At 44.1% G+C, this 144179-nt stretch overlaps 5 protein-coding genes, 3 long non-coding RNA genes, 1 other non-coding gene and 2 pseudogenes across 12 annotated transcripts; 3 read left to right on the top strand and 8 right to left on the bottom strand.

The window, feature by feature from the left end:
- Positions 1-1947: 1947 nt before the first annotated feature.
- On the bottom strand, positions 1948-4528 carry LOC107281268 (protein MAIN-LIKE 1-like; annotated as a pseudogene).
- Positions 4529-29237: 24709 nt separating this feature from the next.
- On the bottom strand, positions 29238-30616 carry LOC136357124 (uncharacterized). The gene is made up of 2 exons (XR_010742204.1): positions 29903-30616; positions 29238-29797 (listed from the first exon to the last, which is right to left on the bottom strand). It is a non-coding gene; the product is annotated as an uncharacterized lncRNA (long non-coding RNA).
- Positions 30617-31283: 667 nt separating this feature from the next.
- Positions 31284-32071, top strand: LOC136356994 (zinc-finger homeodomain protein 9-like; annotated as a pseudogene).
- Positions 32072-48504: 16433 nt separating this feature from the next.
- Positions 48505-50656, bottom strand: LOC107281366 (uncharacterized). The gene is made up of 4 exons (XR_003243128.2): positions 50521-50656; positions 49317-49416; positions 48875-49244; positions 48505-48792 (listed from the first exon to the last, which is right to left on the bottom strand). It is a non-coding gene; the product is annotated as an uncharacterized lncRNA (long non-coding RNA).
- Positions 50657-52929: 2273 nt separating this feature from the next.
- On the bottom strand, positions 52930-56561 carry LOC4340943 (cellulose synthase-like protein D5). Its single transcript, NM_001423984.1, has one exon. It carries the CDS (start codon positions 56342-56344, stop codon positions 53306-53308), a length of 3039 nt encoding a protein of 1012 aa, NP_001410913.1. The 5' UTR covers positions 56345-56561; the 3' UTR covers positions 52930-53305.
- A 1365-nt stretch (positions 56562-57926) lies between these two features.
- Positions 57927-63232, top strand: LOC107278311 (uncharacterized). Its single transcript, XM_026026292.2, has one exon. The coding sequence runs from the start codon at positions 58486-58488 to the stop codon at positions 59089-59091; it is 606 nt and encodes a 201-aa protein (XP_025882077.1). The 5' UTR covers positions 57927-58485; the 3' UTR covers positions 59092-63232.
- Positions 62426-63883, bottom strand: LOC4340941 (probable aquaporin TIP2-2). The gene is made up of 3 exons (NM_001402803.1): positions 63663-63883; positions 63334-63581; positions 62426-63231 (listed from the first exon to the last, which is right to left on the bottom strand). The coding sequence occupies exons 1-3, from the start codon at positions 63790-63792 to the stop codon at positions 62863-62865; spliced, it is 747 nt and encodes a 248-aa protein (NP_001389732.1). The 5' UTR covers positions 63793-63883; the 3' UTR covers positions 62426-62862.
- Positions 63884-80792: 16909 nt separating this feature from the next.
- LOC4340940 (xyloglucan endotransglucosylase protein 7) lies at positions 80793-95537 on the bottom strand. Of its 4 annotated transcripts, none has more exons than XM_066311372.1 (6): positions 95285-95537; positions 93706-93801; positions 84498-86715; positions 83724-83824; positions 83425-83618; positions 80793-81399 (listed from the first exon to the last, which is right to left on the bottom strand). In XM_066311372.1, exons 3-6 carry the CDS (start codon positions 84667-84669, stop codon positions 80931-80933), a joined length of 936 nt encoding a protein of 311 aa, XP_066167469.1. In that variant the 5' UTR covers positions 84670-86715; positions 93706-93801; positions 95285-95537; the 3' UTR covers positions 80793-80930. The 4 variants fall into 4 exon arrangements, with proteins under 4 accessions (XP_066167469.1, XP_066167470.1, XP_015640986.1 ...); XM_066311373.1 differs by having other exon boundaries at positions 84498-86710; XM_015785500.3 differs by lacking the exon at positions 93706-93801 and having other exon boundaries at positions 84498-84764.
- Positions 95538-122018: 26481 nt separating this feature from the next.
- LOC4340939 (auxin-responsive protein IAA21-like) lies at positions 122019-125863 on the bottom strand. The gene is made up of 5 exons (NM_001423983.1): positions 125379-125863; positions 124354-124595; positions 123524-123665; positions 122854-122915; positions 122019-122496 (listed from the first exon to the last, which is right to left on the bottom strand). The coding sequence occupies exons 1-5, from the start codon at positions 125693-125695 to the stop codon at positions 122459-122461; spliced, it is 801 nt and encodes a 266-aa protein (NP_001410912.1). The 5' UTR covers positions 125696-125863; the 3' UTR covers positions 122019-122458.
- A 13333-nt stretch (positions 125864-139196) lies between these two features.
- On the bottom strand, positions 139197-143640 carry LOC107278136 (uncharacterized). Its single transcript, XR_003242964.2, has 2 exons — positions 142459-143640; positions 139197-139562 (listed from the first exon to the last, which is right to left on the bottom strand). It is a non-coding gene; the product is annotated as an uncharacterized lncRNA (long non-coding RNA).
- Positions 143641-143789: 149 nt separating this feature from the next.
- Positions 143790-143871, top strand: TRNAS-CGA (transfer RNA serine (anticodon CGA)). Its single transcript has one exon. It is a non-coding gene; the product is annotated as a tRNA-Ser (tRNA).
- The last annotated feature ends 308 nt before the right edge of the window (positions 143872-144179 follow it).

Below are 144179 nucleotides of genomic sequence, written 5' to 3'. Positions count from 1 at the left end.
AACAATCTTACAAATCATTTTGTCAGATGAAGAAATGACCAAAATAAAAGTTATAGATCTTGATGATTTATACAACTTTGTTATTGATGACTTTTTCAGTTGAAATCGTTTAGTATTTGAAAATGTTGTTTGAAGTTGTCATATTTTGAAATTCCAATTCAAACTGTTCAAACAAAGTCAAATATAAAAATGACAAAAACAAAAGTTGTAGATCTTGATGAGTTATACAACTTTGTTATTGATGAATTTTCCATTTAAAATCATTTACTACCCGAAAAATTATTTGAATTTCTTATATTTTAAAATTCAAATTTTGTATAGTCCAATTGAACTCGAATGGAGAAATGACCAAAATAAAATTGGTAGATCTCAATGAGTTCTACAACTTTGTTTTTGACAACTTTTTGACATAAGTTGATTTAATGTCATAAAAATCAATTTAAAGTTTAAAAAACACATGATTTTTGCATGTGGACGCTTAAGTGGTCCGCATGTAAAAATAAATGCCCCATTTTTACATTCGGGCCTACTATTTCCCTCTCAACCGTTCAAAAAATTTTCAACTCACACAAATTTTCAACCGGCCTTATCTACTACTTCTCTCTCTCAGTCCTCATCTCTTCATCTCTCTCTCTCAAATCCTCTCTCCACGCACGGAGGCCAGTGGCGCGGGGCTCGAGAGGCGGCGGCGGCGGCGGGCTCGAGAGGCGGCACGCGGGTGCGGCGGTGGCGGCCCTCCCCCGAGCGGATCCAGGGTCGGCCGCCCTCCTCCCACGTGGATCCGGCGCCGGTGCCCTCCCCCACGGCGGCGACGAGCTCCCCTCGGCGACGACGAGCTCGGGGGCGGTGGATCCGGCTCAGGTGCGGCGACGACGACAGCGGCGGGTGGCGGTGGCGAGCTCGGGCGCGGCGGATCTGGCTCGGGTGCAGCGACGATGACCTCGGCGACGACGACGGCGGTGGGTGGCGGCGGCGAGCTCGGGCGTGGCGGATCTGGCTCGGGTGCGGCGATGACGACCTCGGCGACAACGACGGCGGCGGGCGGCGGCGACCTCGGGTGTGGTGACGACGACCTCCCCGCGGCGACGACGATGGCGGCGGGCGGCGGCGGTGAGCTCGGGCGCGGCGGAGCCAGCGTGGTGGCGAGCGGCGGCGGCGGTGAGCTCGGGTGCGTGGGGCTAGGGTTTTTTTTGTGATTTTTATTTTTTTTTCACGATTTTTTGTTTTCGCATGCGGTCGGCTTAAGCGGCCGCATGCGAAAGTCCGATTTCCGCATGCGGTTGCGCCGGCCGCATGCGATGATTGTGATCTTTGCACACCTTCTAGCACATGCGGTCCGGCCAACCGCATGCGAAAATGCGATCCGCCCGTTTGCAAAAACGGTTTTTTAAGTAGTGACGTATTGTTCTTTCTATCAACGCATTTCCGTTCATGCGTGGATCTGGACAAAATCCCATCAAAGTCTTCAATGATATATCTGTATTAAGGGAAACAACAGAAGACGAGAATTTCTCTGGACCTAAGAAGCAATGTGTGACAGTAGACTAACAGAAGGTAAGACTTCCGATTCGAAACAACAATTGCGAATTGCATATAGGTGAATTTCACATAGAAAAAAATGCCGAAATTAAATAGAGCACTAGTAGTTAGTCTAAACTTGTAGCTGAGTACACAGTACATCATACGGATATATGTCAATTTCATAGCAAGTCATGATATAGAAAACATAATACTCCCTCCATTCCACAATATAAGGGATTTTGAGTTCTTCTTTGCAACGTTTGACTACTCGTCTTATTCAAATTATTTTTGCAACTATAAAAAACGAAATGTTATGCTTAAAGTACTGTAAATAATAAAGTAAGTCACAAATAAAATAAATAATAATTTCAAAAAAATTTAAATAAGATGAGTGATCAAATATTACAAGTAAAAACTCAAAATCACTTATATTATGAGACGGAGGGAGTATATAACAATACCAGCATTACGTGGGGTACGAAATTCATGTGCAGCACCCCACTTAGCTCCAAATACAGGGCAACAGTCCATCTGCGAGTCTCTTGCACTCCCTCGGTTTCTTGTGTATTTTGCATTACATTTACAGGACGCCCTAGTGACAAACGCGACCAACACCACAACTGTAGTAAGGCCCACATGTTTCAGATCTCTCCTTCTCAGAACCAATACTCTATTTGCCTGTACAACGTGGAAAGTGCAGCTGCTCCCCCAGTTGTACTCTGTTGGTGCAGTTAAATCTACCATAAATTGGAGGTACATTGCTGGCAGTCCATCTCCAGGTGTATCAGTGAAAACTATGGAGCCAAAAATATCAAGAACAAGTGCACGAGTTTGCCAATTTATTTCCAGTTGTGTTGGGTTGTTTGGCATTGCACGAAATGGTCGCGCAATTTGCTTAAACTGACAGTACTGTGAATAACTCGTAGTACTTGTATGATCCTCCATTTTCCTCGTTTTCTGCTTCATGTGTAGTTCTTCTATAGGAATCCCAAGCAACTGCTGAATCGAATCAACCCATAGGCCATCATTAGTTTGGCCAATAATGAATAGGCAAACCCCATAAGAAGCTAACGTCTTGCAACGTTACTGTCATCTCACCTACTGGTAAGTGAAAACTATTGGTTTCAGGCTGCCAATGCTCCACCAATGCCGATATTAAGTATTTTTCAATATTGATTTCCTTCATCTTGGTAATCAGGAAAAAAAATCGGTACTGAAACATACTCTCGCGTCGTCCTCCCCAAGGGGCGGCTCAGGAGGCGACGACACGGCCGCCCCCTCTCCCCCACCTTCCTCCTCCGCCTCGCCGCGGCCTGAGCGGCCGCCAGCAAAGCCGCGTGGCCACAAGGAAGGCGGCGACAGGGCTCCTCGCTTCTCGGGCTACCAGAGGAGCCACCTGGGGGGCGGCGGCGGTGACCGCCAGATCCATGCCGCTCCGCCCGGATGTGGCGGAGTGGCGGCTGGCGGCAGGGATGGCGATGGTAGGGGCGAGAGGGAGATGGTAACGGCGAGACTGATCTGGCCGCGCCAGAGGCGGATCCGGCGCCCAGAAGAGGATATGCCCCCCCTCCTGGCGGCTAGATCAGGTGAGGGCTAGGCCCGTCGCGGCAGTGGTGGCGCGGAGCTCGCAGCAATAGGGTGCAGATCTCGTGGCAACGGTGGTGCGGAGCTCGTGGCAACGGCAGCGACAAGGGGTGGCCGACGGCGACAGCGGGTGGCTGGAGGCTGCAGCTCGCTGGTTGTCTGACGGCAACAGCTGGAGGTGCGGCCAACAGCGGCGGCGACCGGCGTGGTGACTGCGGTGCAAGGAGGCGCGACACGGGCGGTGGCTGCGTAGGCCGGCGAGGCTCGGACAGCGGCGGCGGGGTTGGCCGCGGCGCAAGGAGGCTTGGCCGGTGGCAGCAATGGTGGTGCCGCGGGAGTGTCGTTGTGGTGCGGTCGGTAGAGGCAGTGGCAGGCGCAGCGAGAGGCGAAATGGCGCGGCCGGTAGTGGCATGCGGAGATTGGCCGTTAGGGGGTGCCAGTGCAGTGTTGCCCACGCGCCGGCGGATGTTTAGATGGCGGTGGAGCATCGGTGCATTAACGGTGGATAGGCAAGCAGTGGATGGCAGGTGAAAACCCAGCCCGGCCTCGGCCGGGCCGGCAACGATGACTCTCGAGCGTTACTCCCCGTCCTAAGGGCGTTGTCGTGCTGTCTCACCCCCTCTAGTGGGGCTGTTGGGTGAAAGCCCTGTCAAGGTTCTTGAGTCTTCGATGGACGGTGGCGGCGGGGCTTTAGTCGCTTCTCTCCCTCGGACGCTGCGTCTAGGCAGTACTATTGCCAAAACCACCCAAACATCTGCTGCAAGCTCGCTCTAGAGTCACATCCTCTTGTATCGGCGCCTTAGTTTATACAACTTGGCCACGTCGGTGGGCATTGGGGAGAGAGCGATTCCATTCTTCTCTCTCACCCTCTCTCCCTAAATCCCTAAGATGTGGATACATCAGGGTTTTGTGTCGGTTGTAAGGGTTGGGTTTTGGGCGATCCCAATTGTAGTACCTTTGTTGGCCTAGCGGCGATCGGTCACGCTTAGCGGCGGACGGTCCGGTGCTAGCCTTCTCCTGGGTTTGTATTTGGCGCTGTCAGTGTGTGGGTGGTGGTATACTTTTTTCTTTTTCTGGTTACGGCCTCCTAGGGTTGTAATCTTGTTTTTTTTTCTGCTATATCAAAATGAACTTTTCAGTGTCTTGTGCGAGTCGTTAAAAAAAAATTCTTAGCAATCAGGAAGAATCCAAGATTCTCTAAACCGGATCGGCACAATGAGTCATTGAAATGCCAACACGATAATGCCTTATATTCATGTAGTAGCTAGGCTGAAACAAAAGAACTAATTAATATTAAGTTCAGAACATACATAAATGTTTGTATATTAAATATTCAAGAACTCACACAATCAGAAATTTTAAAAACTTTATGTTGACTATAAGGCATCCATAACAAATCACTGAGGCCATCATTGGCAGCCATCTCAATTAGCTGCAAAATATGTCCAGAATTAATTAGCACTTTTTGATGACAGCAGAAATATATAAAATAAGCAATTCAGTTAATAGGCTACATTGGTCAGAAAATTTTAGTAGGCTGAATGAAAATAGCTGTTCAAGACTACAACTTCCTATCCCACAACTAAATTCACAGAAAAAAAATCAATTATACGGAGTGCTCCTGCATTAGTAGGTAGAACAAAATGATTACTTGTGAGCAAATCAACATTCTGACATACATCCTAATTCTATATGACTCATATTCCGATATCCATATGGTTGCAGACATGCGTGCAAAATAGTATCGATCTGGGAGCAAACGGAGAAAAAGGTGTAGCAAGCAATCCGACAACAAGGGGCAGCGGCCAACCTGGTGCTGGTTCTAACAGACGAGTCGACCGGGAGGGGTGGTTCCGATGGTGCCGCCCTACTCGCTAACCGTCACCGACGAATGCCGCGGGCCTCTGAATCTTCGTAAGATGGAGGAAGTGCCGATGGGGAGACGTTTATGCAGCACCGCCCTACTAGTTGGCTGCTTCCGAGGAAGATCGTGATGCCCAAATAATTCGCAGGATGGGGAAGCAAAGGAGTGCGGCTGCTGCTGGCCTCGCCGCGAAGAGTATGACGGCGGCGGCAGATGTGCTCAGGACGAAGTAAAAAGGAAAGGGACCTACAGGTTACTCTCGTCCCTTTTCTGGGCCTATCTTGGGCTGGGGTTAGTTGGGCCAAGCGAGAAGTGGACGCTGCGGGCGAGTGCGTCCTGTTTGGGATGCCGAGAATAACAACGTCGGAAATCGCTATTTAGCGACTGGTCGTGCGCCCCTTCCCCGCGCGGATGAACGTGTGGCGCGCATACAAGGGGAGGAGGCAAGGCTATGTATGCAAGTGGGTAGTCTCACTATCTGCTTAAAATCGTGCTTGCTAGTTTATTTTTTACACGATAGTATAAAATTTAGAAGAAAAATAAACAAAAAGTGAGATAAGTGGGCTAAAAAAACCCGCTTGTCCGCCCCGCTTGCATTCCTAAGCGCGGTGGCCACGTACAGTAGGGCCCACGTGGGTTTTTTTTGCCAGTTTTTTGGGTTTTGGTTTTCTACAGTTTTTTTTCTTTCTTTGTTTTTTCTGGTTTTTATTATATACGTATATAAACTATATACGTATGTATATACGTTACATAAACTTTGTATATGTGTATACAAAGTTTGTATATGCGTATGTAAAGTTTGTATACACGTATGCAAACTTTGTATACGTGCATGCAAAGCTTGTATACATGTATATTTTTGTACACATCAATTTTTCGGTACACATAAAAATTAGGAAAAAGTATGAATTACACCCCCCTCCCGAACTATCGCTGTCGACCGAATTTCCCCCTAACCCAACAACCATATATCACTCACCTTGAACTTTCAATACCGGACGAATTACCCCTCTCGACCCGATCCAGAGCAGTTTTGTCCTACGTGGCGTACGCGTGGCAACTCAGTCAGCATTTTCTTTATTTTCAACATGGTGGGGCCCACCTGTCATTCTTTCCCATCTCCTCATTTTCCTCTTCCCCTCTTCCGCTCTCTCGCGACGTCAGGCACGGCGCAGCTGGCACGCGAGTGCAGCGGTGGGCGGCCGCACGGGCGGGCGGCACGCACGCCGGCGCGTGAGGGCGGGCGGTGGGCGGCGGCGTAGGACGTCGGCAAAGAAGCTAGCGAGGCGGAGGCGGAGATGGAGAGGAGTGGTGGCCGGAGCTCGTAAGATGCAGAAATTATGAACAAGCAGACCAAATTGTAAGATGCAAAAAGAAATGCAGGATCGCTAAAATAGGTATTCAATTACGGAATTAGTATGAGCAATCTAGTAGTTAGCCAAACAAAGGAGGAAACAGCAACACATTATCAAGAAAACATCCACATCACGACGATGAGGAAATCAGAAGAACACCATACATATATACCTGGAGTCTCCTGAACTCGTCGGACATGGCATCCGGCCGGTCGCACATCCCCTCGAAGTACTCGACCGCCTTCCTGCAAAGACCGACCTGCTCGAGTGTCAACGCCGGAAGAGGAGGCTCGTCCCAGGGCGCCTAGGACCACGACGACGACTGCGCCGCATGCCGAGGGATACCAACGAAGCGAGCGGCGGCCATCACCCTGCCGCGAAGGCCGCCGCCCCTGCGGGAGCTCTTGACGTTCCTCGTGGCCGCCGCAGTGGGAGCGTACTGGCCGGAGGCGGCAGGAGAGGGCTCGCCGGAACCGCCGCCGCGCTCGCCTCGTGCACCCAGCCGCGCCCACCGCAGCACCCTCCCAGCCGCCCGGTGTGCTTGCCTCGTGCACCCAGCTGCACTCGCCTCGCCCTCCCAGCCACGCTCCCTCCACGCCGCCCGCCGCTGTCTGGGGCCGGTTCCCCCTCCTCGTCGCGCCTACTACCGCTCGCCAACAAGCTCCAGCCATAGCCTCCTCTCCGCCTTCGCCTACGCCTCGCTTCCCCGCCGACGTCCTGCGCCGCCGGCCGCGCCTGACGATGCGCTGCCGACTACTGCCGCCTTCGCGTGCCGGCCGCGCCGCGCTTGACATCGAGAGAGAGGAAGAGGGGAAGAGGAAAAGGAGATGGGAGAGAATGACATGTGGGCCCACCATGTTTAAGAAAAAGAAATGCTGACTGGGTTGCCACACGTAGGACAAAACTGCTCTGAATTGGGTTGAGGAGGGTAGTTCGTCTGGTATAGAAAGTTCAGGGTGAGTAATGTGTGGTTTTGGATTCAGGGGAAAATTTCAGCAGACCGCTATAATTCAGGGGGTAATTCATACTTTTTCCTAAAAATTATATATACGTATGTATATACTCTGTATACACATTTATAAACTTTGAATGTGTATACAAAAGTATATACATACGTATATATACACGTAGTAGTACTACTTCTGTAGTAGTAGTAGTTAGTAGTAGTAGCGCGCGCCAGCAGAAGCAGTAGTAGCAGCACCAGTAGTAGTAGTAGACCAGTACTAGAAGCAGAAGTAGGAGCGGACTCGTCGCGCGCCCATGCTCCCACACGACCAGTCGCTCGTTAGGCCCCCCCAACAGTGTCTGCCCTAAGGACGCTTTCGACTAGAGCGCCCTTCCTAATTTCGTATAGGGATGAAAACGGTACGAAAATTTTCTGGATTCCGGACCTATTTTCAAAAATGAAATATGTCGGTCGGAATATTTCAGAAACGGAAACAAATTTAGAAATATTTTCTCAGAAACAGAATCGAATATGATAAGGGAGTTTCCATCGGAACTCGGAACGGTCGGAAACTTTATGGAAAATTTCTCGAAATTTCCGGAATTATAATGGCCCATATCATAGTCTATAATTCCTCCTCAGCCCAACCCAATTTAGTATCCTAATTCCTAAGCCACTCAAATCAGCTCAACCCAATACACCCAATTCAAAATTGAGAATTGGACTTAACATGATTGTGTTTTGTGATGTAATGTTGAAATTTGAGACTTGAGAATTAGATTTGACATAGTTTAAAGCTTAGTTTGAGGTGTTTTTGTATTCAAATAAATTTTCGTTACCGTATCAGCGCCGGTCCGTTTTCGCTCCGTTTTCGGTTTTGACAATATTTGATTCCATTTTCGTATCCGAGGTTCCGTTTCCAAAAAAAAAGAAAACAAAAATAATAAAGTTGGTTTCCGTCCGTTTTCTTACCGTTTTCATCCCTAGTTTCCTAAATATATCTTTTTATTAATTTACTACTTTGCGACGCGAAGCAGGTGGTGCATACGGTCACGGCTATGGTGAAGAGCTCGTGCGGCGGCCGATTGCTAGTTCGTGGTGGCCTGCTCCGTCGCCTATTCCATCCGGCACGCTGCTAGTGCTGTAGTGCGCCAATGTAGCGATTGTGGCCATGTCCAGTGCAGAGAGAATACCCTCGTCGGCTTGTGCTGGTGAATCCAAGTCGGCGGTGGTGGTGTTCATTGGAAGGCGCAAAAATAGAACAAGAACGGAGGATGAATTCTATTTTGCAATTAGATCGGTGACATGCAATGCAAATCTTCGAGTTTTTACCTTTCTTCTTTCTTGATCTCCGGTAGAACGTTGTGTTGATAACATATTTTACAAGCCTTGTGTTACAAACGTAGTCTAGAGAGGTTGCATAATGTCTAAAATAATATAGATATATAAAATATAATGTTGTGGCTTCGTTCTCATTCATTCCCAAGAGTACAAGTCCTCTCCTCTAACTCTCTATCTCTATTTATAGTCAAAGCCATGGATGATTTTCATATTTAGTGACGAATAAATTTAGTGGGTAACTGGGTCTAGCCTTCTTATGCCTCCGTTTCCCAACATTCGGAACATTGTCTCTTCATTTCCGATTTCCGCAAGTAACCGGCACCAGACGCCTTCTCATCTCCCTCCCTCTTACTCCATGCTCTTTGATGCCGGCATCCAGCTAGATGAGATAAATCAGCTCCTTCATAACCCCATACTAACAGGTCGTTGCTTTTTACTTTCCACTGGCCGTGTCCTCTCTACTCTGTTTACTATCCCTATCCTTATCTCACCTGAACAAATGCTAGATAATTTTGTGTAGAAACTGAAATTGGACAATAATAAACGGGGGTAGTGTATGAGACTTAAAGTGGATGGATACGGAGATAAGGGTTTAGACAAGTTTAGTCTATCTCTCAATAAGAGGTAATACCTTACTCCTGTTTAGGCCGGGATTGTATATGCCGAGTGTTGTATTGATGTGACGATCTGATAGTGGTTATGTGTGTGTATTGCCCTTGAGGGGGCTCCTTGCCCGCCTTATATAGGTTGGGGGCATGGTTACAAAGGGGAACCTAGCCGGACACAGCATCAGTTTCTAATCTATTATATGGTACTACTCAGCCGAGGCTCTATACACTGTCTTAATAAGAAACAAAGCAACATAGCAACCGAATCCTACTCTACTACATAATATATAGATTCGGCCCACCTCCTATCTCTAATCGAATATGGAGGCTATATGGGTACCCGATACCCATATTCTCCACATTGGTAGCAACTAGATCTTCATTGTGGCCATCGTTGAGGTTTTCTCCCCTCACCTGCTGCTGACTATTCTGATCGATGGTCGCACCGGGGAGGCCTCGTGCGATTGAGAGCGATTAGGAAGCGCTAATTCATCCTTTAATCCAGCGCTAATCCAATTAGGATGAAAATTGTATATTATTTTTTATTATTTTTGCTGAGACGGTCGGGAAATTTTTATATTTGTCAATTCAACTATTTAGGGTCGTGAAAGGGCCCGTAGCCTAGTGGTTACAAGAGACTCAGTAGCATCTGAGGTCCAGGGTTCGACTCCCCATGAGAGCGAATTTTACAGGATTTGGGTTCGACTCCCCATGGGAGCAGGGAGCGAATTTTTCAGGATTTAAGGGTGATTTGGGTTCGACTCCCATGAGAGCGGGGAGCGAGTTTTCTAGGATTTAACGGTGTTGTTACTTTCAATGGTAGGCGACTTACCCGTCGACAGCGAGGAACGGTGTTGTTACTTTGTGAGTATCTTCGTTGTACTGTGTAATTAAAAAAAACTATTTAGGATCAAATTCAATGCAGTGCCGACAGAAATTACAAAATCTATAATAATTTTAGATTTGGTAACAGTTGGTTAAGATATTATTATTATATTAGTTTAGAGGAAACGGTTTTCGTATGATCGGAAGATTTACTTACATTTTCACATAGATTAATTGTGATTGTTTTCACCCTATGTATAGATTATAAATTTATGTTCTGGAACCAACATGCGACATGGGAAGTTGGATAAGAATACAACCATTACGAAACTTTTGGGTACATTTCTCTAAGTCACCAATAGGAAAGAACCAACTCATAGATTTTATATTAGTATATATAGATATATCTCAGAAGTGTAGTTATTTTTTAAACCTGGCGGCATGAGTTTTGCTTGATATATTAAGAAGAGCTGGCCTAGTTAATAAGGGAAATCAGGCCTAAACCATACAGGTTAACAGACAAACCCACAGGGAGAGAAAAAAAGCATACGGCACCAAGACTATCGAGACAGGACACAAGAAATTATGCCAAGCTCATCACAGACGAGCAGCTATGACTCCTTGAGACGAATCGCATCTAACAACCAGCTAACAACCCTACCAAGTAGCAAAAACTTCTGGGCGAAGCCTCCTAAGATGGAAACAACATAAAGAATATTGCAACGTCCATCCGAAATACCGAACAAGGTTTTCACCTAAAGAAAAAGGGGCCACTATAACGATGCTCCCAAGGGGGAACATGGCGCCCATAGGCATCAACATCGCCAACACCAGGATAGACTAAGACAAGGCTTTTGCCTGGTCTCTCTTAACTATCGATCACCATTACAGAAACAGGATGAAGGTATTATAGGTTATCGTTACCCAACTTGTCACCCTGACAGCAGCTCCAACTCCACCACAACGCAAACATCACTGTGCCATGGGAGAAAACAACAATGCTCCTCCACCCACACCAAACCATGCACTTGAGGGTTATCATTGCCGAGCTTGACCATAGTTTATAGTTAGATAAACAATATATAATTCATAGTGCCCACGTTCTACTTAGTAAGAACTGTACCATTTGGGTACCGAACTCTACCGTTTGCATGTTATTCAGAGTGCGATAAAAGTTATCAAATAATTCTACAACATAGGTTGCATCAACATAAATTATTCCTTTGGCTAAATTTGTATATCTAAGTAAGAATGAAAAAAGTCAGGGCTTCAGTTAGACGAAACAATCCAATCCAAACAATGATTACATCCATATTTAACGGGACTCAACTGGATCGTTGCATCCTGAATTCCAAATTGTTGTTTCAGTTGGATGAAACAATCCAATTTTAACAATGATATCTAACTGTACATGTAGGGAAAAAAATGTTAGTAGATATATTAACTGTAAATTAAAATGAATTGGAATCGATATGCTTAAGACATGTTTTTTATAGTATTTGTACATGTATATGAATACTTTGATAATCTATCTTTGTAGCTCCATTAAATACCCTTCAAAACCTTCTTAGTATTTATAAGTTCTTATAAAAAAAACTATCCCACCTTAATTAATTCATCCTTAATTTGGTTCATATTTATTCCTATGGCTTAATATATGTGGACCCGCATTATAGCTAAGCTATCCAATTAAAAAAAATCATCCAAAGTGTTTTAATGAATTGAAAAAAAACATCTGTTTAAGTATTGTGCGAGGCCGTAACAAACTCAAAGTTGAGGGACACATGGGTCGCAATGAGCACATATATGGCTTTAAGTGACCGCGTTGAGTATAAATTAAAATAGGGGGTGGCTATCAAGCTGGAAAAGTGGATGGGTTTAGAGACAATGAATTTTATAAAGGTTCAGACCTTCTTAATCAAGAAGTAAAACCCTACTCCTGTCCGGGGATTAATCCACCGAGTGTATTATTGATCGTATGATATGGGAGAAAAAACATGCTCCTAGAGAGACCCGGACCCCTCCTTATATAGGGGAAGGGGTCCGTATTATAAAATACAGTCCATATCCCTAACGGAATATGTAATTACAGATAAAATACAATCGTAACCGACTAGGATCTCGGATATTTCCTTGATATACAAGTTTAAACCTAACCCGAGTCCTCTTAAAAATATTCTATCTATACATGGTACCCTGTACCTAGTCGGACTATACATGTCGTGTAGATATGGGGTAGTCATAATCTCCACAGTAGCTCCCGAGACCTTTACAGTCAACAAAATAGCATTCTCTTGAAATATAAAGCAATAATCCGAGTGCTTCAATACCTTCTGTATAGATCTCCGAGTACCAAAACCAAAGACTGTGAAGGTCTAAAATAGAAAAACCGGATGCATCGACTAGATGCACCTAATTAGGTATAGCCCCTGACTATGTGGTTAGTTAAAAAACTAAACATATAGTCAAGAACCGAGTGGTTTTACAACCAAACATCATGTAGCAAAGCATATGCGGCGTTCAATAAAACATCCAGCCGACTGCTTTTTGCCTTAATATACCAAGAATGGAAATATGAAAAGGCCCGAATGATAAACACTCCTAAGGTCCATAAATTCACACATTTGACAAGAATCCGAATAAAAATTCTCAAAAAGATCCATCAAATGCGATATAAATGTAATAATATAATTAGTGATAAGTCTAAATAGCCTAGGCTATGACTCACACCAAAAGAATAAGCATGCTGAGTAAATAACTGATCAAAAACCAGTTATCTCAACAAACCCAAACAGCTTTTGCAGCCTAAAAAGACTTACAAAATCAGCATAACACTTTTCTGTTGGGTACCTTTTTATTTGCATCGTAGTAATTCCAAAGAATCATCTAACTGTATTAAAAAGGATTTTAACAGCATCGAGCCACACCATTGTGAGCACAAATTGCCAAAGCAAAAATGCCTAAGTCCCTAGGGATCACAACGGGCCACGCTGATAATAGAATTGGGCTGAAGTACTGTACAGGCCCAGGCCCATTAGCACTCCTGATACCCTAGCGAGATAAACGCCGGAGTCAAAGCGTCACTTCGTCTTCCCCGCCGAGACTCTCGCCACTTTCCCCATTTCACGCTACAGTACAAAGCCATTCCTGCGGAACTAGGGTTCCCCAGTTCGCTCAAATCCACCTTCCGAAACTCCACAGAAATCATCCACGCACCCACCGCATCAATCCCCCATCCATTCTTAGCCATTTCCGAAGCAAATTGCATCACCCAATCCGCATCCATGGTGGAAGAGAGAGAAAGTTTCGAGAGCCAATGGGCGCCTTCCGATGTAACGGAGGAAAACCTGAAGGAGATGGTGGCGCACGGTGTTCTACCGGCGAAGGAGATCATTGGATGGCGTCTGGCATTTGGCGAGGCATTCCCAACCCCAGACACTCATGAAGTCGTGGTATTTTCTCATTTCTTTTATGGCGGATTTTCTCTTCCAACCTCAAGGTTCTTCCGGGGAATTCTGGATTTCTATGGGATCAGTTTACATCACCTAAACCCAAACTCCATAGTCCATATCGCCAACTTCATACACACATGTGAAGCTTTTTTGGGCATTAGGCCACATTTTGCCCTATTCCGTCGCATCTTCTTCCTCAAGCCCCAACCGAACAAAAGCAAACCATGCGTAGTTGAGGGAGCTGGATTCCAACTGAGGGGAACTCTGAGCCAGAAGTATTTCTCCATGCCATTCAAAACTTCAAACAAAGGCTGGCACGTAAATTGGTTTTATGTACAAAATCCTGGGCCTGCACTCCCCGAGTACTCCTGTCTCCCTCCAGTTTATCAGGACACCTGGAATTCACTACCAATGGGAGAGGAAGCCGCCCAAGCGGTCACTCTGATGGATCGCGTGCTGAAGCTAAAGGAGCAAGGTCTGCAGGGAGAACAAATCACCCGGCATTTCATCAAGAGCCGACTGGCCCCGATCAAAGAAAGGTCTCGCACATCCTTTGAATTCGATGGCAAACATGACCCTAACCGTGAAGATCCTGAATCCCTTGAATTCAAGGTCATGAAGGAGAGAATGTATAAAATCTTCTCAAATGCAATTGTAGTCAACTATTCACACTTGCTGCCTGTGGTGCCATACAATGCCTTCAATCCCCCTCCACCGGTATGTATCTAAAATCCCAGTTCGTTTCTAAGCATTCTCTTATCACATGCAAGGTTGATAAAAAGCTTAAATCATCATACCCAGGAATTCGCCCTGATGAAATCAGACCCTCCAATTACCCGACGCCGATCACCTCGCCGGCAGACTGGTCAGGCAAGCGGAGGACCAAAAATCAGGTCTGAAACTCAACCAAACATCTCAAGATCAACCATCCAATCGGACTTGCGCAAGAGGAAATTGGTCCTGAGCGATGACGAAGGCGATGATGCTGGAAAACCCGGCAATAAAGAGGCGACCGGGAAACTGCCAAAGCAAACCAACCCTAAGAAGAAAACATCCAGTCATCCAATGCCGAAGATCAGGAAATCTTCCAGGTACGAATCGTTTGACTATCTCCCCCGTAGTGCTGCTCACCCACTATTGAAATAACAACAATGGTACAACTAGAACTCGTAGGAAGCCATCTGATATAGATCCTTCTGGGAAAGATGCTGAACCAACTGACATGGAGACGGGTCCTTCAAAAGAGACCGAGCCGACCACAGAAGATCACCCAAGTGACAATCAGTCGGCAACCGACAATGTAAAACCCAGCAACGAGCCCCCGACTGGAAGTTAGTAGGCCGAAGCTGGAACCGGAGTTAATCAGGAGCCCCGACTGGAAACCATTCGGGCACAGAACCAAACCAAGAGATCCCTGAAGTTGAAACTCAAGCGAACAGCCCTCTTAGAAATGACGCCAGTAATAATCCAGGATCCAGCTCTCCTGTAAAAGCACAAGAGTCTACTCGTCCCCGACCGGAAATCATGACAGGTAAACACATTATCCGAAATCATTTTGATCTAACAGACTTTATTCGATTGTTTCACCTTTATTCATGGATACACAAGGGCCAATGATTGGTGATGAAGAAGAGGTCCTCCGGATACGAGCAGCTGAAGATTCTCGCCCTCCCATTATGGTCAAGTGGTGGGACGATGATATGCAACCTCAGGGAATCGTAATAAACAAGCAAAAAGAAGATGAGGAAGTATGCCTGCTGAAAAAGGCACTCAGCCAGGCTACTCGCATTGTGAACTAAGTTTCTTCATGCACGGCCTCAACCATCCTTTTTGCCACTTAGCTCAAATGCCGGTAAAATTGTTTTGCAGAGAATCCATCTCAGGACTGAAGCGAAAACTGCGACTCTTGAGAGGTTAGTTCCCCACCTTGGAACCCTTGAGGCCACCAGAAACAAGCTGCATGAAGCTAGGGAGCTCGCCAGGAAAACTGAACATGATCTGAGAGATTGGATCGCCGAGCTTCAAGACTCCAACTTCGAACTGAGTGGCTCATCAAAAGGTACACACAAACTCTGTCCAATTTTCTTATGATGCCATCCTTGTAATCTCAATTAACCAGAAGCAGATCTGAACTGGAGAAGCAGATCCAAACTCTGGAAAATGATAAGGCCGAATTGGCAAGACAGAGGGACTCGGCTTTGAAAGATGTTGAAGGTACTAGCAATTAATACTTCAAAAACTATTTTCTTTTTTATGCCCACTCATTTATATGAATCTGTTCATGCAGACCGCAAAATCAAGTCTCAAACTCAATTTGATGTCTTAGTCAACAAAATCAAGAGGCTTGAAGGGGCCAGGGATGAAGTCGCCAACGCTGCTACCCCACTCGTCCAAGCCATGTTCTTCAATAACAATGGTCCGAGTACATTCGATGCTTCCGAAATCTTCGACAAGCTGAGAGTTGCTCCGGATACATATTTTAAAAATATCAAGGAGGCTGGAAGTATGGGAGCGAGCCGGGCGTTGGCAATGACCAAGTCTTTATACCCGAAGATCGATATTGACGCCATTGATGGCTTTGCAGACGGGACAAGCGAAGAAGCCGCTCTCGACCTCATCAACGATGCGCAGAAAGCCACCGATAAGATAGCAGTTGATGTAGTTGAGAGATTCCAGGACAACAACCTTCGGCCGACTGGATCTGATAACTCTGATGATGAAAAAACTGATACCGATTGATGTTATATCATAACAATGATTCTGATGATAATGATGATGATGATGGAGGCACAATTAGTACAATACTGATGAATTTATGCTGTGTTCAATATTTCGAACTTAGCTTCTGATTTCTTAAAAGCTTTTGTCAAACCTTATTGAGCCTAAAACTCGCAAAAGCTATTAAAAAACTTTCAGTCCTCATTGACTAAGCCAAAAAATCAAGCAAGGCAATGATAAATCAAGTAAGCAAATTGAATTGATAAAAGTCACACTCCATTATTATTATAGTAGCCCCGACTAGTAACTCAAGGGAAAACTTGATGTTAGCAGTCAAAATAGGGAAATACAAAAGTAATGCTTAAGCATAAAAACGACGAAGATGTTCAATATTCGAAGAGTTGTCGATAGGAGTACCGTCTTCACGCTTGAGTCGGTAGGAGCCTGGCCGAGTGACTTCGGAGATTATGAATCGCCCTTCCCATAAGGGGGATAACTTGTGCCTATCTCGTGTAGTTTGAATTTTTCTCAGAACCAGGTCGCTGACTAAGAAGGCTCGTGATCGAACGTTACGATTATGATAACGGCGCAACCCTTGTAGTTATTGGGCCGACTGAATTAAGGCTGCTTCGCGGGCCTCTTCCAGTCGGTTCAGATCATCTACTCGGTCTTCTCCGTAGCGCTCCTCGCGAAAGTTGCGAAAACGTAAAGATTCGAATTCTACCTCACTAGGCAACATTGCTTCTGCTCCATAAACTAGGAAGAACGGCGACTGGCCCGTGGCCCGACTGGGAGTGGTGCGTAAGGACCAAAGTACAGACGGCAGCTGTTCTAACCATTTGCTAGCATAGGGATTCAGTCGGTCGAAAACTCGTGCCTTTATTCCTTGGAGTACCATGCCATTGGCTCGTTCGACTTGTCCATTGCTCACAGGGTGCGCTACGGAGGCATAACAGATTTTAATGCCGAAGTCTTCACAAAAGTCCTTAAATACTCCGCCAGTAAATTGAGTGCCATTATCAGTGATGATCCGATTGGGCACCCCAAACCGGTGCACAATGTTGATGAAAAAATCTCTAGCCTTATCTGCCGTGATTGTGATAACCGGTTTAGCTTCAATCCACTTGGAGGATTTGTCAACAGCTACAAAGAGATGAGTATAACCGCCAACTGCCTTTTTAAACGGGCCGACCATGTCAAGCCCCCAAACAGCAAACGGCCGAGACAACGGGATAGTCTGCAACTCTTGAGCTGGTAGATGAGTTTGTCTGGCGAAAAATTGACAACCTTCACATGTCCGCACAATCTTGTCAGCATCGGACATAGCTGTGAGCTAGAAAAAACCTTGCCGGTAAGCCTTGCCAACAATGGTCCGTGCGGCAGCATGATTGCCGTAGATTACGGAATGTATATCCTTTAACAATTGTCTCCCCTCCTCCAAAGATACACAGCGTTGCAAGATTCCTGATGGACTTTTCTTGTACAGCTCGGTCTCATGAATAATATAGAGCCTGCTGCGCCTGGAGATCCGCTCGGCTTCATCTTTATCTTGGGGGAGCTCTTGTTTGGTCAGAAATCTTATAAGGGGCTCTCTCTAGTCGGCTTCAATCATAGCTATGTCTTGAGCGTCCGTGGCCTCAACTGTTTCTTTCCTTGGTACGGTTGGTTCGTAAAGATGTTCGACAAACATGTCGGAAGGAGCTGCTTCACGTTTTGAACCAAAATTAGCTAGTCTGTCGGCTGCTTCGTTATTGTGCCGAAGAACATGGGTGAGTTCGAGTCCATCGAACTTATCCTCCAACTTGCGTACTTCTTGTCGATAAGCGGTCATGTTATCATCAAGGCAGGACCACTCTCTCATAACTTGATTAACAACCAACTGTGAATCTCCACGAACTATCAAGCGCCTAATTCTCAAAGAGATTGCAATCCGTAGTCCGTGAAGAAGCGCCTCGTATTCCGCCACGTTGTGAGATGCAGAAAAATGTATCCACAGTACGTAGCTCAGTCTTTCTCCAGTCGGGGAAATTAAAACAACCCCAGCCCTAGTGCCCGAAAGTGTCTTCGACCCGTCAAAGTGCATAGTCCAATACTCCATCTTCTCCTCGGGCATATCTTCCTGCCACTCGGTCCACTCGGCGACAAAGTCAGCTAAAGCTTGGGACTTAATCGAAGTTCGCGGCTTGAACGATATATCCAAGGACATCAGTTCTAAGGCCCATTTTGCGATCCGCCCATTTACTTCGCGATTATGAAGTATATCGCCGAGTGGAAACGATGTGACCACCGTAACCAAGTGACCTTGTAAGTAGTGAGATAGCTTCCTGACGGTAATTAAGACGCCATATAATAGCTTTTGAACCTGAGGATATCTAGTCTTGGAGTTGGCCAAAACCTCGCTAACGAAGTAGATTGGTCGTTGGATTTTTTGGACATGGCCTTCTTCCTCATGCTCGACGACCAGGACTGTGCTTATAACCTGGGAAGTTGCCGATACATATAACAACAACGGCTCTTGCGGATGTGGCGAAGCTAAGACTGGTGGAGTAGTAAGGAGTTTTTTGAAGTCTTCGAAGGCTTTTTGGGCTTCGGGTCCCCATTGGAAGTTGTCTGTTTTCTTCAACAGCTTGAAAAAGGGCATCCCCCGCTCGCCGAGTCGCGAAACAAACTGGCTGAGCACCGCCATGCAACCAGTCAGCTTTTGAACATCTTTCTGAGAACATGGCGGTTTCATGTTGAGGATGGCATTGATTTTCTCCGGGTTGGCTTGTATGCCTCTATGAGACACCATAAATCCAAGCAGCTTCCCTAACGGTACTCCGAAGATGCACTTTTCATGGTTTAATTTCATCTGAAAGCGCGGATGCTCGCAAAGGTTTCTTCTAGGTCCGTGATCAAATCATCTTTCTGCTTGGTCTTGACGACTACATCATCCACATAAGCTTCAACGTTGCGACCGATCTGGGTTGAAAAACATCTCTGGATCATACGTTGATAAGGTTCTCCTGCGTTCTTTAATCCGAAAGGCATGGTGATGTAGCAGTATGCCCCGAAGGGCGTGATGAATGAAGTCTTTAAGCAGTCGGATTCCTTTAGTCGGATCTGGTGATAACCTGAGTAGCAATCCAAAAAGCTGAGTAGCTTGCAGCCGGCCGTTGAGTCAACTACCTGGTCAATGTGAGGCAACCCAAAAGGATCTTTAGGACAGGACTTGTTGAGGTCGGTGTAGTCAACACACATGCGCCATTGTCCCGTTTTCTTCGAAACCAGGACTGGGTTGGCCAGCCAGTCGAGATGAAGGACTTCCTTGATGAAGCCTGCTGCTAACAGCTTAGTTAGTTCTTCCTTGATCGCATCTTTCCTATCCTGTGCAAAGCGGCGGAGTCGTTGCTTGATTGGCTTAGCGTCTTCCTTAACGTGTAAAGAGTGCTCAATCATCTCTCTAGGAATACCAGGCATATCGGATGGTTTGCACGCAAAGATATCTTTATAATTTTGAAGAAAGGTGATGAGCGCGCTTTCCTATTTACAATCTAACTTAGCGCCTATTACAGCAGTCTTAGTAGGATCAGAAGGATCAGAAGGATCTAAAGGAATTTTCTTGGTTTTGGCTTCGCTTTCACCACTCTTTGAGATCTTGGTTGCAGGCACTTCTCCTTCGCTTGCCGTGATTGCAGCCAGTCGGATGTCTTCTCGGGCGATCGTGATCTCGCGAGTTTGGGCCATCTCGCAGCTTTCCTTATCGCATGTGACGGCTTGTTTGATGTCACTCCGCAGGGATATGACTTCTCGAGGACCAGGCATCTTCATCATCATGTAGGTATAGTGCAAGACAGCCATAAATTTGGCTAACGCCGGGCGCCCGAGTATGGCATGATACGCTGTCTCGAAATCAGCAACTTCGAAGCAGACGTTTTCTGTGCGAAAGTTCTCCCGAGTACCGAAGGTGACCGGAAGAGTGATCTGGCCGAGTGGCGTAGCGGATAACCCTGGAATGACTCCGTGAAAGGGCGCATTACTCGGTTTCAATTCTGTGCGAGGGATCTACATGTCGTCCAGGGTCTTGGCGAAGAGGATGTTGAGTGCGCTGCCGCAATCGATGAGGGACCTGCGAAGCTTGATGTTGCGAACCACTGGGTCTAGTACCAGGGGGTACCGCCCCGTGGTGGACCACTTGGTCTGGATGATCCGAGCGGTCAAACTTGATTGTTGTCTCCGACCACCGAAGATATTGGGGCGTATCAGGCTGAACAGCGTTAATCTCCCGTTCGGTCAGCTTTTGTTTTCTTTTAGATTCATAAGCCAGAGGTCCGCCAAAGATGTGGTTGAGCTCCTTGCGATGGTCTTGAAAACCTGTCGGGGCATCATCGTCATCGTCCTTCTTTTTTGACGTGCTTTGATCTCCGTCGGAGGTCTTCAGTGCATTCTTGGCGTATTGTTCTGCAAACTGTTTGTAGACGAAGCAATCTTTTACTGCGTGATTGGAATTGGGATGATGCGGACATTGGGAGTTCATGATCTTGTCAAAAGTATTGACGCGCGAACGTTATCGGGAGGAATGTGTAGTAGTTGCAACAAGTTCCTCAGGCTTATGCTTACGGTCCTTGTGATTGGTACTTCCACTCCCTCCCGTAGTCGGCGTATCTTTCTTTGGCTTCCAAGTGGTGCCTGACTGCTTGGACGCGATAATGGCATCTTCGGCTCTGGTATACTCGTTGGCTTTTTCGAACATCTGCTTGACCGTCCTGGGAGGCTTGCGCCCGAACTTGCCGACTAGATCTTCGTGATGAATCCCCTTGGTGAAAGCGACAATGATGATGTCATCGGTAATGTCGGAGATCTTGTTGCGTTGTTTAGAAAAGCGCCGGATATAATCTCGAAGGGATTCTCCAGACTTCTAAATGACATTGTAGAGATCAAACTGTGTGCCAGGGCGTTCAAAGGTGCCCTGGAAGTTGGCGATGAAATGGTCGCGAAGTTCCGCCCATGATCTGATCGTGCCACGGGGAAACCCATGAAGCCAGGACCGGGCAGAATCTGCTAGGGCCACGGGCAAGTAGTTTGCCATGGCTTTGCTGTCTCCTCCTGCTGCGCGAATTGCGAGGCCGTAGACGGTGAGCCAAGACTCCGGATTAGTGGTGCCGTCATACTTCTCGATTCCAGTCGGCTTGAAGCCGGCTAGCCAATCCACTCGACGCAAGTCATTAGTAAAGGCAGCAACTCCATCCACGTCGTCGTCATAGCGATCCGGTGAATGGCGGTGGGCGTAGCCTCATGCTGCACGGCGCTGGTTGATTGTATCGCGAAGATCGATGGGGCGCCTACGAGGTGGGGAGCGAGTCCGTTCAACTCGTCGCTCCCTGTGTCGTTCAGGAGGCGAGTAGACAGGTCGCTCATCGTGACCCCTGCTCCTGCTATTGGATCCCGCTCCGGCGATGCTGAGACTTGGCTGGTGATAATCTTGAGATCGAAGATGGGGAACTCGGCTGCAAGTCGGCGTGCGGACGCTGGCGGAGTTAACCGGGACCGAGGCGGCAATCATGGTCTTGGTCTGGTTCAAGATGTTGACGACGTGATCAGCTTGGTTGAGTGCGTCTTCCTTGAGGAGGGTGTCGAGGAGAGTGATCGCCGCAATCGCGTTCTGTTGAGGGGTGCGGAAGACCGCTGTCCCCTCAACGTCTTGCTGCCCGATAAGTTCTCGCGCTCGTCGCCTTGCGTCCAAGGCTCGTTGTCGTCGGTCCTCAGCCTCCTTTGCAGCCCGTTCACGTTCCTGTTGCTCACGCTGCAGCCGTTCTTGCTCTTGTGCCTGGCGCTCCTCTTCCAGTCGGCGTCGCTCGGCCTCCTGTTGTACGCGTCGTCCTTCTGCTTCTCGGGCTTGGCGCTGTTCTTCCGTCTCGTTGTCGGCCATGAAGACGCCGAAGTAGAGAGGGGTGTAATTATGTTCAAAGCTTTCGTCGAAGTCGTCGAGGTTGCAGTTGTCATAGCGATAGCCGAATTCATCATACTCTACGATCTCTGTTGGTCGTGAGTCGACGCCGGGGGAGCTGAAGTAGCCTTCCAATTGATCCATCGAAACCGTGCTAAGTGACTGGAGTATGACGCCGACTTCCATGGAACTAGGCCGGATCGGTGCTGAAGCCGGATCCCGCCTAGGCCTACGGGGAGAAGACGCCCTTGTAGTAAAGACGGCAGCCAGATCGTCGAGGAGTTTCATCAGGATTGGCGGGTAGGCCCCATCGTCTTGATCTGGTGGTGTTAAAGTAGATTGGATCTCGTCCGAGTGGTTTGAAACTGACTCGTCGGAGATGACCTTGGGGTAGATCTCGGCCGAGTTCGGGATACCGAACGGGGCGGAGATCCGGCCTCTTCCCGACTGGTTCGAATCCAAGTCGAGGAGAGAAATCTTGCCGAAGTCGTTGGTGATGAAGTCTAGGCTGCCGAACCGGAACGCCTGCCCGGGAGGGAAGACGCAGTCGTCGATGCCGGAGACGGAACCCATCACACTTAATCGGCGAAGAACTTGACGCTACCCCTACCTGGCGCGCCAACTGTCGAAACAAGATTTCGACAATACTAAAAGGGGGTGGCTATCAAGCTGGAAAAGTGGATGGGTTTAGAGACAATGAATTTTATACAGGTTCAGGTCTTCTTAATCAAGAAGTAATACCCTACTCCTGTCCGGGGATTGATCCGCCGAGTGTATTATTGATCGTATGATCTGGGAGAAAATGCATGCCCCTAGAGGGACCCGGACCCCTCCTTATATAGGGGAAGGGGTCCGTATTACAAAATACAGTCCATATCCCTAACGGAATATGTAATTACAGATAAAATACAATCGTAACCGACTAGGATCTCGGATATTTCTTTGATATACAAGTTTAAATCTAACCCGAGTCCTCTTAAAGATATTCTATCTATACATGGTACCCTGTACCCAGTCGGACTATACATGCCGTGTAGATATGGGGTAGCCATAATCTCCACAACTAGAATATTTATCCGGCCTTCAGAGTATTTTCTAAGAAATAAGTCACGAAATAATATATCGTATAAAGTTTAGATATTTTAAGAATGAAGATGCCCATGCAATAGCACGGGCTATTTTATTGAATTTGCGTATGTTACACGTCAACTCGGCTACGCAGTTGATCGGCATATGCCATGCATACATGGCCTTGTTGATAGATCATCTGTTGAAGTAGAAGAGGTAATATCTAGCTATCTAAGATATCTCTAACAGAAGCAGTGGCAGAAGTGGCGGCCGCCGCGGGGTTTGCACTCGCCGCCGCGGCACTGTGACTGGCACCATGTGTTGCAGTCGTCGCTCTGCTCAGGGCTGCAGCCGGTGTTCTTGGCCCACGAGTGGAAGTCCACGCAGCAATTGGGCTCTGCCGCCGCCGCTGCAAAAACACAGTGAAAGAAACAAAAATATTCAGAAATGTATGGTCTGCTAAACAAAAGAAAACAAATCTAAGACAAGAGATTGTGATATTAAATTCAGCTATATATATTGTCCTATTGTATATATAGTCGTTTTTTATACGTTGCAAATTATAGAACTGTTTGACATTGTGGTTGTGGATTTGCTGCATATCTATGTAAGTTCTCAAGAGTGAGTCTGCAAGACAACATATACAAGCCAATTATTTGCATTGAACATCTGCATTTACTTTTATTAACTTGAATACCAAGATGTGTGTCTACTATATATTACAAATTAAAATAGCTTGGTTTATTAAGAATAAGGAAAAAGAAAAGACATCGTAACATATATAGGAAGTACTGGAACTTACTCTCAACAGCTGGTACAGGCCCGTCGGCACTCTGGGAAGCTACCAACGATGCTAGGAAAAGAAATGCTACAGCACCTGTGATGATCATACGAGCCATGTTGTTCTTGCTGACTAAAGCTTCTGTATGTTATTGGTATATAGATCAGCACGTTGAGTGTTTGCTTCTGACTTACAAATGAGTGGCTTGTCATATTTATAGACAGGAGCCAGCTGTAATTTTAGGAGTCATTGAAGCAGATAACAATTATATGGATACACAATGAAAATTTGCTAATTAGAGTTTGAATGTTGGTCATTATCTTGCATTGGAAAAGATTGAATGTCAATTCGCAACTATTAATTTTCAGATAATAGATAGAAAACTGGCCTCTATATCAACTTGTCGGTATACACCGCCAATTAGGAACTATTAATAGGTAACCTGATATTGTAATTGTACTGTGGATTTTCTTAAGATTGAGGGATGTTTTAGTACGTAATAACTGCAGAAGATTGCAATGCAAATAGATATATGTTAATGCCTTCCAAAATCAGGGAAGAGTTTTTTTTAAGCCCAATAGGAGTGTAATACATCAGCTGAGCAGTCCCAAACATATTATCAAAGGTAGAATCGAGCCATAGCAAAGTACGTACTCCCTTCGTTTCACAATGTAAGTCATTCTAACATTTCTATATTTATATTGATGTTAATGAATCTAGACATATATATCTATATAGATTCATTAACATCAATATAAATGTGGAAAATGCTAGAATGGCTTACATTGTGAAACGGAGGAAGTATATCCCATCATAATGAAAACATCGCTAATCGTTATATTATTAAGAATGTTAAAACTATGCATGTTTTTATACGTGTTTCTATTCGATATTTCATTAGGATATTATCAGGAGGGAGATGGGATTTGTCCCATAATTAACCTCGAGTCTTTTTCTTGACTCATTGGCCGTGAGTCTATTTGCAGAGGCCACAGGTGTAAATCATTTCTGTCTCTGCAAAAAGATACACGTCGAACCTGTAGAAATTTAGAAGCAATGCATGATTTCCCAACGCAAGTATCTACATATTTCATATTTCATAGATACACCAAGACCAAGAAAATCTAATAACTCTCTCATACTATATTTACTCTAACAACAAACTCAATACATGCACCATCCCTAATATTTCCTAGCCAATAGCAAACCAAGATATTGCATGTGGGTTATAAATACTTGTATGCATGGATGCATGCATCAATGTCCATTTACTCCAATGCACAAATAACGAATAAACTCTAATAAATAAACATAAATATATAGATCATTTAGGAATAACCTCAAAAAAACTATATATAGTTCAATTTGGAATGGAGAGAGTAGTATGTTTAAATAGATGATAAGTAGAATTACTTATCCTTGGTCTGTATGCTAAGATGAAATATGATTATTAAAAGTAGATGAAGGGAGTATTATTTACCCATTTGTTCAAAAGATCAGTATACACCGCATTCTCGGTGAATGGTTCCTCAAGTAAGTTGTAAAACTTTTACAAACAAACTATCGTGCCCTATTCCTATTGCCGATCACCCAAAGATTACCATCCATCATGCCATTTCCATCGGTAATATTTTTACTTAGTCAGTGTTGTAGTTTCATCAATTGGTAATGAATTTACTCTGTTTTGCTAGCGCAAACATGACGGTAACTTTTACTCTGATCTGACTGACGAGGTAAGGTCTTGATCAGTAGCTTGACACAAAACAATCAACACAGCAGTAGCAAATTCCGTGGGACCTAGAAAAATTGATCGTGCTTCGATTTACCGGGGTAGAACGATATTTCTATTTTTACGCATGATTCATATGCCAGTAACTATACATTGTTTTCTAGAATCACACGTAGTAAAAGAATTATTACACACACAGAAATAACAGCATGCATTCTCCCCCGATGGCATCCACAATTCCCTAAGCTGAAGTAAAAAAAATACAAATGGCCAATAACACAATAGTCATTTTCTAGGCCTGGAGATGATGAGCATGACTAGCAGTGTGTGGATGCGGATGACGAGCGAGCGAACAACACTGATGTCCTCTTCGAGCGCCGCCGGTTTTGTTAACATCGCCAGCATCGATGAGGCGAAATTCGAAAAAATAAGCGCCAATCTGAAGAAGCAAGAAGCGGAGGGTGGGTGGCGGCATTAGTGGCGCTGCGGTGGCCAGGTTTGGCAGTAGCGAGCCAGTGAGACTGGAAGTACAGAGGACACGAGGCAGCCTCGCCACCAATTATCCACATCCAGCAACAAGGTAGCATCCCCGATAACACCACATAAAACTGCATGAAGAAAACAAGAACCTCCATGAGAAACTGCACCAAGAAGAACTCCATACAATTAGCACGAGCTAGGTCAGACCCATCTCGCCGACCTATCACGATGGCGTGAACTGGAACGAGCTTGACGGTTGGATACAAGCAGCGGCGGCTTCTCCAAGTGGTGGAAGATGGGCACGGTAGTGTGGTCGTCACAGTGGCTACACTGGTCCGGATCTGCGTAGCACAGATGGGAGAGTGAGGACATGCAGTCATGCAGCTGGCCTGACGACAGTAGGAGGATGAACGCACATGGATGTGAACGGCATCATCACTGTCCTCATCACGTACGAGCTATTGGTTAGAAGAGTATCCCACCGCCCACACTACCCAGATATCGCCGGCACAACGTTCCATCCTCGCGTCGCTGGCCATGCCGCCCGTTGCCTCCTCCTCCGACTACGGCCACCGCTCACCAGTGCTGGCCGGAATGGACAGCCACGGTGCTCGTCCCTGCAATACCCAAACGGCCTAGTGCCTCCTTCGCACTCGGATCTGGTGGCCCCAGTCCTCATCACCGCTGGACTGATCGATGCAATGAAGGGGATTGGAAAGGAGGAGAACGGATGTTGCAGTAGTCAGGGATCAGAGCCCGGGAAGAAGACGCAGATCTGGCTGAGGACCTTCGAGTCACCGAAGATGGCTGCTGTGGCGAACTATGTGGCGTCACTCCGCCTCCACGGATTGGAGCCGAGGCTCAACTTCCTGGCACTCATCATCTGATTCCGTTGCACAGCCACCACTGAGCCTAAGGATGTCTGCTCCGCCGCGCAGATCCGATTCAGCCCCAACCTGCTCGTCGTGCACCATCACGGTGGTGGCGGAGGCGCAGACACGACGTCGTATGTTGCTCCGGCAGCATCGGTTGCCACGACCAGCTGCTCAGCGGTGACGTTCGGATCATAGAAATCCATGTCACCAACACTCTCTCTCATCATCGGCATCGCTCGGTACGGTTCCCAAGATCCGGGAAAAAAGGATGATGGGGGAAGTGGAAGCAAGGTAACGATCCGTCGTGGGAAGATAATAACTACGTGGTATATAAATACTATTATTAATAAATGGTTAGTAAAACAATTACTCGCACATGGGAGGTGGGAGGAAGGGGAACGGTGATCGGTGAGACCGTGGGATGGCTGTTAGGCGCGTGATTGGAAGTAGAAGCGCGCTGTGCTCCTAAATCCTAATAGTGTTACTATTATTTTGAAGGTTTGAGCCTGTAGTTGCAATAAGTAATTTGTTATTTAATTAATATGTGCTATGTCCATCGTATATAATGTCCGTGCGTTTACACTGGTAAAATGTCAGTGCGCTTGCATTTGGTAATGGTAGGGTAGATTAAATTTGATCCTAATGTAATGATATATCGAAGCACCAAGCATGATCATTAGCATTGGCGATGAACATGGAATAATTCAATTAAAAATTTGCCACTGAGCCCACGTGTCATAGGCAGATGAGGTCCCACGTGTCATCGACTGCGAGTGACAAATCCTTAATTGCCACATCTTACAAGTGACAAAAGGTTAAATGCCCCGATGAACACAAAGGCATATTTATTCTCAAACAAAAGTTCATTCTACAAATATTATATGTGAATGATGCTTTTGACATCTGGACCCGATGATTGTAGCATGGTAGGAATTTATGTGCGAACAATGTGGTTGCCATTGTACAAAAGGTGACAAATGGAAATTCATGTGACGACGGGAAAAACCAAAAACATATTTTTTTTCTTAAGTAGGTAAGCCTAATGGGTTTAAACCGAAACTAGAACACAAACTTACGGGTATGATACTCTCCCTCTGTATAGGCTAAGGTCATTAAATATTTTGTATTACACTTTATTTTATATTTTTTTTCTATCTTTTCAAATCGGTGATTTTTATTTCAATACATATTCAAATTGAAGAATTAATTATTTTTGTTTCAACAAATTTAAAAAAATAGTACGTACTTCGTTCGGACTAGGGTTTAGTTTTTTAAACCACGGTATACCTTATGTGCGGTATCCGCCAAACTGTGGAATCCGACTATTGGCAACGTGATAATTCTCTCAGGGGCTTACCAAATTTCACCGTTAACAGATACCCTATTTACGAACTAAAATTTGAAAAGAGTTTACTTCGAAAGAATTCACGGAAAAGTCTAGTTCTCCTCCTAGCCCAACCCGCATAATGGGATTTGTGTTATTTGGGTGCATTTAAATGTTTATGCCAAAGATCTCGATTAATCCACTCGTGTGAATCCCAACTCCTACCATACTTCCTTCAGGGTTCAAATTTAGTAGTTTGACCTTTCTTCTCCTTCTAAATTCAACCCCTCCCGAGCCAATTACTATAGTATCTGGAAATACTCGAACCTGGTAGTTTTTCCAGAACCACCTCTCAGGATAATATCCCTTCTTTGTCCTCTCAACCTTCCTAGATTATTGCAATACCGTGTCCTTCCCTTGAATCGGCGGAATACCACAATTAAGTCGTTCCACCTAAAGGATGTCCTGCGATCGACGTCCTTCCTTTTCGCTAAGCGCTTTGGTGCTAAGCTAATGGAAGTCTCGAAACCCTTTCCATTTGTCGCAATGTTGTTTCTTTCCCTGAACCCAAGGAACATTGCAGTTGAATCAAAACCCGCTTCGTCTTTTCGACTCTACCTCCCTCAGATTCCCTTTCCCCCTATTCCTTCTACTCAAAATCCTCAAGTTCGGCCTTTCACTTGAAACCCTAAAAATCATTCTACGAAGTCAAATGTCATGCTACCGATTCAAATATCCTCCATTCTATGTATGCCAAGCGTCGTTTCTAAAACCAGTCAATATCATCGTCATTTCGTTCAAGAGGTCACAAAGAAATCCTAAGTAAAGTACTTGGGCAACTTAGCGGCCGAAACAAATCCAATCCAAATACCCCATTTAAGCATTCCGAGTACAGAGCCAAATCAAATGTCCAATCACACAGTCCAAGTCCAAATATACAGTCCATTTACAATTATGCAATCCCAATACAGATATACAGTCATTTTTCAAGTTCCAAATACAAATTCCAAACTCCTGTTGCAAATTACAAAAAGTGCCTGTTCAGCCCAACAACTCACTCCAGCCCAAGTCTGTCTTCCGTCCCCCTCCAGCCCTCCCTCTCTCTCTTGCAGCCCAAGTCTACATCCCCTCCCTCCTTTCCTCGGAGGGTCGGCTTCTTATGCACGCCGCCTGCTCGGCACAATGCCGAGCCGGGCAAGGCCGTTGCGCCAGACCGCCACACCGCACCGAACCGTGCCGCTCCACGTCGCGCTCCCACGCCGAGCCACACCGCAACCCGTGCCACGCCGCGCCAGTCCGGGCGCCGCCTCCTCCTCACCGCCCGTGCGTCACCCTACTACCAACCCGGCAGGGTTGGTGACGGCCTCCCTCCTGCACCGTGCTCCCAAATCACCAACGCCCTCCTCAAAACAACAGCAACACAATGAGAGTAGTCCACACAGAATTTCTGCAAAGCCGAATCTAGAACGAAATATGGGAGAACGAATTCATAGCGTGAAGCTTACCTTGTACTCCTTCCCCTGTGTCGATTTCGACATCCGGGCCCTACTGCCGCCGTCCATCACATCCACCACCTTGCTCCTTGCGCTCTGCCGGCTGCAGACGGGCGTGAGCCACGTGCATGCCACCGCATCGCCACTGCCGCCCTGCCCTGCCACTGTGCCTTTGCCTTCTCCTTTTGCCTTGGCTAGGGAAGCCACCTCGGTCCACTCCGACCTTCGCCTTTTCCATCGCCATCACTGCCTCTGCGCCTTCCCTCCCCACCCTTGCCGCCGATCTTGGCCGTTGCCGCACACAGCCAGACCGGCCCCGCGCGAGCGCCGCCCCACGGAGCTCCCTGGCCGCCGCCTCCTCCTCCCTTGATGCCGGTTGCCAACCCCGGCAGCCGCCTCCTTCCGGCTTCTCCACACTCCAGCTCCTCCGCCCCGACGCCCTCCGTCTTCGCCTTGCCGGCCATCTCCAATCCACCATCGCCGCCACCACGAGCTCCCAACCGGAGGGGATCCCACCGCCGGCCTCCGCGCCACCGCACCCAAGCATCGCCTCGCTCGGCCGCCGCCCGGCCATAGCGCTGCACCGCCGTCGCCTCGGCTCCGCGCCGCCGTGAAGCCACTGCCGCGCCGTCGCGCACCAGCCGCACCCCGCTCGGGGCGCGGGCGCACGTGGGGAGAAAGCGGAGCGAGAGGGAGAAAGATGAGGCGAAGATTGGGAGAAGGAATAATCTGGAGGGGAGGAGAAGAAAAGATAAGCCGGGAGAAAGGAAGTGACAAGTGGGACCCAGCGGACCCCACGGGTTCCTAAATGAATCCCGCACAGTAATCCCTCTTTAATCCCCTCAACTGTATCACTTACATATGGGCCCATTTATACTTAATCTCTAATTAGACCTCTCTCTGATCCTTGAGAGGGACCCGCCTTAAAAGGGGTTAATTTAATCCATGCCACTCCAAATTTCGCCATTCAGAAAAATACAATTATAATTCGCTTATTCGTAAACGTGCCATTAAAATTTTACAGAAATTAGAACCGTGCCACTCTCGTCAAGTTTTCCATCTATCCCCCTCCTTTTCCGTCATCTCCGTCACAGCGCTCAGCGCCGCCGCCACCTCGGTCAGCAGCCGCACCTCCGCCGTACGTCAGCCTCGGGATGCCGCGCCGAGCAATGCTCGGCTTGCTACGCCACTCCTCGCCGGGCACCGCAAGGTCGTGCCGCCGCCCGACCTCGCCGCGCCACTGTCGCCCAGCTTCGTCCGCGTCACGCCGTCACCCGTGCCAAGCCACGGCACGTCAGCCATTAGGAAGAAAAAAAAAAGGAAAGAAGAAATCAAAGAAAAGAGAAAGAGAAAAAGAGAATCAAAGAAATCGGTGGCTCCGCCGCAACCCACAATGAAGTTGAGCACGTTTGCGACAGCGGCAGGAGCAGCAGCCGACCGCAGCCGTGGCGGCGGCGGCAAGCATGGCGTCCGCGCGGCTTCACGCGTCGGCGCAACCGGCGGCGTCGTCGCCGGAGACATGGCTGAGGTGGAGCTTGTGGGCTGTACCCCTCCGTAGCTACAGCTGCGACGAGCACAGCCGGCGGTGGGCGGAGGAGAGACGGTGTACCAGGAGTGCCCCAAGAACCACGCAGCGAGCCTGGGCGGACACGGCGCTGGACGGCTGCGAGGAGTTCATGCCGTCGTCGGCGGTGAACCCACCGACCCGACGTCGCTCATGTGCGCCGCGTGCGGCTGCCACTGCAACTTCCACTGCTGGCTGCTGGAGGGGTCCCCGCCGCCGCCTCCGCCGCTGGCGCTGCCCGCGCCGCCCATGCCGGCGAACGTGCTCCACGGCCAGCTGCACCGCGAGGAGGAGACGCCCGAGGTCCGGCTCCCTGGGGTTGATGGCGACGAGTCTGACAACAACTCGGATGGCTCGGAATACTACGACGAGCGGTCTGTGTCCCCGCCGTCGCCACCGCACCTGCCGGCGCCGGTGGTGCACCAGCCGTATTACCCTTCGGCGCAGCACATGCTACTCTCGCTGGGCTCGAGCGGGCAGGCGCAAAGGCTCCCGCTGTAGGTGATGTCGCCGGCGGCGACCGCGCCTCCCTCCGGCGGCGCCGGGATGCCGAGGAAGCGGTTCCGCACCAAGTTCACAGCCGAGCAGAAGCAGTGAATGCAAGAGCTGTTGGAGCTGCGACGGGGAAGACGAAAAAGAAGGGATAGATGAAAAACTTGACGGGAGTGTCACGGTTCTAATTCCTATAAAATTTCAATGGCACGGCATTTTTCTAAATTAACCCTTTCATTAACCGTTCCCGTGACCGGTCCACAGACGCCGAGTCGCTCACTAGCGAGCCCCACGCCGCTGCTCCACACCAACGGCGTGGACCCGTGGACTCCTTCCCCGCCCGATTTCCCTCTCGCTACATGGACCCGGTACATGGCGCCGGAAGCCACTGACCCGTGGGCCAGTAGCTCTGGTCCATGCGTCGGCCCATGATATGTGGACCAAGTCCACCCATCCATTCCACCGGGCGCTCGGTAGACCCTGTCTACCATGCACCGGCCACCCTAAAGCCATTGACGCTGGACCCCGCCAAGAATATTCTGAAGGAATATTCTTTTCCAATGAAAGATATCATTTTTCCTCGGTTTATAATTCCGTTAAACTTTGGGAATTCATATATTGCAAATTGTAACTCCGATTGACTCTGTTCAACTTCTAGAATTTCTCTAAAATCGAGATCTATCAAATGGCGCTACTGGTTTAAGATGTTTGGTACTTTATCTGGAGGAATTTGTATGGTTTTCTCTTATTGACCACGTGCTGGATATTCCGGCCAATCAACGGACGTGGATTTCTCGAAGATACAAGAACCTAAAGCAAGGCAAGACACTACGCTCCCCTCCTTGAGCATATTGATCCTATTTATAAATGTGTTGATTGCAAATAAAATTGCATGCTTATTATAAAATGCGTACCATTATGTTTGTGAGCCATCCTTAATATTGTTAACTTTATATATCCTTGATGCCTGAGTCTATAACTTATGCCTTGTCGATTATTGGCATTGCTTAGTATTGCATATATATAGATGATTGTACACTGCACACTTGTTGTTTATGGATGTGGATGTGATGAACACTCGGTGTGAGTGGTTGTTGAAAGACGGGTGTTATCAAAGTGTCCTTTACAGCATGGAAAGCTCAAAACTTTGTCTTTAGGCGGGCTAACTGATTCTGTTGATTAACCCCTCCATAAACAGTTCAATCTACTACTATCTAGATTTTGACGAAAAAGCAACAACCTTACTAAAAACCACTTGAGATAAAATAATGATATTTGGTCAGAATATAGATCATAACATTATCTACAACTTTTATATGGACACTTTGATCAGAATAAATCATTTTGACCATGAAATTAATGGAAAACAGAGGCGCTACAAATCTGCCCACGCCCAGAACTACCAATCCGAATCACAACGTCCAAAACGCTTCTCTAACCCTCCTCAACCACGAATTAAACCACTAAAACCACCCTAGAACAACTGATACAACAAGGGGATAAGCCTCAACTTGGGTTTATTTAGAGAACTTGTGAGGAGACAATAAGGGAGACTCCGATCTAACCACTCCTACTCCTCTCCTTCTCCTCGTTCCGTTTTTCCACTTCGTTTCTTGATCCAAGCTATGAAGGTGGAGTTCTAGGGAGAGCAATTTGCTGTAAAGAGGATAGAGATGCGAACATATGAGGAGGGGAGGCAGGGGCGCCGTTGGAGGCCGGCCAGGGAGACAGGTTCGGTCTCCCTCCTCTAGGGTTTTAGGTGGGTAGGAGAGATTGGGTTGATGGGCTTTGGCACAGGTTGGCTTGGCCCACTCCTCAGGTATTTTTATTTTATTTATTTCTGCTAACATATTTATTTTAATGAGTCAACCCAAACTAAAAACCTAAATATCTTTTAATATACGGGGTATTACAACAGAAAACACACACCCTAAGTACGGATATATTATGTACTGCCTGTTTCTCGGGAGCGCCAGGACTCCCCTCACTTCCGTTTCCCGGGAGCGCCAGGACTCCCTCACTTCCGGCTCGAGGTAGGGATGGTGTGCTGGGGTGTAATGGGGGCTCATAATCCTTGGAGCGGGTGTCGTAACACGAGAGTGACTGAAAACCCGGTCTGTGACAAAGCTCATGTGTTGGGTGTGTCACGGAGTGCGGGATTAAAAGCGTACATCCACTGCAGTGTGAGTAAACTGATCTAATTGAATAGTTGTGCTCGTGGTTGATGAGCGCCGGGATTTGTAATACTCTTGACTAGTCTCATAGATTTTAATCTTGCTTAGATTAGGAAAGAGGTGTGACCTTGCCCGATGGGTGGGAAGGTCATTGTGACGTTTGGGATTGTACAAAACTGGATTCGAGGGTAAACTGGACCAAGCGAGGCTTGGGGAAGGTAGATGAACCCTCGCAGATTAATGACAACTTCAACCTAACGTTGTTTTTCAATTAAAGCTGCTAGGTCATAGGTTTGTAAAATGATTAGTATTTACGGTGGCTTGCTGAGTACGGTTAGTATTTACTCTTGCTTAACTAAATCTTTTAGAAGGAGTTGGAGTCGGGACCTAGGTTCACCCGTCACTGTCTGTGGAATACATTGGACCATCGCTGCTTCACTTCTGCTACCTCACCTACTTCTTTGGATATTTAGTACTTTGTATGACCATGCTTGGTCTTTTGGGTCCCATTTGGTGACCTCGTCGTTCAAGATCAATGCCCGATGGTGACCTTGGCGCTCGGTCGCAACATCACCTTGCGGGTGGGTCGAGATCTGCACAACACGCCTTTCAGGCTCGTTAGCACGCAGATAAGCGAGCAAATGCACCACCATCTTTGTCTCGCCCATGTAGGTCTGCACAAGACTCGTGATCTTCACTAGGGCGTTGTCGGGGTTTGAGGAGGAATCGCTCTCCAGGACCAACCAAGGTTAGTTCTTCTAGGAAACTTGCTGCAACCCTAGAAAGCAGCAACTGTGAGTCTCCCCTGTCGTGACATGTGATTCCTCAGATGATACTTTATCAGATGGTGAAGCGAAGGTACTTGGCAACGCTCCTTATACAAAGCATGTAAGCCCCTTCGCTACACTCTTGGTAAATACGTTTATGTATATTTTACCGTGTGTCTTCCTGCTTGTTTATAACAATACAATCCCGGTCGTGGGCATCTTAGATAATGCCCCTTTTCTTTTACTAATGAGATGTTACTTCTAGGTTCCTACTACACTGGACAATAGCGCTCTCTCGTCGGAACACAATACATGTATCTATCAGGTTTCAAAGGAGCCGTAGAAAAAGAGTGGCATCACTGGGAGTGCACAGTCTAAGATGGTCCAAACTCAAACCCTACGTGCGGAAGCATGGAAGGCAATAAAAGAAGAGAAGCGTCCGGTGGTGTACACACTTGATGAGCCGGAGAAGGATGACCGTAACAACTTGTCTCTCTCCCAAGGTAATTGAACTCTCATATATTTTACTTTTTTATTTATCTCATCCCCTCCTTTTCAGGGAAATATCACAGTATGTCATTTTTTCTCTCTCTCTCTTACTATGGTTTGATCTGACCTTTAGGTAACCTCGCCAATGACAAGGCTCGGGTTGACCTGATGCAAAATCGTGGCAAGAGACTTGAGGCAGCACTAACCAAGCAGCTTGATGAGGTACAATCTATGAAACCGAGGCTCCTCCTAACATCGGTTCGGTCCATTGATCATGAGCCCCAAGGCTGAATCTGCCATCTGATGGTTTCATTATGGTCTGGCATGCAGGGGCGGTGCATCGTGATGTGCACGAACTGCAGAAGCTCTTGAAACAGGAACCCCTCAACAACCGTCTGATTGTTGATGCTATAGGAGTGATTACCTCGTCGTGGAAGGAGCACTATGCGAAGCCATGCCCCGAAGATCTGGTGAAACTAATGTCCGACGTAGGGGATTTGGTGGGATTGTTTGAGCGGCAACTCAGGTCCGCCTTCTTTTGAAGAATTGATCGTCACTTCCAATGAGAGTGAAGCCACGTCTTTGCTATAGAGGTATGAGAGCGTGTGCACTGACGCTTCGCGTGACCTAAAGATATTTGCCGATGACAATGTTAATATGCAAACCATCGGAAAACATCTTGATGCCTATCACACTGACTGGTAAACCAAGGCGGAATACTGTGAGAGGAAGGCCAAAGAAGCAAGAACTGTCGCTGTAGCATATCCTCAATTAGTGAAGCGCAATGAGGAGATGATTGTCAACCACCCTGTCACCATTGACTCTTTGTCCCAGAAGGTGACCGAACTGGAGAACAGGCGTGACAATGCGAAGATCAACATTGAAGCCGCAAAAATGCAAAAGGAGGCTGAAGCGTCCGCACCACCATCCGTACGCCCAAAGAGCTTTGAAGAGACGATCTTGCCAATCCCTTCGATGCTGGCTAACAACTTTCTTTAGTATCTTGCCAAGCGTCTAATTGAAGGCCTCAATCATGCCATTTGCCTGAGGATAATAGCCAGTGGAATAATTCCATCGACTCTTGTAGTTTGCAATTAATCTTTGCATTTTATGGGACATGAAAGCTTTACCATTATATGAAGTGATGCGGTAAGGGACTCTGAAGCGATAGATTATATGCCATTCAAGGAAGCTGATGACACTGTCAGTCTTCACTTCCCGTAATGACACTGCTTCAGCCCACTTAGATAAATGCACTATGATGGCGAGTATAAGCGATGCCCCCGGAAAAAGGGGGTTCAATCAGTCCGATGACATCTATTCCCCATGCTTTTAATGGCCAAGCATGCACTCTAGGAAGTTAATGCTTGAAGTCGCCGTGAATTTGATAGTCGTGACACGACTTGACAACTTTGAGGCAATCAGCCATGATGCCAAGCCAATAATACCCGGCGGGTCGGATGCTATGATACATCTTGGGTCCGCTCTGGTGTGCCCTGCAAACTCCATGATGCACCTCCTGTAAAACATGATATGCATCGATTATGTCCACGCATCGAAGGAGTACTTCTTGCCCATAGGATCGTCTGTATAAAACTCCAGATTTATAAAAATAAAAAGGTAAACGACAATGAAGTTGACAGCTTTCTACAACACTGCAGATCATGGAAAATAAAAGATGAGTTCATCTGCTACATTGTAGTTTTATTTGCTTGATCAACACTGCAGAATGTTGTTTTTCAAATAATCCTTTCATTAAGTTTGTTTGACTATACGTGCTAACATGTGGTGCGCACAGTTTGAGTGCTCATGAGTTCGTGCAACAATTGCGGTGTTAACATTTCATATTTGTATGAATTCAATTTTTTTATAATACGTTTGTATGACATATCAAGTTTTTATACTACATTTCATTACAATTTGTTACTGCTATGTTATTAACTATTTCTCCCATATTTACATTTTGTTAATGAGTTAGACATACACATATATGATATTTGTTTGTGCATTGGGACCGTTAATTTTTAATGAAATTCAATTATAAGTTCCAGTGCGTGTGGCTCGAACGGCATAGGAGGGCACTAGAAAAACTTGGGATGTTCTTACACATTATGGCAGAAAATCATCAAAACAGAGACACGAACAATCAGTGTGTCCAGTCAAACTCAACTATGTCAATTCACATCAACCAACTATTGATCACTATGAACGTGTTGACGGTGAATATTTTGAAACTTGTGGGTCCCAACTTCACGAACCCGAACCCTCAGCTTATGAACGAAGATTGGTTCAAACCATTTTATCAATAAGTGGATGCTGTGGACGGCACACATGTGTACATATCACATCTGCATGCATGTCTATTGAACACGGGAACTGACACATAACAACCAAAAATGTTCTACTCATTTGTCATCACTACGGGAGAACTATGTTGTGTGATGCTGGATGGCCAGGCTCGGTACACGACCGAAGGATTCTAAACGAGGCAGTGCGATATTATCCCGAAAATTTCCCAAGGGTACCATTGGTGAGTCAACTTTTTTCCAAAAATGATATGGTACTACTTTGACTAATGACCACTAGTGCAAAATATTTATTCTGCTACGTTGCATAGGAATGTATTTACTTGTTCACTCTAGATTTCCTAGTAGGATGAGATCTCTGGCATCATACCCACATGTACGTTACCACATGGATCAACTTGGTGTTATAAGGTATACCGCCACCGGTCGGACGAGAAGAGACATCTAACCACCAACACTCAGCATCGTCAAAAAACAATGGAAAATACTAAAAGAAATATCCTACAATCAGGATTACAATGTTCCCACACACAAAATACATGCAACTTTTGCTCTGCACAACTTCAGAATGGATAATGATGATGTGTACTACCGTCAAAACAATCTTATGTACAATGGATATCCCGCAGTGCCACAACAGACATCCTTCAATCATATGTATTACGCAACAAGTAGCGAGCAAGCTATAAGCACCTACTGTAATTGCATTACCAATGCGGTGTTCAATCAGTATTAGTAGGTGCTATAATATTATTTATCGATTTAGCATTTCAAAACTATGTTATCTTGTAAATGGTATTGTTTATTCTGTGCACAATCTTTTTCATGTTTTTCGCAATATTCAGTCACGTGTAAAGAATGTGGTGTGAATTCACTCATTTTATCGGAAGTTCGAACGAATTTAAGTCATCAGTTTCGAAGTAAATTTAATGCACTCATTTTCCCCTCAATTGTGTACCAAATCATTGTTCGTCATTTTGTGCCTATTTATATTTTGGGCAATAAAAGAAAATCATTTGTCCAGTGTATTGGTACAACTTATCAAATCTTTCCAACAAATATCTAACCAAACTCCCACAAATATGTTTCTCCTTCGTTAATGAAGTGGTTCATGAATTTACATCGCGCAACTAAGAAAAATAATACATCTAAATTGAGGGTTCATTTTCCACATTTTTTTTGTCTTATATGCCTTTTCAGTTTTTTTGTGATGTTGCCATATTTCTTTGACATGCATTGTTCTCCATTCATTTTTTTGGGTCAAATAAACGGCAATAGCATCTAGGCTTCTCTCCTGCCGGGCCGATGCCAGCGTGCTGACGTAATTTGTCAGCGGCCAAACGGCGTCATCACCAACACCCTGCGTCCATCCATGCCGCACAGTGCGCTGCAGTACGTGAAACATTGTGCGGGTTTTGAACCACACAAATGCGTTGTGAGCATAGTAAAAAAACCAGACCGGACCAGCGGTTGAACCGGATTAAACCGGAACCAGGCACCACACCGGCTCGGTCTGTTTGAAAGACTGTTCACGTAGTTGGACCGGTGTGAACCAGATGAACCGGACGCTTTTTACATTAAACCGCTAAACCGGAAACGCTCTAAACCGCCGGGTCATGCTATTGGGCTTTATGTGCAAAAATGAGAGAGGGGGAGGAGGATCGATCCTGGGTGGCTAGGTTGGAGCAATGCTTGGACATCCACTAGGCTACACATGCTGCTCTGACCATAGTAAAATAATAAACATACTTGACCTCATAAACCGCGGTTCGACCGCCGGTTCAACGGTTCGACCGCTGGACCGGTGAACCGAGCTTCTCACCGGTTCAACGTCCGGTCCAGGTTTTCGTACTATGGTTGTGGGTGTACCAAAGCATAGTTTTAGTGTGGTGCATGTATTGACTTACTTAAGGGAGCACGAACGTTCTCTCATGATCATCTACGATTGGCGAAAGGGTACCATCGTAGTCTAAAAATAGTGCAACCCTCTTTCCATGCGCACTGGTCGTGATTTCTTCAAAAGATGCTAAAGCTGAAGGGCACATAACCTGCAATACAAGAAAAAACTGATAAATACTAAATTTCAATTAATGCGCGTGTATCAATTGAAAATGTAAAGACATCAAAAAATTATGAGTGTCTTACCTTGCCAGTATTTTCTCGTTTACCGGTGTCGGTTACACTGTTACTGGAAAATTTTGGGTTTTTTTAACCACTTTTTCCAGCAGAAATAATGTGTTATAAGTGATGCTATGATCACTATTACACAAACAATAGAAAGGACAACCCAAAAAACTTTCTTGTGATGGTTTGTTGTGTTTCCTGCACAGTTCACATACATAGATCAATTATGCTTTTGTTTGCTTCAAATTAAATGGAATATAAGCTAGGTGCAAATTGTGAATAGAACTATGGTGATGGTACCTCACCTAAACGTATATATAAGCATTTATTTGCAAATTGGGACAAACTCAATGATATAATAAACTAAGAGCAAAATATACACATAATAATCTCTAACAAGGATCATCTTCCAGGGTATCAAGAACATATTTATTTGGTCACGCCAAAAGAATGAGTTGAATATTTATTAAGTGAAAAACATATAACCATTATACATATAGCACTAACTTTATTCTATTAATGAAAGATATAACTAATATAGGTATTCAGGTTGCCTCACTAACCTCCAATTTTGTGTATAGACTAAGTTGACACTGTAAACATGTCAACTCTGATGAGCATTGTGCAAGGCCATAGATAATGTACTTATAGTTATATGCTATAAGCAACTCCTTCCCTTTTGCAAATCTTGTAGACAGATTGGTCACCTTGCTTAACACCGCAGTGATCATTGAACTAACAGTTTTGTCGAACACTTGTTGCTGAATATTGACATAGTTGAACTGAATCTTCTCGTTAGAAATCTTAAGGGTGCATAAATCATAGTAGAAGAGAGCTTGCATGCTAGGAACTCATACTTCCTACACGTCCTGTAGTGCTCAGGTAATGCAGCTCTTGCAGGTAGTATGATTAGTATCACTACGACACTGTCCTGCTGCATTAATTTGCCCTTCTGTTTAGTTGATTGTGACCCTAGAAAACACAGTAGGGGTAGAAGAGACTTTTAGTAGTAATGTTGACAATAAAGTCATGTGGTCTATATAATTGTTGTTCGATGTGTAATTTCTCCTTTTACATTGTAAATCCCATGAATCTTTAGATGATCCCATGGCACAACCCACAAGCAGTGCCGACCCTGGGCCTAGGCTGGTTGTGCAACTGCCTAGGGCCCATGCCGAAGGGGGGCCCATGCCCCCCGGCATAGTTGCGAGGCCCAGGCGTGCGCTAGGGAGAGTGAGGCACCGCTTTGTCTTCATGAAATCGAGTACTCTGTCCGAGTCGCCCTAACTCCAATTTCTCGTCTCCACCTCGCCTGAGAAGCAAGAGAATCATGTGTGGCATACAACTGCCACCATTTGAATAGATTGGCACACAAATATGGAAATCAAATATATAGAAAAAGTTAGTCAACTGACAGTGTCCAATATATAAAAGACAATAAAAAAATGCACCTTCTCAGCTTCACGTGATTGACATAGACACTAAATTTAAGTATTAATTGTAATGATCTTTACTTCAAATCCAGCACACATAACCTTTGCTTGAAGAATACTTGGATTCTATTTTAACTTATTAATGTAAAACAGGACCATAAATCTGAAACAAGTGCTAAGTAATCTGAAATGAGTGCCAAGTAATTTGAAATGTGTGCAAAGTAACAATGAGAAGTACTAGTACCGAGCTATGTAGCAAAACCAATTGCACTAGCATAATAATAAGATGTGGCCATCTCACGACACAGCTTAAGCCTAGCCTGACTAATGCAACAATTTTCACCATGGCAAAACTAAGGCCATTTTCCCAGTACTGACAAAGCAAGGGCTCTGACATGAGTTTAAGGCTTTCATGAATACACAGAAGTATATCATTGTATTAAGAATAATGGAAATGGTAACATAGGTCCAAGCCTAGAAACAGAGAAGTACCAAAACAAAGGGGGGCAAATGTGTTCATAAATTAAGTCTCAAGTTTGAGCTTTAGGAGAAAAAGAATAAGTGAATGGTTGTCAAGCACACATGAATAGAGCACATTATATTCCTAAGGTCACATGAAAACAGTCACTACATGTGAGTGTTTAAACTAATAATGAGCAAACGGTGCATGCAATACATACCCTTAATTACTAATAATACCTTCATATGATAAATCAAGCATTTGGGTATTACAATCATACTACTAAGTAAATAATTAGGTGTTACAACAAATATTAAATCCTAGGAAAAAAGATGTGTAATGCTAATGCAGACAATATGTAAATAAGTCATAATTAGTATTGATTTTAAAGCTTTGAATGGGTACACACCTGATTTGTGCCAAGATGTACGAAGTTATAACCCTGAGTTGAGTAGACCAATGGAAATCTTATATTTGTGAAACCTACAAATGAAGTAAACACATGTTGTAAGGTAAAACAAACTTCATGCATGAAAATTTATAGTATAGAAATTAAAAGAGAGTGAATAAAACAATGAAAATAATGGAAAATTCGTTGAAGTCATGTGCTTCGTTCCTATGATAAGCATACACCTTTTTTATCATGTTAAATTGTGTGATCTTTTGTTGCAAATTATTTAGACTATGTATAGATAATTACATGCTATTCTCTCCAATGATAATTCTATTTCTGCTAGATATCCTAGTAGTTTATCCGTAATAATCAAGGAATAAGTCTCACCTTGTTACCTTCTTGGGCTTCCCATGCAACTGAGAGGTGATGGCATCACTTACATGCCGGAGGGGGGCCCATGCCCCCCGGCATAGTTGCGAGGCCCAGGCGTGCGTTAGGGAGAGCGAGGCGCCGCTTTGTCTTTATGAGATCAAGTACTCTGTCCGAGTCGCCCTAACTCCAACTCCGCGTCTCCACCTCGCCTGACCGTCTCCACGAGACCGTGACAGGCCGATAGCACCACAGCGGCACGTCGAGTCAGCCACTTGCCCTGCCTACTTAGCGCCTGAAACCTAAAACCTAAAAGGTGAACCGCTGATTCCTGAAGCTGAACTACTGAACTGCTGAAGGTGGTGCTAATCAATTAGTTCACTACGTATCAATTTTCATCATTTCAATTCATGGTTATTGTTATACAATTTACTTTGCAATTTCACTATTTCATATGTTTCAAATATTTGTCGGGTGCTCAGTAAAGAAACAAAAGAAAAATGAGAAGATCAATTAATTGATCTTTTATTAAGGTATTTATACTACTTTGTTTCTAGAGAGATAATGATCAAAGACTTAAAACTGAGATGCTTAAGAGGGTAGGCAGGATTGGTTTGGACCAAAAAATATCGTGTTGTGCGCTAGGTTGTGAGTTTGGGTTACTAAAGAGAAATAGGGTTGGGATACAGCCCATTATACTGGCTCTAGCATCCTCACTCTCACAAAATTGGTACCCCTACTGAATGTTTAATATGTTTAATTCATTAAAATAGAATTTTCAATCAGAATAATGCTTCTACAAAGAAAATAAATTAAACCTCCCAAGTAAATAATAAATAAATAAATTACACAAATGATAGAACAATTTTAGGTTTTTACTGTTTATTGTCTAATTCATATATTGGGAATAGTTTTATCCAAAAGTTGCAAATATGCAAGTTTATCGCAATTTGACTCCCGCTATCAAGTCAAATGAATATGATTAGATTGTAATTTCAAAAAAAAACTTTGAATAATAACAACAAAAAGGAGAAATTAAAATATTATGCTAGCCATCGAATTCATCTACCGCCAACATTTGGGTCATTTTTCATGTGTGCTAAGGATTTTCTCTTTTTTTAAAATAATAACTACTAAAACGCTGTTAAGAAAACTCTAGCTAGAATTCCAATCTAATGGCATCGTAGCAATTTGTTGAACCTTGATGGCACATTGACGAGTACAAAAGACATACCTCGATCTCCTCCTCTCTAGCTCGCTCTTGCAGACGTACTATGCAGCTAGCGCAGCAACTAGCTGTGTGCCGCGCCGGTGGCCAGCCGAGAAGAGGTGGTGGCCACCAGCTCCTGGCCCGCAACATAGCTAGCTTGGGGAGACGGAGGGATGAGTTGATCTGCACGTACAACGACAAAGACAAAGTGAGCACAAGTTGAGATTGGGATCGAAGCCAACGATGGATACGGAATGTGGATCTCGCTCTTACCTTCTTGCAAACCCAGCCAGCTGGCAGCTAGTTAGGACGAATGGTGGCGGTGATGTCGCGGTGGGGAATGTCGCGTCGGCGGTGGAGGCGACGACTGATGAGTTCTTGCCTTCTTGGCTAGCAGAAGAAGAGGAAGGGGAGACGGGGTGCTAATGCAAACTAAGGTAGAGAGAGAACACCTAAGGGAGAGTGATCAGTAGAGTCACTCTCTGTGTGATCGTTTACAAGGCAAACAAAAAAGCAACTGCTTTTCAAAACCAGACTCCGAACTAAGAAGTGCAAAGCATCTAGCAGTGACTTGACTTGTCTGTATTTTTCATCCATCAATGCATTCATGCGTGTCTATCTGCAAGCTTAGCTCTACTTTGTCACTTTAGTTCATTCTTTGTTATTAGAATAGTATCTTTTTTACAGCTTATAGTGAGATCAACAGCTTAACTAGCTAGTCTAATATGTCACTAGTACAGAAAGTGCTATTGGTGCCGGTTAGGAAACCCCTGTAGGTGCTGGTTTTCTCAATCGGCACCATGAAAGCGGCATAGATGAGTCCAAGTAATTGGTCTTGGATCCACAACCGGCATATTTGAGGCGCACGCGAGCCAAAAAATATCGGCTCAATGCATCGCCTCAATTCGTGCCAATGCATCGAGTTGCTCCCATTCCCCCAAATGTAAATTGAAATCCCCGAATCAAAACTAGATCGCCGCCAAGATCGATTGACATCACAGAATGAACATATTCAACAACAAAAACATGCACAAAAACAACCACAAAGAACGCGTACAGGCATGGGCTCTCGCGCCGCGGAGGTCGTCGACAACAAAGAACGTGCTACCGGCAGGGAGGGAGGGTGCCGCGCCCCTGCCACTGCCTCCCCGTGGGGAGCCCGCCGCCCGTGGCCTACCGCCTCCCCTCCTGCCGGATCTGGCGGATGGGAGGACACCGCCGCGCCCACCACCCACGGCAGGGCCTGCCGCCTCCCCTCCCGGCCATGGTGCTCGCATATGGAAAGAAGAGGAGGACGGATGAAGGGGGAGGAAGAGAGCGGTGGGGGAGAGGAGATAAGGTGCAAGCAGGCCAGGGACGGGTTTTTATAAGGTGGCGCTCGATCGGCTTAATAAGGGCTCGGCTCGGTCAGTTTTTATGGGTGCCGGTTTTTAAAAAAACTGACACATGTAATATATTAGGTGTCGGTTCTTTAGGAAATCGGTACCTATAATATATTATAATTGCTGGTTATTTTAAAAAAACTAGTACCTATAGTAATAGTGTTAGTTTTTTCTCTAGAATCGGTACCTATAGTGCTTGAAGGTGCCGATTCTATATTTTTTCAACACACGGAGATGGAAAAAGATCCATATGTGCCATTTTTTTTCAACACCTATGAGCCGATACCCTTCAGGAGTTTTGTAGTAATTTGTGTATGTTGGTAGGAACATCGTATACAAGAAAAAAAGATCAAAGAAAAAGGGACCCATAACCTGAAGTAAAATGAAAATGTGTTGCTCGATCAATTTCATATGTGCATCTGGCCACAACATGTGAGGAGAGAAGGTAGTAGCAGGGGCATGCAGCTAAGGGAGGGAGGTCACATCTAATTCCGTTGGTGGCCATAGCTGCATCTGCATGGTCATCGATGGAGATGGAGACGTGCAGAACACTCCCAGCCAAAACTTGCATGAGATGAGAGTCATTCGTGACGGGTTTTTGTGTTGACCCGATTAAAATGTGTGTCATCCGTGATGGCCGGATGTCCGATTGAGATATTTTTTCACATCACTGACCACTGACCTTTACTTAGTGACGGGGGCCCTAGCTACCTGAAAGAGATGATGCTTCAAGCCCGTTAGAGATAAAGCATCCCGTTCTAGTGAATATTTCTTACACACATATTAGTTACTCTCACCTTCCCATTGACCGTCCTTATTTAAAACATTTTTGTGATTAATATTTTTATTATTATTAGATGATAAAACATGAATAATATTTTATGTATGGCTTATTTTTTTTATTTTTTTCATATTTTTTTAAATAAGACGGGCAATCAAGCGTTGTATATGTAAACCACAACTACATTTAAAATTAAATGGGACGGAGAGAGTATATAAATGATGATCCCAGTTGCGTTAGTGGGATTTATTTGACAGTTCAGCTTCCTGCCTCCTGTCGGCAAGCTAGCTAGTAGCTAGCTATCTTTTGTAGAAAAATAGCATGGCTAGCTTAACACAATACATCATTTGTTCAGATGGCTCACAAAAACAAAAGTTCAATTCTTCCAATCACTACCAGAAATCCAATATATCACACAGGCCAGCCACTCAAGTTCGCCATGTTATATATATGGACCGATAACTTTATCTTAATTTTATTTCATGGGTAATAATCATCGACAAATCTGATGATAAACGTACTCAGATCATATATATATATATATATATATATATATATATATATATATATATATATATATAATAGCAACAGTTCAGCTCATCGACAAATTTTCGCTAGCAGTAGCAGTGGCAGCACTGGTGGTTCCTGCGGAACTTGCACTCGCCGCCGCGGCACGCTGACTGGCACCACTCGTTGCAAGCGCCGCATGCAGCGCTGTTCTCGCGTGCCTCGTGTGCTCGTCGTGATTGCCCCACTTCGCGAAGTCTCAGCAACACCGGGGCTTCATCGCCGCTGCAAATTTAATTAAACCCGAACACATAAAACATCATAATTAATACACTAGGTATTAATCATTTATACTCGAGTGTAACAATATATACATATTAATTTATCTGCTACAGGTGGATTCATTCTGTAATACCGTGTTTATGGACTATATTTTTTTAGAGAAGGGTTTTTTTTATCCGGTATCTAGATCCAAACGGATATATGCGGCCATTTAAATTAGGAACTTAGCCCCACAAATAATCCAACCTTGGGGTACTACTCAGGTCACTGCAACCACTAAGCTACATGGGTTTATTAACTGACTATACGATATCTCAAATTAAGCATATTGGGAGCATTAACTTTCCTCCATCTCAGCTAGAGTTTGTGGCAGCTGAGGGCCCGAGAGTGTCAGTCGATTGAGTTGGAGTGTTGTACATGCCCTAACATCCACTCTTGAGGCAGGGTAGAAGAGTAATAAAAGAAAACCATATTGATGGACTAATAGTTATACGTTATTATTGTCAATCAATTGCTATAGACGAATATATTTTTATGCGACGATTATTAACTAATAGACCATACAGGGCTAAATCGCTCTACTTGCCTTAACCTATATTGTTCACGAAAAGTTCACAAAAGAAATCCGATATCATGGCTAGGAAATAATGGACATGCATCGATTATGAATAGCGAATGTATGAATAGAGACCACAAGAGGTAGTGAGATCGATTTGTCTTACTCGTTGTATTAGCAAGAAGAACTACCACAAGAAGAGCAATCGCTACACAAGCGCTAACACGAGCCATGGGCATCTCTTTTCTCTCCTACGAACTACACTTGACCAACTTCCTCTGCAGCACTGTTAATTCTCTTGCTGACTGCTTTCCTGTTTGTTCGCCAGATTTACACGGTACGATCATATTTAAAGCCAGAATATTTCGTCGAAATCTGGAGAGTACCCAGATACGTATCCATGTAATAATTGAATATGAGATATGGATATATATGCTATACTAAGTATTAATTGTTGCCCTGTGCATATCCACACCCATTGTTGAATGGAATATTTGCTTATTAATGTTACCTTAAAACCATATATATATACACCCATTATTAATTCAGCATAATTAATCCAAAGTGTGTGTTGTGACGACCCTTGCCATTGCTTCATTCCGAGTGAACATGTCTGCACTAGCATGTCTAATAGGCGTGACGTTGCGCACGGGTGAGGCGTGCGAATTTGTTGACACAAACGAGAAGAGCCTTAAGCCGTCATGCGTTTTCATGTCAACTGAAATTTTTACATTTTGGTCCTTTTAAAAACTTATTTTATAAATAGACCCTTGAAAAAACTTAAACTGAAAATGATCCTTTTTGGGGCGCCAGAGTGGCTGGCGCCATCCTCCAACATAACGGCGCTAGCCAAACTAGCGCCTTCCCCGTGCCACCGTGGCACCAGGGCCTACGTGGGCTTGCTGACTCGGCAGAGCGGAGCGCCAGCCACCCTGGTGCCGCCCCGCATAAGACGGCGCCAGCATGTCTAGCGCACCCCTCCTTTGTGAGCCCCACCAACTTTCTCCCCCACTTCCATTTTTGCCAAGTCTCTTCTGCCTCCGGGCAACGGCTGGCGCCCCCCCCCCCCGACCGCGGCGCCAGCCATCCTGGCGCCGCCCCCTCCCCCCCGAGGACCTTCTGCCTTCGGGCCGCGGCTGGCGCCGCCCTCACGGACTACAGCGCCAGGGTGGCTGGCGCCGCCCTCTACCTCCCTGCAAATCGAATATCCATATTGCACAAATGTACCAATTCACAGTTTGCAATTCAAATCACAATTCATAGTTTCATACAGACTAAAACAAGTTCCAATTGCACAAATCACAATGCCAAAAGTCCATCACATAGTCCATCACATAGTCCTCATATAGTCCATCACATATTCTACACATCAAACAATGCCAAAAGTTCATCACATATTCCACACATCAAACAATGCCAAAAGTCCATCACAAAGTCCTCACATATTCCACACATGAAACAATGCCAAAAATCCATCACATAGTCCTCACATAGTCCATCACATTTTATATCACATAGTGCACCACATACGTCATACTACCAACAAATAGATTAACTTCATACAAATCACTTCTTCCGTTGGCGCCGAATAGCTTGCGAGCCCGGAGTGTACCTTGAAAATCCAATGTTTAAAACATTTAAAAAACAAAATGAGGCAAATCAAATAACATTTGAGAATGGTAAGCTCATTTTACCTCTTTTTCCCTACCCGAGTGGATTGCAAGTTGTATTGGGTGGGTTGCGTCCCCTAAGGCGCATCGGGAAGCTGCGACATGTCTATCTCCTCAGCGTCTGGTGCGACGTAGTCCTCATCCTCCTCGTCGTCGTCGTCATCATCGACGCTAGGTGGAGTCGGCGCCTTCCCCTTTCCCCTCCCTTGTGGAATGCGTGACGACGACGAACCACCAACTTCTTCACGCTCTTCTATCCTGATGGAGTGTCGAGCGGTACTTGGACGCGCGGATTGAGGTAGTGGTGGTGGTACTCTCCGCGGTTGGTACATGTCGTCCAATCCAACCGACCTGCAACCTAATCTTGCTGCAAGTTTCCAGCACCTTTGACGAACTTTTTGCATTTAAAAAAAAAGAAATTTGTTAGTCATAAGTCAAGTAATGTATAGTGCTAAATCAATTTTACCTCTTAAGACATTGCGGAGTGTGTTCTCCGTGTCCTCACCACCCCTCGGAGATTAGAGGGCATGCCACATTTCATTCACACTCGTGAGGAGCTCTCTCAACTGAAAGTGTGAGAAGATGTTTGTTATGGTGTAAGGTGCAAATGAAATCACTTTGACAAATGCAAGAAAACTTACGACTCTGTCTCTAAGTGGGGCGTGCTCCATTTGATATCCAACCCTAGTCCGGACGTCGTAGGGATTCCGCCCCTCATCGGAGTCGCGGTCTTCCTCTATATCCAAATTTTCTATGGTACGTACCAATTTTGATGCAAACACCTCTAGAGATCTAAATTGAGACTCTTTTATCCAATCAAAGTAAACTTCCCATTCCAACTAACCTATCACATTTAATATATACTTATGCTCTTGACCAACATCGTATCTCCCATAAAAACGAATCTCCACATTATTCTCGGTCTATCCAAGAACTTCTTTCACTCGTGACCTTAGTTCATCTAGAGTTGGGTGGGTGGGAAACAAAATGGTCTTCAATGACATATCCTCAAACTCAACATATGCACCAACATAAGGTTCCACCACTCTACCACCGTAGTAAACACGAACAAGTCTATCCATCTACACCAAAAAATCAAATGTAACTTTGCAACAAAAATTAAATCTCCCTTCCTAAACGTAGTCCAAACTGACATATTATAACCAATGCATAACTTAAATTGTCCCAAAGCTACTACTCCACAAAAAATATTTAATCCACCTACAAATATCAACAAGTTTACTAGTGCATTACACATCGAAATATTACAAATACTCCGTAATACAACCCAACCTAGTTCTAATTAACCATAATCAATTTCTATAATGCAACCAAAATTTTCTCCCCTTCATATAATTAATGGTTAAAAGTTTAACCTATAGGCTATAGCATCAAGTCCATCAAATTAAAATTACTTTCATGCCTTAACCCTAATTTTTCATCCATCCATCCAACCAAACCATCCAAAAATTAACATTACCACATATATGGTTCAAAAAATCGTGACACCAATGAGTACATTGCAAACATGTAGCACTATAACAAGCTAATCCCAAGAACAAATGCTAAAAATCACAAATTTGGGCAAAAAGGGGTTCTAGGGTTACCCTCCGATCTATAAATTCAACCAATAAAAACGAAAAAAAAGAGGGGGGGATGGAGGAGTCTACCTTTCTCTTCGATTTCCACAAAAAATCCCGCGAAAAATGGCTTCAAATTGACTGGATTTGAGGTGGAGAGGTGAGGGGGAGAGAGAAGGGAGAAGAACTGTTGCTGCTGCTCGGGCTCAAGTCTGGCGAAAATGAGAGTGGGAAGGAGAAAGGTGGTGGGGCCCACGGGGTTTAAGGGCGCGGCCCACAGAGGAGGGGCGCGCCTGCCATGCTGGCGCCGTGGTATGAGGGGCGGTGCCAGTGTGGCTGGTGCCCCCCTTCTGCCCAGTCAGCACCGCCACAACGGCCCTAGTGCCACGGTGGCGCGAGCATGGGGCTAGTGTGGCTAGCGCCGCCATGTTGGGGGACGGCGCCAGCCACTCTGGCGCCCCCAAAAAGGACCATTTCCGGTTTATGTTTTTCTAGGGGTCTATTTGTAAAATAAGTTTTTGAAAAGAACCAAAATGTAAAAATTTCAGTTCATGTCAACGAGGACACTCTTCTTTCCCTTTGTGGATATATATCGGTTTGTATTGGAACTTTATGTACTCCTTGTTTGCCTTCTTTAGCTTTCTATGTAGGAACTTTTATCATATATAGCAACTTTATACATTGAAACGTACTAACTTATACTAGAAACGAATTCATAAAATACATTCGAAAAGTAAAAAAAATATATTGTATGGACTTTTTTTCGATTACATAGCAGACGCACACACCACTACACACGCAACACCACACTCACAACCCCTATAAATGTGCCTCTTAACAAATGCTCTAAGAGACAGAAACCAACGTCGACGTATTTCTCATCTCACTAAAATTCTATTGAAAACTCACATGCAAGTGCGTAATATTCGTGGACACTACACTACTACAGAAAGGGCAATATGTGCCGGGTGGGAAACCCCATTTGGTGTCGGTTTTCTCAATAGGGACCACGATGGCGGCACTGATGAGTCGGAGTGATTGGTGCCGGCATTCAAAATCGGCACCTTTGAAGCGTAGGGGAGCCCAAAAAAAAGCTTGAATCGAGCCGATGCATCGAGCGCATGCACCCCGTGAAACACGGACTCTCGAATCAACCCCGAATCACAAACATCAATGACAATCCTGAATCAACCACATCACAGACAATGAATCAACCAACATCAATCCATCACAGAACAACAAAAATTGAAGAACATTCATCAATTCATTTTTCACTAAAACTTTTTCACAACAAACCGATGCGGAAGGTTAGAAGGCCGACTCCACCGCTGTTCCCCGTTGCCGTCTGCCGGATCCGCCGCGGGAATAGACGCCGACGCCGGATCCGGCCACCCCGCCGGCCGCCGACGCCGGATCCGGCCGCCCCGCCTACCACCGACCCCACCGCACCCTCCCCACCTGCCGCTGCACGCCGCTGCTGTCTCCACCTTCGTCGGACAGCCACTGACCACAGGAGCCCGCGGCTGCCGCCACCTCTGCCAGCGGGAGCCTGTCGCCTCCGCCAGCCAGCGAACGAAAGAGGAGACACGCGAGAGAGAGGTGACGAGAGAGAACGACGCATCGTGCTGGCGATCTTATCTCCTCGACGCATCGTGGTGCCCCCCCCCCCGGCTCGCCTCATCCATCGCCGGCTCGGCTCGATTTTACGAGGGTGTCGGTTTTTTTAGAAAACCAAAAATCGGCACCTATAATATCTTATAGGTGCCGGTTTTTAATTAACCGACACCTATAATATATTTTAGGTGCCAGTTTTCTTAAAAAAACGACACAAAATATAATAGGTGCCTGTTTTTATTTAGAACCAGCATCTAGAATAACTTAAAGGTGCCGGTTTTTTATGATTTTAACCCGCGGAGGTGGGAAAAGGCTTATAGGTGCCAGTTTTAGTGCTAGGATTTGAACTCAAGTCGGTGGTGTCAGCACCTAGAACTCCACCACCGCACCACTAGTGCTTCTCCCATTGTATGAACTTCCTATTGGCACTAAACTAGCCCAAAGTATAAACGAAGCCCATTTAGGTGTAGGCGCATAAGCGATAATAAAAATATGTTCTTGAACTATATGCATTATTATTATGAAAACTGCCATAGGTTTTTTTTCTCATGAATAGCTGAATGATTTTGTGACATTTAATTGAGAGAGTCAACTGAATTAATTAATTATCATGAATGAAACTTTTTGTACATGTATTTTTTAGATGATTGTCACAAAGGGTCTAGGGTTTAGAGTTACGAAACCATGTTATTATGGCCTGAAAATTTCGGATTTCTTCAAATTTTCGTGAGTTTGATGAAAAAAATATTCAAAGGCAGTAAAAAAATATATGTTCTCAAAACACCGAAGTTACCAAAATTTTTGCCATTTTCCGAAAGTGTAAACCCTCTTACTGTTAGATGAAATTTGAAGCACAAAGATCCACACACTTGGTTGGTAACTTATCAAGAATAGGTAATTTTACCAGAACCCAAATACAGAAAATCATGTACAGTCAGTCAGTACTGCCCTGTCCGTATATTGGTACACACATGGGAAACTCTTGTACAAAATGGACCCTGCTCTGGCATCCTTAAGTAACACAGGACGTACATGCTAATAAACCCAGCAAATTCTTTCTTACAAAAACCAAATCAGTACTCCAACACGACACACTAACCAGAACATCTTGAACGTACAGTGCAAATCTGATCGATGCATGTAGTGCACGGTTCATGCAATTGGCACATATAAATCTCTTGGCAATTTCTTGTATGTCTGGCCATGCATATCTCGATCGATCTTAGTACCAGTGATGGGTGATGGTGTGTGTCACGAAAAGTCACACGTCGATGCCGCCCTGCGCGACGCTATCATCCGGGGGGCTAATGGTGATCCAGAGGAGAGAGACGGTGATGGAGATGAGGCCGGCCCAGACGTAGACGATGGTGGGCGTCCGGCCGCGGCGGCCCATGAGGCCCTTGGCGAACGGGTAGTAGTGCGCGAGCACCCAGAAGCTGAAGAAGCCGCCGCCGAGCAGCTTGCTGTACTGCGGGATCTCCGCGTACACCGTCCGCGACACGCCGACGACGAGCGCGATGATGTTGATCCCGATGACGGCGAGCGGCGGGATGAAGAGCGACGTCCACTTGATGAGGTAGAGCTCGGCGAAGGGGTCGTCGTCGTCCTCCGCCGCCGCCTTGGCCGTGAGCGTGAAGGAGATCTCGATCCCGGCCACCACCTTGAGCAGGCCCTGCAGCACCGCCGCCAGGTGCGCCGACGTGCCGCCGATCACCCAGAACTGCTCGTTCCGCCACCACTCCTCCAGCCCGATCCCGGACCACTTCACCTCCAGCAGGCAGAGCAGCATGAGGGTGATGGTGATGAGCAGCAGGTAGGAGAGGAACGTCGGGTCCAGCGTCGCCACGATGAACTGCCCCGAGAAGAGCGACAGCGCCGGGAGGAGGCAGTACATGATGAGGAAGAGCGACGTGAAGGGGTAGATCCCAACGTTGAGGTACGCCATCCGCTGCAGGAACTTGAGCCGCCTGGACGCCAGCACCGCGTTGTTCTTGGAGAAGAAGATCTCCACCGACCCCGTCGCCCACCGGAGCACCTGGTGCAGCCTGTCCGTCAGGTTGATCGGCGCCGTCCCGCGGAACGCGTCGCGCCGGGTGATGCAGTACACCGACCGCCACCCGCGGTTGTGCATCCGGTACCCGGTCACCACGTCCTCCGTCACCGACCCGTAGATCCACCCCACGCGCTGCCCCCACTCCGTGTTGTCCTCGTACCAGCACGAGATCACCGACACCGACTCCGCCACCGTCGCCGCGTCCAGAGGCGGCCGCGGCATCAGCAGCGCGCCGGGGGGGCGACCGTTCAGGACGGACGGGTGGTCCTGCAGCGGCCGCCCCTGGTACTCGGCCACCGCGATGGACTCGATGAACATCTTGGACTTGCCGAACTTCTGCGGCGCCTCGTGGTCCGGGTGCGCCGTCGACAGCGCCTGCAGCTCGTGGTCGCCGCCCACGCTGCCGCCGCCGCTGCGGCCGCCGCCGGCGCCGGGCATGGCTTCGCTGCCTTGTCGCGGGTCGATGGGCACCTTGGTCTGGCCGTAGGTGCCGCGGTACTCGATGGCGCGCGGCGGGTTGAAGCCGTAGATGGCGTAGCGGCGGAAGAGGCAGCCCGTGCCGACGTACATGGGGCCCTGGAGGCCGTCGAGCGCGCGCATGTTGCCGTCGAAGAAGACGGTGTTGTGGTTGGCGTAGCGGTCGGAGGGGTCGATCCCCTCGAACCGCTGCGGGAACTGGATGTAGCAGATGCGGTCGCCGCCGCGGTCGAGCATGTAGCACATGGCCTCGCGGATGGCCTGGCAGTTGTAGATGTAGTGGTCGCAGTCGAAGTTGAGCATGAAGGGGCCATTGGAGAGGATCGCCGACGCGCGCACCATGGCGTTCATGGCGCCGGCCTTCTTGTTGTGGTCGTACCCGGCGCGCTTCTCCCGCGACAGGTAGGCGAACATCGGGATGCGCATGTCCACGTCGGTCATGTCCAGGTACGGGTGGTCGCCGGCCTCGCCGTACACCACGTCGTGGTGCGGGTTCTTGATCATCACCTGCACGATGCTGGCGTGGTCGCCCTTGGCGTGGTCGGGGGACGGGTCCAGCCAGGTGCCCGGCCAGTGCGTGCCGTCGGCCATCCAGGTGGCGGCCTTCACGGAGGCGAGTGCGTCGGCGTCGCCGGCGGCCTGCTTGTCGCGCGCCAGCTTGCGCTCGCGGGCGTTCAGGGCGTTGGCGCGGCGGCGGATGAGGTCGGGGAGGCTGTTCACGCGGATCTTGAACTCGTCGTACTCGCGCTTGATCCAGCGGCGGTCCTTGACGAAGTCCGGCCGCTTCTTGCCCTTGGTCGGGTCGCCCTTCTGCGTGAAGTAGGAATCCGGGTTGCGCGGCTCGATGCTGTGCTTGCGGCAGAAGGGCACCCACACCTTGGCGAACGCGCACGCCTCCGCCATGGACTCGAAGGTCAGCAGCGCGCCGCCGTCGTCGGAGATGTAGACGAACAGCTTCTCCACGGGGTACTCGGTGGCGAGGATGGAGAGGAGCGTGTTGGCCGTCACCAGCGTCGGCTCCTTGTAGGGGTCGGCGGTGGAGATGAAGACGTCAAGCCCCGGCAGGTCGGAGCGCCCCGTCGGGTTCGTCGGCGACGGCGACTCGAACTTCTCCTTGAGCGCGGCGAGGTCGGCGGCGCGGTTGATCGGGTTCAGCTTGGGCATCTGGTCGAGCAGCCAGGAGAAGGCGAACCAAAACTCGCACACGATGGAGATCCCCCACAGCCAGAGCGCGTCCATGTTAGGGTTGGTGACGCGCCACACCAAGAAGAGGAAGAGCGCCACGAACCGCACCAACACCAGCAGCCTGTAGGGGCTGAGGATGCCCGGAGGGATGGGCACCTTGCGGCTCAGCGGCTTCCACGGCTTCTCGACGAGGTCCTCCATCTTGACGGCGCCGCCGCCGCCGTCGTCGCCGTACACGTTGTCCTGGGGCCAGTAGGCGTTCCCGATGCCGTACGTGCCCTTGGTCTCGAACAGCCACCGGTTGTGGTCGAAGTCACCGGTCTGGCTGCGCACCAGCAGCGACTTGTTGCTGGACGGCGCCGGGACGCGCGCCGTCGACAGCCGCCGGTCCATCTTGGCGCCGTCGTCGCCGCCACCGCGCCGGTTGACGAGCCTGGAGGAGGACGACGAGCCATAGGGCGGGAGCGGCAGATCGCCCGGCCTAGCGCCACCGGCGGACGGCGCCGCGGGCGGGGCACCCCCGGACGGCTGGTTGTCCGGGGTGGGCGGCATGAGGACGGTGTAGTTGGCGTAGTCGACCGACATGGCGGCGAAGGACGGGTACTCCAGCGCGACGTCGAGGTGGTCGTCGTGGTCGTGGGTTGGAGAGGCTGCGGCCGCGGGAGGCCGCTAGGCTCGCCGTCCGCCGCGTAAACCTGTCTCGGGTGGCTGCCTGGGTGCCGCCGACGACGAGGACATTCGCGTTCGTCCTAGCTAGCTAGCTTCTCGGAGCCCCCATGCGGCTCTCGCCATTGCTGCGAAGGGAGTTGTTTGCATGGCTTGGAGGGATTTACGAGAGGAAGACACGGCGTGCGGAATGGCGACACTTCCGGAAAATGAGGAAAAAAATTCTCTGGGGTGGAGCCCAATCCTCAGCGTGTGAGGAACCATCGTGCCACCTGTATTCTCACCAATCTTGAAGCACCGAAAAAAATTAAGGGTGTATATTTTTCATCAAAAAATAGTCGGTATGTATTTACATTGTAAGTCCCTAAATTACATATATAATTTTAGTGTATTTACAATGTAAGTCTCAAAATTACATATATGTAAATTCAAAAATTACATACTAATTACATATGTAAGTGGGGTGTAAATGAGGTATAAATACTGTGTAAGTGGCTGAAAAAAAATCGACTGTAGCATATGGCGCCATATTTCTAGCAACTCCGAAAAATAAAGCAATTTGGATTTTTTTTTCTTAGCGTATACCCTCCGTATTTCAGTGGTGCCCTACAAACTTGTATCGTATTCTCTACCCTAATCACGTCGTTAGCGTTCCTCGTTCCTCGGAGCCGTAATCCAGCTATTCGCCCTTCCGTTCCGGCCATCGCCGTGCGTGTAGTTCGCCGCCCTTCCGTCGTCGCCGTCGCTGTGGCCGTCGCCGTCGTCATCACCGTTGCTGTCAATGTAGATGAGTCCCCGCGGCGGCGCCTTCGCCGGTGCTGCTGCCTGCTCATCCGCCGGTGGTGACAATCCTCCAAGGCCGCCCACCACAAACACCACGATATCGATGAATGCAACTGCCAGCAAAACCTTGACCACAACCATATGGCATCGACATTCTCGACGATGGCGCATTCGTCGATGCTCAATGAACTGGAGATTAGATTTTGAAGAAGATGTGATTTCTAAGTAGGCATTGTACTTATCATATAAGTAGAAAACAATAACATGAATTATTGTTTCTAATTTGTAAGCTATTGCAACCTTTATTTCTTCCTGGAAGCAATTTGTAGTGATTCGATATACTCAAACACGTTATTTCTTTCTAGTATATTTTTCTTTGGATCTTCGTGTCTTGTAAACGGGCTGCCATGCATTGTTGATCGGTCCATGGTTGATCAGGGGCCTCGGAGGATCATCACTGCCGGCGGATGGGCAGGAGGCAGCACCGGCGAAGGCGCCGCCGCGGGGATTCATCTGCATTGACTACGACGGCGACGGCCACGGCGACGGTGGAAGGGCGGCGAACTACACGCGTGGCGATGGCCGGAACGGAAGGGTGAATAGCTGGATTACGGCTCCGAGGAACGAGGAACGCTAACGACGTGATTAGGGCAGAGAATACGATACAAGTTCGTAGGGCACCACTGGAATACAGAGCTTATACGCTAAGAAAAAAAAATCCAAATTGCTTTATTTTTTTCCGGTGCTTCAAGATTTGTGAGAATACAGGTGGCACCCATCTAGGATGGTGCCTCACGCGCTGAGGATTGGGGCTCTGCCCCAGAGAATTTTTTTCCGAAAATGACACCTCCCCTCTCCCGCCGCATCACGAACAACGACAAAATTGGCCACGCGTTTTGCTTGCCAGGTAGTGGGCCGAGGACCGAAGCCGATGCCGAAGCCGAACCTCAGTCCAGCCCATTTGTTTAAGGCTCACGTGAACCGCAGGCTGCTACGCCATTTTGGTAAAAGTGCACCGAAGGTCCCTCGACTTGTCATCGAGATACCAAAGCGTCTTCGAACTGCAAAACCAGATACACAGGGTCCCTTAACTATATAAAACCGGTCACCTAACGTCCTTCGGTGATTTTCACCCCGGTTTTGGTCTACGTGGCGGCTGAGTTAGCGTGGGACCCACGTGGGCCCCACATGTCAGCTGGCCACGTCATCACCCTCTCTTTCCCCTTTTCTCTTTCTCTGTTTCTCTCCTTCCTCACTCTCGCTCTCTCTCGCAGGGCATGGGGCTGCTGCAGCAAGGGTGCCCACGGCGGCGCGCACGCCCGGAGAATGGTGCGGCCGGCGACGGCGGCTCCCGGGCCGACGCGAGCTTCCCCCAGGCGGCACACGGGCTCGGGGCGGCGGGGTCGGCGTCGTCAGCAGCGGCGAGGAACGGTTCGTCGTCGTCGTCGTTGTTGTCGAGGAGGCTGAGGAGGTCGTCGGCCGTGGAGATGATGAGGGAGTGGGAGCGGCGGCGGGCGCGGAAGCGGCGGCCGCTGGGCGGGGAGGTGGCGGGCGGGACGGCGGCGGAGTGCGCCGCGGTTTTCTGCTGCTTCCCCTTCACCGTCGTTGAGCTCGTCGTCCTAGCGGCCGTCCGCGTCCCCGCCGCGCCATTCGAGGTGGCGCTGCCGCCGCGTCCACTCGGCCTTGTCGTCGGCGGCGGCTCCGAGCGCAAGCGGAGCAAGGCGGGCGAAGCAAAGCGGCGGAGGGGCGAGGCTCAGGGTCCATACGCGGCTGCGCTAAAAGCGGCGCACCTCGCACCCGACGAGCTGGCGCGCCTCATGCTCCATCACTGCTCCATGGGAGCAGCCGCCATACCCTCTCCCTTTCCCTCTATAGCCTGGTAAGCATCCCGTCCAACCCAGTCCCAAAATTTGTCTCCCTGCAAACGAACACAATCAGGAAGAAACGGAACACCACAGGGAGCAAAGCAAGCATCCCATCCAACCCAGTCCCAAAATTCGTCTCCCTGCAAACCACCGCGCAGCAAACGAACACAATCAGAAAGAAACGGAACACCACAGGGAGCAAATAGAGCAACGATGCCAAGCAGGAACCCACGTCTCCTTCGTCTCCGGCTGGCGCCCGGACAGCGACGCCAGCTCCTCCCCGTCACCGTCGCCCAGCTCTTCCCCCGCCGCCCACGCCCGCCGCACCGACCTGCCGTGCCCAGGTGCTTCCCCGGCGGCCAATGATTCGATCCAATCCGGCGAGAGAGAAAGGGAGAGGATGTTGCTGGGGTCAGCGGCGCTTCTTTTCTTTCTTCTATCCACTTCTCTTCTGGCCACCGGCAGCAGATGGGGAGAGGCGGCCGTCGACGCCTCCGCGCCTCTCGGCCTTGTCGGCAGCGGCGGCGTCGTCCTCCACCATCTTTGCCCTCCTCACGAAGGAATCGGTGGCTGACGCTGCGGCTAGTGCCCGCCGGCCGCCGCCCCTTTTCCGCTTGGCCTAGCGCGCGTGTGTCGTTGTCGGGTGCGGCGACGGAGATGGAGGCGGAGGCTGACGCTGCGGCTGGTGCCCGCCGCCCCTTCTCCTCCCAGCCTCGCGCCTATGCGTCGTCCTCGTCGTCGGGTGCGGCGGTGGAGCTTGGTCGTCGACGCGGCCCGCCTCGCCCGCACAGAGAAGACAGAGAGAGGAGGAAGGGAGAGAGGGGAAAAGAGAGGTGACGACGTATCACCTGACACGCGGGTCCCACGTGGGTCCCACGCTTACTCAGCTGCCACCTAGATCAAAACCGGGACTAAAACCTACCTTGGGTGACCGGTTTTACATAATTAAAGGACCCTGCATATCTGGTTTTGTGGTTCGAGGACGTTTTCATATCCACAAGTTGAGGGACCTTCGGTGTACTTTTTCCCGCCATTTTTCGCCACCAACTGCTGGCCCATGTAGCCCACGGGCTGGCAAGGCAATTATTAATCCGGAAAACGTTCACCTGCCATCAACTTTAAGTCGAGTTTGATTGGTATCCTTAAACCACACAATACCAGAAACCCTCTTCCTTAAACTATACAAAACCGTATAATTTGGGTCCGATAACAGTAAGGATCCTGATTTCACTGACGTGGTATCCTAGTCAACAAAAGAAAATAAAAAAAGTATGTGGAGGCCCACACGTCAGTCGCCCTCTTCTTCCTTCTCTTTTCTTCCTAGACATGGCCAGAGAAGACACCACGCGCGACGATGACACTCTCCTTATGAGTGGAGCGGCTAGGCACATGTTCGTTGTCTCCACCACCGTGACAATGCTGGTGCGCCACTGCCACAACTCCGGCCTCGGCCATGGTGCCGTGCAACTCCGGCAACTCCAAGCTGATCACCGGAAGGATGAATCGCTCCCGAAAAGGAGTCTATTGATTCTCTCCCAATTGGTTGGATTGTAGGGGCGATGATTTGTTTCACAGGCGTGGTCTCTGGTTCAAGTCTAGGATGGCCCAGCTGCACTAGGGAAAAGAATAGAAGAAGCATATGACTCTTTCATGCATACTCCACTTGGCTCAGGGGATATAGCGACCGCAAGTTGACGTCGACGATTCTTCTACCGGAATGGAGTCTGACGGTGGAGGCGAGCCAGGGTCGACATCATCCTCACTGTCAACGGTGGCGCACCCTTTCGCGCGCGCGCTCGTGTTGGCGGACGACAAGGGCGACCGGTGCGGCGGGCGCTACGTGTACGTCCAGGAGCTGCGGGGGCGGCTAGATCCGTGTGACGGCGGTGCCCACCCCCTCAGCCACCGCCGCTCCCGAGGGCGGGGCAGCCACCTCCACCTCCATCTCAACTACCTTCGTCTCCACCTCCGCTATGCCCGCCACCGTAGCTCTCACCCACCACTCACTACCCCACTCGCTCACCGCTGTTCATCACGCCGCCGCCCAACCCAGTGTCTACCCACCCGTTCCCTCCTCCTGTCACGAGGCACCGGCTATGGTGGCGGCGGAGCCTCTCAAGGCAGCGGAGCTCGGCCGGGCTCCCCCTCTCTCCTAGGGTCGCCTGCCACCTCCCACCCCTCTGCCGCCGGCGGCCTTCCTCACTGAAGAAGAGGAGAAGATAAGAGAAAAAAGAAGAAAAGAGAAAAGAAGAGATGCAGACCTCATATTTTTTTTCTTCTCACTTACAAGTGGACCTCATAATTTTTTTATTTTTTATTTCGCTAACTGGGATTCCACGTAAGCGAAACCAAAGATGCATACTACTATAGGACCTGAAATGCACGGTTTTATATAGTTTAGGGCAGAAGATTTCTGGTATTGGGGATTAAGAATATCATAAACTCGACATAAAGTTGAGGGACGGCGGATCAACTTATTCCTACTAATCCTAATCACAGGTACGTATTTCCATACTATGCTCTATCCTGATGTACATATACAGCGACTGATCTGTCTTACGAGTTAAGCACTGAACCGCGAGTGAATTGTGTTTCCTGTATCAATAAACAGTAGCGCTCTTGCCAGAAGAGGCGGCATAAAACATTTTTCGTCCGTTTCATGTTATAAGTTATTTTAATTTTTCTAGTCAAACATCTTTACACTTGACTAAACTTATAGAAAAATATAATAGTATTTTTAACCCAAAACAAACATATTATCAAAATATATTCAATGCTAGATTTAACGAAACTAATTTGGTGTTCGAAATGTTATTAATTTTTCTATAAATTTAGCCAAACTTAACAAAGTTTTAAAAAAATCAAAACGATTTATAATATGAAACGGAGGTAGTATATAAAAGGGATGCATTCGGTTCACGAATGGTGAGAATCTCTCGTCACATGGCAAGGGTTACCAATGTTGGGGACTAGATCCCTAATTCTCCAAATCTCTTTGGAAAATTTGGAACGAGCGAAATCGGCGAATTTTTCGAAACAAGGAGCTAAGCACGGCGACCCTCACCGCAAAGATTAAAGAAGAGTCAACAACCTGGGGTTCGGTGGGAGCCAAACGCCTAGCGGAGATGTTGCCTTAGTGCCTATTCGGTCTTTGTAAATATTACTTTTACTCCTTACATGTAAATATTATTGCTCTCTGCTTTATTCAATTAATGGCAAGTTTTGCCGTCGTTCAAAAAAAAAAAGGATGCATTATCCGAGTAAAGATACCTCCGATACTCTTTGCGCAGATAGCTTCATAGAGACAAGAGTTCTTGACTCAGCCCAAAGCAGAGTCTGACAGAAAACCTCGATTTTCTAAAATCAGATAAAGTGCAGTCAATAAAACTGTTACTGGAGTATCTGTGAGCACAAGAAGCAACAAATGATTTCCCGGAACAATTTTATTTCTGATTTCCTATTTGCGAGGAGAAGACACAAGCTTATTTTGGAGGCTACAAACAAACTGAAATGACATGGCCCGAATCAAATGAAATCTCACAATGAAACTCAACAGAAGTGTTCGATCTTAAACATGCATCTCATCCAACTTGCTCCACACTGATCACATTACAAATTAATCAAGAAGAAACTAAACATGGATCGATCATCACCCAAGTGTCACATCCTCGCAACAAAAGCCTTCTTCCCCATCTGAACCAAATCAGTCCTTCACAACACATCCTCACAAGATTCTGACGATGGAGTGACCACCATTTTTATGCGTGTTGCCGATGGCGAAATGGGTAATTAGAACTCGCTGCTGGCAACGGGGGCGTGGTCGCCGCACATGTAGACGTACCGGTAGACGAGGCCGGCGAGGCCGCCGCCGACGAGGGGGCCGACCCAGTAGATCCAGATGTTGGTGTAGTCGCCGCTGGCGACGGCGGGGCCGAAGGAGCGCGCCGGGTTCATGGAGCCGCCGGAGAAGGGGCCGGCGACGAGGATGTTGGCGCCGACGATGAAGCCGATGGCGATGGGCGCGATGGTGCCGAGCGACCCCTTCTTGGGGTCGGCGGCGGTGGCGTACACGGTGTACACCAGCCCGAAGGTGACGATGATCTCCATCACCACGCCCTCGAACGCGCCCACGCCGGACAGCCCGTGCGTCGGTGTCGCCTGCAAACCAACGGCCACCCACGGCGGCGTCAGTGAGTGAGTGACGGATCAGGCTGAGAGCTCAGCTCTGGCGGTGAGGTGCATGCAAGAAAGAAGGCTTACCACGCCGGTGCAGAACTGGACGAGGACGGCGCCGACGATGGCGCCGAGGAGCTGGGCGATCCAGTAGAAGACGCCGGTGAGGATGGTGATCTGGCCGCCGAGGGCGAGGCCGAAGGTGACGGCCGGGTTGACGTGGCCGCCGGAGATGTTGGCGCCGATGGCCACCGCCACGAACAGCCCGAACCCGTGGCACACCGCCACGGCGACCAGCCCGGCCGGGTCAAGCGGCGCGCCGCCGGTCAACTTGGCTGCAATTCGATCGTAAATCACAATTAATCGCACCGTTCATCGTACGTTTGCATGCGCCATGGTGCCATCGATTTACTCACTGTAGGCGATGGCGGAGCCGACGCCGGCGAAGACGAAGACGAGGGTGGAGATGAACTCGGCGACGTAGGCCTTGAGGGAGGCCGCGCTGAAGGAGTCATCGAAGCGGCCGAAGGCGATGTTGCCCGACATGGCGACGACGGTGGCGCGCGCGGGGGAGAGCTGAGTGAGCAGAGGAAGAGGAAGGAGAGGATGTGATATGGGGGGTGGTCACTAAGAATACGGATCACAGACCCCGTGAATGCTATTCTTATAGGTGGCCTGCCCGGTTATTCAGAGCTTCGGTCAGTCTAAAAGGAGAAAAATGAAAAACTTATTTTTGGTGTAGGGGATAATGGATTCGGGTTTGCAATTAATTTTGGACCCGAGAGAAGTACTTCCTCCGTCCCTAAATATTTGACACCATTGATTTTTTTAAACATGTTTGACCGTTCGTCTTATTCAAAAAAATTAAGTAATTAATAATTTTTTTCTATCATTTGATTCATTATTAAATATATTTTTCCGTATATATATAGTTTTCATATTTCACAAAAGTTTTTAAATAAGACGAATGGTCAAAAATGTTTTAAAAAGTCAACAACGTCATATATTTAGGGACGGAGGAAGTATATGTTAGTACATCCGTCCCGAAATAATTTTATTTTCTCTTGTCCCATAAATACAAAAGCAAAAAGACTGTAATACCCTCCACCCAACCAAATCCTAATAGAATTGTTCCATTTTTATCTACTTCCAATACATTTGTCGCATACTTTCACAAACTTTGATAATTTTTTTCTTAAAAGTAAACTTATTTTTGGACAAATAGGAGGGGATAAAGATGAATTTATTTTGGCAGGGAGGGATTACAACATATAATTGAATTATTACCGTACTACTGATTGATATGATATCACATTGACTGGCGTAACATGTTAACATTCAAATTCACATTAGTCCACTCTACACATAGATTGGGTCTACATTCAAATGGCACCACACTTAGAAGGTCTACCATGAATGTCTCTCTAGGAATAGGGCTGAATAATGAATCAGTTCGATTTGGCTCGATCTGGCTCCGCTTGGCTCATTAAGCTAGCGAGCTAGGAGAATAAACATCAACTCAAAGTCCACCTATGATGATGACGACTGTCTCTTCTCATTATGTGAGTTCTTTGACTTCAAACTTGTCGGGCAGAGGTGCCTTGTCTTGCATCTCATCTTCCTACTACATGACCTAGTGGTGCGTCGAGGGAATGCGGTTGCGCGCGTTGGCGTGAAACCATGACGGTTCGATAAGACGGAGATGGAGTCAAGTATCGGCATGTTATATGTCATGGTTTGTCTGCCGAGGATGAAGTAGAGTGGTAAGCAAGATAGGGATGGAGTGAGGCGATAGGCAAGAGCATGAACGGAGTTGCTTGAGCTATGATATGTTGAGGCAGCGTTGCGACCATGTTGATGGGTGGCGGAACGACAAAGTGGTGACGTAAGAACAGAGGACGGATGGGAGTCAAGTTGGATATAGAATGGAATGCCATCATAGGTGGCATACGGATTAAGGGTGGAGTTGGGATTTTATCTTGTTGGGTTGTTGTGTTGGCCACTGCTTGCCTTGGCTTATTTGACTCTTGAGCAGCCTGATGAGCAGCTAAAATGTGAGCTCAACTTATTACGAGAGTGCAACGAGCCAAGCCATGCGTTGGATGAGCTAACGATCCATGAGCTTTTTCATCCATCTAGCCATACTCTGGGATGAGTTGACTCAAACGATCTACCTAAAAGTTTTTTTATACAATACATGGCTAGTCATTATACTTGATTCGAGGTATCACTTAGGTCTATTAACTTGTAATCCATCCTGTCGATGGGGGATACCCGTAGACTGGATATAGAGGGTATTGCGGTACGTTGGAACGAGGATCTACGTAGTACGACATCAAGCAAAATAAAAGATAGGGATTATATTGGTTCAGGCCCCTTTGTAGGTAATAGCTCTAATCCAGTTGGTATAGGATTATACGATGGAAATCACAGATTACAAAGGGAATAATGGAACTTGATGATACCGACGAGACCGTAGTCGAGTTGGTTTGACTAGATCACCCGGCGACTTGGCTCCTGTAGGCTCCGGCTTCGTAGGCTGTGGTGGATGTGTTGGCGGTGAGATTCGATGCCTTAGGTCCTGCCCACGGGGTCCCTTTTATACCACGGATCAGTTGATCTCCAAGTAGAACTCGGAGATATCGGACCCCTCACGATATGGTAACGACCCAGTTCTGTCCGAGTATGATTCCTTCTATCTGTGGACTCCGTTTCTATCACGTGATAGATTTCCTTAACACATACAGGAACTATCTGTATACACGTGGGTATACCGTCTCAGTATACAACGTATATCCAAGGATAGTGGGTATACCTTATCCGTAACCCTGACACCTCCGTTTCATATTATAAGTCATTTGACTTTTTTCCTAGTCAAATTTGACCAAGTTTATAGAAAAAGTTAACAACATTTAAAATACCAAACTAGTTTCATAAAATATAACATTGAGTATATTTTGATAATATGTTTGTTTTGTGTTCAAAATACTAGTGTATTTTTCTATAAATTTGGTCAAACTTGACTAGGAAAAAAGTCAAACGACTTATAATATGAAACGGAGGGAGTAAATTATTTAGCTAGGACCGTAATTATTTATAATCCTGGTTTATTGTATTACTTGAGGTCCAAAGCACATTTAAGTGGTTATGACTATTGACATGGCTTTCTACGGTGACCAAAATTTTACATTCAGCCTATTTCGACCCACCATACAACTAGATTTTGTGTTTAGCCTCCGCTCTAGATTTTTATCCCAACCCAACCCCTCTGTCCTCAATCTCTTCTCATCTTTGAAATTATGGAGGAGAAAGCGGTGAGGACTCGGGTGGCACAAAGGGTGGCTAGGGTAATAAGGGTAGCATGGCTTCTTTTCATTGTCATCAAAATTGCCTTCTCCAAGAATCTCACCATCTTCAAGTTGTCGGAGCAGAAGACCGAGAATACCACCGATACAATGCCCTTCATGTGGACAACATAGGCCTAATCCCTGCCTCTTCGGTTTGGGGAGCACGGTGGAGTGGTGGTGGGAGTCAGATTGGGAGTGTACGGTAAAAGAGGGCTAAATGAAAAATGTACGTAACAGTGGACAACCACGTCAATGTCTAGAAGACGTTTCGTATTTCAGATGATACATTAAATCGGAATTGACATAATGAGTGATTTATAAGTTAATTAACCTTAGATAACATCCCTGTGCAAGTCTTTGAATAGGACTTGCCATATATATTTTATTTAAAAAAAAACTTGGGGAAGGAAGACACGTACCAGCCTGGTGATATAGTGTATTAATTCAACCCGACCCGGTAGCAACAACCAGATGGGAGAAGCGGCTGACGGCCGACGTGGCGGCGGCACCCGTCGTTGTCCAATTCCGTCACGCCAGCTGTGCAATATTCGCCGAAGCGTCTGGATCGATCGGCCGCCGCGCGCGCCTCCGTCACTCGCTCCATCGCTTCTCCGCGCGCCATTTCCCAGATCAATCATTCATCCGCTCGTGGGATCACGGGCCCACCCACTCCTTGGTTTTGGATCAAGCCGATTTAATTAATTGGTCTATTCATCCATGGAGTAACATCTTCAAAACAAATTAATCTTAGTATAATCACTCATTAGTTGGCAAACACTTTGGCGAGTCACTATCCGTGATTATTGAGAAGGTTATCTAGTTATCTGCCCAGATAAGATGGAACCAAGTGAGTAGGAGAAACGGAGAAGTTGCATGCATGTTTTTTGCATTAACCAGTGGGGCTCTGTTCAGGAAGATATGTTCGTTCTGATGATGATGATCAGGTTGTGGTTGGGTTTGCACAGACTTGGTCATGGTGTTATGTTACCCTCTTTTCTTAGTTAGCTAGGGTTTGCTTCGTAGGATAATGCTTGGGGTTAGTAGTTACTGATCAGTTTGCAGGTCATAATAATGCAGATAAGTTCAGAAGCTTAATTGCTTGGGCTAGTTGTTACACTATTTGCAGGTTTAATTGGACAAATGCATTAAGCCTCAAGTCTTACTATTTGTCTTACATTTCAAGGTCGTAATAATGCTCGAACAACTTTTCGTACGTCAATTTGCAGGTTGCATGATCGATCAGCAGCTTTTTTTTACTGTGGTACTTTGTTTTGCATCACACGAAACTATGATATCACAGGGGTAGATGGTCCACTTTGTTCATCACATACACAACATCCAAGGGCATAATTCCAACAATTACTTGATCCCCAATCCCAAAAGGACAGCTATGACAATAAAGATGTTTTTGTCCTCACAAAAATCAAAAGTAGTAAATGTTCTTCAACACATGCGTGAAATTATGGTACCATCTGATCAGAATTTACATTGATGAAATGATCCTCTCCAATTCTTGTTGATACAACTAGAACCGCATACCTTGATCATTAGAATACGTTGATCCATTCTGATTCTGGATCTGATATGATCTCCCTGTACGTACAACCACATGGCAGCCACTGCTCAGTCTAATTCCCTCCTACTTAGCTAGCTAACTAGCATTGGTTATCTAAGGGGAAAAAAAAGCTAGCTAGCATTATGCCTGCTATCTAGGACTGTCAGAGTGGCCATTAGCATGCACATGGTGCATCGGATTTTCCAGGTAAAAATCTTATTATAAGATACATATCGAATGCAGTTTTTGTTGGGTAACAAGAACCTCATCCAAAATTTTCTAGCTATCAGATGATAAATGAAAACAATGAGAAAACGAATGAATGAATGTCCTTCCAAAGAATCGCTGGAAGTACGTGTGCTGTAGGCTGTAGCACAGTGCCTTGGGATCTGAAATGATGAACAGGAGGCAAAACTGGATGAGCACGACGACGACGATCCTGCGTGGCAATGGCAGGCAGCAACATGTGTGAGAGACTGCAGCAGCGGATAGAATGGAATCTTTTTTCCTCTCTGAACTAAGCTACTGTCTAAATTAACCATGCAATTAAGCGTGTGTCTATATGCTGAATTGCTGATGGTCCACGAACAGCCTAGCAAGGCATGAATTCAGTCAGGGACCAGTTAGCTGAACGCTGAATCGCAGATGGTTTCAAACAAATCTCTTGTGTTTGTCTCTACGCCATCACACTGAATAAAATCATTCGGACACAGCTAGCTAGCGATGCTATCCAGAGATATTATTGTCCTTGATAGAGAAAATAAAGATCTTGATGTTGATGAATTGATGACAGAGATGGAATTGGATCGGGTATATGTGGATATTCTGAATGGTGTTGTTCTTTGGAAGAAGAGCATATATATTATTTTGTGCCTTTGTACAAATTAATCATGATTGAATTGATTATGCAGCCGTGTACTACTGATAATATTATCTAAAAGAAGTACTACTGATAAGGATGGAATGTGTCGAATGAATTTTACTCTATTCAGGGAACTCCGTGAACTATTCCCGAATGCATCCAAGATGTAGAGTTGTTAACATTGGCTTGTTTCTTCATGAAGATTAATTTACAGCTTTTGACAAACTTTTTTTCTATTTGATAATTCATAGTCCTTTCTGAAACAAGAGCACGCATATTTTGTGAATTAATCTCAGAAGCTTGGAAAAAACTCCCCATACGAACTTTTTAATTTATCCCAACCTTGAATGTTGAATCTGAACCGTTAGACATTGATAATATCATGATTTTGTTAAGGTAAGTTGGTGTAAGAATTACAAACAGATTGCCACATTTCTTCAAGCTAATCAAAGCTAGCCTAGTACACCAATTCGTTATACTTAAGCTCAACAACGTCACTGACTCCGCCACTAATTAACTCCAATTAATAACTACTGGAGAATAGGAATCACTAATCTGCTGACCATACAGATAATTAAACAAGTGAAAGTAGCCAGACACCCACGTACATCACGCCCATCTAGCTTCCCCGGTCGTGAATTAATTCTTTCTTTTTCTTGCATGATCAGTGCAGGATAACGCAAATAAAACAAGCTGCTAAACTAGTTTCTAGCTCACAAATGATTTCGTCAGCCGATGCATGACAGCAGAGGATGAGACAGGCTAGAAATGATTGGAGGATATGCTCTTGTGGTGAGGGAAATATGCTTTCGCTCAGCTCAAGGAAGGTTCTGGCTGGAGGGAGATATCCATAGAGATGGATCCAGATGCAGAGCGTTGAGTTGCATGTGAAAACTGATGGAGATGGATAAGTTATTTTGTGGTAGCGCTTTCCCTCCGTTCTCAAGCAATAATAAACATTTTAGTTTATACAAAGAATATCGATTTGACCATTTATACTCCTTCTGTTCTCGAATAATGCTGAGTAATACCCATTTTTAACCGTAGCGCGCAGGACAAGATAGTTAATTTATCCTTTGCCATCCTTACGAAATGAAATCTATCTATCTATCTATCTATTTATCTATTATATACTAAAAGTCCATTAAATTTCCTACAAACGCTCCTAAACTGCCACGTGGCAAAGAAACATCTAGCCCTTGATTTTCATTTAAATTGGTGGGTCCATCCTTTTCGACCATTAGATTAGATGCAGAAAAAAAAATAATCTACTCATCCTAATCTCCTTCCAATTTGGGCACCACTCAATTTGTGCGGATGCACATATATACGTAACAACTTTGTACGCTCCTATTTCCATTCCTCTTTTCATTATACTCCCTCCGTTTCACAATGTAAGACTTTCTAGCATTGCCCACATACATATATATGTTAATGAATCTAAATACATACATATGTCTATATTCATTAACATCTAAAATGAATGTGGGCAATGCTAGAAAGTCTTACAATATTATGAAACGGAGGAATTATTATCTATTTCTCTCTCCTATTTTGCTTTTTCTAATAGAAAGCAAAATTTATGTGAAAACATTTAGAAAACTATTGCATTTAAATCATAAAAGTATTCTAATATGCTTATGCTGTTAGATTATTTATATAGTAACTAAATCATACGTGTATGTTTTGATCACACTACTATAAAAGGACATATAGAGATCGACATTAGGTGCTGCAAGTGATAAAACCAGCACCTATAGACCATTTCCTACATCTGCATGTTAAAAATAAAAAAACTGGCACTTTTAATAGACTATAGGTGCCCTTTTTTTTTTAACAAAAACTGACACCAGTAATTTACTTTATTAAAACCGACACTCGGTTTTTAAAAATCGACACTACAAAACCGAGCAGACCGATGGTCTTGAGCGGATAAGGCTGAGAGGGTTCGGTGCCTCTCTCTCTCACGCGTAGATAGGACCGAGAGTCTCTCACTCTCTCTTGCGTGCTCCACTCTCTCTCTCTCGCTCTATCTATATCTCTTGCTCTCTATCTCGCACGTTCCTATTTTTCTCTCACGTGCGCACTCCTCTCTCTCAGCCTAGCAGTGGTGGCGGCACCTTCCCCTCAGCTAGATCCGGCGGGAGGGAAGGCGGTGGCACCCTCCCCACGGGGAGGAGGCGGCAGGCGGCGGCAACGCCCTCCCCTCTACCATGTCCGGCGGAGGGGAGGCAGCGGCAAGGGCGGTGGTGTCGAGCGGCGGCTCTTTGTGTTATCTATTTGTTCTTGATGTGTATTTTGTGATTGTGTTTTTAACAAAAACTAACACCATTAATTTACTTTATTAAAACCGACACTAAAAAACAGAGCATGCCTATGGTCTTGAGCAAATAAGGCTGAGAAGGCTCGGCGTCTCTCTCTCTCGCGTAGATAAGACCGAGAGTCTCTCGCTCTCTCTCTCGCGCGCGCTCTCCATTCTCTCGCTCTATCTCTATCTCTTGCTCTATATCTATCTCTCGCTCTCTATCTTGCATGTTCCTCTTTCTCTCTCTCGCGCGCACTCCTCTCTCTCGGCCCAGCAGCGGTGGCAACGCCTTCCCCTCAGCTAGATCTGGCGGGAGGGGAGGCGGTGGCACCCTCCCCATAGGGAGCAGGCGGCAGCAACGCCCTCCCCTCCGCCATATTCAGCAGAGGAGAGGCAGCGGCAGGGGCGGTGGTGTCGAGCGGCAGCAACGGAGGTGGTGTCGAGCGGCGGCTCTTTGTGTTATCTATCTGTTCTTGATGTGTATTTTGTGATTTTGTTCTTGATGGGGATGAGTAGCTTCGATGGTTCCCGGTGGTTGGGAAGAATATTCTTGATGTTAATGTTGATGTGTTCTTGGATGTTCTTGATGCTCTTTGATGTGTTCTGCGCGGGGTGCAGGGAAGCTACTCGATGCCTTTTTTTTTTGGAATTCCTGGAGCCTCAAAGGTCATGGTTTTGGAATATTCCCAACATCTGTGCCGCTTTCTCGGTACCGCTTGGGAACCCGGCATAGGTGCCGGATTTCCCAACAGGCACCTATCCAGGTTTCTGTGATAGTATAAGTTTATGTTGTTAGATAAATTTATAGTTTAAAACCCATATTTACTATAAGTATGTCAGTATTATGGATAATCTTATACGAAATCGGAACACCCTATAATTATCTTTAAGAAAAAATTCACCTCCTAAAACCGATCATAGATAAATATAATTTATTTTATAGCGATGTATTAAATATTATATATTTTAAAAGCTAACTAATAGTTTTAGAAAATTATCTAAGCAGTGATGATGAAGAAAATTTATGGAGAAATAGTGCTTTTGAAACATGAGAGGTGTCATCCGTTGATATTCCGTCTATATAATTTTTTCAAACGTAATCTAAAATACATGCCCGCGCAAATACGCGGGCTACTGAAACTGAAACTAGAAGAACCAATAATAAGGACAAATTTAAAACTTGGCCTGTGAAATACGGTGCTAAAATGTATTCTGAAACATAATAATTTCAATAAATTAGTAGATATTTGAGAACGGAGAACAGATTATTGATATTACAACAGAATTATCGGTGATTTTTTACTTAGTTGGATCAGTTAAAATTCGAACTCGACAACTCTAGCGGTGGTGATATGAAAAAGTGGCATGCATGCATGTACGTACGACTCACATCATTAACTAAAAGGATGTATGATTTCACCTAAAAGTGAAAGGGAGAGCCAAAAAAGTCGTAGTTCTAAGTGACGAATCCCAGAGAGAAATTAGGAGAGTTGCAGAAGGGCGCGCGTTCACGGGGGATCGATGCGTGGATCGATCGGGCGACAGCGTGAAACATTTGCATTGCAGCCACATGCTCCCAACCTATCCTGTCTGGTTGAATCATCCATCGAATAATCCTGCATGTGTGCCGCGCCGATCTTGCCTTGTCCTGCCTGCCTCTGCCTGCCTAGAGTCTACCAGAATTAACATACCCGGTGTGCTTTGATTATCTCAGTGCAACCAAGTTGGAGTAGCTGATTATTAACAAAAAATCGGTGTGCTGCACACAGGGTGATGATTGGCAAAAGCATCATCACGCAGGTGTTCTCGACTACACCTCGGCACATTCTGCTGACTCGGTATTTTCTCTATAAAAATATTCTCCACAGAAAAAATACTTTAAAATATCATACTAATATATTTTTATGCTTTTACTTAATACTTAATTAAGAGAGAATCCACTCAGTACCACTGAGTTTATTGCATTTCTACAATCTACCACTGGCTTTGTCAAGTTCAATTATATACCATCGTGTTTTCTTTAACCTCTACTACGTGCCATCGATGTCCAAGAGCCGTTAGTTTGCATCCGTTAGCTGTATTGAATTTTCTCTTAATGACTAAAATACCCTTTCACTAATATATCCATCCTAGCACACCGTCCACCCCCAAATCGATCTTTCCCTGTCTCCCAGCGAGGTGGCGCCGACTCCTCACCGATGCGTCGGTCGCCGGGACTCCCCGACGCGCCGCTGGTTGCCGGACTCCCTATCCTTGTTGCGTCGCCGGCCGGCGGACTCCCCATCGACGCGCCGCTGCCCGGTCGGTCTCCCCATAGACGCGACGTCGGCCGCCGGTATCCCCATCGACGCGACGCCGGCCACCGGTATCCCCATTGACACGACGCTAGCCGCCGGACTCCCCATCAACGCGCCATTGGCCGGCCGACTCCCCATCGACACCATCGGTCGCCGGACTAACCATCCATGCGTCGTTGGCCAGTCGACTTTCCATCGACACGTCGCCGGTCACCGATATCCCCATCGACGCGCCGCCGGTCGCCGGACTTCCCCCATCGATGCACCGCCAGCCGGTCGACTCCATTCAGTACCTCAGTGACGATTTGGCGCCGCCATCGTTGTCGTCCTCCCAGGCGACGCCGCCGGCAGCGTGGCCATAACCGGCCACTGACTGCGCCTCCGCCGTTGGCGTCCTGGTGCTTCCATCCCCTCCGTGACAACCACCTCCCCCAATGTCACCGCAACCAGCCGCCGATCTCGCCTCCACTGCCGGTGACATATTTCCCTGGACAAAAAAATACCATGTACAATGAGTTAGGGGCAAATAGGTCTTTTTAGAGCACAAACAGATGTTAACTGGACTGTGATGTCATGCAGTAGAAGTTAAAGAAAATACGATGGTATATAATTAAACTTGACAAAGTCAGTGGTAGATTGTAAAAGTGTGATAAACTCAGTGGTACTGAGTGGATTCTCTCCTTAATTAATCATGTGCTAATCTATTGTTTTGATTTGCGTGCAAGTGGGAAGGTTCCTAACCCCACAAACGAACACAACGAATCTTCATAACGATAAATAGAATATATTTTTTTACCAGATAGATAAAACAAATAAACTATAAGTCTATTCTTGTCACTAAATTTTCAATTAATATCAATTAAACCGGGAAAAAAATCGAAATTAACCCCCTGAATTATAACTGTCAGTCGAATTACCCCGACTACAAAACCAGATATTTTGAAACCTTAACTATTCAAACCGGACTAATACCCCCGACTACTATTTTGTGTAGTTTTAGGCTAAGCTAGCTTACATGGCATTCCAATGGGACAAAAAAATATTAAAAAATAATGAGCCAACCTATCAATGCTTCATATCTCCTCTCATCTTCTCATATTCTTCCTTCCCCTCCCTCTCTCTCTACACCCCAAGTAGGAAGGAGGAGGCGGGGCCACTGGGCGGGCGACGATAGAGCGGAGGAGCTCCTTTTCCCTTTCTCTATCTCCGTCCTTTCAGGCGGAGGTGACTGGAAGCTCGGGACCGATTGTGGGTGGAGGCAACTGGAGGCTTAGGCTTGGGGTGGCGGCCAGCGGTGGAGGTAGCTAGAGTTGGAGTTCGATTCGGAGGCATCGGCCGACGACAAAGGTAGAGCTCTCACACTGGGTGGATGGTGGGAATCGGCTGTAGACTTAGTGGATGTGGCGAAGGAGAGGCGTGGGTGGAGATTAGCAGCTAGCGCGGGGAACGATGGTGAGGGAGAAGATGGGAAAAGAAAAGCCAGCCTTAACAGTTATATTCAAAGTGACTGATAGCATCTGGCACATCACAGTTATATTCATAAAAAATGACACATAAGTGTGCCTCTTGGAGTAAGGTATTTGTTGTTCAGAGTTCACAATCTCATAATCTGATTGTATCTTCTAATACTTGATTTGAAAAAAAAAGGGAAAGAGGCAAATAATTGGATTATGTGATCTGTTTTTAATATTACTCCTCTCGTTCTATGAAAACTTGATGCTTCACAACTTCTACATGAGTGCACAGGGGTACAATGGCCTTTCATGTCAATCCTCATGCTATATTGTTTAGGTGGATATGTTTATATTTCTTGAGTACTTTAAGTAAAATGAAGGTGGTTCTAGGTTACTTCTATGAGATCTGGCATCTCTGCATGACTCATTTTCTACCATCTGAACATGTAAATTTGTTGAATGTAATGATGCCATAATTGGCTCATGTACCTATAGCTTGCATTTCGTTGTTATGCAATGAATGCACATGGATAGCTCTTCTTTATCATTTAGGATTTGTATCTAAGGTGGCATCTAAATAGTTCCATCTGGGAGAGGTTGATATCTTTTTGTATGATATCTATTATATAGCAAGTACTCCCTCCAGTATAACTTCTACTTCTATATCTGCTTTCTTCGTATCTTCTGGGTTGTATTTAAAAGAGCACTGTACTTTTTTTTTCTTTGTACAACTACATATAGAGATCAAATTAAGCACAAGCTTATTTTGCCTTTGATTTAAAGATAACTTATTTGCCCTTAAAGCAATGCAAGGAGCTTTCCATTGGCTAATTGCTAGTTTTAGAAGAGATCACTATTTCTAGAGTTTACCTGATATTGCCAGGACCTGCTTAATTAATTTTTCTGGTATTGTTCATTTCAGCATAAAGAATGTCTAAAATTGGATTGTTTACTTTCAGAAACATCATTGATTTCATAGATGGGTCTTGGATGAATGAGTGAGACTATCGGGTATTCTGGTTGCACATTAATGTCTTCATTTTTCTTGCATGGACCACTTCAAACTGCAGAGGTGATCATCCTTTGCCTTACTATTCTTTTAAATTTGTTATCCCCCAATCCAATGTGTGTAGATATATAACTATTTACCTGTATAATTTCAGTCATCTGGATTGTATTATTTTTTAAGCTATATTCTTATATATTTACAGTCATTACCATCCAATCGACAAATTAATCTTTCTGCTGGGATCTTATGGGCCTAGCTTCAATTGTGTGTGAGACACGTTTCCTTCGGTTTTATGCAGAAAATCATGCTTATGGTCTTGAAGCTTTGGAGATTGTTCTTGGCTTACACACGTAGTGCTATATTCTTGTGTCAAGATGGGAAACAAGTAGAATCTTGACTAGCTTGAAGATGGGATTAAGCTACTAAATTCCTATGTGAGTTTAGGATCATACTGAAGTGTACAAGGCTTGAGTGCCTGTGTTACGAACTTTATTAGATGATCTTTTAATTAGGACTCCATGTAGCTCTTTATTAGATGATTACTTCAAGAAAAGTATACTGTAATTACTTAAACATAGAGCTCTTATTATGATGATTTGTAGATGTACATTGAATACTGCATATTTAGTTGATTCTTTGTTGGCAATTTTTGATCCAAAAAGCTTGGATGTGTGATTAATTTGATGGGTTTATATGGATGCAATTGCTGCAAATTGAACGTGCAAATGCATATTAAAAAAAAAGCAGGGTGTGAGTACTTCCCGGTGTGTGAAGAGTACAATAAACACCCAGCAATCGTAGCCGTCTTACCGTGTGTTACTTCAAGGCTTGCGGAGTGCAGAGCCACGTGACGCCCCGTAACATGGAAAATCCTTTAGGAGTGTTACGAATGAAACTCGGTAACACGTTCCGTCCCGTCTTTGTTCTGTTAGCTCTTCCCGTTACCCTTCCGTGATTTATTCCCGGGAGTTAGAGAAACACACGGGATGTTCCGAGGCCTTCCTGGGTGTTTGTTAGAGAAAAACTCGTAAGTGAACACGGGAATCCTGCGTCACTTCCGGGCATTATTTACGGAGTACTTCACTCGGTAACGTCGGTTGCCTAGTGTTTTTCCCTAGTTGCGGAGTGTTTTTGGCACCCGGGAGATTCTCCCGATCTAGTAGTGTTATATACCCCTCACATTTTTTTTTGCTGACCAGCAGTACTAAAAAACCATTTTTTGTAGCGGCCATAACACATTTTCACCAACGGGGCCGCCTAGCCACCTACGACCATAAGTCAGTGAAGTTAGACGACCTCCGCAAGTGGGCCTTATTCACATGCGAAAATCTGTTTTTTTAAATGGCTACGGTATACCGACTGCTAGTAGAAAGATTTTCTGGCCACAAAAAATCATTTTAGAACATACTGCTAGCAAAAAAGATTTTGTTAGCAAGAAATACAAATTATCATTTCAGTTTGCCTCTAATCCCGTGATCACAAATCCACAAATCAAACAGCAAATCCTTCAATCCCTTCAAAGATCAAAAATCACAATCACAACAAATCACAAATCATTAACCAAAAAACACAGCACACTATGATTCACAAATAGACCACCACCACCACAATGCACTCTTGGACTCTGGCGTCTAGCTCCTCCTGCCGACGCGGAGGAAGGAGGTCGGGTGACCTTTGATATAGCTAGAAGAGAGGAGAAAGGAGGTTGTGGTTGACGTCGTCGGTTCGTTGTCCTCGCTACTGCTGACCTTCCACATGACCCAAGCCCCGCGAGCCTTGCGGTCACCACCCGCCCGCAACTGCGCCTGAGTTCCACTGGCCAGCCCGCAGACACGAACCTCCCCGCAACTGCCTGAGCTTTGCCACCCGCCCGAAGGCACGTCCGACTTCCGTCGGCTCACCCGCAGCCGCGAACCTCCCCGTTGCTGGATCCGCTGCCCACGAGCCTCTCCATAGTCGGATCCATCGCCCGATACCTCCCACTGCCTCCCTTCTACCCGCGCACCTCCTGTTCATAGGAACTGCCGCTCACATGCCTCCTGCCACTGGATCCATCACCCGCGTGCCTCCCCACACTACTCCCGTTGCCATGGCTATCACCATGGCCGTCGCCGAGAGCACCTCGGCGAAGGTGGAGGCTGGAGGGAGTAAGGACGCGGAGGAAGAAATGAGATGTAAGGGAGAGGAAGAGAGGCTTGGGGGAGAGAAGATGGATTCTGTGTTTTCCATTTTTCTGTCGCGCGATCGAAGTCTATTTAATATCACTATTTTATTTTCTTCTGTTGGTGCTCTCAAGTAGCCACCAGAGAAAATCATATTTTACCTGCGTGTTACTTAAGAGGTCCACATATAAAAAGAATTCTATTTTTACAAGCGGTTCTTTTAAGTAAACACGAGCTTTGGCGGTTGTTGATCGGAATTCCTCTCAACTATTTTTATAAGCGAGTATTCATTAAATCCACCAATAAAATAAAAGGATGGTATCATGAAAAATATTTTTTAAATAGTGTAGACGGTTACGTATATGCCACGTGCACTACGCCGCCAGCAGTTATTGCCAACAGCTGAATCCATTTCCAACAATCCTCACATAAAAAATCAAGATGATACTCAATAGTGTTGTTTGCAAAGGCATGACCAACAGTATTCTCACACTTAACCATGGTATACCTATCAGCACTATCAAACTTGCTGGTTAATTCTTAATCAACCTGATATATGTTTATTATATTTTATTTTATTAGAAAAAAATGCCCGTGCGTTATAACGGGTAAATGTTATTTTAACTTTATTATTGTTATACGGTTTAGTTAGGGTAAAATTCACTGTGAGAATTCGCTTGAATATTTCTTTTAGAAAATCATGAGCTGTAATTAGGAGTTCATATTTCATCTCAAGTTAGCATGAGTTTCTTTAAAGAGATTTCTTATACAACTTCTTATGTATTTCCAAAAGCAAATGAGCTTAAAATCAACTCAAACACGGATATGTATTTCCAAAAGCGAACGAACTTGAAAACTGACTTCAACATGGACGACGTACCAAAATACCAAAAAAAAAAAGAGATTGAAAAAAAAAATAGATACACGATTTCCATGTTGGAGCTTGTTTTTTACATGGTAGAGGCCCATTATAACAAAACAAGCCCACTAGGTCTTACCCTAGCTACTGCACTAAAAGGAAAGTACCTCTGGCCGCCTCCACACTATCATCTTAAGTAACCCACACGACATTTGGTTGAAGAATTTAGGGTTTAAAATGTCTGGGTTTTAAGTTTTGATGAATAATTCGATTGGCTGTGATAGTTAGGGGTCGCCAAACAAATTGAACCATTTCTATAAAAACAAATTAAACCAGCATTGGCAATTAAGCTTTGCCATGACACATGTCAATGGCATGATAGGAAATGACTGTCAGATTTACAAGGTGGTCCACGTGAAGGTCCATCCAAAAATAAAGTGGATTCATATGCCGATTACTCTGGAGCTAGACAATGCTGATGTTGTTCAGGCTCTAACACAGCAGGTAGCTTCAAGATTCTCCTGGCCGACGACGGTCGCAGAAATCAAAGGTGTGATACAATGTATCCAACGGGTGCAGATGCACAAGATTGAGAGAGAAGCTAATAGGGTTGCCCATGTGTTAGCACAAATGGCAATAAGTACTAGGTCATGTGGAGAATGGAGGCTGTGCGCCCCGCATCAATCGTAGACTTGTTAAATCAAGAATGTAATCCTCTATTTAGTCATTAATAAAGTTCCCTCTTGCCTTAAAAAAAATCTCAGCCCAAGGCCGCCCAGGTATGACAAACAAAAAAGAACTCCCTTTTAAGTCAAACTCATAATTAATTATTTATTTTCAGATACATGTAAAATACGTTATTAATATATTATGATACACTTTTGGTTATACACATATATTGTTTATTGCATGTTATAAACGCACAAATATTGTTTATTGCATGCTATAAACGCACATATAGATCATATATAGAAGAAAAAAAAAATCAGCATTTCCAAATTGGCCTGGTAAGGTTTTTTTTAGAGGACTTGGCCTGGTAAGTAATCTGCAGATCGGTATGTGAATCCACTCTTCAAATAAACACATACCTGGGCCAGGACAAATTCGGATACTTCCAAAGGCCCAAACCATGAAGGGGCCCAATTCTTCACGGAATAAGTTAATTTTAGTCTCTCTTCTTATCGTCGAGTTTATATAATTATATCATGTCCTTAAACCGTAATACCAGATATAGCGTCTTCCTTGTCCTGTGCCCTGGTTTTGCAAGTTATATAAGGGACACATTATATCTGGTATTTGTGGGTTAAGGACGTGATCCAAACTCGATGATAAGATGAGATACCTAAAGTGAACTTGTCAGCTGTCGCATTCTTCATGCACCCGAGTTTCTAACAATGTTGCGTCTGCCTATAGCAATTTTTTGGTTGTATATGAGCCTTCTGAACAAGATAAATCGATGACCCAATTCTTCATGCAGTGGAGTGTTGTATATATAAAAAGACAATCTTGTGTACTCAATTGAACAGCCAGATATGCATAGGCACATCTAGATGCCTTCATAAATACACATATCACAAAATAAATAAGAGTGCAGTGCATACCTATGGTTGATAATTATATATAACACCCCATTATAACCCCGAACAAGAAGAACACACAATGCATTCATCGGAAAAAAAGAGAAGAACAACATGAGTACACGAACAAATCAAATAATCATGTTCATATATAATATATAATCCAAAATAAAACAACAGAGATTTACTTCTTCCAAGAAGCCATTAATCAAACATGCCATGAAAAATCAAGTGAAACTAGACATGCGCATGCATGATCAGTACTGCGGCATGCTGCACTCCGGCGGCACGGGGCGTCCCTTGGCCTGGGCGTCGGCGCAGTAGTCGTAGATGGTGTAGCCCAGCTGCACCGCCTTCATCTGCCGCAGCTGCTTGTCGCTCAGCTGGCACAGCCCCTCCGCCGCGTACCAGTGGTCCGACGTCGCGCACCGCTGCGCGCACGCTGGGTCCTCGGCATCGCCGGAGGTAGAGCTGGAGCTGGAGCTGAAGCTGGAGCTGGAGCCAGAGCCTGAGCCGGGGCACTCACAGATGTTGAGGCCGATGTCACGGTACTCGGCGACGAAAGGGGCCTTGGTCCAGTCCGTCTTGACGCGGCCACCCTGCGTGGCCCAATCCTCCGCCGCCCAGATGCTGGAGAAGGCGTACATCGGCCGCTTTGTCGGGAACGGCACCCCTTCCTTCTCGTGGTTCCGGAACACCCTGATTGGGATGCTGTCCACGAACCACCTGAAACAAAAATATTTGTGTCTCTCAATTGAGTCGTCTGTCCAGTGAGATCTGATCGTAGAGATGATGGAATATTATTAGTTGTTTGGTCAGACGATACTGATGACTTTTGATAAAACCTGTGGTTAAACTATTTTCATATATTATAACACATCTATCTATTATATTATTAAAGGAACAGAAAAAGGAGCCTCCACGTTCACTCTCATGGCCTAGAAATTCTCACATTAATCGGTGAAAAAGAAAAAACAGAGTCCATATAGAAATATAATTTAGAAATAGCTGAAATTCGGAATTAAAAAAATAAGGAATATTAGAAGAGAAGACTAGAGTCCATATAGAAATACAATTTAGAAATAGGTGAAATTCGGAATTAAAAAATAAGGAATATTAGAATAGGAGACTAGAGTCCATATAGAAAAGAAAAAGGAGCCTCCACGTTCGCTCTCATGGCCTAGAAATTATCACATTAATCGGAGAAAAAGAAAAGGCAGAGTCCATATAGAAATACAATTTAGAAATATCTGAAATTCGGAATTAAAAAATAAGGAATATTAGAAGAAGAGACTAGAGTCCATATAGAAATACAATTTAGAAATAGTTGAAATTCGGAATTAAAAAAAAGGAATATTAGAAGAGGAGACTAGAGTCCATATAGAAATATAATTAGGAAATAACTGAAATTCGGAATTAAAAATAAGGAATATTAGAAGTAGAGTATAGAGTCCATATAGAAATATAATTAGGAAATAACTGAAATTCGGAATTAAAAGTAAGGAATATTAGAAGTAGAGTATAGAGTCCATATAGAAATACAATTAGGAAATAATATAAACTTGGAATTAAAAATAAGGAATATTAGAAGTAGAGTATAGAGTCCATATAGAAATACAATTAAGAAAAAAAATAGAAATTCGGAATTAAAAAATAAGGAATATTACAAGTAGAGTATAGAGTCCATATATGAATTTAAAACTTACTAAAATTTGGAATAAACATAATAAAATTTAAAAATAGTGTTTAGAGTCTGTATAAAAATACAATTTACAAATAACTAAAATTCAAAATTAAGAAAAACATGGGAAGAATAGTTTAAGGTCAACATAGGAATACAATTTAGAAGTAACTGAAATTCAAAATTAAAAAATTAAATAATATTAAAAGATGAGTTTAGAGTCTACATAGAAATACAATTAGAAATAATAAAAATTCAGAAATAAAAATAAATAATATTGGAGGAAGAGCATAGAGTCTATATAAAAATACAATTTACAGAAAAATCGGAATTAAAAAAAGAAATATTAAAAGACGAGTCTAGAGTCCATATAGGAATATATATAATATAAAAATAACTAAAATTTGATATTAAAAATAATTAATAACTAACAAGTATATAAAATATAATATGAAAAATCAGAAATAAAAATAAATAATATTGGAATAAAATCATATAGTCTATATAGAAATACAATTTACAGAAAATTCAGAATTAAAAAAAAATATTAAAAGACAAGTCGAGAATCCATATAGGAATATATATAATTTACAAATAACTAAAATTTGATATTAAAAATAATTAATAACTATCACGTATATAAAATATAATATGAATATTACACATTAGTAGTTTTGTAAAGTTATTGCAAAATTTAAAATTATGTTGTCATTTTAATATATTTGAATAATATAATGAGAAAACATCTATGCTATTATATAAGAGAAAAAATAATGATGCTAGCCGCGCAAACTGCGCGGGCCACCATGCTAGTTAGTCTAAATGTAATTAGCATACTATAGCATTGGTATGTATATTATGACACCATTGTATTACTCTTTTGGATCCATTAGGCCTTGTTCAGTTTAACGGGAATTGAAGAGGATTGAAAGGGATTGAGGGAAAATAATTCCACACCACAATAGGCATAGAATAAATCCCCTCCAATCCCTCCCTCACAGGGATTAATCGAACAAGGCCTCAGTGGGTTATGTGCATGGTAGGTAGCTTAGATTGTTTACGTTACGTACACGATCATGCAGGGGTTCCAGAAGATGGTGTAGTTGTGGTAGCCGTCGGTGGGGTCGAACCAGGGGCGGAACTGCATCTCGCGGCTGCCGACGCCGTCGGCGAAGACGTTGGTGTGGAAGGTGTAGGGGAGGCCGCTGGAGTTGCCCAGGAACTCGAAGTCGATCTCGTCGTGTTTGTCGCCGATGGACGATGTCTGCAACCACATTTTTGTATTTGTGACTTGTGAGGGGATCTCGGTTCAGTTGAGAGCTGACGATCATTTGTTTTGATGGAAAAAATTGAGATGTCATGTACGCACGTAGTAGGTGGTGACGGTGCCGGCCGAGTTGCCCTTCACAAGCTGGATGCGAGTCGACACGCTGCCGTAGATGAACTGCTTCTTGGTCCGGAGCATACAACCTGCAGCCCAGTGCATATCATGCCACGCACGATCGATACATTAATTAAATTTAGTTTGTGGTGATCGACCACTAGTTCATTTCTGATTCAGGGAAGAAAACAGCTGATCGATCATTTCAGAATGCATTTAATCGTCACGGCCGTGTGGCTTTTACCACCTCTTTTTTCCATCCTCCACCCTCTCTAATACAGCCAATTATGTAAGAATCATTCAGATATAAGGAAAATGGGGAAATGGGCTTAATGGATGGGACAGTTTGCTATTGAGCCCATTTGTTTGACTCAACTGATTGGGCTGAAACATGGCTACCCAAACCAAGGTTAACTAGAACAAACAAATTGAGGAATTAACTAATTGATGATGTGAGCTAAAACCAAATTTATGTGGTAGTGCACATTATAAACATGACTAGCATGCGACGTACAATCATATATATGCAATGAATTAGGCCTAACTGTACTGGTCAAAAGTAAAACAAAATTCTTCTGATGGAAACAAAGTGTGTTAATGCACAATCAGTACCATAAATTATATTGCTCCCAAGAGGTGTTGAATGTGAAAAAGAAAAGTACCCACAAGATAAATGTACACACTATTGATGATTGATCAGACATGCATGCTATTGATCAGTAACATAAAACTGTAAATGGATCAGATATGACAATTAATTACCAGAGGAGTTGCTGACAAGGGAGAGCGTGAGGTGGTCTCCTCCCTCCGTCATCTTGGCGTTCTGTGGCTCCCACGTGATGTCACACTGATCCTGGAAGTTGGCTCCGACGAGCCCCAGCTCGAGCACCGCCGCCACGGCGACGACGACGACGGCGAGGAGAGCCTTCGCCATCTTCCTCGATCAACGATCTCCCCTCCTGAAACCTCGCTATAGTACCTATGCGACAGCTTCTTCTTCCCCCTTTCTTTGTTCGGATGGATCGGTGACTTTCAAGAATTCAGAGAGGAATTTATATACATGTAGCAAGTTGAGACCTACTTGATAATTTCAGGTTGAACTGGCGAGTTTTTGGTACGCATGTAGTCCATGACAGAATAACGTTTCTGGGTTTGAGCATCCGGTCCCTGAAGAGATTTTGCCAGCTTGATGTGTTTGAATAATGGCATTGTTTGATTGGGTTAGTCGTCTACTAATGGTGTTCTTGGCAAAGGTTAGTGCTTCGCATGAACGTTACGATGCTGTTTTGTTTTGTTTTGTTTTCGTCTTGGACAGACCGAAACACGCAATAATATTCCAGCGTGGTCTACGACTACTGCTACCGCGCGCTAGCTGTGTGTGCTTGCCATCTAATTTAGCAGGTGGTCAACGTGCACCTGTTCTAGGATGGAAATTAATTTAGGATCTGGTTTGATTAAGGAGCAACTGTGTTTTTACCCTGTTTTAAAACCTAACTATTAATTAATTTATTATTTTTTAAAGTTTGCTCATCTGACCTTTTTTTTTAAAAAAACGAACATCTAGTCTGATCCTATTTAGTGAATGCAACTTAGGATGTGTTCAGGACACAAAACAAAGCAGCATTTAGCGTATGATTAATTAATTTTTAGCTAAAATAAATTTGAAAAATGGATTCATATGATTTTTTAAAGTAACTTTCATATAGAAATATTTTTGTAAAAAAAGTACCGTTTAGTAGTTTGAAAATCGTGTGCGTGGAAAACGGGGGAGGTGAGTTGGGAAAAGTGGAGATAAGAACTCAGCCTAAAGGATGTTAACTAATTAGGAAAAAATATCATTCATGCCCTTACTCATTTGATCTAGTTTCTCTTTTTATTTTTTGACCCTGTTTTGTTTCACTTTATTCCTATAAAATATGCGATGAAAATTTGACTAAAATATGCGACAAAACAGATAGTTTGACATATTTCTTCAGGAGCATTTTGGTCTTGCTCATTCTCTAAATGCTCCGCGCTTTGCTGCGGGATATATGTTAGATAATAGAGAAATGATGAAATGATTTGGATTGAAATATTATGAAAATGATTTGAGAATAAGAATGATTAATATATGTTAGATAATGGAGAAATGATGAAATAATTTGGATGAAAATACTATAAAAATAATCTGAGAATGATGATTTAGCATGTATATATTTAGTTTTAGAATGAAATAAATTGTAGATATAATTAGGACACCCACAATATTAAAAAACCAGGTAGTAAGTATTAAATGACTGCTTACTATCTGGTACTGTGGGAGTGGTGCACAGTTGCAACCCAGCAGTAGCACTACTACTGGCAGCAATAGAATATAAAATGCATGTGCTCAGTGTTTTCTGACAACCAGCCAGTAGCACTACTCCGGCAGCAGCTAAGGAATTGAGTAGCGTCGATCTTTTTTACCCTGTGGACCCCACCTTACTGCCATCTCGCCAAAATAAGCATTGTGGATGGGGTCTCTTCCTACTACCGCCTATCGTTTAGTCCGACACTAATACCCATGTTGATAATATATATTAGTGTTGCCCTTACCATATACATGCATGTTTAGTTTTTTATGCTTAGTGGGTGAGGTGGCATACTTGGATATAGGTTTTAGAAATGCTAATAAATACTATACTTGCATGTTGAACTTTAGGTGTTTAGTGGGCTTTACATTTATAGAAAGAAGAGATGTATTTACTCTATAGAAAGAAGACGATCCAATAGCAAGTGGGGTTAAATGAATAAAGTTGGAAAAGAGGACCAAGTTAGTAGTAAGCTTTTAGAATAGGATCAAAATAAATTATCTCTTTGATTTAAGAGGCAACTGTGCTCCTTGTTTACATCGTCGATTATAACTTTGTAATTTTAACATTGTTATTTGAATCTAAAGCTTGGGTTTGCCCTTATTCCGTTAAGGCTGAGTTCGGTAGGACTTGTTGGGAACAAATCTACTCTGCATGGAAAACGGAGCAGTCCATTAGCACGTGATAATTAAGTATTAGCTATTTTTTTTTAAAAATAGATCAATATGATTTTTTAAAGCAACTTTCGTATAGAAACTTTTTGTAAAAAGCACATCGTTTACCAGTTTGAAAAGCGTGCACGCGAAACACGAGGGAGGGGAGTTGGGAAAACTTGCTGCCGAACACAGCCTAAGTCTCTTAATAGTGCTAAAATTCATACCAAAAGCATGATAAAATTTCATGCCAAGCTTGTTTTTGACCTCATGTTTTAAAACCGAATATGTGAAAATTAATATAAACAAATATAAAATTTATGTCAAAATATTTTGTGTCATTATGAAATATTGACACTATTAATACTTCTGTGATACTGCAACAAAAAAAAATTTGCAAGCAAAACTAATGCAATACATGAAATAGCGATAATAATTATTTTGTTAATTGTTTTCACTAAATATTATTTTCCATTACATATGTGTTTCTAAAACAGAAGATAATGCATTACAATTATTTAAAGTACAAAGATTAATTACAATTATTTCAAAAAATTATTGTTTTCTATAATAAATTAAGTGGATAAAACGTAATAAGCAAATATATGATTTAAAATTAATAAAAATTCTAATAATCATATATACTTAGCATATGAATGATATTATTAAATTGGTAAAAACTCTAATTAATATATGTATATACATATGGCATGATTTAAAATTAATAAAAATTGTAATTATCATATATACTTAGCATAGGAATTATATTAAATTAATTGTTAAAAACTCTAATTAACATATGTAAATGCCACATGCATGATTTAAAAATTTTAAAAATTCGAATAGTCATATATAATTAGCATATGAATGAACGTAAATTAAATTGTGAAAAACTCTAATTAACATATGTAAATGCCACATGCATGATTTGAAACTTTTAAAAATTCTCTAGTCAATTATAATTAGCATATGAATGATAGTAAATTAAATGTTAAAAACTCTAATTAACATATGAAATTGCCACCTGCATGATTTAAAACTTTTAAAAATTGTAAGTATCACATATAACTAGCATATACATGATTTAAACTTGTTAAAACCTCTAATAATCGTGCGTAATTAACATATGCCATACATCAATTGATTTATATGGATAATCAATACATCCAAAATAGTTTACATCGTGTACACAATAATTACGGCAATACATCGGCGGTGACGGTTGACCGCACGTACTTTCTCCTCACTATTGTTCCCTCCTTGTGATCGCTACATGAGTAAGGGGTGTCTTCATTTGATAGGAGGATGCTAGGGTCAATCGTCACCGTGAAAGGGGGTTGCCCATCCAACTGATCGTAATCCTCGTCAGTCTTGTCCTCAACTCCGACGATTTTTCTTTTGCCTGGGAGAACCACGTGACGCTTAGGCTCGTCAGGCCCTCTGCTCTTCTTTCCTTTGCTAGACATATCCTTCACGAAAAAGACTTTCGTTACATCATTGGCAAGGACAAAAGGTTCATCCGAGTATCCAACCTTGTTAAGGTCAACCGTTGTCATCCCACTGTCATCAATCATTACGCCTCCACCAGTCAACCTAACCCATTGGCACCGGAACAGAGGGACCTTGAGAGGACCATAGTCAAGTTCCCATATGTCCTCGATGGCACCGTAATACGTGCTAGTTGTTCCATCGTGTCCCATGGCATCGTCACGAACAACGCTGTTTTGGTTCATGCTCTTCATGTCTTGAGCTCTCGTGTAGAATGTGTACCCATTGATCTCATATCCCTAGAATGTCGCGATCGACCCAGACGGTCCCCTCGCCAGGAAGGCAAGTTGTTGGTTGATCGACTCGTTACCCATGAGATGTTGTCGTATCCACGCGGGGAAAGTATCAATGTGATGCCGTGTAATCCATGCATCGGACTTACCGATGTTCCTGGCGCGAACTAGAGCCATGTGCTCCTCGATGTAAGGAGCTACCAATGAAGATTGTTGCAGAACCGTGAAATGGTCTTTACGGAATAAATTGTTGTTTACCGTCATTATTGCTTTCCTTCCGAGAGTTCCCTTTCCCCGTAGTCTCCCTTCATGGCGTGATTCGGGTACCCCGATTGGGCGAAGATCTTCGATAAATTCTACGCAAAATTCGATGACCTCCTCTGTTCCATAACCCTTGGCGATGCTTGTCTCTGGACGAGCACGGTTACGAACATACTTCTTCAGAACGCCCATGTACCTCTCGAAAGGAAACATGTTGTGTAGGTACACAGGCCCGAGAATACTAATCTCTTTCATAAGGTGACAAAGTAGATGCGTCATTATATTGAAAAATGAAGGTGGAAATATCAACTCAAAACTGACAAGACATTGCACCACATCATTCTGAAGGGCTTCTAATCTATCTGGATTGATGACCTTCTGCGAAATTGCGTTCATGAATGCACATAGCTTTGTTATTGTTGCCCGGACATTGTCTGGAAGGATACCACTTATTACAACTGGTAGCAGTTGTGTCATCAACACATGACAGTCATGAGACTTTAGGTTTGTGAACTTCTTCTCCTTCGTGCTTATTATTCGCTTGATATTCGTGGAGTATCCAGACGGTACCTTTATGCTCTCCAAGCATTCAAACATACTTTCCTTCTCTGCCTTGCTAAGAGTGTAGCTGGCTGGACTCAAGTAATGGCTTCCTTTCTCCTTTGGTTCCGGGTAAAGGTCGCCGCGTTGTTCCATATGCTTCAGATCATTACGTGCTTCCAGTGTATCTTTAGACTTTCCGTATACACCTAGGAAGCCAAGAAGGTTTACGCAAAGGTTCTTAGTGAGGTGCATCACGTCGATTGCGTGGTGTACGTCCAAGAATTTCCAATAGGGTAACTCCCAAAATATAGAGTTCTTTTTCCACATCACCGCGTGACCATCTTCGCTCTCTATAGGCTGGCTTCCAGGCCCCTTTCCGAACACTACTTTAAGATCTTTAACCATAGCAAACACTGTTTTCCCGCTGCGATGTTTAGGCTTCGTACGGTGGTCAGCCTTATGTTCAAAGTGCTTGCCTTTCTTCCGTACCGGGTGGTTTGCTGCAAGGAATCGACGATGACCCATGTATACAACCTTCCTACAGTGCTTAAGATACGTACTTTCTGTTTCATCCATACAGTGAGTGCAAGCCTTGTACCCCTTGTTGGACTGTCCGGATAGGTTGCTAAGTGCAGGCCAATCATTGATGGTTACGAACAGCAGCGCTCGTATGTTAAACTCCTCCTGTTTGTCCTCGTCCCACACGAGGACACCATCCTTCTTCCACAACAGCTTAAGATCTTCGACTAGTGGTCTTAGGTACACATCGATGTCGTTACCAGGTTGCTTGGGGCCTTGAATATTAATCGGCATCATTATGTACTTCCTCTTCATGCATAGCCAGGGGGGGAGGTTGTAAATAGACATCGTAACGGGCCAAGTGCTATGGCCGCTGCTCATCTCTCCAAAAGGATTCATGCCATCCGTACTCAAACCAAACCGTATGTTTCGTGCGTCCTTTCCAAATTTTCTTTAAATTTTCTGTCGATGTTTCGCCACTGCGAACCATCGGCGGGATGTCTTAGCATCCCGTCCTGTTGACGCTCTTCAGCGTGCCATCGCATCATTCTAGCATTCCCCTTGTTCCTGAACAAACGCCTTAGCCGTGGTATTATAGGGAAATACCATATCACCTTAGCAGGAATTCTCTTCATTGTTAGCTGCCCGTCAACTTCTCCTGGATCGTCTCGTCTAATCTTGTATCGTAGTGCTTTGCAAACAGGGCATGCTTCTAGGTTCTCATACTCCTCACCGCAATATAGGATACAATCATTCGGACATGCGTGAATCTTCTGAACTTCCAGTCCTAGCGGGCAGACTATCTTCTTAGCCTTGTACGTTGTCTCGGGCAATTTGTTTCCCTTCGGAAGAATGTTCTTGACGAGTTTCAATAAATCGCCAAATGCCTTGTCACTAACCCCATTTTTTGCCTTCCATTGCAAGAACTCCAGAGTGGTATCCAACTTTTTGTGCCCCTGCTCGCAACCTGGGTACAACGAAGTTCTGTGGTCCTCTAACATCTTGTCCAATTTATGGGCCCCCTTTGCACTTTCGCAGTCCTCCTTGGTATCCTACAACATCTGACCAAGATCATCCGCAACATCGTTACCATCAGCATCCCTTTCCTCCTCGCCCGTTTGATTTCCTTCAAATCTAACGTACTGAGCAAAGTCCGGAATATTGTCGTCTTCCACTTCATCTTCTTCCATTTCAACACCTTGTCACTAACCTCCGATTTGTATGTAATCACCAAAATAAATTCACTAGAAATTTTGGCATGACCTCCCCTCTTTTTTGAAGAAATTTTGAAACTTGCTCGGGCAGCTGGAGGAGGAAGAAGACATATATATAGGGGTGGGACTTTAGTCCCGGTTGGTGTTACCAACCGGGGCTAAAGATCCCCGAGATCTATAGTCCCGGTTGGTGTTACCAACCGGGACTAAAGATCCCGGGGGGCCTGACAGGCCCTGACAGCATTTGAACCGGGACTAAAGATATCTTTAGTCCCGGTTGGTGTTACCAACCGGGACTAAAGATCAAATATGCCCGTTACCCTTTTTAACTGGGACTAAAGATCATCTTTAGCCTCGGTTTTTATTGCATCCGGGACTATTGTGGAATTCGGCAGACCGACGAAAGATGGTTTCTCCACCAGTGAACGACCACCATGGCTCGCGTTGGCACTTGTGCAACGATCGCTCTTCTTGTCCTCGTTGCTCTTGTAGCCTCTGCAGGTATAGTAATTGCACAATCTACCAATACAATCCTTTAGTATTAGTATACTAGTCTGGTTTCTGAACAAATTTTTGTTTGTGTTTGGCTGTGTTAACTAATTTGCAGTGGCGGATCAGCCCCGCTGCTGCGTGGACTACCACTTGTGGGGAGGGAACACCGGGTGCGGCCCTAATCAGAACGATGCTTGCAACTCATGGTGTCAGTCGCAGTGCCGTGGCGGCGAATGCAAACAACGCGGCGACCGTCACTTCTGCCACTGCTTCTGCTAGATCATCCATACCTAGCTACCTCATCATCTCTACAGCAGATGATCTATTAATTAGGTTTATTAATTATGTCCTACGTAAAAAAGTATTAATTAGTGTTTGCAATTAGGGAGTCCTCAGTCTCTGGATCGGAGAGTAGCTCAGGCCATTCCCAACCCAATGACAAGGATGGTGTCGATAGCATTCAATAAGGTGCCACCTAGGAAGAAAAATGATGTGGCAATTGAATAAATGAGGAAAGAGAAGGAAACCATGTTGTAGACCCCCAATTTTGGAAATCGGAAATCTTCTGTGTTTATCCGTACCAATCCCTGGATCAGTAGTTGGTACACACATACATAGTTGGATCACAACATATCACGAATGAATTCAGGCTAAAAGAGTTAAATACTTACATTAGGGCCAGGTAGGCCAACAACTACAGAGAACAACAGCGGAAGACAAAATAATATAAGGGCCCGGTTAACATGCCACAGGCAGTCGACTGGGGAACGAGACCTAGAACAAGACCGCACTCCGATCATCTTGTTGGATATGCAAGCGTACCGACAAGGGCTTCTCTTCAACACTCTCCTAAAAGATATATAAATAACAAGGATGAGTACTAACCGTACTCAGCAAGCCACCACAACAACAATGCATATGATAGAGGGTATTTCAAGGAATGGCTTCAGGTTCTTTTGCATAAAGCTAGTTTTGCAATTCTTTTCACAAGCCTAAGACCTAGCATAGACTTATCAAGTTTTAATACCAGTGTTCACATTAAACAATGACGGTTCTGTCCACCATCCATTGTGATCCCAAGGATAGCTTCCCGCCATTGAGTCGTCATGGTTTTCTGAGGACGTCCACCTTCCCTCCTCTCAGGAAGTGGCTCCAATAGCATAAAAATCATCATGCAATATCCCATCCCACACAAGTTAAGAATTTTGAGTCTAGCCAAGTGTAATACACGTCCCGGTGCTCAATAACCACGAGCACGGCTATTCGAATAGATTGGTTTACTCACACTGCAGTGGATATACACTTTACACGTACTCCGCGACTGCCCAACACATGAGCCTCGTCCCAACACATGAGACGCGTCACGGCAAAGCTTTTCGATAACCTCGCATTAGCAGTACCCGCTTCATGAACTTAAATCCTCATGCACTCTAGGCGTCCATGTTTCTAGCAGTCAGAGGAGTTCTGGCGCTCCCGGGAAAGAGAAGTCTCACACACATATTAAATCATGGTTCAAGTTAAGTTCTCTCTCTCACACACTCATGGCAGTCCTACCAATGGCGACACCAATGTAGGGCTCGCCTCTCGGCCCTACCTCAACGGCTGTCCCACCATAGCGCACCTGCCTCACTCAGGGGTGAACCATCTATGCAGGGATACTGTCTCCGCTCGGCTATCTAATCCGCTAGGTCTATACCCATACGAGAAGTACGGTTGTACGGGGGTCGTTTCATGCTTAACTTCATGGCTCGGTCCTTAATTGACCAGGGACGGTACTAGCCTTTTCCAGATACCACCCAAATCCTCCGTCTGCCCCAGTCAAAAACAATTGTTTAGTTTTATTTCTCCTTTCACAAATCATGTCATCAATATCATGGCAATGTGGTGCTCATGTCTCCACATGCCGCATCTCAATTACCTTCCCAAAGGTAATTGCCCAAGCATAAAGCATTTGATAAATATGAGTATGCATGATTCTATAATAGCATTTCTAAGCATTTGTCATAATTGACTAGGGACTTCATACGTAAACATGGTTACGAAGGAATAAGGGGTAAACAATAATCAAGGCATGGCATAATCACAAGTAGGATGTTCATCATTGCATGCAATTTTATTTGTAAACAAAACAATTTCGCAATTGGGATCAACATGTTCAAGGAATAGTGATGACTTGCCTGCTCAGAATAATCCTTATTATTGATATAATCTTGATCAACCTTCACCTCCTGGAAGCTGCATACGTTGCCTCACGACTATCCGATATATAAATTCTATAATACGCGAGAAAAACCAATATTCAAACAACAATCAAATGCGCAAACAAAATATAATTGTTGGGGGTTGAACCTAGGGCTGTTCATACTCGTGTTTGCTAACGGATAATCTCTTAATCATTCTTATTGTCATGGTGGCTTATTTAGGAGCTAACCATCATAGTATAAATGGGATACACATTTCGCTAATCTACTATACATGTTCATCATATACACCTCAGTTTAATATATGCAAAAGGTAGGTTATCAATATACTGTACATCAGTTTCCTAATACAAGTCGTACAGTAGATGTGCTCTAGATGGTTCTGTTGGGTTAGTTGATGGATGTCAACCGAATTATTCCACCTGATATAACATTGGTTAATTAATTTCATATAGGTGACTAAATCATACTAGCTCTGTTATTATTTCTCCTAAGCAAGCTTAGGATTGTTTAATGTGTTTCCTAGTTTATCTACTCAATTATAAAGCGAAACTTTTATAAGTCATGGGTTTAATTATACTGCCACCGAATATTTAATAGTACTAGTATTTTCCAATACATCCGTTAATTTGAAACATCCCTCATAATTAGTTTATGTGATTGCTGCAGTGACAAAACATGTTAAATATAATTATTTGACATCTTCTCTACTGTACAATATCAATTGTATTTATTAACACATTTTTAAGTTGACTATTAAGTATCATCTTGATATTAATTATATAATAATTATAAATAGATTTTATTAAACAGTGAGTTATATACCATTGGAAAGATTATGATTTTAAATGAATTTAGGTTCGAGTTTCACTCAAATCCGAGTTAAAATGAGCAAGTTATACTAGTTTAAAGATTCAATTTCGAATTAATCCGAGAAATTGTGAAAAGCTACTGTTCATAATTCATTTATTTTTAATCCAAAATATATCCATATCCCTAACAGCTGCTGACATGTGGGGTCAAAGCTTTGATTTTCTTTTTTCACAGGATTAAGTTTCTAAAGGAAATAGGAGGAGTGGTGATGGCTTGTCAGTGGCTCGGCTGAAGGTCGTCTTCAACGTTCGTCTTCTTCCTCCCGACCGAGCGGGAGCAGCAGGGGAACACGGCGCGCACGGAAGGTCGGCCGAGGGCGACCCGGCGGCGGCTAGGGGAGGCGCGGAGAAGCTCCGGCGACCACCCACCGGCTGCGGCGGCGCTTGGAGGGACGGGGCGCATGGCCGCCATGGCTGCACCATAGCCGAGCTCGGCTGCAAGTGGCTAGGACGACAGGAAGGGTTTCTGACCAAATTGATGAGTGCGTGAGCATCTACGGCGTACAGGGGTTCCATTTTGTTAGCTAGATAGGAAGGGGAGCCCCCGGGATGGCCGGTCCACGGCGAGCTCGCCGGCGGCGAAACAGTAGCCGGTCCGGCACGGCTTTGGGTGCTAATCGCCAAAATTGGTGAGATACTAAGCTTCTATGGAACTAGGAGAGGCTTTAGGCACGAGTTATTACCGAGAGGCGGCGAAACGGCGATGTTCGATGCTGTGGTGGGGAGACGGCACTGAAGCAGAGGTGGACGACGACGGCGAGCGCGCAGGTGTTTGACTGCAGGTCCTCAGGTCACAACGGCACCCGGAGTTGATCCAAGGTAGCAGCAGCAGCAGAGGCATCCCGAAGCCACAGCTCCCGCGGTCGTCAGCACCGGCTCCAGCTTCAAGCAATGGCTATGGAGGCACGCACATAAGGTGCTCGATGAAATGCATTCGAGAGGAAAGGCAGAGGGGTGGGGATTTTGTTGGGGCTTAGCTTAGGGTGTAAGCAAACGGTGTGGATATGATCGCCAGCACATGCCTGGACGAGCTAGAGCTCTAATAGCGATCGGATAAGGGCAAGGAGATGGATGACGCGGATAAGTTTCGATCCTCCCAGGATTCGGGTTCGATGCATCGATCGGGCATGATTTTCCATACAGTAGAGTTGCAGGGGAGGGATTGCTAGCTGTGGGAAGAAGCGCTGCATTATCCAGCGGTCTCGGCTCGGGGCGACAAGATGGCGACGCGATGGCGATGTGATGGCGACAAGAATGGCAGCGACAGGCATTGGTAACGGCTGCCGATAGGGTGGTGCGGGCTATTTTCTAGGGTGACGTGGAACAACGTGGCGGCCGTTATCCCTCAGCTCGATGGCGACTCGCGATGAGACGGGATGACGCAAGCACTCGTGGCGACGCGGCCTTTGTGCGGGATTTCGGCGGCTTGGTCGGGCGGTGGGCCCACGCGGGCGTGGCGTGGCACACAGCGCGCGCACGGTGCAAGGTGACCGGAAGGGCGCACCGGTCATGCGCGACACGGTCGCAGCTCGGAGGTGTGGCGCTGTGTGTGCGGCTTGGGCTAGGGCTCTGGTCGAGCACCTGGCGGCCCAGGAACAGTGGCGGCTGGGAAAAGAGAGAAAATGAAGAAAAGGAAAAAGGAAAAGATGGAGGGGCCAAACTGCAAAATGGCTAAGATTGGATTTGGAATTGAAATGTAGCTCTACACATTTTGGATTTTGGTAATTCAGATATTTCATGTGAATATTTATTTATTTATTCATTAGTTCCCAAATGAATTTGCTTTCCTTTAGATTATCCAAAAATTATCCAATATAACTTCTAGGCTTTGATATTTCTTAAAAACTAATTAAATATACTAATGTGACCTTCAATAATACAATAGCACATTGGTCGAGTTTATTTGTATAACAATGTATTTTACATGGACATGCTTAATCTATTATTCCATAAAAGTAAATTGAGACTTGGTACAATATTGATCTAAATGTTTAATTATACACTCTCATAAACGCATTATATATATAAAGCTTAATTCATTTACATGACCAATTATTTTATCTGAGTGAATTTTATGGCCAGAAAGATACGTTAAATATTAATGTAAATATTCCAATGAAATACTCATCTAGAAATAGGATCACTATAGTGGTGGTCATCATTTCATGTGGATAGGTTGTCCTTTTAAATTGGTTTTACCTCTATATGGATTATTATAGTTTAATATTTGTCCTATAAATTAAATTAGTAATTAACCTTCTCTTTGCATGGCTCTGTTGTGGTGCATAAATATTTATAGGATTAATAATAATTATCTTATTCTAATTACTTCTTAGTTGTACGGCTTTAGCTTAATCTTCAATCGTGACAATTTATAGTTTGGCAAGCAATAGCAACCATAACATCCAGCATGATGCAAAAGTTTTAAAAAATTCGAAATTTTAGTGATTTTTATTATTAGGGATTTTTAGGATGTTACACATGTCTTGCATGAGACATGATTTCTACACAACATCCAAGACATTATGTGTGATAAGAAGCATTAAATTCGAGTATGGAATAGTAGTGTTTGCATTGGAAGAGTAGTTTCTTGATGATGTGGAGTTTATGGAAACCATGTCTAGTGTTTTGGGTTGGTAATGGCCTGAGCAATATGCTGCGTGTGCATGCATACATGCACGCATGTAATAATCAGTTTTGATTAAAGATATGGTGTGAGTTTTAATTGTTTGTGTGCTCAACACACTCCCATGCATGGATTAATGATCTATCCCGCCCAATCTTGCATGGGTGCTGTGGGAGTATCTTACATATATATGTGGCGACGTGACGTCATACTTTTTTTTTAAAGAATAGTCAGATCGTTTTTTTTAATTTTAAATTACCTATACCTATATCGTAAAAGAAATTATAATTATATTGTAACTTTTAATATTTACGTGGATTAAAAGTACTCTATTATTTTGTTAAAAGATTATACATGAGAGATAGAAACTTATAGGAGAGAGCACAATCACATAGAGGAAAAAATGAGTGAAATTAAGTAAGAAATATGATGTCAAGTATTAAATGTCACTAGTACAGATCCGCCCATCTGTGACGGCCCATAACAAGACTGGAATTTGCGGACCGTCACAAGGAAGTAATCTCAATCGGGCGAAACTTGCCGAAGTTTCGCCCGATTGAGATGTGGTCGCACAGCTATGGTATATCGGCATAAAACTAATGCCCGTCACGGATGACACTTATCTGTGATGGGCCATAGTTGAGGCCCGATTGAGATGAGAGTTCCATATCTATATCGGGCCTCAACTATGGCCCGTCACAGATAAGTGTCATCCGTGACGGGCTCCAACTAGAGGCCCGATTGAGATAAGTTTAATGCCTGCCACAGATGACACTCTTTTTTGACGGGCTTTTATTAAGGCCCGATAGAGATTACTTGTACGCTCGTCACGGTTGATTGTTTTAGGGCCGTTACAGATATTTGTTGCACAGTATAAATTCCCCCACCACCTAGTGTAACTGTATCCCATTATTCACTATTTTGGTGGGAGGCTGTAGGGGGCGATTTTTTGTCTTTTTTTCCAAGGAAAACAGAAAATTCCCAAAAGTGACCAAAATGGATTAATCAAGTGAGTAATATTAATCATTAATTGAGCAATTTCATCACGTCTTACTTTTGCAATACTGATCTTATAAGATGTGCATGTAATTTGTTTTTTTTATTTTGTAGCAATTGATCGAAGTTGGATGTATGCGAAAAATTTGAAACGTCATTCTACGGAGTACAGAAAGGGTGTAATAAATTTTATGAACACCACGGAGGAGGATCGGAAAAGAAGAAATAGTGATTACATGTGTTGTCCATGTGCAGATTGCAAGAATGAGAATATGTTTGATAGCGGAGAGGACGTACACGGTCATCTGATACAACGAGGATTCATGGAGGGCTATATATGTTGGGTGAAGCATGGAGAGCAAGAATCAGGAAGAGGAGCAGCAGCAGACAGAAGTGGTGCGCATAATCAGGAAGATGAAGATGAGCACGACATGTTTATACCTTCTCCATTGGGCGGTGAAATGGTTGATGTGGATCACGATCTGCTGCAAGACATGTTACGTGACGTTGAGGACCCAGCCCAGAATGAGAGAGATGGAATGAAGTTCAGCAGGTTGGTTAGTGATTCCGAGACGCCACTGTACGCTGGATGCAAAGCAAAACACACTAAGTTATCAGTTACCTTGGACCTAATGAAGCTGAAGGCAAGTAGTGGATGGACAGACAAGAGTTTCGCAGATCTTTTAGGAATTTCGAAGGCTATGCTTCCTGTTGAGAACACATTGCCCGAGATGACATATGAAGCAAAGCAGGTTCTGTGTCCACTGGGGTTAGAGGTCCGTAGAATTCACGCTTGTCCAAATGACTGCATATTGTACCACAAGCAATATGCGGACTTGGATGCTTGTCATGTCTGCAAGGCTTCTCGATACAATCAAAAGAAAAGTGCTGACGAAGGAAAGAAGTCAAAGAGGGGTGGTCCGGCAAAGGTTGTGTGGTATCTACCTATCATTGATCGTTTCAAGAGAATCTTTGCCAACCCCAACGAAGCGAAGTTAGTACGTTGGCACGCCACGGAGAGAAGGAATGACGGTATGCTTAGACACCCAGCAAATTCGATTGAATGGAGGAATATCGATCGAAAACACAAAGACTTTGCTGCCGACCCTAGAAACATGAGGATATGTCTGTGTACGGATGGCATGAATCCTTTCGGTGACATGAGTAGTACTCACAGCACTTGGCCAGTTCTTATTGCGAACTATAACCTCCCGCCATGGTTATGCTTTAAACGGAAATATATTATGTTGTGCTTGTTAATCCAAGGTCCGAGGCAACCCGTCAATGATATCGATGTATTCCTGGAGCCTGTTATCGACAATCTGGAGATTCTTTGGAAAGAAGGTGTGGAAACTTGAGATGCATATGGTCAGGAGAACTTCAAGCTAAGAGTTCTATTGTTCTGCACCATTAATGACTACCCTGCACTCGGTAATCTTTCCGGACAAACTATAAAAGGAAAGAAGGCATGCTCCGATTGCAAGGAACATACACAAAGCCGGTGGCTGAAGAAATCACGAAAGATGGTATACATGGGTCATCGGAGGTGGCTCCCGCTACGTCACGCATTTAGAAGAAAGAAGAAAATTTTTAACGGTAAGAGACAACTTCAGCCTGCTCCCAAAGATTTGTCCGAAGATGAGGTCCACAATATGGTCAATGACATAAGCAATGAGGTTGGGAAGAAAAGAAAACGTAGCAAGACAAAGGAGAAGGGTATGTGGAAGAAAAAATCCATTTTTGGGTACTAAATGATTTCAAATGGAAATATGGTCAAAAACAAAGTTGATCCTTTCATCAAGATCTACAACTTTTATTTTGGTCATTTGTCTATATAACTTTGTTCCCAACAGCTTGAAAATGATTTTGACAATATGACAAATCTAAACAGCATTTGTAAATACTAAATGATTTCAAATGGAAATATGGTCAAAAACAAAGTTGATCCTCTCATCAAGATAAAAGTTGTAGATCTTGATGAGAGGATCAACTTTGTTGTTGACCATATTCCCATTTGAAATCATTTAGTATTTACAAATGCTGTTTAGATTTGTCATATATTCAAAATCAATTTCAAGCTGTTGGGAAAAAAGTTATATAGAAAAATGACCTAAATAAAAGTTGTAGATCTTGATAACCTCTACAATTTTGTTGTTCACCATATTTCAATTTGAAATCATTTAGTATCTGAAAATGTATTATGACTAATAAAATGAATTATTATACAGCACCTATATATTTTGTACGCACAAATATAAAGACTTGTTTGGAAAAATGGAAAAATAGTCATCGGTGACGGGCCTTAGTTAAAGCCCGATAGAGATTTATCTATCTCTATCGGGCATTATCTTAGGGCCCGTCACAGATGAGTCATCCGTGACGGGCCTAAATGTCATCTCAATCGGGCATTAGTGTGGAGCCCGTCACCGATGAGTCATCTGTGACGGGCCCTATGGCAAAGCCCGATAGAGATGACTCATCACTCTACTATAACTAGGGTTTCTCAGATCGGATCGAAAATTTTTCTAAGTCCCGCTACAGTTTTCCGCCTCATTAGAACCCTAGCGCCGCCGCCAACTCCTACTTCACCGCTGTCGTCCTCCCTCACCGCCACCGCCGCCACCGAGCCTGGCGCCGCTGCCACGGAGCCCACCGCCTCCACCGAGCCCGGCGCCGCCTCCACCGACCAGCGACGCGCTCCATCGAGCCCGGCGCCGCCGCCGTGAACTCCTCCTTCACCGATCCCCCCACCACCGCCACCGAGCCCGCCGCCTCCACCGAGCCCGGCGCCGCCACCACCGAGCCCCCCCCCCTCCCGGCCGACCTCAGGTGAGTCCTCTATCGCGCCGCCCTCTGCTACCTGCATGTGGTGAATGATGAAATGTGGATGTTGGGATGAATCTAGTGAAAGATGATTTTAGTTGATTGATGACATGATGATGAATAGATGAAATGTGGTGCATTAATGAATTTAGTGATAGATGATTTTAGTGATAGATGATTTTAGGGATTGATGATATGTGGTAAAGGAATGATTTTTTTGATTGATGACATATTGATGAATAGATGGAATGTGGTGCATTAATGAATTTAGTGATAGATGCATGATATGTGGATGAATAGATGGTATGAGGTGAATTTATGATTTTAGGATTTGATGATATGTTTAATTTATTTATATGTGACATTCAATTCATTCTATTACTGTGAGATATGCAATTTAGTTTATTTATATGCTTCATTTATTTATAAGTTACATTCAATTCATTGTAATAGATTGTAGCATTGAATTGTGTATTTTTGTTATTTTGAAAAAAAGTAGACGATGTCTCAGCAAGGCGAACCAATGTCGACGACAACTAGTGTGTCCTCAAGGGCACGTACTCCTAGGACTGGGAACAAAATCCCTAAGGAACGGTTCCGCATAACAGCGGTGGACGCCGTAGGGTTGCCGACATCTCCAAAGAAAATATTGAGCCGAATTAGGTCTATCTGCGGGGTCATAGGGAGGCAGAAATTCAGTATTCTGCAAGATGACATCAAGCTCGTGCCGGCCGCAGAGAAGGACATTGCTTGGCTAACGTTCAAGGAGAGCTTCGATTATCCTGCGGAGCATGAGGACCGTCTCAGGCGGGCTGCTTTCAAGGTTATGGGCAATGCTTGGAAGAACTTCAAGACTAAGCTAGTCGGCGAGTTCGTCTACAACCCGACGAATCCAGATCCAAGAGAGAAATTTCCTTGGATCACGGAATAGGTCTGGGAGGAATTCCATGCGAAGAAGTCGACCCCCGAGTCCAGAGCTAGTAGCGAGGCATATCGCTTGCTCCAGACCAAGAACCAGCATCCGCATCGGCTTGGCACCGCCGGATATGCCGGTAAGGAAGAGGAATGGCAGCGTGAGGATGAAGAAGTGGAGGAATCGAACACGCCGCTCGTGTTTGGCGATATCCCACACCCTCGGGCTAGGAACTGGGCCAGGGCCAGGTACCAAAAGAAGGATGATGGCACAATCTTCATGCCAAATCCAGAAGATCAACGAGTGTACGAAGCTATAGTAAGTGTGTTGTCCAACTAGATGTTCGCATTGTTTCCGATCATGCAGTTTATTTAACCCCACTAAATTGTAATGCAGAAGGAGTTGGTTGCCGATCAACAAGCCTCGCAAGAGGCCTGCTCTCAAAGATGCGAGGACGACCTACTCACGAAAGCGTTGGGCAACAAGGAACACCGTGGACGGACACGGGGCGTTGGGTCTTCTGTTCCCTGGAAGTATGGATTTCCAGACTACGCGTGGCAGTACAAGAAGCGGACTTCCAACAAGGCGGAGAAAGATGCGCGCCTTGAAGCCAAGATCCGGGCGTCGATAAGAGCTGAGCTGACATCTGAATTCGACGAAAAGCTCGAGTCGATGAGGGCCAAGATTAGGCAAGAGATCCAAGAAGAGCAACAGAACCCCCAGGCCGCCGCTGCTGCTGCGCACGAAGAGTTAGGAAGTCCCACCCAAAAACGCAGCAGTTGCGCATCAACTGAGGTGGCAGAAAATCCAACATCGGTCGACAGCGCCGTCAACCACATAACGGTAAAAGTTTCGTCCACAATGCATGAAAGACTTAACGAATTCATATGATATATAATATTCTAAAAAAATTGATTAATCTATCACAGGAACCAACGAGCTGCACCCTCACAGTTAGGGTGATGCCGACCTTCACGGTTCCAGCAGCCGAGGGACTTGCGTACAAGCCGACCCCAGAGACAAGAGTGCATGGAGCGCAACTCAGGGGCGACTGTGCAAAAGTTCAAGTCGACTCGGTGAAGCCGGAATACGAGCTATTCCCACTAAAGTATCTATCGAACGACGAGGTCCTCTCACTAGGAAATGCCTGTGGTACCTTCATCCAATGGCCCAAGGACCTCATTGAGATCAGGGTTACAGCGAGGCCAACCACTGCACCAGGCGGTCGTCCACCAAAGAGACCCGCCTCTGCTCCTTCAGCCCCTCCTGCTCAAGATCGTCATGCACAATCTTACGATGTGCAGTTGCAATACGACTTGGATTTTGGGGAGGACCGAACGGAGGCTGACAGCAAGGCGATTCATGAATCCCCACCGATGAAAAAGAGCAGGAAGGCACACTCTTCCCCTCAGAGAATTACTCTCGATAAACCCGAAGCAAAGGGGAGAGGAAGGGGAGGAAAGGTGCAGTCCTCACTTCTAGCTCCAAGGAAGCTAGATCTGGGCAAGGGCCAGGAAGAGACTAAGGGCAAAGAGGTCAAGAAGAAATATGTCACTCCACAGGAGTTCCAACTAGGCATGCCATTGGTTGGAGATGACGTGCTTGCCGCAATGGGCACCGCTTGCAAGGACCTTCATGCATACTACATGGAGAAATCTAACACCAGGAAGCCGAATAGAGCTACCGATATCCTTGGAGAGCATGATGGAAAGCCATTCCTTGTCCAACAAATTATATCGTCGTCGACTTCAAGGATTTATTCGACCTCTACAGGCTCCGAGCGGTGGACACAAGCCTCCTTAAGTGCTACTCCTTGTAAGTATTGTCGCCCAACTCAATCTGGTAATAACAATCGGATTAACTCGCTTACAAGATCATTTATCCTGTGTGTAGGTTAAGTTGGCAATGGTGTCAGAAGAATGCACCGGAAGTTGCCTTCCTTGATCCACAAGTGGTCACTGTCATAAATCTCCAGAATGACCATCAAGGAATGGTCAACTACATCTACGACACCTTGTGGTCCCGCCGAGACAAGGAGTACATTATGTGCGCCTATAATCAATAGTAAGTGTGTTATCTAAATGTACACAACAGCATGACACATTCCTTCAGTACTTAATTAACTTTCACTATATTAATGCCGCAGTGCCCATTGGATCCTTCTGGTCATAACACCTAAGTGGAGTACATGTCACTACCTGAACTCTAGAATTGATAAGAACGCATATGATTGGACCCCAATTCAACTAGCGATAGATGAAGCGTGGGCCCAATACGTGCAAAGAGGAGGCCTCAGGAAGACAGGACATGACACCCTCATCCACAAAAAGGACTTCCCGGTGAAGCAACAAATAGGTGACCAGTGCGGATTCCATGTGTGCCACAACATGCGCCTTCTGTACAGAGATAAGGTGAAGACTTTGACTGAGTTTGAGGTCGGTGGTCTCAATTGTGATAGACTAACTACATTTTAGTACTTATATATGATCGATCAACTAATCTGGAATTATGACAATGTAGTGCACAATAACTAAGTCTCTGCCTACCAGCTTTGAGGAGGTTCGCGAGGAGATAGCCAGCTTCATCCTCCGCGAAATAATTAACCCCAAAGGAATGTTTAGGCTTAAACTAAAATGATGAACAATGTTGAACTTTTATGTTTAGGCAATGATGAACACTTATTATGCAACTGTGATGATGTAACTGTAATGCTTATATTTATGTATATATTTCATATGTTTATGTTAAGACTTGCTAAATAAATAATTGATCCAATTAACTCGGTTTTGCAGGTGAAATATGATAAATATTTGAATGGGTGTGAAATATGTGAATGGATGTGAAATATGAGATGGCTGTGAATGTGTGGTTGTGTGAAATATATTGATGTCTGTGTATGTGAATGCATATGTATATGAATGGGTGATGCTGGGGAGCTGGGGATATTGGATATCTGTGTTTGTTTCTGTTATTTATGCAGCGGGCATGGCTAGCAAAGGCCTGAGCTAGCCAAAAAACAAAAATTATTTTTTTTGTGGATTATAGTCATCTGTGACGGGCCATAACTAATTGCCCAATTGAGATGATAGTCATCTGTGACGGGCTCTAATTTAGGCCCGATTGAGGACAGTAGTCATCTGTGACGGGCTCTAGTTTAGGCCCGATTGAAGTCAGCAGTCATCTATGATGGGCTCTAGTTTAGGCCCGATTGAGATGAGTATCATTTGTGACGGGCTCAAGTTTAGGCCCGATAAAGGTTAATAGTCATCTGTGACGGGCTCTAATTATGGCCCGATTGAGATAGGTCATCTGTGACGGGCTATAGTTTGACTGGTCGTCTGGGTCAAAGCTATCGATGACGGGCTTTACTTAGGGCCCGATTGAGATAGATTCATCCATGACGGCCGTTTGCCCGATTGAGATAACTCTTCACATCAGTGACTTCTAGCCTGTGACGGACGCTGTGCCCGATTGAGATGGGGCTTACCGCCTGATTGAGATGATGGTATCCGTTCTAGTGTGTGCTTTGGAGGGGTAGGTGGATGGGCCAGGAGCGATACCTCCATCCCTACGTTGGATGGCTAGAAACACATAATAGGTTCATCGAACGGCCATCAAATATATGAACCGTGACTGCGTGGCAAGAGGCATTGTAGGCCGTATCTCATCGAAAACTAACTAAAATCTTTATAGATGCTAGAGAAAAACCATAGCTCCAAGAATTTCTTTGTTCTCAATGCGTCCTATTTAGAGGAATTAGCCACTTCAATGATCTTTTATGGTTATAGGGTACAAACTTGATGGTTGTTTGTTATCCCAACCATTCTAAGAAACTACTACCCTATGAGCACCTCCAAGAGACCGCTAAGTGCCCTCACATACTACGTCTACGAGCACCTCCAAGAGATTGACCGATATATTTTGATATTGATGAATTGAAGTCATCACAGACATCTCATTATCAAAAAGATACATTGGCTACTACTGAAATAATAATAAACTGTAAATACGAACACTCTTGTCAAGTGTAGCATTTTGAATAGGAGTGGGCAGCTACACTCACTTCACGTAGTAAAGAAAATTGAATCACTGCATTGGGACACAATTAGTTCTCCTATGAAGAGTGCCATTACCAATAATGCAATTTACACTACTAGAAAAAGCATTTTCGTCAACGTTGGGTATTTATTTTCGTAGGCGCACATAGCCCTTAGAGCCAAATAGACGCCTACAAAAATGCAAATCGGGGTGAAGTTTGCCGTCCTCTTGCGAAAATCGATTTTCACAGGCGGAGCACTTAAGCAGCGCCTACGAAAATCATTTTCGCAGGCGGACCACACAAGATGCGCCTGCGAAAATTAGCGAGGTATATATATGAGGCACATGGGCTGATATTTTCTAAGTGTCTTTTCCTCTCCCTTCACCTCTCCCCTCACTCTCCTCTCCCCTCCCCTCACTCTCCTTTCCTCCCCTTCACCTCCCCGCCGGCGGCGAAGGGCGGACGGTGGCCGGGCGCGGCGTCGGGTGCGGGGGCGGCCGGGCGCGGCGGGGCGGCCGACGGCGGCTCCCCTCCCTCCCTCCCCTCCAAATCTGTCCAGAAGGGGGAGGGGGAGGCCGACGGCCGGCTGGGAAGGGTGGACGGCGGCCGGGCGCGGCGGGGCGGCCAGCGGCGGCTCCCCTCCCTCCCTCCCCTCCAAATCTGGCCGGAGGGGGGAGGGGGGAGGCCGGCGGCTGGCGGCGAAGCGCGGACCGGAGGCCGGCAGAGGCGGCGGAGGCGGCTCCCCTCCCCCCTCCCTCCCAGATCTGGCCGGAGGAGGGAGGGGGGAGGTCGGCGGAGGCGGCGGCGGCGACGACGGTGTGGTGCGGCGCGGAGGCTCCCCTCCCACCCCTCCCTCCCAGATCTGGCCGGAGGAGGGAGGGGGAAGCCGGCAGGGGCGGCAGCGCGATGACAGCGCGGGGCGGCGGCGACGGCGACGCGCAGCGGCGGCGGCGTGGACGGCGACGAAGACGGCGAGGCGCGTGGTGGCAGCGGCGAGGCGCCCGCAAATTTTTTTGCTCGCTCAACGGATTTTCACAGGCGGGCCATTGCCCCGACTGCGAAAATCGTCGTTGGGCTGCAGGCGATCCTGCCCTCCACCTGCAAAAATCACTTTTGGCCGCCTGTGAAAATACTTGCAAAAATCACTTTTGGCCTTCTGCGAAAATACTTTTTCTAGTATTGTTAGTACCTTTAGTTTACCGATATTTGTCATATAAAAGGCAACGTATGGTGCTGTTTCACTCCGGATCTCATCTTCAGAACGGCCATATATGCATGTGGACGAGCAAATGCGCGCGTGTGTGTATTTGCTTGATGTGATGACTATCTGTACTAGTACATGCAATGTGCATCGGGTACAGGCGATGAAGCCTAGCGTACGTTGCAGGCTTGCAGCGACCACGCGCGTGCGCCGTGTTGATCAGACCCGGAGACAAGTGGGATGGTTGTCAGGCCTCAGGCGTGTAAAAGGAAGGCTTAAATTGGCAGAAGCAGCATAAGATCGTAAAATGGAGTAAAAAATTGTTGGTATAAAAGTAATCTGTGAGATATCGATACCAAAAAAATAAAACGAGAGATTTTGTTGTCAAAGGAGCATTTTTTTCCTTCCAATTTTGATAGATTTAATTCTATACCAAGTAATGGTACAGTAGTAACTAGCAAAGGAAGGCAAGTCTTTTCGCTTCCTGCGTACCAAAAAGTAAAGCTAGAGCACATATTTCATTTCCAAACAAATGCATATCAATTATTCTAGTGCATGGTAACACATCATCTCTCAAAATTGTCAAGTACGTTCATGTACATATTCCATAGTACGTGTGAATTCCATATTTGGAAGAAATACCATGGCTATAAATTTACGGTCGTGCAGTGCAAACCTTAAGAACAAACAAGATCAACGCAGAGAAGAACAGAAATTAGTCAAGAAACTACGACGAGAGAGACGACGACGACCATGGCTCGCGTTGGCAATTGTGCAGCAGTAATCGCTCTTCTTGTCCTCGTTGCGCTTGCTGCCTCGGCAGGTATATATGATTAATTTCACAATCGATCTCGTCTGTTCTGTTTCTTTTTTAGCTAGCTAACCATAGATTTCTGAACAAATTTTTGTTTGTGTTTTGGCTGTGTTAATTTGCAGCGTCGGATCAGCCCCGTTGCTGCGTGGACTACCACTCGTGGGGAGGGAACACCGGGTGCGGAGCAGATCAGAAGGACGCCTGCAACACATGGTGTCAGTCGCAATGCCGCGGCGGCGAGTGCAAACCCCGCGGCGACCGCCACTTCTGCCACTGCTTCTGCTAGATCCATAACTTAATTAGCTACCTCCATCTCTACAGCAGATGATGATCTATTAATTGTCGAGGTTTATTATTATATTTTTAGGCTTATTAATTATGTTCTACGTAAACAAGTCCTAGTAGTGTTTGCAATAGGGAGTCGTCAGTCTCTGGATCGATCGGAGTAGCTGTGTGAGCAACATGCTACAAGCATGCGTGCATGTAATAATCAGTCTTGATTAAAGATATGGTGTGAGTTTTAATTGTTTGTGTGCTCAACACAGTCCCATGCATGGATTGATCTATCCCGCCCAATCTTGCATGGATGCTGTCGGATTGGAGTAGCTTTACATGTGGCGTCATAAATTTTTTTTGAAAGAATTTTTTTAAAATTATAAATTACCTATACCTATATCGTAAAAACAAAATTATAATTATATTGTAAGTTTAAATATTTACATGGATTAAAAGTAATCTATTATCTATTATATACTAAAAGTCCATTAAACTTCCTTAAAACACTCTAATGCTGCCATGTGGCAATCCTCAAAACGCTCTCAAGCTGACACGTGACGTTAATAAAATTCATCCCTTAATTTTCCTTTAACTTGGTGGGTCCTATATTCCAAGCCGTTGATTTGGTTGAGATTAAAACAAACCAGCGAGCTGTGTGTGAACCAAGCGCCTCTGGAACCGCTATGACCCGGGCTCCCGTGAGGGTAGGGTGATCGATCAACATGTTGATCTCTGATCGATCGATCGATCAACCTGTACAGTGGACACCCTTCTCCTGCTCGTCCTAGCCTCCTTGCAAGACATGTGAAAGCCTTATGATTAATTCACTATCCGCTTTTGATATTCACACTCCTATGCATACGTACATGTGATCTCTGCGTGTATATTAATTTGCTTGCCGAATAGTAATAAATCCAACCCATCTCTAACCTCTGCTTCACTCCCCTTTTCTCCCTTCTTTGTACGTATAGCAGTTTGAGATAAAATTTTATGATAATAAATTTCAAACAGCCATAACTTTTAAATTATATGTTTGATTTTTATCTATTCATCATCTATCTATTATATACTAAAAATCAATTAAACTTCCTACAAACACTCTTAAGCTATCATGTGGACTCCTACAAATGCTCCTATACCGCCACGTGGCGCTCTAATAATTTAAAGAAAATTCTAACAAAAATAACTAACCGTCAATTTTCTATTTTCATTTAAAGCGGTAGACCCAGTACTATTGACCATTGGATCAAAACTAAATCCCCCATCACCCTTCTATCCGGACCCACGTGCATGTATGTGGACAATTACATCTGGTAGCTGCAACTTATTTATTTGATTGCTTGATTTATCATTGACACTAGGTAGGATAATTATATATGGCCTCCGTGTGCTCGATTGATGCATGCATCCAGTTCCTGATTTTTTTTCTAAATACACGATATACATGTACCATAATTTATCATCATAAATTATTAGATCTATTTCTCACGGAGACTGATTTAGGTGTGAACGTGCAAGCGCTAGGGATTTACAATAGAAGTAATCTTGGTGCTGTAAATAAACAATTATTTTTAGACGATCTATACGTTTAATTTAAGATACACTTGAGCAGCTTTAGTTTATTTTTAATCAAATCAACAATTCAAAACCATGTTGGCTATTTGCTTTACTATTATATCATATTATATCTTATGGGTCCTCCTCCTATATATATTATACAACTATATATTTATGATACATCGCATTCAAAAAATAATTATTACACAATTATATTTAACCATCCAATCGTATTCATAATAGGCTATGTGGAGTCTCGCACACACTCTAAATGAAATGTTCACAGATGGATTATGTAATACCCCATGTTCTAGAGTATGGTTGGACGAATTCGATTGAAGGGGGAAGAATGTAATGCCCTGAGTTATGAATTAATATATTTCGTGGAATATTAGAACAAACGCGCAAAAGTTCAACTTTTAAATCATTGTTCGAATAGGCGATCAAGAACCGTGGGTGTGTAGAGCTCGCCGAGTTGTGTAAAATAGGCTATAAATTTATATAGTAATTGGAGTACGAACGAAGTCCCGAGAATTGAATAGATGTGGGTTGTTAGATCTTTTTAGTCTCTTTATATAACCAACCAAAAAGAAAAAAAAAGAACGCTAGCCCTAGCCGCCACCGTCCCTGCGTCCGTGTCGCTGCTGCTGCTCTCCCTGTCGCTAGCGCCGCTTCTACGCCACCGCCGCTACAGCCGTGGCCGGTCACCGCAGCCATCGTCATCCGCCGCCACCAGTGGTCCCTTTTCCGTTTTTCTCCTTCCCGGTGAGCTTGTTGCTGTTGTCGACCCAACCTTGCCTGCTGCTGTCGATCTGTTGTTTTGGTTGGCTGCTGCTATTACTGATGATTCCTTGCTGGCTGCTGCTGCGTGGTCAGAGGAGAAGGGTGCAGGCCGGTGAATAGGAGGAAGAAGGGGGAGAGAAAGGCCAAGCAATTTTGGGGATTTCGGTGACTTCACAACTAGTGTGTTTGTTCTCAAATTCTAGTATCCTCGCTGCAACGGTACTTTTATTTATTTCCTAGAAGTATAAGATTCAAATATTCGATAGCTGTTTGTGCAATTTTTGAGGTTATTGATTATAGGCTGAAACCGTATTTTCAAATCTGGTATTAAACCGTCAGGATTCAGTTTAGTTGTCCTAAATAAAGTTTGTAGTCATCGTCGATATCTTTCTAATGGCGCTGGTTTCGCTCGATTCTGATAAACGGTTTGGGATAAACAACAGAAACAATATTGTTGACCGGGTCCGGAAATCAGGACAGCAATTCGTTTTCCTTAATCTAGGATTTACAGAGGCATAATCTAATTCTGTGCCCAACATGAAAGATGTAGAAAATTTTTTCTAGATATCCGAAGTTGTATTATTTGCTAGATTCCGTTAGACGGTTTGTGAGTTACCATAAAACAGTAATGGAACAGTTATAGGTTATTTAATACAAATCGATAAAAGGTTTATATATTCTAGGTTTCGATTCTAGTAAATGTCCCTTGTAACAATCATTAGTTGGATATAGTGGTTTATGCGTAGTTTTTCTCCACAGGTATGGAGGGTTCCAACTTAGAGGAGTTGAGTTGGATTATCGAAGAAGTTAAAGCAAGTACAAGATGGACTTGTGTGATGGATAAACTGTGTTGCTTTGTTGGTTTCATCTACCCAATTATTATTCGAAGCTTCCTATTATCAATTGTGTGGTTTTGGTATTATGCTACATATTCATATTTCATTTCATGTTCAAGTTCACGACGTTATTCATATTTCATTCTTCCGGAAGTTTTTGTTTACATTATTCAAGTACCATGCATAGTCATGGGAGTGCAATTTGAATATTTTTGTTTACATTATTCAAGTACCAAGCGTAGTCATGGAAGTGCAATTTGGATTTTTATTCATGATCCTTGAGAAGCGCTGATCACGCTTGCTCGGTTTACCGGTAATGTTAAGAGGATATTCACACCTGCTCGGGAGGGAACTACAACTTTTTGCCTTCTTCGTTTTAAATTAAAGGAAATCAAATGTCTCATATTGGTTTCTTCTTGCATTAAACCTGTGTATGTTTTACTAGTTCAATATTGTACTTGCTGAGTATTATTTACTCACTCTTATGTTTAATTTGGTTTTTAGATACCTAATGATATTGATCGGCATGGGACGGGAATAGCACCCTTGGACTACACATTATTATTGCACACTATTGAAATTTAGTTTTAGACTATGTTTCTGCTTAGCATAAGTTTTGCGTAGAACTTGTAAAAGTCATTTAAAGTTCCGGTCCTTATTTTCACGGGGAATTCATAGAGCTAGAATGGTTTGGATTATGTGGATTATATCGTTATTGAGTTATCTTATAACTGTCTGTCGTGGATGTCCGTACTTTTAGGGAGACTCTGCTGAAATTTCTAATAATTTTGATAGTTAGTGGTTTTGAGTGTATTTTGGTGTGGCACTCTAGGTACGTGGTTACCTGGGTGTTACAGATTATCTCTCAAACTATGCAATCATATTACAAACCCATGAATGTAGTGTAGCCTCATGTTGTACCTAATACATCTGTCAATAAACAATGGGCGACCTAGCTAACATCAGTAATCCAATTAAAAGACAAAAAAGCACCTTGCTTACTTTACATTTAATTTGGTAGGCATGTTTTCTAAACAAAATAAGTCTAACTTCTATTTAGATGATGAAGAAGATTATAAATAATTGCTTATAGAAATTGTTTGAATATGATATGGTATAAAGGTAACTAATAGGTTAAAATTATATAACCAATACTAACAAAAAAAAATTGTGAATATATTGTATTTTAAAGTGTCGTAAATTTTCTCCGGTGATATTCTATCCTTATAAGCTTCTCAAATCCAACCTATGATGCATGGTCGCGCATTCGTGTTGACTTGTATAAAACAAAACATAAAATAGAAAAATAAATGCCAATTTGAACTACATGAATTGAACTAATTGGTGAAAATCTTATAAATTATTTTGCTTCATTCTTTTGTGTTAGATATTAATGATTTTTCTTGCATCGCATCAATTTTTTAATTAAGTGCTTAGATTAATGATTTTTTTCTCTATAGTACGCCATAGTATTATGAATTTCTCCGCATATTATTGCAAACATAAGCAACATACTAAGCTTACAGTACATAGTTGGTTTAGAAGTTATATTTCTTACTATTAAATTTATTTTTTAAGGGTCAAGTTGATTAGGTTTTTCTTTTCAAAATATATAATAGATCACAGATATCATAGGGAAACGAGACCTAGGATACATGTATATCATCTCTGGCTTATTCATATAATCATATGTAAGAAATAATTAAATTGCATCAACATAAACCAAATAAAAGAATTGCTAGCTAGATGGTACAATTAAAACACTTTTGATAGCAATTAAAGTATTTTTCAGATTTGATAGAAAAATAGTTATCCCCTAAAGAAATACCTACCTTTTAAATTACATTTAATTTGTAGATATGTTTTCTAAATATACTAAATTTGTCTTATTTTAGATGATGAAGAAGATTATAGGAAATTGCTTAAAGGACAATTAAATATTATATGGCATAAAGCTAACAAATAGGATAAAAATTTATATAAGCAATGCATCCTATGATGCATGTCCGCGCGAATGCGCGGGCTACCTTTCTAGTTTTGTTAAAAGATTATATATGAGAGAAACTTATATAGGAGAGAGCAATCACATAGGAAAAAAAGTGGGTGAAATTAAGTAAGAAATATGACGTCATAATGTTAGCAATCCTGATAATTAAATTGGTAGTGGAAATTTGATTTACTTCCAACGAAGCAAAGTCAGTATCACTTCAAGCCTAAGCCTCAAACAAGTCAGACTAGATGCTATAAAACTACTCACGGCGCCATCTCACATAACATAGTATCTTTATCTTTATCTATTATAAAAATTAAAGATATTCTATACTCACTCACGTCATCTATCTTTTCCTTCCGCCACGGTGTTCCATAGGAGTATTTATCTCCGTGCTTCACCAAAAATCGGGCATCGCATCACCGTGTATCTTAACTGTTGGCTCGCTGGAGTAAATAATTACCAAGAACATTTTTTGTTGATGTTAACTACCAGCAGCGGCGGACCCATGAATTATATAGTGGTGTGCCCACACTATCGAAAAAACAATTAAGCATTAAAATATGAAATGTAATAAGTTGCGGCACTTTTTCATAGCCTAGAAACACACAAACTTACTTCTTTTTATTGTTTCTTTGTTTCAATGAGAGTTAATTTTCCCATACTATTTCACAACTTCATGTCTTCCCAATCAGAAATGTGAAGCCCTGCCTTCCCTTGGAAATGGCCTAGGTGGTGTAGAATCTGAATTGTTTGGTGCCTAAAGAAATAATGCCCACGTTTCTCTTTATATTTTTGTTTTCCTCTTTATATATGATTAATTCAACTTAATCTCTGCCTACAAGTCATAAAAAATTATGGCTTCGATTTCTTAATTCTAAATAGTTTCCCTCTTTGAATCTTCAACTAATTTTCAACGTGAAATCAAGGGACTTTTTATTCGTTGAGGGGCCCCTTTGAATCGTAGGGTAGAAAAAACGGAGGAATAGGAAAAACACAGGATTCTGACAGGAATTGAAGTGTAAAACAGAGGATTGCAAAACATAGAAAAAACACAGGAATAGTCGTTTGATTGGAGCGCAGGAAAAACGCAGGAATCTGATGAGAGAGATAGACTCAAAAAATTTTCCAAGAGGTTGAAACTCTTGCTAAATTTTCTCCAAAATCCATATGCAATGTGACATTCCATAGGAATTTCATAGGATTTGGAAAGCTTCAATCCTTTGAATCAAAGGGCCAAATAGGAAAATTTTCTATAGGATTTGAATCCTATGAAATTCCTATATAAATCATTTGATTCAAATGGGGCCTGAATCTTTGGTGGGCTGTCTGTGTGGAGGGAATGGTCTCTTGGGCCTTTTTCTTCATTCGACGCGAGGCATCCATCTAGGGGTTCAGGCCCGTTACATACTACTACATCCTAAATTTTATGCAATTTTGCTAGGCACTGGGTTTGTCCCAATAATTCCTTGTAAATCTATTCAAAACAATTGTGAAAATTAGACTCACAGCTGTGAGGTCACAGCTGTCTGCATGCTGGAAAGCATTAGTGGTGTAGTGATGAAATCGTGGCTACATAACTACACGCATCAGGATTCAAATCCTAGTTTCTACGAATTTTCCACTTGTTGTAAGTGGGTTTTTAACATGACTCTAGTATTTTAGTGATATCAGAGACGCCGCTGATTTTAATCTTGTTGACGTGTATTAGGGGACACATTCATGATGTGTAAGTGTGGTTTTACATGTACAGTGGTGTGTATTTCATATACGTCTGTCCTCTAATCGGAAAAAAAAAAATTGTGGGTCTCCCTGCTCGATGCCGGAGCCCTTATCTTCTTTCAGACTTCCTGTGTACGTCGTCTTTCAACTCAACTCTACAGGAAAAGAGACCATGCGAGAGAGATGCATGCTTACCTTTCGTGTACTACAGAGCGATGCTGGCTGGGCTAGCATTGTTGGTGTTGCCTTTCGTGTACATATCCAGGGTTCACAGATCGGATCCCATGAAAAATCGAGGTTTCGACGTGGCTTGGAAGTAGTGGTTGTCTGAAAATTCGATGGGTTTCATCTTAAATTCAAATTTTAATTAATAAAAATGAAAAAAACATAAATAAAATTAAATCCTATAAATAATGATATTTGTATAACATATTTGGATATAAATTTATCAAAATAAATCGGTGAATTCCGTGTATCTCCTGCACAGTACGAGAGAAGAAAGGAATAATGATTTAGAAAAAGGAAAACCCTGAGCCAAATTCCATGTAATAGGCTATAGAAGCTACCATATAATATAACATGTAGCGTTAACCTTGAACCTTATGTATTGGACTCTAAACGTACGTAATGGACTTTAATATTTAGGTGATGAGCATTCTATTTGACTAATGGTTAGTGAGTGATGTCATATGTGTTCTAAATTATTGCCTCTTATGAATATGCATTCCATATTCTATGTATGCCAATAGGAGGTTATCAAAGGTAATGATATTTTTAAGATTTTTTTCAATTATATATCATTTTCCTATATTTGACTAAAAAAACAACTTTGATTTTTCTCATTGGTTTCTCAACAAAACCAATCGGTTTTCGCTCAAAACATAATAGTTTTCACAGTACACCTTGTCCTCTAGTTGCCGATTGAAATTTCGATGGTTTATATAGGAATTTCGCCAAAGCTGACCAATTTTCGCAAACATATCGGTTAGCTCATGGATTTTGAATTCAAAATTTGGTTCATGAAATTTGTTCAGAATCTATTGTTTTTTCGCAAGATTTCACAAAATCCAACATACTGCCAGCGCCCGAAATGGTAGGACATGTTGGAATTATAAACCCTACACCCACCCAACATTGATAGACCAAAATTACCCCATCCGTGCATGTGAGTAGTTGATTCAGCTTATTTCTTCTAATGTGGATTTGCTGCAAATCACTTCCGCGCTCAGTTAGCCTCTTGCTGTTCACTGTCGTCTTTGTCGATGGGTTATACCACGATCACATTATCCATACATATACAGTAGTTTATTTGGAGGATGTTGCAAACGAAGCTATAAAGAAAGTAAGGGAGAAGGATTTTTAAACAGGTTCAGGACACCCTACTAATGGGTAATAGCACTACTCCTATTGACTGGAGTCGGTGTTGCCTTTATATATCAATCTCTCATAACAGTAGGGAGGAAAGTATAATCTAGTTTGCCAATATATCGGTGCAAAGCTCGAGCAGGGTGGTCACTGGTTAGTTGTTGTTGGCTTACTCGAGAAGTAACTCGGCGGAGATTGGAGGTGGCATGCATTGTCTTGGCTTTTATGGCTCTGTATTGGCTTGTGTTGGCCTCGTGTCCCATCCATCTCCTGGAGTCTTGTAGTTATATCCTCATGTGTCCCATTGTCCAAATAGAACTAGGGATATAAATATGGATATAATTCGACTAGTCCTTGTTGGGTCTCAATAGGACTATGTTTCTATTTCCATATCTACTCAAGACTTTTGCCATACATATGAGATTTGATTCCGTATAGGACTGGGTATATAGTGGTCCTGCTGAGTTTAATTTATAAGTACAGGATATCCCATATTTAGGATGTTGGCAATCTTCCCGCGTCAGACTAGCCTAAGAATAAGCTCGAGCAGGCTAATATGGTCCGTTGTGAATACACATGGGAAGATGGGCCAAATCAGCCACTCATGTGTGTTGGGTGGATGGGCTTTTGCAATAAAATATGTTATGAGGTGGAATCTCAAAACTAGACTGATAATTAAGGTGGTTTATGCAATCTTGCCTTGTTTGGCGGAAGGTATATGTGACGCCCAGAAATTTAGCCCTAAATTTCCAGATTATTTTGTGTATTAAATCCTTATCCAGGACCAGTCAGGGTACACAAAACGACAAGTAATATACAGTTCCAAATGTAAATAAAGCGTAAATACTTATAGAAGAGGCACTTAGTCCTCACACAGAAAAGAAAGCAGCAGCAACGGAAAAGACGATCCTAGTGGGGCTTCAGCTTCACTCCACAGGCAAAACTCAACTGGGGTCTGAGCCTTGGTCCTCTAACTTCATCTACAGCTCAGAAGCACTACACTTCTGAAAATGGGGAACAATATCAAGGCTGAGTACAGCCACCATACTCAGCAAGCCACACCAATGATGCAGACGTGCAAGGGGATATAAGGACGGTTTGTGGCTATTTGCATAAAGGCGGTTGTAAAACATTTCATTAAGCAAAACGGTAAAACTGTTGAGTAATTAAAGTAACATTAAATCTCCACTGATCAACGCTACACCACGTTGAACAGGCCCAACCAACCCACCTAAACTACAGTGCATTGGGTCGATTTATTAAGTGTGAGACTAATCACGGTGAATCTGGTCGATCGCCCATAACCGCGGGCACAGCTATTCGAATAGTTTTACTCTGGCCAGAGGTGCACAACTGTACCCACAAGACACAATCCACCAGCATGTCACCGCGCCAGGCCTGACACGTCACCATGTCGAGTGATTGTGACAAGACCCTTCGCATAACCCTCCCCTAACCATCCACACCACGCTAAGGTTTCACCCCCACCCTCCCACCCCCTACCCCAGAGGTGGGCAGTCCCCTCGTGCACCGCGGTGAATCCGGCAGTTGGACAACCGGACACCCCGGCCGACCCAACTCCATCACACCCACCCTCGCCACCGGTGCCTAGGAAAGGGTCGAGCTATACTTCAGATCAAGCAGTTACCCACTCCCGCTTGTGGTAAGCATTGTAAGTCTTCCAGGGTTTCCCGTGACCCGGTCCTTAATTGCCATGGGTGCGACTCGCAAAACCATGCACCCACAGTCCACCATTCAGTCGCATTTTAGATGGATAATTACGACCATGAAACATGGCCAGATGTCTCAAGCACGCAATTCGTTCTGATACTAAAAAGGTCTAATAGTGCAATTATCCCATCAACTGAGCTAGTGGTAATTAAGCATGGCTAAGCATATAGTTCTAGCTAGGTCAACATAAGTAACACAAGCTAGTCGATTTATCGCCCACGATTGACAAAGGTCAGATATCAAGTAAACATGGCACAAGCAAGCAGATAGGTAAACCTTGATCCCATGTAATTAGCAAAACATACATATTTATTTGCAAATAGTAAAACATTTGTAAAGTAGGCTCAATATGCTCAAGGGGAATGTGTGACGCCTTGCTTCTTCAAACGATCTTCCGAACTCTTTTCCTCGCGACCGCGGACATCCGAAACGACGGCTTCTACACACTGGCACGCAAAACGAGGAAAAACCCTAATAAAAACCAAGTAAACAGTACATAAAAAGTAAACAAACATGTAGATCTCAATTTTAGATGAATTTTGCAAGTTGAATGGCTCAATTTGGAGTTCGTATGTATTAATATGAATTTTAGAAGTTTTGAAAATGATTTTCTAGAATTAAACCGAATTTATTGCGTAATTATTATTTATTTTCTCAAAGGATAAGCTAAGCACTGATGTCAGCAAAGGGCCGGTGGATATCCCATATTAGGTGAAAACTTAGAAAAAACAATTAAAGAAAAAATCATTTAAAAACATATACATATAGGTAAGATGTAAATAAACAACACTACAAAGTTATCAAAAATTCAACTCCGTTACCAGTTGTCTAATATCACCTTAGTTACATGTGAGATTTTTCTCAAAATTTTTAGAAACCTTTATAGCATGGTTGGTTTGGTTTTACCTAGATGTGATTTCCAACATATATTATTTATCGGCCTTATTGTATGTAACTGCGAATGTAGGAGGCCCCATATACTATTTACTCTAACAATATCATATCTTTCGAGAAAAAAATATTAATTAAAACAAAATCAGGGAACACATACGGAAGAGACGACTTATATATGTACGTTGCTCCAAACAACAAGGATTAGTCCGTTTTTTTAACAAATTGATCCTTTTTAAAAACTTATTTCAAAACTAGTCCGTGCAAAAAACTTCAACCAAAAATAGGCCGTGGACTCAGCGCCATTGACCTTGGCGCTAAGCTATAATGTTTCAGCGTCAACATCGTTGGCACTAAGCTCTAATCCGAGGTGGCGTGAGTACGCTGAGTTATCATAGCTCAGCGCCAAATAACTTGGCGCTGAGGTCCCAACAGTTTAAATTAATGTAGAGGCATATCTAGCAAAGTCCCATTGATAGCACAATGTTAGTGGAGGTCTACTCTAACCTTAAGGAGCAGGGTTCGTTTCCCATCCCACCTATTTTTGTTTTTTTAGTTTTCTCTTTTTCTTCTCTCTCTCTGTTTTTTCTTTTTCTCTCTCTCTCTCACTCTTTTCTTTTTAGTTTACCCTTTTTCTTCTCTCTCTCACTCTTTGTTTTTTCTTTTTCTCTCTCTCACTCTTTAATAATATGTTTTTTCTTTTCTCTCATTTTCTTTTTCTATCTTTATTTAGTTTTCCCTTTTTCTTCTCTCTCTCACTCATTATTAATATATGTTTTTTTATTTTTATCTCATTTTTTTTCTATCTTTATTTATTTTTTTCCTTTTTTTCTCGTAATACTATCTTCAAAATATATGTTTAATATGCAACTTTTTTTGAATTTGAAAAAAATATATTGAAGTAGTTATATTATATGGCAAATAAGAACTTAAACTGAAATTTCAAATAAAATTCAAAATAAAATAAATTATAGAATTTGAAAGGAGCATATACTTCTTTCATATTGGCACTCAAAATAAAATTCAAAATAAAACAAATTTACAAACGGAACAATCATTTTTGTAAACAATAAGAGTGAGTAGGCAAGAGATAAAAACCCAAAAATACAAAAGAAAACCAGAGAAGAGGGATATAAGGATTCGATCCTGGCATCTTTGGGCTCACAACCGAAGCAATCAACCACCAGGCTATCACAGTTTTGGTTCTATATTTTGCTTGTGCTACTATTTAAACCGTTGGGACCTCAGCACCAAGTTATTTGGCACTAAGCTACGATGACTCAGCGAACTCACGCCACCTCGGATTAGAGCTTAGCACCAACGACGTTGGCGCTGAAACGTTATAGCTTAGCGCCAAGGTCAATGGCGCTGAGTCCCTGACCTATTTTTAGTTGAAGTTTTTTTTGCAAGGACTAGTTTTAAAATAAGTTTTTGAAAAGGACCGATTTATTAAAAAAACGGAGGATTAGTCGAGAGCAACCGAGCAACAAACAAAAAGCGACGCTACTGCACAATGGAGCAAGCACAGGGACAGCACAAGGACCACCGATCGATACACGCCTCTGCCCACACCAACCAAAAAGGCGACACAAAACCAATTGTCGAGCATGCAATGCAACCACATGCAGCTGCTGAGCATGAGGAGGAATCAGAATTATTCGCCGCAAACTAACCTCTCTTGTTTCACCACTAACCAAACCAAACCAAACAAATCATGTTTACTACAATATCTGTTTAGTGTTTTCAATATTTACCAACTTTTTATTGCGTGTTCATCGATGAGCTTGGGCGGACCTTAGCAATGCAGCACACGAAAGTTTTTTTAAGAAAACTTACTTTTAAAGATGTCAAGCAGATACTTTGTGGCAATAATCTGGTAAAATAGCTGAGAAGAACAGAGTCTATCCCTTGCAAGTTAAATTTGCTAGGTCAAGCAAAGCATTGCCAAGGTTTTCCTCTCACCTTCCCTTATCTAATGGTATCATGCAAGAAGCATGAGCAAAACAGCACAGGCAGGCAGAGGCAGAGAAGACAGGACGTATATAAGAATCTCCTCTGGTTCCAGCATGACAGGACACCTACCCATATATCAAGCAGCACATTGTGGAGATGGAACAAACTATATTCCTTCCATCCTTCCTTTCAAGTGCACCACATAACCACATGCATATGCCCACTACCAAGCCACTGCTAAAACAATCAAGAATCTGAATCTCTGTTTTGTTTGATCAACTTGATCAATGCATATCACAATTTGTTTATGTATATCTGCAGAAGAACTCAACAAGGGGAAAAGCCCTTTAGCAACAACAAGATGAGAAACAAAAGAAAGCCTAAATTCGCGGCAACATAGCCACCATCTGACATTTCAAGGGGTCTTTTTTATGTTAACATATATATTCTTCATCTTCTCTAGTTGATGCTGGGTGAATGATTGCAAGGAAGCCTCTTACCCTCCTCCTTTCCATGGACAGTATGATGGCATCAAGAAAAAAGGATAACTGATGGATGGAATGGGAAGGCCCCCACTAACCAAAGCACTGATTGAATTGAAGGCCACTATTGGAAGGAACAAGGTTTTGCACCATCTTGCAGTGCATGCTGCTTGCATAGGAGCTGGAAAGGACCAGACACCAAAAGGAACTCAGGAACCTGGACCAGCTATACCCTGTGTGTATAGGGGTTTTGAGATGTCACAGTGCCACTAACTGAAACAATTAAGCTAGTGCACTGCCTTAGGAGTTAGGACAGAAAAGAGAGGTCATGACAACCTGATGTGATCTCCTAACAGCTAGAATTATCACCACAATATGATGGAATTGTATGCATAACAGAAAGCTGATGACTCAATCAGTGATGAGAATGATCAGCTCCTAACTGCCCTGAAGGAACAGTAATCTGGCCCTTCGAGCACCAGAGAGGGGCAAAGTTCATAGATCATCAGAAGGAATGGAAGTTTCTTACAAACTAGACACAAGACTTGCACGGACAATTGCAACTTGCAAGCACCAAGTAAAATACCAAAAATAGTTTGCATCATACAGCACAACAATTTACAGAAGAAACTACAAGCAAGGTTAAGTAGACAACTTACAGGAACTTACACAACTTACGCTTAAAATCTAACATAATTGGTACAAATAAAAACAAAAAAAAAAGAGGGTGACACATAGGTATAAGTAATCCCCTTCTCGCAACTTAGACCATTACCCTTGTGGTTTAGAGAATGGGACCTTACAAGTAAAAGTGATGTGATTGTAGGGGTCGGATATTCATATTGGGTTCATCTTTTGCTCAGTTCCGATTTTTGCTCTTGTCAGTGGCTCTTGGAGCTGAAAAATGATGGTAAATAAATTATAACATTCTCAGTATGAAATAAGCACAAAGAATAAGATGCCATATTGCCCATGGTTAACAGAGGACACATTTTTTCCTGATACACAGAGATTCTCTGTCAGATACATAAAAAGAATAGGATAACCAGATATCTTAGTCCCATAGTTAAGGGCTCGGACCAAACCTAGTCCATGCAAACTGGCACTTCTGATTTTTATGTGTAAAGCATATATAAGGTGTAATTATGCACTTATGCAGAGCAACATACAGTAAATTCTCTTCTATGCTTCCAGATAAAAAGGCATGGACACATGCAATACTTCAATATTGTACCACATGGGATCTGTACTTACCAAGGCCCACTGCATCTGACCCCTTCATAATCCTCAGCCTCCTACAGCTGTCTGTGAACATTCTGCAATACAACAAATAAAAAAAAATAGACGTCAAGTGGCCTTTTAAGAATAGCATGTTCTGGTCTCAAGCCAAGAACTCATTGGAATGTGTGTAAACTTGGTGGGCCAGGAAGTGAAATGCAGCGCAGAACTGCAGACCATGAAATTTCAGGAAATAACCTAAAATAAAGGCTGTTCAAGTAAGGAGACGAAATATAGGACCCACCACTAATATAGGTGAATATGACACAAGGATTGCAATTAGACATTTGTTACCATAACCCAAATATTTCTCAACTTCACTACTTTCTTTGACTAACAGCTATATGGTGTTCTAATGAAAGATAAAGTATTCACTATAAATGGGACGTGACTTGTCAGGAACCATAGTATCAGGCCTTTTTAGATTTCATATACAAGTAGAAAACAATATAGTAAACTTTGCATCCTACCAGAACAAGTCAATCCATCAAACAAGCAAGGCATAAGGTCATGCGAAGATGGAAATATAGAAGTCACTAAAACTTCACTAGCTAGTTTGATATTTGCAGATACACTGATACGGATTAAAACATCATCATTGCTTACGATTGTAGGAAACAAATTTTGCGGTATAAGCATTACTCACCGCCACGGAACATCACCAACAAGCATCCAATCTTCATCCTTGTCCTCATAAGTGAGCACAAGTTCTGTTCCATTTTTAAGATCCATCAGGCGGCAATCAGATAATCCATCTCTCCCTGACTTCCCATTTGATTCACCATGACCTGCAGGAGCCCAAAATATGAAAGTAAACCCTGTTCAGGAACATTTCCAATAAAGCTGAACAATAGATGGCGTTAACAGAGACCAATCAATTGATGGGAAAAATCCAAATTATGCAGTAACTAAAATTTATGAATCAAACAACAATACTGTCATCACTGCTTCATTTACGTATTCTTAGACTTAGAAGCAAGAGCAAGGGCATTTGTAGAAGGCTACAGTTCAGCACAAACAGCATGACATAACACCGTACACGTAAACTAAAATTTCAGTTCTAGAATAGGAAGGCAGAACAATCTAAAACCGAAAGCTTCACTTGCACAGCAACGTTACTTGCCATGGAAGATAATAAGAGAAGTAGAACAATAGTTCCAAGGATCACAGTAATGTAAATGATTGGATGAGAAGTAATCCAGCAAACCATTAATATTTAACAAACAACAGCATCAGGCCCTAGTTCTTTATGCACTGAACCAACAGTTACACTACATGACTACAGTATGTAGAATGCCAAATGTGACAAATCCACATTTAATTAATATAAATGGCATGGAGAATTGTCTGGTCTCCAAGTCCAAGGAAACTAGATCTACCTCGATATGGTAAGAACAGCATCAGTTAAAGAAAGAACTACTACCTCACAACAGCAACAAGGAAATGAAAAAATTAGGCGCAAAAACGAGAGCTCACCGACGGTAAAGCAGCTGAACATCTTCTCCAGAGCCAAAGAGAGCTCCTTGTAGTTCTTGTACATCTTGAGGTCCACCTTCCTGAGGTAAGGAGCACCATCCATGCTCACCTTGACATAGAGGCAACCGGATGCCGGAGCCTGCTTCGCCTCGCCGTCGTCTTTGCCTTTCAGAGCAGGCTGGCTCATCGCCATGGTGTTCTTCCTGTAGCTGCGGATTGGTGGCCATCCTACCACCTGTGCCCTGTTGCAGAATTACACACACTGTAACACTGATAACCATACACTTCCAAGGTTGCTTAAAAAGTTATACATGAACTGCTGAAATTCGCAGCAAGATACATACGCCAAAGCAGGGAGAATAAAAATCCATGTGAAGTGGAGAATTTCGCTCACTGCCTTGTTGCAGTGAATTTAAGCCCATTGGCAATTGGCATCATGCAAATGGAGAACAGGTACACAAAAGTGCGCACTTTTGACAGTAGAAACAGTGACCCCCACAAGATGAGGGGAGGAAAGCTTCTCCAGCTTTCTCAGAACAAAGACAGCTATTTTTCTCGGTAGAATTCCTCTTTAGTTAAATATATACGATAAATTTTACTAACAAGTTTGGGCAAACATGAACGCCCAAACTCCGAAATAATCAGGAAATTCGGAATAAATCAACCACAAGAAGTATGGCGGAAATCATATGATTTCTACAAAAGAAATTCAATGAAGCCCGTCAAAAACTAAACCGTATTTGTTTTCTTGGCAAAACCGCCTAAATTTCTCAAAGTGCATGACCAAAATCGAGTGACCAAAACATCTTCGCAGTTTGAAACCTCATCAGGAAGAGCTCCAAAATTCATTTCACCCAAGTTCATATAAACCCACGCAGGAAATTCCATGAATCACCCCAAAAGACGATGAAACGAGAAAACTTTTGCAAAGAAGGGGGAAAAGCTTTTTTTTTTTATCAGCTTAAACCGCCAGCCAACCAACCGGCGAACCCACGCACACCAACCCGAGTCCCGAGTCCACCTACTTCGCCGCCGGCGCCTGCGCCTTCTTCTTCTCCTCCTCCTCCTCGGCCTCCGCCGCCGCCGCCGCCGCCTTGCCCCCGGCCGCCTCCCGCCGCTGGCCGGCGGGACCCCCAACGATGGCGTCCGCGAACCCGCGCTTGGCCCCGCCCTTGGGCAGCAGCTCGAGCGTCAGCGGAGCCGCATCCGTCCCTCCTCCTCCGCCGCCCTCCGACTCAGCCTCCTCCGCAGTCCCCGGCAGCCCAAGGCGCAGCTCCGTTGCCAGCGCCGCCGCCGCCGCCGGCGACAGCCCGATGTAGTCCCGCTCCTGTGGCGGCGCCATGCCCGATTCACCGCATCGCCGTGCGCGCACGAGATCTCTTTCGGATTGAGGTGGAGGCTTCTTGGCTCAGTGCGGGGAGCTTCAAGCTTGGCTTGGCTTTGCTTTGCTTTTGCTGCCGAGCTTTGCGATGCGAGAAGTGCGAGAGTGGGAGGAGGAAGACGACGAGGCGGGGGGAGGTGGGGTTTAATGGTTGCATTTTTTTTTAGGGAGTGGATTAGTTTTTGTGCCCTTTGTTTTGTCTTTTCCAAAATTTTAGGTGGTTTTGTCTTGTCCTTTGGGAGGTAGAAAATTGGGTGTCTTTTTGGGCTGAGTTCTTTTCTCTACTTTTCCCGATACATCTTTCTCGTTTTTCGCCCACGTGCTTTTTAAACTGCGAAATGGTACTTTTTTATATAAAAATTTTATATACAAAAGTTAATTTAAAAAATCATATTAATCTTTTTTTCAAATTTATTTTAGCTAATAATTCATCATACGCTAAATGCTGCTTCATTTTACATGCTAGGGAACGAGGGTTCCCAACCCTCATCCCAAACACAGTTAAGTGAGGAAGGGATAGGTATGAATGTTAAAAAAAAAGAAGAAATTCCGAATTATTTTGGTTACAAATATTAGAGATTCTTGTTATGAAATTATATTCTAGTGTTCCATGATAGTATATATTGTTCTGTTAACATTCTTTAATAGGACAGTTAAGTGTGTATGGTTAGGCATCTTTACGTTGGTCTTGTTTATGCTATGAACTTACAGTAGGCCATTGATTCTTGGAGCACATCCAGGATCAATCAAACCCTATAATTTCTGTAAAAAAAATCTCAAAAAGTGCCCCATCTATTCCAAAATATATAACGTCATCGACTTTTCGTATAACGTTTGATCATTCATCTTATCCCAAAAATTATATAAATAATGTTTATTTTGATGTAACATATGTTATAATTAAAAAAAATATAATATTAACATACACTTTACATATTTATAGTGAATTTTTAAATAAGATGAACATTCTGAGAATTCAATGGCATTATATATTTTGGGACGGAGGTAGTATAACTTCTATAGAAATGAATACTTTGTTGTGATATGTTGTGATCTGGGAACAAATACTCTTTTTTGGTTTTGGCAAAATTTGGTGGTGTTGTATTGTATTCTTCCTTAAACTTTGAAGCCCTTGTCGCTTTTACCTCTTTGAACACATTGATTTGGAATAAATGAATAATGCAGCCACATGCCTTTTTAGCCCTTGATGTTTTCAGAAACTCACAGATTAAAAATAGGGTTGCATTGGACGCCCAAGGACCCATATCCATGTTTGCTTCCCCTATCCCCATGTTTTTCTTTTCCTTGAACCTTGAGGAGGGTGTGCTTCAGGCCTTCAACGAAAGCATGATCTGTATCCTATCTTTAACCCCTAAATCCTATTGCTCAAGATGCAAAGATGCCACATCATTATGCATTAACAAGATGCCACATCATCATCTAATAACAATTATTACATTCAAACATCATGCAAGTATGTTATATTATCTATAATTTTATCATTTATTAAATTTTAGAGTTTTAAAATGTAAGCATGTTAAATCATCATCCCACATAATTTACATAATATTTCAATATATCTCTTTATCATTTTTTTATAATATCATATATATCTATATGATTCATCCTCACTTAGTTAGTGTTATTTCTCTCTTCTCACATTAAACCATATCACATCAATTATTTTTAGCCTTAGATGATTAATTTATGGTCCAAAGTATCTCACTTCCTTTCTTATTTCATAAAACCACACCATCTTACTTTTATATTTGAATCATCATTCTATATACTATTTAAATTTAAATTATCATATACCATATCAACGTATGTAAATTTATATTGTTTAGCTATCTTACACTTTTTTTTACTTATTGTTATCATACTAAACTCCCGCAGTAACATGCGGGGTTTCACCTAGTATGGACTAAAAGTACCCCCTCTATTTATAAGTATTTAACGCAGTTGGTATTAATTTTTTATCATTCATCTTATTTGAAAATTTAGTACAAATATAAAAAAATATAAATGCACCCAGTTTTTTTTCCTTTTTACGATGGAACATTTAAAGTACATTTAACCATAAAATAAGTCACAACAAAATAAATAATATGTACATAATGTTTTTATAAAATTAGTGGTCAAACTTTATTTCTAAAGTCAACCACATCAAATATTTATAACTAGAGGAGTACACGTTTTCTCAAACAAACCATCTTCTGTTTCTCGTGTAGTGGCAAACAAAAAAACCTATCAGGTCCTATACATATCATAACTCATCTAATAAAAAGAAAAAAATGAAGATTTAAATTCTACATGGTGTCCTCTGATCTTGGGTAGAAGAATGTAAATGTTGATGGTTCCAAGCAACTCTTCATTGTAAAAACGTGTGACAGCAACAAACAACCGACGAGCCAAAAATTGTTGGAAGTAGATAAAATAGGTATAGATAAATAAATAATCTTAGTTTATGCTTTACCCCGTTGCAACGTGCGGACAATTTGCTAATTATTTCTAATATAATAATACGTGAATACACTAGGAATACACTAGGCATAAGATATATATATATAGGTTGACAAAAGATATATATATAGGTTGACAAGGCCCTAACAACTGTATCGATCGGCCTACAAATTACTCCGTACTAAAAGGGATAGAAGAGAGCTTTCAGTGATTAGGAGCTTTGCGCCACTGCCAGCGCAGCTAGCACGGCGACGGAGCACGCACGGACGGACGGACGGACGTGGAGACGCCACCGGAAAGCTAGGAGAGACGCTCGCGAGATGGAGCCCGGCGGTCCGGCGGTTGCCAAGCCGCGCCGCATGCGCCCGCGACCGACGGCGGCGACGGCGACGAGCCACCGGCCATTCCTCTGTACTAGCTATAGCTCCGTGTCCGATCGATGGATCGTTGGATCGAGTTGGTTGCTAGCTAGCCGTACGTGTGTCGTCGTCGTCGTGTGTCCCCGCGATCTAAACTTCAGTCCTTTTCTATCACATCAACCTGTCATACACACACAACTTTTTAGTCACATCATCTCCAATTTCAACCAAAATCCAAACTTTGCGCTGAATTAAAGATAGCCTTAGCTAATGGCAGCTGCTGGTCCATGTCATGTCTCTGCTGGCTTTGATTGGAGGTAGCTAAGCTAGGCTCCACGCGCACGTGTGGGTGAATGGGTCGATCGATCGTTAGGTAGGTTATCTATAGGGACCGTGCGTGCGTGTGTGCCTGCCGTCGCACGCCCGGGTGTAGGTAGGTTGCACACTTGCATTTCCTTTGGGTGTGGCCGGAGCCGGATGATGCATGAAATTAAATTTATCAGTTTGTGATTATTATTTAAGTAGTCAAATGAATGAATTAGATAATGTCTTTTTAAAAATACTCAACCAATTTACTATTAAAAATATAGGGTGAAGGCTTGCCGAATCAATTAAAAAACTATACTTCGTAGTGAACCTGAATATCAATAAAGGAGTGCATTGGCGGCGAGTTGTGAAATTGTCGTGACGATCATATCCTTGTGCCTCTTTTGGCGTGTCCTCCGCTTGATAAACCGGTCACTACTACGAAAAAGGTCTTTTCTAGTGGTCAAAAAGCACTTTCATAGGCGTCTTATCTCCCCGCATGTGATCAAAGGCTAGTGAAAATCGGCAATCTTCACAAGCGGGTTTTCACAGCTAGTGAAAATCGATTTTCACAAGCAGCTAGGTTAAGCCCACCGCCAGCGAAAATCAATTTTCGTGGGTGGTTCGATTAAGCCCACTGCCAGTGATGATATTTTTCAGCACTAAAGAAAACCACCTGCCCAAATCCCTTTTGCCTGCAATTTCCCATACACATGAACATGCAAGCATCAATCCATATCCAAAGAGATCAACATGAACAATTCAACAGCCACAACATATCAACTTAAGTTGAATTTGAACAAACAGTTCCACAACACTTCGCAAAAAAAATCAACAGGCAATGCGCTCGCCGGATCCACTGCACACCATCATCACCGAGCAACTGTCGTCTTCGAGTGGTTTGTTTGCTGGATCCACTGCTGCTGTCGTCGATCCACCGTCGGCGGTGATGTGTGCGAGTGTGGCGAGGACGTTGTTCTTGTGCGCAACTGGTGATAGCCCGATAGTTCCGCTCCCTCAGCTTTGTCCGCTCCTTCTCCCTCTCCTACTTCCTCTCATCGCCACTGCTATCATGCTGACAAAGAAGAGGTGCAAGCAGCACCACTGCGGGTGCGGGGGAGGGAGATGGGGAGGGGTCGGCCACTGCGTGGTATGGAGATGGGGTGGAGCCAAAGCCGCACAGCCGATGATTCAGCTGGGGTTGGGGCGGCGTGTACAAGGCCCATATCTGGTTGTCACCTTTGACCACCATCGGCGCTGGATACGGATGTAGGTCGAGGTCGTTGTGGACAGCAGAGCTTGCGCGACCTTGGATCCTCGATCCGCCGCTGCGAGCCCCCGCCTCGGATCTGAGGTGGGAGGAGGGAGGAGGGATCGAGAGTGGAGACAGAGAGAGAGAGAGAGAGAGAGAGCTGGGAGAGGACAGGAGGAGATAAGGATAAGAGGGAGTGAGATTTCCCTGTAGATAGATAGGACGTTGTTCTTTTATAGCACTTGTAGGGTTTTTCGAGGCACTCTTAACTGACCGCTAGCGAAAATCTATTTTCGTTGGCTGTCACTTAAGAGGTCCGCTAGCAAAAATAATTGTATCTTTGCTAGCTGCTCTCTTAACCCAGTCGCCAGTGAAGATCCATTTTCGATGGCGGTTTCCACGTATAACCGCCAGAGAAAAATATAGGGTAATGCCATGAAAAATCGATTTTGTAGTAGTGGGTAATCCTCTTCGGCTGCTTCTATGGGAATGGTATTCAGAGGTTTGTTTACTGGACTTGACAAAGGATTTTCGTGGAGTAACTATTGAATTTGAGGAGCTCAAACTGCAATCCTACCAATTAGGGTTGCGTAGGCGGTCTTTGCTTAGCCTGAATAGCAAACCCTATATGGTTACTACTGCTAACAACCAAAACGGAAGATGATTCCATAACCTAGCCAACTAAACTATTGTCGCAAGTGGAAGGACCCATCTGTAAAGCTACCATCACCATTGATTGAGTGAATAAGCATCCAACCAAGTGTTGATAAAGAAGGCAGGCTTGGAGAAACCTTCGTCGCAGGGGAAATAATCCTCCACAACGCTTTTAATCCCCACATGCTCAGTATCCTTCCTGTTTCACTCTAGCTTGTTGTTCTCCGTACCAATGCCACCGAATAGGAGGGAGGACTCCCAATCAATGCTGCCAAATAGCCGCAGTCGTAAATCTGGTAGGAAGTAGAGCCGGCGGCATCGCACTTGGTCACCATAGCAGTCGACTGGGAGACAAAGCACCAATCGACTCCACCTAGCAGCTACAATAGCAGGTTTAGCAGAAGGTGAACAGGCCGACACTGCTCTGATGGGACATTGACACATCCCAATTCGGTTGTAGAGCTTCGATTCGCCACCTCTTCTGTATGGTTCCATTGCCTCCTACAACTGTTGACACCAAGTTTGCTTTCTCTCTGCATTGCTGCCATGAGTCAACGGTGGGGAAGGGGAGACATCAAAACCGGGACTAACCCAAACCACGGGAGAACTCCAACTTAGCCTAAGCTATACTACTAATGGAGGAGGAGACACCAGACCACCCTTCCATCCGGCGTCGGTAGCGAGCTGCCGAATACATGAGGGAAGAAGGGTCAAGAAGTTTTTTCCCCGCTCCGCTAATCGCCTCTCTCTCTCTCTCTCTCTCTATCTATCTATCTCTCTCTCTATAGCTACTTTAGCAGGTAATTGGTGGAACACCCCCCCCCCTCTTGTGTGTTCAGTCTAGGGAGTAAGCGTGGTGTAAACAAAAATGCAAGTAGACGAGGAGGGTTATTCATGTTCGGGCCATTGGAAATGTAATATCCAAGTCATGTGGTGTTATTTCTAGGGTATGTGGTCGAATCAATTGGCTACAAGGGCTAGATTTCCTTAACTAAATTCTACGTTCTATCCAGATCCTCTCTTTAGTGGATTGATCCTCCACTAATCCCCTTATAGTCATGGAGGATTAAATAGTAACCATTTTTTACAAGTGGACCCTCACAGAGGTTAGGTATGGAATGCCCCGTCGCTTTTTGATGAATGGGCCCCATCGTCAGGTCCTGGTGGGCTCCTCAACAGGGTCAGTTAGACTGGATGATGCCTATATCCGCCGCATTTCCCTTGTGCAAATACGTGGGAGTAGGTGACTCGAGGTGTTGCTAATGCCCGCGGTGATGCCTATTGGCTTTAGTTGGTAGTTTGTGAGGGGACTCTATGGGCCCAAGAAGATGGCATGGCAGTCCACGATGCCTCCTGACAGCTCACGCCCTACGCCATGTATAGGTGATGTTGGCACGCGTAGGGGTGGAAATGAGCCGAGCCACAGGCTTGGCTCGGCTTGTAGTGGCTTGCAACAAACTAGTCTTAGCTTGGCTCGGCTCAGTTAGGGAAACAAGCAAAACCTTGAGCTCGGCTCGGCTCGTTTAGTGGCTCGAGCCAGCTCGAGCTGGCTTACAAGCCTTCCTGTTGAAACACCTATTCATATATATTTTGTAATTATTAAAAAAGTAAGAACAAATCATCAACATGTAAAATTAAATAAGTTTATATATTCAATTCTTCAAAATATTAATGATAAATTTTAAGTTGACAAATAATAACGCCACTAAAAGTAAAATAATCAATATAAACACATGATGGCCTAGGCTCGCGAGCTAAAACAAGCGGCTCGCGAGCCAGCTCGGCTCGGCTCATTTCACCAATGAGATGAAAAGGAGGCTTCGGCTTGACTCGTTTGGCTTACGAGCTAAGCCAAGCCCGAGCTTTTTTTCCACCCCTACGCACGCATGACAGCCACACCCATGTCGTTGCATTGTCCGTCGCTCTGGTCGCACGCCGAGCTGATATGTGTTTCTTCGCATTTTAATACAAAGATCTTTTTGTCGACGGCTGCTTCAGCATGCCACATCCTGTCATGATTAATGCGCCATAGATGCCTAGAATAGCTCGGGTCCGAGGTTGGGGGTCAGTGCCTACTGTCCCCTATGCTTGGACCTAGACTTGCTACCGCTGGTTAGCATGAGGATAAGGCCCCGAGCTCGGGCCCCTGTCTCCATTTAACAGAAAGGGGCCCGAGCTTCCCTCGATCGGGGGTGGGCCTAGTCTGTGGTTCCTTCTCTCCTAGGGTGCATCCAGACGCTGCTTTGGTATAGTTGTCAATAGTGTGAGCTACCCATCTCGATGATGTGGCAGTAGGCGCCCCGAGCAACCTATAGAGGAGACTCATATTCCCACTTCACTGACAATCATAATCTGCACGCTATGGGCCACAAAGAATGCCTTAAAACCTAAGATACATCATCAACCCTTCTAGATATTTCGTAAAACAAAAATGAGACTTCATGAAACATGTCCTAGTTAAAAGAAAAAAAGAAGCATGATCCCTTAAACTCATATTTTATAAGATAGAATCCATTTGTTACATAACTTGATGAAGTCCAGGTGCACTTAGCACTATTCTCGATTTTTAGCTCATAGAGACCCTCTGCAACTAAAATTTAAGCCAGTGAACCGTAGAGAACCACAAAACAAATGCTAGGGCAAAATCGTTGCTTCTGCTTCATGGTTTCGCCATAGGCAGAGCCAGCTAGATGGCACTGCGGCTATCGACCACGCTAGGATTTGGCCCAAGTTTAGAACTATAGTAGACATATTGCATAACATTATAAAGGATGCATAGTTTACCATCATTTGGTTTAGCCCATTATATCTACATGGATCATCGCTTTTACTCTAAATCCTAACTACGTCTCTTTTGCATCATATCCATGCATGAGATCCACTGTGATAAAAGTGAAAAGCATGTGTAAAATTTGATGCAACGTGAAATACGGTGCAATTTAGGAGGTGCAAAGTGTAATTACGTTTTTATTTGTTATTTTTTTCTTTGTGAATCATTTCACTTTTTATTTGTTAGTGAATGCTGGTCCGGTTTGAGCAGGTAAGGCTACTGTTCCCTAGTTGTTTCTAGACTTTCTGCTAGACACCGGCAGTTCGGCAAACAAAGGAAGATGAACTAAAGAAAGAAAAGAAAAATAAAGTCAATGAGAAATTTATAATCGAACCCGACATCCAAGAAGACAGCACCACTTCCAAATTCTGGAGCAAACCCCGGAGTGCTTGTGTGCTTTTTGTCTCTTTTATGGGTCAAGCGTGGCAATAACGATAACGACCCAAGTAGTATATTGAAACCTTCTGATATTTAATTAAACTAACCAATGTAGTACACAACACTGAAGAAATTTCATGATTGCAACTAGTTCAATGAGTAATGTAGCTTTTTTTTTTTGAACAACTCGCACAAGACGGTGCGAAGTTCTATTGATAGAGCAGGAGAAAAATTATAAGATTACAACCCTGTAAGGTCATAACCATAAAAAAGAAAAAAAGTATACCACACAGAATAGGAGAAGGCTAGCACCAGACCGGGCGCCACTAAGCGTGACCGACCGCTGTTAGGCCAACAAAGAAACACGGCCGAGATCACCTAAAACCCAACCCTTACAATCAACACAAGCCCCGCTCTATCTAAGTCTTTAGGAGTTAGGGAGAGAGGGTGAGAGAGAAGATGGAATTCCTCTCCCCCCGGCCCTCCGACGTGGTCAACTTGTAGAGACTAGGACGCCGCCACAAGAGGATGAAATCTAGAGTGAGCTTGCACCAATTGGTTGGGGGGTGTTGGTTAAGGGATACCTAAACGACATCTCCAAGGAGAGAAACGACGGAAAACACCGCCGCCGCCGTCCGTCATGGTCTCAGAGAACCGAGACTAGGCTTTCGCTCGGCATCCACACATGAGGGATGAGACGGCACGACAACGCCCTCAGGAGGGGAATGGCGCTTCTAGCGTCATCGTTGCCGGCCCGGCCAAGGCCGGGCTGGGTTTTCACCCACCGCTGGCGCTCACCACCTACGAGTCCACGGCTGACGCCCCAACACTCCTCCACCGTCCAACCTCTACCTACATGTGAGACCACTGCACTGGTGCCTCCCGCCGGTCAGCCTTCGTGCGCCGTAGACCGCACCGCACCCACCGACACCTCCTCCTCCTCGCACCGTGCCCGCCTCTGTCACCGCGCCAGGCCAGCCTCGTCTACCGTCGGCCGTGCCTCATCGAGCCAAGCCGGCCTCCCCCGCCGGCCGCGCCTCCTCGCGCCGTGCCGGCCTCCGCTGCCACTGGTCGCGCCTCTACACGCCGAGCTGGCCTCCGATCACTCCTCCCGTCGCTGCCGCGCCGGCCAAATGCAGTCTTCTGCCACGCCTCCCCAGCTAGCCGCCCATGGCCGTCCGTGCCTCCTCTCGCAGTCGCCGTCGCCCATTTCAAGTCGTCGACACCATGTCCACACCCACCCCCGGTCTCTTCTCCGCCACCTGTTACCTTCCCCGCCTCCACAAGCTGCCACTGGCAACCATCAGCCACCATCGCCAACCGCCGCAGCAGCAGGCCGACACCGTGTTCATAGCCACCGCCACAGCCGCGGCTGCCTCAGCCGCCGCCGCCGTCAGCCACACGGGCGCTGCCGCGGCTGCCTCAGTCGTCGCCAGCCGCCACGACCGCCGCCGCCAAACCGCGTCCACGCCGTCGCCTCCTCCGCCCCGCCGTCAGCCGGCCACCTCGAGTCCAGCCCCGCCGCCGACGCCGCCACCTCCACGCCACCATCTCGCCAACCCAACTCTCCGCCGCCCGGAGCAACAGATCTGGCCATGGGGGGAACCGGATCCGTGCATCCCAGCATCGGATCTAGATGCTGCCGTCGGCGCCTTGCCCTAAGCTCCGTCTTGCCGGTGCCTCGACCGCCTTGACCGCGAGCGAGGGAGAGAGAGCCCCGCCGCCGCTGTCCTTGCAGTCGCCTGGCTTTGCCGGCGGCGGCTCGGGCTGCGGCAAGGCAGGGGATGGGAGGAGAAGGGCGGGTTCGCTGCCTGGGTCGCCCCCCCCCCCCCCCCCCCCCCCGGGGCAGAGCGACCGTGCGTACCCTTTCCCAACAATCTGCCCTTCCTGAGTATCTGAGTAATGTAGCTTAGAGACTCTAGCTGACAGGCACATCATATATATGGATAGCACTATGCTCTATTAATATTAATGGGTTCTACCAATATATTCCATCATATCCGTCCAAAACAATCCGCCATCCATCCTAAAAAAATCTAGCTATGAATATGTATATTCAGATTTATAATCAGGATATAATTCTTTTTGGAATAGAGGATGTAGATTGGTATCAATTTGTCTAGATGAAATGAGAGACCCTACTTATGTCTAAAATATGCTAATACAAGTATTTTATAGTATAAAGAATGTCATGTCATAGAATTCATAGTTAATACAAATTTCAAATATAGGCCTTTGACATATAAACTTGGTATCACCAGGTTTGTGACAATAATACTTTCACAATATCACAATTATATAACTTATTTTCTTTATAAAAAAGAACTAATTAAGTAATTAAAGTTGTGTCTTACTAACTTTTTTCTTTAAAAAAATCCAAAAAAAATCCTCTTTTAATTGGAGGGATATAATTTGCAATGGCCAATGGATCAGGTAGTAGCTAGCACTTTTTTTTAGATAATGAAACTAGTACTAAATGTTTAGGGTCAAATTAAGGAGCTGAAGAGAGGTGTTAAATATTGCATACCTGTCGTACAAAAGTTCCATTTGCTTCCGACAACAGCCACGATTAGGGCTTAAGATCGTCCCCCTCGGAGGAGTGCATACATCCAACCCTAGCTAACCATGTTGCGTTATTATTTCTCCCCTTAATCTTGCGGTGCATTAATATAAGTAGCAATATATAAATATTGATACATACGTACGCTTAGCTGCATTTGTCATCCTAGTACAGCAGACCGGCTACCATGTCGAGTGTCCTATACTCCCAAGTCATAGGTTGATCATGTACGGCCAATCAGGCTACGGCACATGCTTTGGGCACATTAACATGTTAGCGATTAATTTTCTATATATATATATATATATATATATATATATAATATATATATATATATATATATATATATATATATAGGGACTGCCTATACATTTGTCGACAAATTTTTCCCCAAAAATTTGACAGATGTAATTATAGTACAATCGTAGTGTAATTACACTGTAACTTGCATGTAATTACACTAACTATAGTGTAACTTGTATGTAACTTTCAAAACTCTCTCCGTAACATGTTATTTCGGTAAAATGGAGGTCGTGGGAACAAATTCTTTCATATATGTGTGTGCTATGATTTGTTTTCTTCCTCACCAAAACAAATCTTGTACTAGATCTAACGATTCAAAATTATGTGAAACTTACATATAAGTTACACTGTAGTTACATGCAAGTTACAGTGTAATTACACTACGATTGTACTGTAATTACATCTGTTAAATTTTTGGAAAAAAATTTGTCGACAAATATATAGCAAAATCGATATATATATATATATATATATATATATATATATATATATATATATATATATATATATATATATATATATATATATAAAGAAACAAATTAAGAAGATGCGAGCGCAGGTTAAGTAAGATATCTTGCATCCACCGAGAGTCTGTTTAATTTGACAGAACTTCAGCTCCTAATTTTTTATTTATATATATTTTTTCTAAAAGGATTTAAAATTTAAATATTGTTTTGAAGTTTTGTAGGGCGATTTATTGCTAGGAAGGGGCTGCCTGCAAAATCCCTTAATAGATTGCCATAACAAAGGATGATTTATCATGCCTTTTTGCAGGTAGCATCCCAACCGTATTTTGTATGCCGGGAGCATTTTGTAGATGTCCTCCTAACAATAAATCTACCTACGGGAGGGCGAGAAGCTATCTGCAAAATTCTGCAAAATTATCACGAGGTATCTCTCCTGTTGTCCGCCACATCACATTTCTAACTCTATGATAGGGCGATTTATATCTCCCGCGTAGGGCGGGAGTACATTTTTGCAAAAATTCAAAATGGTAATTTATGTTTTAAATCTATTAAAAATAAAAAATATATAAAATAATTCCTTTAGTTCTACCTTTCTCAGTGCTAGAACCAACCAAACAGTTTCTATTCTAATAAAAAAATAGAGCGAAACATGCTAGAGTGATTTTTAAAAAATGAACTAAATGGTTTCATTCTAATAAAAAAAATAGAGCGAAACAGGCTAAAGTGATTTTTTTAAAAAATAATGAACAAGAGGTAGAACGAGATTTAGACCACCCCACAACTCTACTCCAATCTTTACTCCTGAATTTCGAATCCTACAAAAGAGCCTCGCTGAGACACTAGAGTAGGCAACCAAACAGCCTCGAGATTGCATCAGCAGTGGCCTACCAAGCCCCATACGAGCAACTTCATAGCAGACACTGAAAAAGCAAATATCCACTGGTACCGTCTGATTTTGAGGCAGGTCGCGGCTATTAAGAGTACTATATTCAGAAAGCATCACAATGCAGTGCTGATGAAACAATCACTGATAATAACTCCCAGTCGTACATCAAACGTGAAATGCAGACTTCGTAACAGCTGAAAAATGCATATATATAGATCACAACATTAGTAGCCATGCTTCTTGCCAGTAGGAAACAAGCTTCGATCCTTGCAGTACTACAATCCAGCTCGCTCGTGCCATTAGGAAACAAGCTGCATCCTTGGCAAACATGAAACAAATAACTCAACCTACCGATGACAATACTGATTCATGACAGTTAAGATGTAAATATATGCTAAAACCATATTTTAACTTGTGAGGGGTTGTACTACACTATGGAAAGAACAGATAGGAAAACCTACAACTTTTTCAGAAACCTGCAGACTAATCTAGCATTTTTTTTATGGGAAATACTGTCAGGCATTTGCCCAACAGTATGACTCATCTAGCATTTCAGAAACGGAGAAACCTGTACTTGTTCTGCTGCTTCTTTGATACACATTCTGGAGCATCATGTCTCGTGAGGATCACATCAAACATTTCCTAACTTGCAGTTATCAGTAAATAATAATCTCAGAGATAAAATGGCAGAATCTCTCATTTGATATATCCCATCAGTCTGCCTATTATATTAAAGTATGCCACTCAGGTAATCTCCTAATAGTCCTTATAAGACTGATAAGGACGACAGGAATCCTTATAACTGACAATAGAAATATTCAAAATCTAGCTATTGCATCAACAGAGTTCAGTTTATACTGGAGGATAAAATTTCAGTTTATATCATAACAGTGAAATATCCGCATCAATCTGCATAACTAATCCATGCTGACACAGAACAAACATTCAGCTAAACTCCTAAACTCTTTTCAGATTGACAGGAAAGAAATAGTAATCCTCATAACTGACATGACAATATTCAATATTTAGCTATTGCATCCAAAAATTTCAATTTACACATGGAGGATTAAAATTTCAGTTCTAACTAACATTGTGGCAAAACACGAAAAGGAACCACTTCAGTAGTGCCTAAGGATTCTGCGTCCAAGTTTATTTTGTAATCCTTTTTCCACAGGAACATATTTGACTGAAAACTCATACATACAGCTAATGTTCATTAATGTCGAGTACATCCCATGGAATTTGAAATGCAGAGTACCAAGTCCAGAATATTTACCACTAGGTCTTTTTGCTTCCTTTTTGATATGGCAATATGCATTCATTCCAACCATTTTTGCAATACTTCGATCAAAGGTCCATTTGTTGTCAACCTGAAAATTGCTAGCAAATAAACACATGACACAGATTTAAAAGTCAACTCAATCTTAAAAAAAAACTACATAAACCATCTGGATACATGTCATTTGCTACAGATAAGAGGAACCTGTTGAATAATTTTATTACATATTCACATCATTAGAGTAATAGTGCTATGGTGGTATTCTATAGACTACTATTTCAGAGGAAATATTATATCATATTGAGAATCTCTTTTTAGAAAAGAAAATTCCGGAAAGAGAAAATTGGAACCTAAATTTAATTCAGATGGTAAAGTCTCCATACAACAAAAATGAATGTGGAGCTATGTCTGTTATGATGTTGATTCACATGCCAAATTACAACCAAAACTCCAACTTTGGGGGCTTAATATTTGCGAAATTATCACAATTGTCCCCTCAGAGCCCAGGGGCGTACCCACATACATCTTACTGGGGTCCAGTGACCCCGGGTAAATTATTAAATTCTAGCTAATTTATATTAGAATGATTAGTATATTAGTGAATAATTAGATAACTAGTATGTATTGGAACCCTGGTAATTTTTGTTCTGGGTTCGCCACATTCAGAGCAGTGCAGTGGTGGTGGGAGGAGGATGGACTGTGTCCATCATCACAACTCTGGTTCAAAAGTAAACAAAAGATTTAGTTGGCAGCAAGAGTCAATGTAGCAAAAGTATGACTAGCCAGTATTATTAGAGAGAATGTTAAAACCAACATTAATTTTCAATAGTTGACTAAGAAAAACTAGTGTTAGCAGTGAAAAGCATAAGCAGGACAGGTAACTTCTAATGATAGAATAACATTGTGAGTAACAGGTTCGCTTTTGGTATTCCTTTTTGTTGTAAGTTGTAACAAGATGAGAAACAGGTTTGGCTGATTGGCTCTTTTATTTCTATGTATAATCAATCATACGCAGCACATAATCGTTGTTCCTTCGTAAACCCAACATATAATTGTTTGTCCAAGATTAGTCATATAGAGTGTTTATTTGGACTCTTATTACCTATATGCTCTATATATAGACATACTGGCCTACAATGAAATATATCAGTCATTTCCTTCAAAACCAACATGATATCAGAGCCATAGCTTTAAGATTGATATGGCTACACCTATGGATCCGATACCATGTTAGATTTGAGAGAAACAACAGATATATTCATTGTTAACTAACAAGCCTATATATAAAATACACAGGTTCATAAGAGACCAAATCAAAGACAATATACAACTAATCTTATCCTAGCATTGTATATCCTATTAAGAAATAACATAAGTCTAGTGAAAGCAAGACTATGCTGCAAATCCTATATTCCTATATAGTTCTGTCCCACTAACTGCAATTGTGATCCTAAAGTTGATCCTTGATGTGCCAGCCACGTCAATATCAATCCCCACTTCCTATATTTTGGTCATCCCAAAACAACAATAATAAGCAAGGAGCCATCATGCAACTCACTCACTAGTAAACAAGGCATTGACATTATTTCAAATAATTAAAGGAAGCATATATGCATTCCATTTTCATAGGCCAACCTAAGCAAGAGGCCTCAGTGGCCCAAGAGGATCTCAAGTGGCTTAAGTAAGTTCTGTACCACCCATGTATACAATTGTTGCCTATAGTTTAATACAGTGTTTGTTTGGACTCTTATGTTCTATATATTTTGCATGTTGACGTATTGGTCCACAATGAAATAAATCAGTTGTTTCCTTCAATGGTAACATGGTACCACAGCAACAACTCTTATGAGTAGCTCTGATACCATGATACCACTGAGAGAAACAACTAATGTATTAACATTGTAAGCCAACATGACTACATACAAAGCATATAGATACACAAGAGACCAAAACAAAGACAATATCAAACTAGCACGATAATAGTAATGCATACTATAAGTACACAATACTAATTATCAGTCAAGGATAGTGTTTGAAGGATGTGAAACAGGCAGATAGCAATCACTTGTCCACTTACTAGTATCCTCTTCGCACATGACTACCTAGCATTTACTATAGGCATGACTGGTACACTAATTGTAAATGGGCTGCAGCAATGCAGCAGAAGTTATTGATGTTTAATCCCATTTGTGCTGTACCCGAAAGTTATTAGAAAATTAACACGTGATGAGAAAGATTAATATCCAAAGTATGTGCACATAAAGCTAAATCCAATTGGCATATTTCTACAGATATTTAGTTGATAAAAAAATGGTCCAATGTCTTATAAGTAACCATCACAATTTATATTGGAAAATGCTAACATGATAGTTTGAGAACACCTATGGTAATCATGTATGTAATTTATACATTTTACATATATTTTCCCATGTCCAGTGATAATCCTACAAGCTGAATGGGTGGAACGTGGAGTTGAGGCAAACTAGAAGCTACCACCCCTTATCATTTTAAACACTTCCGATAGGGGAAAAATCATTATGTGTATTGACAAGGATGGGCACAACAGATTTCACAATTTTACCATGTCCCACCTGTTCTAACAACTATCAACATCTATAACGATTCTTAGCTTATGAATAAGAACAATAACAAGATTATTTGAGAATGTAATTGGTACTCATGCATGTAATGTATGCATTTCATATATATTTTCCATGTCCAAGGATAATCTTACAATTGAAAGTAGTGGAGAGTGGGTTTGAGACAATTAGAAGTTGTATGTTTTGTAGCCACCACCTTTTCATTTTAAATACTTACACAAGAAAAAATAGTACGCATACTGATAGGTAAGAGCACATAGTTATACTAAGTTACATCTGTTGTAATATGATATCCTACAAAAAGCATCAGATTCAGAAAACAGACCGCGTGACATGATTAGATGATACTAAAATGTAGTAAATGATTAGCAAGCAAAGCATACATACGGGTTATTCCAATCTGTAGTATCCTCATTAACAAGATCTGTCCACTTCATTCTACCCTTGAATCCAAAGCGCTTCACTTGCATAACCTTTGGCAAGATGGTTTTGTCCATCATGTCTTCTCCAGTGGGTGTAGAGAAATCACACTTTATATATCATCTGAACCAAATTATTTGAATGACATCATCAGCTTTCTCCAGGAAGAAGGCACCCTTCTGGTAATATTTTTGCATGAACCTCTGCTTCTACTTCAACTGTTCAAGCAACTTTACATTCATCCTCACCCATTCCCTGCACTCCTCTGTCATGTTCCTAACCTTCTGAATCTTCGCCCTCTCCCTCAAGGCCTCAACATTGCCTCTCTTTCCTCTTTATCCCTCTTAGTTCTCGCAATCTCCCGATTCGTCCATGCCTCATACTCCTCCGCCTTATTCTCCTCATCATCTGTATTAACTTCAATTTCAATATCAGACTCTTCGCTCTTAATAATCTTATTAATCCGCAACTCATTCCTAGTCTCCTCCACCACAATCTGCCTCGTCTCAATCTTCCGCTTCTTTATCCTCTTCATGAGAACCTCCTCGAGTTGCCGAGCAACATCTTCTATCCGCTTCCTCTCCGTGATTGTGACCCGCTGTGTCTTATGTATGAAGATCGGCTTCAGCAAAGCGAGTCGATCCCGTACTCAGATTCGTCCCCGGAGACATCTGCAGCCACCAGCTTCTCCTCCTGCTGCTGCGCCGGTAGCTCCTCCTTCTCCCGCTCCAGCAGCAGCAGCCGCTCCCGGATCCGGCGCCTCCTCGTCCTCCCCATAACGCTCCTCGGCCGTGGACGCGACCTCCGCCTGACGGACGACGCGGCGCTGGTCGGCGCGGGCCTCCTCCCGATTCACGGCGCGCATCTCCGAGAGGCGGCGGTCGTCCCCGCTGACGCCGACGACGATGCCGTCGTCGTGGCGCGAGAGGACCTGGTGGAGGGCGGCGCGGCAGGCGGGGAGGTCGAGGCCGTCGCCGCCGGGCTCGGATCGTCGGCCCACTCGGGGGCCTTCCCGGGCCGGTAGCGCCTGACCCTGGTCTGGCCAATCCTTCCTCGGGGCTTGTCGCGCACCGCGATGGCGGCCGCCGGCGAAGCGGGCTAGGGCAACTCTAGGGTTTGCGAGGCGAGGCGGATGAAGTGGAATTGGATGGTGGCGGCGCGGTGGTTCGGGCGCTTATAGCTGGCGCCCGCGACCTGCGGGCCGCAGGATCAGAGTCGGAATCGGAGTTTTAGATGGGCCAGCCCATTTTTGTTTATTTGGTTAAGTATAATATTTGAGCAATAGAGGTGTTGAAGTCGTCGATATGTCCGAGTGGTTAAGGAGGTAGACTCGAAATCTACTGGGCTTTGCCTGCGCAGGTTCGAATCCTGCTGTCGACGCTTTTTAACTTTTTGCCGGACTACCACTTAGGACGTGTTTAGTTGGGGGAAAAGAAAATTTTTGGGTATTACATCGGACGTTTGACCGGATGTCGACTTTTTGCCGGACTACCACTTAGGACGTGTTTAGTTGGGGGAAAAGAAAATTTTTGGGTATTACATCGGACGTTTGACCGGATGTCGGAAGGGGTTTTCAGACACGAATGAAAAAACTAATTTCAGAACTCGCCGGGAAAGGAAACCGCGAGACGAATCTTTTGAGCCGTATTAAGCCGTCATTAGTACATGTGGGTTACTGTAGCATTTAT

The sequence above is a fragment of the Oryza sativa genome, chromosome 6, assembly GCF_034140825.1.
Source record: "Oryza sativa Japonica Group chromosome 6, ASM3414082v1".
Classification (NCBI taxonomy): Eukaryota; Viridiplantae; Streptophyta; class Magnoliopsida; order Poales; family Poaceae; genus Oryza; species Oryza sativa.
Note: the sequence above shows the minus strand (reverse complement) of the source record. Positions and strands in the feature narration are given on the sequence as shown.

Excerpts from the sequence above, each read along its gene's own strand:
- LOC107278311 (XM_026026292.2), top strand. The coding sequence starts at position 58,486 with ATGGGGCTGCTGCAGCAAGGGTGCCCACGGCGGCGCGCACGCCCGGAG.
- LOC4340940 (XM_066311372.1), bottom strand. The coding sequence starts at position 84,669 with ATGGCGAAGGCTCTCCTCGCCGTCGTCGTCGTCGCCGTGGCGGCGGTG. Across the intron at positions 83,825-84,497 it reads CCTTGTCAGCAACTCCTCTG|GTTGTATGCTCCGGACCAAG; the intron begins GTAATTAATTGT and ends ACTGGGCTGCAG. Across the intron at positions 83,619-83,723 it reads GCACCGTCACCACCTACTAC|ACATCGTCCATCGGCGACAA; the intron begins GTGCGTACATGA and ends ATGTGGTTGCAG.
- LOC4340939 (NM_001423983.1), bottom strand. The coding sequence starts at position 125,695 with ATGGCGCCGCCACAGGAGCGGGACTACATCGGGCTGTCGCCGGCGGCG. Across the intron at positions 122,916-123,523 it reads GTTGGTGATGTTCCGTGGCG|AATGTTCACAGACAGCTGTA; the intron begins GTGAGTAATGCT and ends GTTGTATTGCAG. Across the intron at positions 122,497-122,853 it reads GTCAGATGCAGTGGGCCTTG|CTCCAAGAGCCACTGACAAG; the intron begins GTAAGTACAGAT and ends ATCATTTTTCAG.
- LOC4340941 (NM_001402803.1), bottom strand. The coding sequence starts at position 63,792 with ATGTCGGGCAACATCGCCTTCGGCCGCTTCGATGACTCCTTCAGCGCG. Across the intron at positions 63,582-63,662 it reads CGGCTCCGCCATCGCCTACA|CCAAGTTGACCGGCGGCGCG; the intron begins GTGAGTAAATCG and ends ATCGAATTGCAG. Across the intron at positions 63,232-63,333 it reads TCCAGTTCTGCACCGGCGTG|GCGACACCGACGCACGGGCT; the intron begins GTAAGCCTTCTT and ends GTTGGTTTGCAG.
- LOC4340943 (NM_001423984.1), bottom strand. The coding sequence starts at position 56,344 with ATGTCGGTCGACTACGCCAACTACACCGTCCTCATGCCGCCCACCCCG.